Source organism: Oncorhynchus tshawytscha, linkage group LG30 (assembly GCF_018296145.1).
Source record: "Oncorhynchus tshawytscha isolate Ot180627B linkage group LG30, Otsh_v2.0, whole genome shotgun sequence".
Lineage (NCBI taxonomy): Eukaryota > Metazoa > Chordata > Actinopteri > Salmoniformes > Salmonidae > Oncorhynchus > Oncorhynchus tshawytscha.
In genome coordinates, this window is record NC_056458.1 from 8,210,099 (window position 1) to 8,348,227 (window position 138,129).

Consider the following 138,129-nt stretch of genomic DNA (forward strand, 5'->3'; position numbering starts at 1 on the left):
ATAGGCAAGCACAAGGTGCACACTGTAACAATGTAGCATTGTATCAGCATAGATGCCAACCAATTCACTGCAAAATGGTGTAGCACAGGTGCACATGTGGCATGGTTGTGTGATTATGATTATAGCCCTGGACCAGAGTGTAGTATGAGATGAGGGAGGACCAGCTGCAGCCAGACCCTGTCAACAGCAGCAGCAGAAGCAACAACAGGAAGAGGAGAGGAGAAAGGGGAGGTAGTGAGAGCCAGGGAGACAGGCAAGTGGAATGTTTGTAAGTAGCATTCCAGAACACTGAGCTGATGTCAGTGCCCAGCCCAGCACCTAGTCAGCACCTAATTGCAGAGTGCAGACCACAAAGTGGTGCCACCCTCTAATTGTAGAGCCCATGGGACAGGCTGGCCAGGTCATGCTATCCGCTCTTCTCCTCTGGGCTCTGGTCTGTAATTACCACAGTGGGCGTGGCTTCTCATGGCCCACCTGCGTGTGTGTGTGTGCACTAGTTCACTCTGAACGGGTAGAATGGATATTCACTCAACTCACCCATGGTGCATTTCCTGGAGGATTTACACCAGTGCTTTACCGAAAGTCTTCAGAGTTTAGTGTTTCCACCTCTACGGCCTGGATCCTGGGACTCACTGTGTCACAGCCTCAGTGGACCTACTCTGACTTGGCGTCAAAGTAAGACCGCTGGGGCTTTTTGGTAGAACCTGACCGATTTATCGGTTAACCTACTTTTCGGGTTGCACTTACATAACAATGACTAACTGTGAACACGGGTTTACGTCTTCGATGGTTAACATCTCACAAAGCAACAGGTTTGATTATGCAGAGGTTGTTGATTCTGCTCTTCACAAGTCCTCAGTGTCTACCTATGAAACACCCATTTCCCAGGGGTGTATACTAGTGAAAAGCAGCACCAGTCTCCTGTGCTGGTCACTGCCTGTTATCCTCCGGAAGCCAGTCTGGCACTCAGACATTCTATCAATTGTTTCTGACGCAGCACAGATTGTAGCCTTTTGCACATCCTTATGATGTAACCATGCGGAGGAAGGAGAGTTTTGAAACCTCGATTTGTGACAGGTTCTGTCATCTTATTTGAAATGATTTAAATAACATAAAAGGCTCCCCTCTCGGTCAGGGCTGTGACACACACAAACACAAACATATATGTTAAACCAAAGTTATGATGGATGACATGGTTATATTTGCAGGTTTACGGGCCAACCATCCTGTTAATACCTCTATGGCCACTCTCCATAACTGTCCATGTGGAAGCTTGTCATATTAATCCAATCTACTAGGACAACCAGAGTACAAACATGGGAGGAACAATGACAGCACTGCTATCTCTGTTTCAATAATGTAGGAAGCTCTTGTAAATATAGCAGCATGCAACCAAAGCTCTTGAGCACTCATTTGCATTTATACCTTAAAGCACCAAGCACTCTGGAGACCAGTGCAAATGTACTTGGTAGCGAGACAGACCTATTACTTAATGTATTAGGTTTGGATATTTTTCAGAATGCATTCTTGCACGTCATCAGTTATTGTTTAGTGGGGGATAGAGAAAGAACAGCAGACTAATTACTGTTGTTCTAAAGAATCACTAATGCCTGCTGCTGCTATTTTAGTCTCCCAGTAAAATTCCTTAAAATATATTTGTTCTTCTTAGAATGAATTGGACTGTTAATAAGGCCTAGGTTGCCTCCCCTTTGACAAGTTCTCACATCAAATATCTGTGACGTGAGAACGATGAAACGTGATGTAGGTCTAATGTGAACGCTATGGCCCTACGCTGTTGATGCTTTGAATTGGAGTACATCCATTTGGTTCACTGGGACTTCTATGTCAGAGCTGTAGCCAGAGCTCTTTCTATTTGGGCCTGGATTAGACCCAAAGTAAGCCCATATTGAGTCTCAGCCAGGAGTTAGTCTATTTGTGCCAACATGGTGCTGATTTTACTCTTGGGATCTGTTTACTCTCACGTTCGGCACACAAAACACATCAGTGAAGAGAGTGGAGGGTCCAGGAAGATCCTCTTGACTATGATATAATCAGAGCATTAGGAGATCACCTATGGAGTCCTGGGGCCCTCAGGAACAATGGGCCATTTGCCACAGGCAGGAACACACACTCACTAACTGGGTCAACCTATCAATACTGCGAGGTCAGGGTTATTGCCTCTTGTGACCAGGAAATAGGAGGATTGAGTGTTTGACCTCATCGCCTGGACAGCCCAGTTTCTCCTTTAGGCTACATTATGATTTCTAACTGACATATGCAGACTCCTCAACCAGTCCGCCTGTGTGCCAGCCAGCTTGAGAAATCAGCTTTGCACTCTGTCTGGGAAACTTGATTGGACAAATCTTTTTCTGACCTAACAAATCGAGTGCCCAGACAGTGTAGAGTGAACATCCCAGTCTGGCCCTCAGGCTAGCCTACACCACCACTGAATAATTATAAGTGCCTTTTGCCCCCAGTGTCAAGTGTGAGGAAGTTTGCTCTGTTTTTGGTGACAAGCCAAATTTCTTCAGCCTCCTGAGGTTGAAGAGGCGCTGTTGCTCCGCCTTCACCACGCTGTCCATTTCAGTTTATCCGTGATGTGTATGCCGAGGAACTTAACTTTCCACCACTGTTCCCGTCGATGTGGATGGGGGGTGGTCCCTCTGCTGTTTCCTGAAGTCCACTATCATCTCCTGTGTTTTGTTGAGTGTGAGGTTATTTTCCTGACACCACACTCCTAGGGCCCTCACCTCCTCCCTGTAGGCCGTCTCGTCATTGTTGGTAATGAAGCCTACCACTGCAATGTCGTCTGCAAACTTGATGATTGAATTGGAAGCGGGCATGGCCACGCAGTCATGAGAGAACAGGGAGTACAGGAGAGGGCTGAGAGCGCACCCTTGGGGGCCCCAGTGTTGAGGATCAGCGGGTTGGAGATGTTGTTTCCTACCTTCACCACCTGGGGTGGCCCGTCAGAAATGACTGAGGATGATAGCGGACTATATTGCCACTCCTATTTGCCATCTCTTCAATCTAATCTTACAAAAAAAGTGTCCTCAAGCCTGGAGAGAAGCAAAAGTCACTACGCTACCCAAGAATAGTAAAACACCCTTTACTGGCTCAAATAGCTGACCAATCAGCCTGTTACTAACCATTAGTAAACTTTGGGGAAATTGTGTTTGACCAGATACAATGCTATTTTACAGTAAATAAATTAACAACACCCTTATAGAGAAGGGCATTAACTTCTTGATGCACCCATCCCTTAGCTCGTTGTTAATCCACCTGGCGTGTCAGATTTCAAAAAGGCTTTTCGGCGAAAGCATACCAAGCGTTTATGTAAGGACATCTCTCTCAGCACACGAAACATTACAAACAGCTAGCAGCCAAGTACTGTCGTGTCTTTGGCTATGCCGGATTAAGTGATATGACATGCTATTCTATAAAATAATTTCTCCGTAATTAATATTACCTGATTGAGCTAATCATGTAAATGTAATTAACTAGAGAGTCGGGGCACCACAAAATAATATTTATAGAGCTGTTATCTTCCGAATAAACTCTTAAAGACCTAGTAATATTTTACATCACTAGCAGTCAATATTAATCGTCACCTTAAGTCGGTCTCATCTGAAAGTTGTAAATTCTTGGTTATCTTCACGAACCCTGGCTAACAAGTTGAATCAGCAATACAAAATTGGGTTTAATTATTTATTTACTAAATACCTAACTAATCACACAGAATTACACGTACACATAATTAATCATAACTTGATTACAAATTACGTCATAAAGGAAAACGTCCCTAGCGGGCAGAACAGATATGACAGCTTGTTGCACAAAAGAAAAGGGCTGGGTTTGAGTGAAAGAGCGGGAAGACTGAGTAACAAAGGAAGAAGCTGTGCTATTGTAAATAGAGTATCTTATGCATTCTAAATTACCGCCCATTTGGTAAAGGAAAATGCAATAAATATTTACTCTGAGCTGCGCTTCAGTAGGTTTGGTGGTAGATGGAAGGCCGTGTTGCCGAACCGAGTCCTTTGAAGAATGTCGCTGGTGGTCAATTGGATACGTTGTAGTAACGTTGTTGTGTGATAGACGGGATACTCTGTCTGTTCCTTCCTAACCCTCGTTTGCAGCTGCAGTTGCTAACTCAACGGCTAGGAGGTATCACTTCTGTAGTGAATAAGAGTTCAAAATTCATACCATTCCCAACCAAAGCTCACGCTGATGTTGGCTTCTGTAGTTATTATCTGAACCCTTCTGACATCGGACCGTCGTCCTCACATCCTCGGAACAGGAGGTTACATTGTCGTCAAGGCTTTTATATAGTGGAGCGAGAAGGGTGTGTCTGAAAAGTTTTATAACCCCTGTCACTTCACAGGGGCGGGCCACTGATTGAAAAGAGCCCTAACCTTATGAAAACCAAAATCTCACATTTTAGAAGCTAAAATCACATTTCATCCCATCACAACTAATTTCATATTCAAATTTAAATTGAACAACAATTCCATGTGAATCCGATAACTCTGATGTGTAGACTTTCCACTGTAGAGTTTGTCATCTTATCATTGATGAGAATATTTCAGATGACAACCGAACTGACATCATATTCATTAAGTACCACCGCATATGTTCAATTGGTCGGATTACCAGAATATAGTTCATTTCCCCCCACCTTCTGATGTTCCCAGAATCTCTATGTTAAACCTCTTGATTCTAGCCATCCCGGATCCGGGATCGTGAATACAGCCTTAAGCTCATTACCATAACGCAACGTTAACTATTCATGAAAATCGCAAATGAAATGAAATAAATATGCTAGCTCTCAAGCTTAGCTTTTTGTTAACAACACTGTCATCTCAGATTTTCAAAATATGCTTTTCAACCATAGCAAAACAAGCATTTGTGTAAGATTATTGATAGCTAGCGTAGCATTTAGCGTAGCATTCAGCATGCAACATTTTCACAAAAACAAGAAAAGCATTCAAATAAAATCATTTACCTTTTGAAGAACTTCAGATGTTTTCAATGAGGAGACTCAGTTAGATAGCAAATGTTCAGTTTTTCCAAAAATATTATTTGTTTAGGACAAATCGCTCTGTTTTGTTCATCACTTTTAGCTACAAAAAAAAACTGTATCCAGGAGTGTAATTATCCCCGCAGCTCATTAGCATAACACAATGTTAACTATTCATGAAAATCGCAAATTAAATTAAATTAATATGCTAGCTCTCAAGCTTAGCCTTTTGTTAACAACACTGTCATCTCAGATTTTCAAAATATGCTTCTCAACCATAGCAAAACAAGCATTTGTGTAACAGTATTGATAGCTAGCGCAGCTAGCGTAGCATTTAGTGTTAGCATCAGCAGGTAACATGTTCACAAAAAACAGAAAAACATTCAAATATATCATTTACCTTTGAAGAACTTCGGATGTTTTCAATGAGTAGACTCTCAGTTAGATAGCAAATGCTCAGTTTTTCCTGAAAGATTATTTGTTTCGGAGAAATCGCTCCGTTTGGTGCGTCACGTTTGGCTACCAAAAAAAAACGAAAATTCAGTCTTCAAAACGTCAAACGTTTTTCCAAATTAACTCCATAATATCGACTGAAACACGGTAAACGTTGTTTAGAATCAATCCTCAACGTGTTTTTCACATATCTCTTCGATGATATATCGTTCGTGGAAGTGTGCGTTCTCCTCTGAATCTCAATGGAAAATGCCTCCAGTTGAAGATTACGCACCAATCTTCCAATGATATGCCTACAAATACGTCACAATGCTGCAGACACCTTGGAGAAACGATAGAAAGGGCAGGCTCATTCCCGGCGCATTCACAGCCATATAAGGAGACAATGGAAAACAGAGCCTCAAAAATTCTGCCCATTTCCTGGTTGAAGTTTCATCTTGGTTTTGCCTGTAGCATGAGTTCTGTGGCACTCACAGATAATATCTTTGCAGTTTTGGAAACGTTAGAGTGTTTTCTTTCCAAAGCTGCCAATTATATGCATAGTCGAGCATCTTTTCGTGACAAAATATTGCGCTTAAAACGGGCACGGGTTTTTATCCATAAATTAAAAGAGCGCCCCCTATATCCAAGAAGTTAACCAAGGGGTTTTCAAATGTAACATCAGTAGGGTAGAGAGAGGAAAAAGGGGAGGAAGAGGTATTTATGACTGTCATAAACCTACCCCCAGGCCAACGTCATGACAGTAGATTGGTCACGAAAGTCAGAAAAGCAATAAAATGAATCGCTTACCTTTGATCTTCGGATGTTTGCACTCACGAGACTCCCAGTTACACAATAAATGTTCCTTTTGTTCCATAAATATTATTTTTATATCCAAAATACCTCCATTTGGTTGGCGCGTTATGTTCAGAAATCCACAGGCTCGAGCGGTAACGACGGAGCAGACGTAAATTCCAAATAGTATCCGTAAAGTTCGTAGAAACATGTCAAACGTTTTTTATAATCAATCCTCAGGTTGTTTTTACAATATCTAATCGATAATATTTCAACCGGGACTGTAGCTTCTTCAATAGGAGACTGGGAGAAAATGTCTGCTCCAAGCTGTTGCGCATGCAAAACGCTGCTGTCACCCAGCCATACAATGACACGATGTGATCTTTCTCGCTAATTTTTCAAAATAAAAGCCTGAAACTATCTCTAAAAAATGTTCACAACATGTGGAAGCCATAGGAAAAGGAATCTGGTTGGTATCCCTTTAAAATGGAGCGACGGCAGGCAATGGAACAGAGTGCTTTCAGGAAAAACAGCACATCCGGGTTGGAATTTCCTCAGGTTTTCACCTGCAATATCAGTTCTGTTATACTCACAGACAATATTTTGACCCTTTTGGAAACTTTAAAGTGGTTCTATCCTAATCTGACAATTATATGCATATTCTAGATTCTGGGCCTGAGAAATAAGCAGTTTCATTTGGGTACGTTTTTCATCCAAACATCAAAATACTGCCCCCTACACTCAACAGGTTAAACATGCACAATACTTACACAAATGACTGATGATTGGCTGAGAGAAATTGATTTTAAAAAGATTGTGGGAGCTGTTTTGTTAGACTTCAGTGCGGATTTTGACATGATCAATTTATAGTATGCTGCTTGAAAAACGTAGATGTTATGGCTTTACACCCCCTGCTATGTTGTGGATTACCTGTCTAACAGAACACAGACGGTATTCTTTAATGGTAGCCTCTCCAACAGAATCAGTAATTCCCCTGGGTAGCTATCTAGGCACCTTAGTTTTTTCAATCTTTACTAATGACCTGGCTCTGAGGAAAGCCTGTGTGTCTATGTATGCGGATGACTCAACACTATACGCATCAGCTACTACACCGAATGAAATTACCACAACACTTAGCAAAGAGCTGCAGTCAGTTTCAGAATGGGTGGCGGGGAATTAGTTCTAAATATTTCAAAAACTATAACCATTTGGGACAAATCATTCTCTAAACCCTAAATCTCAACTAAATCTTGTAATGAATAATGTGGAAATTGAGCAAGTTGAGGAGACTAAACTGTTTGGAGTAACACTGGATTGTAAACTATTATGGTCAAAACATATTGATGCATCAGTAGCTAAGATGGGGAGAGGTCTGTCCATAATAAAGCGCTGCTCTGCCTTAACAACAATATCAACAAGGCACGTCCTGCAGGCTCTAGTTTTGTCGCACCTAGACTACTGCCCAGACGTGTGGTCGGGTGCCACAAAGATGGACTTGGGGAAATTACAACTGGCCCTTAAATGTTTACGTAGAGCTAACATTAATCATATGCATGCCAATCTCTCATGGCTCAAAGTAGAGGAGAAATTGACTTCAACACGATTTGTTTTTGTAAGTACTGACGTTGAATGCCCGAGCTGTCTGTTTAAACTACCAGCACACAGCTCAAACACCCATGTATACCCCACAAGACATGCCACCAGAGGTCTCTTCACAGTCCAGAATAGACTATGGGAGGTGCACAGTACTACACAGAGCCATGGCTACATGGAACTCTAATATCCATAAAGTACCTCACACAAGCACTAAAATCAAATGTAAAAAATATATATATAGATACACTAGATGGCTAAAAGTATGTGGACACTTGCTCGTCGAACATCTCATTCCAAAATCATGGGCATTAATATGGAGTTGGTCCCCCCCTTTGCTGCCATAACAGCCTCCACTCTTCTGGGAAGGCTTTCCACTAGATGTTGGAACGTTGCTGCGGGTAGTTGCTTCCATTCAGCCTCGAGTATTAGTGAAAATTGCATTCCAGGTGGCTAACTCATAAAGCTGGTTGAGAGAATGCCAAGAGTGTGCAAAGCTGTCATCGAGGCAAAGGGTGGCTACTTTGAAGAATCTCAAATATAAAATATATTTTGATTTGTTTAACAATTTTTGGTTACTACATAATTCCATATGTTATTTCATAGTTTTCTACAATATAGAAAATAGTTTTAAAAAATAAAGAAAAACCCTTGAATGAGTAGTTGTCCAAATGTTTGAATATTGTGGGTTACTGCCTTAGTTTTTGTATGTTACTACTAGTTCTTGCTGGATCCCTGGAAGAGCTAATGGGGATCCATAATACAAAAATATTGCTACCGTATAGGCCTTAATTGTGTAATGGGGAGTGAATATGCCCCAGAACCTCTCTAGTCTGTGTGTAGACTAGAGTTACTGCAGTGAACACTGAAGGGCTTTGGGAGTGGAGTGGTGGTTGGTGGGGGGGATCTCTATTTACGTCTCTCGTTCAGCAGCTCCCACACTGAGACCCTCCAAGGCCTCATTTGCAGCTGTTTGTTTTCCTTAGTTCTCTCTTGACCTACTTTCTCCTCAATACTCTGTTTTTTTCTGCTATCTCTTTCTCCCCCATGCAGCCACGGTGGAGTGCTACAACCCGAGGACAAACGAGTGGACGTACGTCGCCAAAATGAACGAGCCACACTACGGCCACGCAGGGACGGTGTACGGCGGTTACATGTATATTTCGGGTACGTACATGGCTCCAAATCAAGTTACTAATGCCAGTGGGTAGTTTAGTCCTATTAGATCCAGGGCTTGGAGGGAGGCTCTTTTCCCATTTGACTGTACTTATATTTTAGAGCCACTGACTGTACCAGATGGCAGTGCTCTCTTTGAGAGAGTGACTGGTGTCCTACAAGATAGATGTGTGGGTTTTCTGTGGGTGACTAAAGCCTCACATGTTTGACAGTCACGCTTCCTAATCGTTTCAGTCCCACATTAGCCATAAGATGGAGCAGAGAGTGGGCCATCCGTCCGTCGCCAAACAGCGGGCTGTGATGTCAGTAAAGCATCCTTCATTACAAGGTCATACAGTGGAGTCCTGCAGACCCTGCTCCTTCTCACCCCTCCCTCCCTCCTATGTCACATCACTGGAGTTCAGTTCTCTGTGCTATTTTGGGGGGGGTATTGTGAAGATGGTTGGAAGTAGTGATTGTGTGGTAGACTTGGGTGCGACTAATCCCCTGTCTCTCTGTAGGAGTCAGCCCAGTGCTTGTTCACTTCATAGGATTGAAAACAAATCCTGCCTTATGGAGATGTGTGACTAATACAAAGTGATGCTGTACAGAGAGAAAGAGAGGGAGGGAGTGAGAGGAAAAGAGGGAGGGGTTGATGACTGTGCAGGAGGTGCAGCTCCAACACACAGGTGAGGTTATGTTAATCTCCCCCGGCCTCTGGGCACGGTGTTAATAAGCATAACAAAGACACCTCATAGCCTACTACTAACATCTTAACCCTCCTTCACCCAGTGGCACCTCACCTGCTCTGATCCAGCCTCAAGACTCCAGTAGAAGAACAACATGGGCTTCCTGGCTGATGGCGCTTACCGCCTCATCCTTTATGTATTTCTGTCAATGGTTGGGATGTGGCTTATGGTCAGACTAGCACATCTGGGTTCCTTGACTGAGAACATCTCAAGCAGGATAATGGTCCTGGTGTGTTTGAACTATTATCACACCAAAAAGTCAACTTCCCTCCTTGTGACAGAGCATCTCTTAGTGTCATCCTGAGTGGAGTGAGGAGGCTTCACTGCACATGTACCTCTCTCAAATGGCAAGAGTCTGCCTGGAGGCACTGGGCAATGGTTAGGCTTAGATACAGTGCATTCTGAAATTATTCAGACCCCTTGACTTTTTCCACATTTTGTTATGTTACAGCCTTGTTCTATAATTTTTTTATTTTTAAATTCCTCATCAAATCTATGCTCAATACCCCATAATGTTTACCTTCGCAACAATCTGAGGTCCTGAGCGCTCTGGAGCAGATTTTCATCAAGGATCTCCCTGTACTTTGCTCCGTTCATCTTTCCCTCAATCCTGACTAGTCTCCCAGTCCCTGCTGCTGAAAAACATCCCCACAGCATGATGCTGCCACCACCACCGTAGGGATGGTGCCAGGATTCCTCCAGATATGACGCTTGGCATTGAGGCTAAAGATATCTTGGTTTCATCAGACCAGAGAATGATCAGAGTCCTTTAGGTGTCTTTTGACAAACTCCAAGTGGGCTGTCATGCCTTTTACTGAGGAATGGCTTCTGTCTGGCCACTACCACAAAGGTCTGATTGGTGGAGTGCTGTAGAGATGGTTGTCCTTCTGGAAGGTTCTTACATCTCCACAGAGGAACTATGGAGCTCTGTCACAGTGACCATCCGGTTCTTGGTCACCTCCCTGACCAAGGCCCTTCTCCCCCGATTGCTCAGTTTGGCCGGGCGGCCAGCTCTAGGAAGAGTCTTGGTGGTTCCAAACTTCTTCAATTTAAGAATTATGGAGGCTACTGTGTTCTTGGGGGCCTTCAATGCTGCAGAAAAATGTTGGTACCTCAGATCTGTGCCTCTACACAATCCTGTCTCTGATCTCTACGGACAACTCCTTCGACCTCGTGGCTTGGTTTTTACTCTGGGACCTTATATAGACAGGTGTGTGCCTTTCCAAATCATGTCCAATCGATTTAATTTACCACGGGGGACTCCAATTAAGTTGTAGAAACCTCTCAAGGGTGATCAATGGAAACAGGATGCACCTGAGCTCAATTTCGAGTCTCATAGCAAAGGGTCTGAATACTTATGTAAATTGGGTATTTCTGTTTTTAATTTAATACATTTGCTAACATTTCGAAAAACCTGTTTTCGCTTTGTCATTATTGTGTGTAGATGAGGATTTTTTATTTTATTTAATCCATTTTAGAATAAGGCTGTAACATAACAACGTGGAAAAGGGGAAGGTCTCTGAATACTTTCCGAATGTAGTGTCTCCACCATTCCAGATAGAGGTCTGTACTGTAAAGCTTATTAATTAAACAAGCTCCCCTCAAGCACCGGGGCAAGCTGCATTCCTACAGGGAAACTGGACACATGCCGAGATTAGCTTTCCTGACAGCCCACATGTTTATAAACTCTCACTAGTGATGGAAGTCGGGTGGAACGGAGACATCATCAGCCAGCGTGTCTCTGTTGGGGATCGGCCCTCCTGCTCCACCCCATGTCTCAAGGGTCACGACCTCACTGTGCAAGGTGGCCCACGTGGGGGTGCAGGCCGTGTCTTGCTGTCATTCCAGATCAGGTGCTGGGCGGTGGCTGTGCTGTCATGTTGTCTGAAGGCATCCTGTTAGGTGAATGGAGCTGACACATTGAGTCAAGCCACAGGACATCACAGCTCTGCTCCCACTCCCAGGGGGGGCTCAGACACTCAGCCAGCACGGCTTCACACTACCACTACTGTGACACAACCATGTTGACTGAACGCAAGTGTCTCATGGTCAAGCAACAACAACATGCGTTCCTTGAGTGACGTGGCTATGTCTGTGTGAAAAGTGGCATGGAGAGAGGGCGAGAGAGCCTAGAGAGCGATGACTCAAGTAGCGGTTTAAACTCTAAAAATGGACGTTACACACGGCATATAACATTTAACAAATCAAACAATAAATACCCTTATACGGTATACCGCCCAGCCCTACTGTACCGGCGTGTTCAAAGTAGGGCTGGGCGTTATACGATATACCGGTATTGATGCACGGACCGGTTTGGGTTTTTGCTTTACCTTCAATAATGGCATTTGAATGTTTGGTTTGTTAAATGTGATATGTCGTCTGTAATGTCCATTGCTCTAGTTTACTTAGATACTTGAGTCATCTCTCTCCGCTCTGTCTCTCTCCATGCTGCTTTCCACACAGACCTAGCCCCGCCCGTTACTCAAGGAGCTCTTTTTTTGTTCCTCAACCACAAGACAACTTGCGTTCAGTCTGCATGGTCAATGCAGCACGTGCAACAATGTTGATTTCACCGATGCAGTTTTCACATTGCTTCTTAATATAAATCAACTAGTGTTCTATAATGACACTATTACTTTGTGTTTCTTACATCTATCTGCAAACAGCTAGTTTGTCTTACCATGTTGGGCTTAAATCTTATTTTCAATGACGGCCTAGGAACAGTGGGTTAACTGCGTTGTTCAGGGGCAGAACGACAGATTTTTACCTTGTCAGCTCGGGGATTCGATCTTGCAACCTTTCAGTTACTAGTCTTATGCTCTAACCACTAGGCTACCTGCCGCCCCTATTTTCGTGTCAAACGCTGTATTCAAAGTGCCCACTATTATATTCTAACTATAGAATTAGAATAATCATTCTATTTCCAAGTGTTTCACTCTAAATCGGAAGTCTAATTGCAACATTTGGTTAAAAATAAGGCCTAGATTGTTTGCCCATATCGTGCAACCCTATGTGGAAATGATCTCAAACGAGTGCAATAAATGCAGACATTTATGAAAAGGCTGAAAATTATTTTGTGTTGAATTTGAACAGTATAAAACAATCAGAATGGAGAAAGACCCATTGAAATCACTTAGAATGTATGTGTTGCCACCCTAGGGTCTCACTACTCATAAAGCACATCAACTTTTTATTATCCAAAACATAAAATTACCATCCAGTTTAAAAAAAAATATCATGATAAGATATTTGGGCCAAATCACCCAGCCCTAGTTCAAAGACCAGGGCTAGATCTTCCGGGGAATGACATTAAAGCTCACATCTGGCCATCCTTTGTAATTTATCATCATTTCTGGAACTTGCTGACCCCTTGGTTTTGTCTAGCTTCTCTGTGTTCCCCTGCCTCGGTTGTTTGGGTCTCATTTGTGCCAGCACTGTGCTTCCTCTAAACAGGTCATACATTTTTACGACGAGTCAAAGCCCCGCCATAAAATGATCAATAAATGTGCCAGTGTATGGCAATCATGGTGAGATATTATCTAGCGGGCCAGACAGCGCGACCAATGAGCTCAGGTGCCTTTAAGTGTCTCTGAAAGGACAACCATTTACTGTCTTCAAGGTACAAAAAAAGATATTTTAAAGTCTCAAAATGCTTTCAATTGCCTTTTGACAACTCTTTTGTCTTTGTTCTAAATGAAAGCTACTATCGTTAAACTGAGATCATAAGAGTAACTTAATTAACGGTAGTAATTAATTGTCATGATAAATGTTTAATTATAACAAAGACAATTACATTGACGGAAGCTACAATCTATCTGCAATATTAAAGCTGATCTACACCCTAAGAAAGAAAGGAAAGAAACTGAACATTGTGTCTCTGAGATTGTCTTTTGGCAGATATATAGATGGGTTAGCTGACAGTGTCACCAACGATGCGCACGCTTCAATGGGGCAGAAGTGATTCTGGATGGCCAGATAGTTACCAATATTGACAAGAAACTGCCATGTGGGGAAACGTAAGTGACTCGTTTCAGCTAGTATCATCTTGTTCTTGATACCATGTCTTGTTCTGAGGTGTTTGGACTGATTTCATGTCAACGCTAATAAGGCAACAACAACAAAAATGCTAGCTAGCTAACCAACAACTGTAATGATGTATTTGAGAGAGATGTTCTCATTGTACATATTTATTTAGGATTTCAACAAACATTGGAGACAAGATATAGTTTACATGTTAACAATCAAAGCCAACCGTGTCTGTTTTGCCCCATAGTTGCGCACGTGTTGGTTTTGTGGCTATATAACCAACCCGTCTATGGAAACAAAATCTACCCTCTCTCCACATTTGCTGTACAAATATGCAGTTGCGTAAAGTACTGAAGTAAAAATACTTGAAAGTACTACTTAAGTAGTTTTTGGGGGTATCTGTACTTAACTTTTTTCACTTACATTCCTAAAGCATATTATGTACTTTTTACTCCTTACATTTTCCCTGACACCCAGAAGTACACTTTACATTTTGAATGCTTAACAGGACAGGAAAGTTGTCTAATTCCCACACTTATCAAGAGAACATCCCTGGTCATTCCTACTGCCTCTGATCTGGCGGACTCACTAATAAACACATGCTTCGTTTGTAAATGAACTCTGAGTGTTGGAGCCCCTATTAAACAAGAAAGTGATGCTGTCTGGTTTGCTTAATATACGGAATTTGAAATGATTTATACTTTGATACTTAAGTATGTTTTAGCAATAGAATCTACTTTTGATACTTAAGTATGTTTTAGCAATAAAATTTACTTTTGATACTTAAGTATGTTTTAGCAATAAAATTTACTTTTGATACTTAAGTATGTTTTAGCAATAAAATTTACTTTTGATACTTAAGTATGTTTTAGCAATAGAATTTACTTTTGATACTTAAGTATGTTTTAGCAATAGAATTTACTTTTGATACTTAAGTATATTTAAAACCAAGTCATTTTGACTGTGTGACTTTTACTTGAGTCATTTTCTATTAAGGCATCTTTACTTTGACTCAAGTACGACAATTGGGTACTTTTTCCACCACTGCAAATATGTGTCTGCAGTAGACATATCCTTCAGCCATTATAAGCCCTGAAGTTTGCTGGCCAGAGACATCAGTTACTCTAAGCTGCTACTAACCTTGGGCAGTCAGATGCAGCTCAACAGGAAAATAACCACACCGCATATCAAGCTGCTATTCTATCAGTGGGTTTGACATGTCTTTCTTGTCTCAGACAATATTTTAATGACACACACATACTTTAATAAAGATAATGGATCTAACTTTGCCTCTGTGTTTAATCTATTGGTGGAGGAGGAGGAGGTTGATGTTATAGACTTCTGATTAGTCTGGGCCACTGATTTAAAACTAGCCCGGTGTAGATTAATGAGGGAGGTAGAACGAAAAAGAAAGAAATGGGTAAAGAGAGAGCGAGCGGGATCATTGGGCAGAAGCATTGGAGGGATTCGGGCGCCATTTGGCATGTACTTCAGATCCTCAGTGCGCTGCGTACACTGCACAGCACAGGGGGGGTGGGCTGCCTGGCTCCCACCCAGATGCATGCTGGGATTGTGTTCCTCTTTATTTTGAGCCTTCCCTGTGGACATGTCCTGTTTTTTTTTTCTCCCCACTTTTTTTCAGCTTTGTGTGTCCTGTCTGTTCCTCTTTTTCCACCACTACAGTACCTATGTGTGTACACATGCACTGCAATAGTGTTTTGAATTTGTTACAAATGATAGCATCTATCTTTTGTTGCAAGTATGTGGCTGAGAAAATGTGTGCAGTGTATGTTAGTTGTGCTAAGCATGGGGATTATTGTGTATGTGTGTGTTGCTGGGCAGAGCAGACTGATGTTTCTGAGGAGGGGTTGGGGGGAGTGAACTGGGGGTTCAGGATTACAACATGCTCTGCGTGGCCAGTCGCAGTGCTGTGACTGTCATGACAGCCCCATGCTACCCAACATGGCAGGGCTGAATGTAGGTCGAGGTTGAGTTACCATCCGGTACAGTACCATTGGATCAGTCCGTTAAATGCTTTTGATTAGACCCCAGGGCTGTTTTCAACCTTATTTAACATGGTCCTGTTTTGTTCTGTGTTGCAGGGGGAATCACTCACGACACGTTTCAGAAAGAGCTGATGTGCTTTGACCCGGATGCAGACAAATGGACTCAGAAAGCGCCCATGACCACGGTGCGTGGCCTGCACTGTATGTGCACGGTGGGCGACCGCCTCTACGTCATCGGGGGGAATCACTTCCGGGGCACCAGCGACTACGACGATGTGCTCAGCTGTGAATACTACTCCCCAGCCCTGGACCTGTGGACACCCATCGCCGCCATGCTGCGGGGCCAGAGCGACGTAGGCGTGGCCGTGTTCGAGAACAAGATCTACGTGGTGGGTGGCTACTCATGGAACAACCGCTGCATGGTGGAGATAGTGCAGAAGTACGACCCGGAGAAGGACGAGTGGCACAAGGTGTTTGACCTGCCTGAGTCGCTGGGCGGGATCCGAGCCTGCACACTGACCGTGTTTCCCCCAGAGGACATGATGGGCTCCCCCTCCAGAGAGTCACCCCTCTCAGCACCTTGAAGAATGGGGGTGGGGGGGAGTCCACCCCGCTCCGCTCACACCCCCACAACCCCCCACACTCCATAGACATTGTTTGCACTTTTGGACTGCATCCCGATACACCCCTTCCTCCCCCAAAGCTGTGCAGAACCCCCTCCCTAGTGATGAAATCCACATACCGATATGGTTTGGCAACCTAATTACATGTTAATGTTACATATTCGGTATATTTTGGCAGGAAATACCTTGACTTGAAGACTGACTGAAGAGTGCAATTCAACTTTTCTACCTGATGTCTTTGGAGTTTTACTATGTCCTGTTTCTTTAGACGTGTTCCCGGGTAAAAAACCATGCTGTTGATGACCATACTGACGCTCTTAGTCTGTGCCAGGTTAGGGGCAGGTGACCCCCCACAGGGACAAAATATTGGCAGCTGAGCTCCACACAGATATGGTTTTAAACTCAGGGGTCGGCCCTTCACCCCCTCTCTTCTTTCAGTTTCAGTTCTTTCCTGCTATTGCTATGAAACCGTTTAACAAAATTGTGTTTTCTAAATTTAATAAACAAGATTTTGGAAAAAAGAATAGTCTCTCCAAAGTATCTTGCTATTTACTTGCTCACATGGTTGATGCATTCTCTTCATATCGAGCTTAATGTCAACTGACGTGAGGTATAAATATCTATTTTAGAACCTCCTGCAAAATGTCTTTTCCACGTGAAAAAAACACTTTGTTTATTACTCTCTATTTTACTGGTTGAAAGTAATCTCTCACATCATGCATTATGCTGCTTTAGTAGCAGCTGTAACCTCAGACCTCCCTCCCCTCAGCTATTGTTGTCCTCAGAATGAACCGTTTTTCCTCTGATTTAAACAGAAAAAGCTTATTGTTCTCAAGAGGCATGGGAAGTCAAAACGTAGTGTCCTGCCGTCTCAATCCTAATCATAACCAGTATTCTAATCTACACTGAGCTGACTCCTGCCCGCTGTGCCCAGTGCTTCAGGGCACACCGTTGTCCTCTTCCACTGGCTCCCCTCAACTGGCACACAGACAGACGGTAAGGTCACCCACAACCTGGCCACCTGCGTCTGGCCCATTTAAAACCTCAGTGGCAGCATATGGTGTCCGACACAAACAAATCGGCTACAAACTGGAGCAAGAAAATGAAGGTAATGAAATGTAATTTCAGGTGAGTGGGTGTTTTTTTTGTTTATGATGGAGCGCGTAAGGATTCATGATTGGGCATAGAATCATGCAAAAACCATTGTTCATGTAGAAATGTATGACTGAGAACATGTCAGTGCTGTAAGATCCAGTGGTGCCTCAGGCTTGTGCATCTGAGCAGCAGCCTCCAGTGGATGTGCTCCATCTCCACCGCCTACCCTCGTCCTGTCCACTCGTTCCTCCATCTCCTGAACCTCCAAGCCAGTAGTGTGCTCGGCTGTTTTAACACAACATCCAGTTCGAGGGCAGGCGACTGGGAGCCCTGGGGGACCACGGGAAGGTGCTGGTGCTGCCGGGGACGAGGAGAGATGACAGGGGAAGGAGGTCTGAGGGAAAGTGATGGGGGACTGGAGGGATTGGCCTTCCTGATAGATGTTGTTTCCGCTTATCGACAGCTGCACTCTGAATACTCATATGGGACTCTTCGAGCTGAAGCGCCGGCAGTTGTTCACTGAGAGATGTCAATAGGGCCATTGCCTGTCGTCTTTACTCAGGATTTATGTGCTCTATTACACTACGCTTGAATGACCTACCCTTAACGGCAATGTTCATCTGTCACTAATGAGGGGCACAGAGGTCCCTGAGAAAGAAGACTCACTTGACTCTCACTTGACTGTGAAATTAGTATGATCCTTTCATTATATTTGAGATGAGCAATAAAAAATCCTAACCCATCACATAGCAGCTGTACAGTAACATGTTCTGGCCTTGTTTTACTGTTGTACAGTGTGATGAGATGTGACCTTCATGAATGGGAAAATGTATTCATAATGTCAACCAAGAGAGAGGAAACCCATTGTTTCTATTCGTTTAACTGTATCTTTAAGATCAGCTATGTCTCCAATTTGTTCTGTACAGAGTGTTTCCTTGAGGGCTGCTCCAGTAGGCAGCCCTACTGGAGCAGGGGAGGGGTTCATCTGACAGTAATGTTTGTATGCATTATTTGCTCATCCTGGTTGTGTGTGGCTGTTACTTTGCTCTCCCCCCACCCCCTCTGCATGGTGTTAAAATGGGCCAAGGTGACAGGGAGGAGGCCAGGCAGGCTTGAGCATTATACTTTTGTATTCTCTGCGGACCTGGATATGGTAATGCCTTAATTGATTACGAGTGGCTGCAAGCGGAGAAGATGTTTTTTTGCAGTGATAAGAATTAAGCTGAGATTAATATAATTGTTTCGGGGCTATTTATCCTACTCCGAGGAGAATAGGCAAAGTTAAATACAGTATTAATGATATGCTAATGTAAACATATTTTCCATAAATTAAAAAACAATGAAATGACAGCATTTTAGGGAAGATCTTTCAGTCTTGTTCTCCTTTGTCTTTGTCAGTAGCTCCCGGTTTGTCCATCCAGCCCAGTGAAAATGACCCTCCTGTATGCCAAGCCGTCCAGGGTCTCTAATCCAATACAGTTGGCATCTGTCTCACTTCATTATCCATGTATACTCAGTGTTCTTAAAACAACTGATTGTGAAAAGGTCAAAAGAGTTCGACCGTGATGAGCTGTTGTCATGGAGAGCGGGAAGGAGGAGTGGAGCAGGGAGCGGCTGTTGGGAGATGTGTGTTCTGACTCCCCAAACCCTCAGTGCTGCCTTCCTTACTTTGTGTCTGCAGGTACAACAGACAGGATCAGAGAGGCTGCTGTCTACTTTAGAGTTACATAGAAAAAGGTAAATGGGGTGTAGGTGATTTCAACATATCAATCTCCAATGGGAGATATTAGATCTAGCTATCACAGTCTAATTAGAGTCCTGTTATCTTGAGCTTCGTATTAGTCAGTCGATGCAGCAGCATCTAGAGCCTGACTAGACACAGCCTTCAGTCTGTAGCTTTGGTTTGTTAATGAGTGTCGCTGTGCCCCAAATGCTAATCCGACGTTACGGGAACAGAACGCAACGAGAAGTGGAGTGCCTCGGAGTTGGAAATTACACTGCCAGTTTCTCCCATCTATCCCTCTGTTTTTTCTTTTACCTCTCTTGCAGTATTTCAACACCACTGTCAGCATGTTCACTCCCTTTAAGAGGAGATGGAGGGAAGTGTATACGTTTTTACAGCACAGCGTTCATAGCTGCAAAACGTTAAGGACACCTGCTCTTTCCCATGACGTAGGTTGACAAAGTGAGAGCTATCATCCCTTATTGATGTCACTTGTTAAATCCACTTTAATCATTGTAGATGAAAGGGAGCAGACAGGTTAAAAGGATTTTTAAGCAACTCAATATTAAGAATGTTATTGTATTTACACAAATACATCCAGCAGCCTGAAGAATCTGGGTAATTTGTTGCTTGGGACCACAAGCAACAAATTACCCAGATTCTTCAGGCTGCTGGATGTATTTGTGTGCACAACACTGTGGTGACATGTTTGGGGGGGGCTAGCCTCAGCCAGCTGACTGGGAGGTGTGGATGAAATGTGAATAAAACATTGATCCTGTGGGGTCTGTGTTGATAGTTGTAGTAATGTGATGGTGAAGCACCCACCACTCTACTGTCACATTAATACTCTTAACACATCAGTACACTCCTCCTGATGGTGATTGACTCCAAGGCCATTTCAATGTTGAGCTGAATGCTTTTTTCTGGCACTAAATCAAAGGGCATGGTCTTTTACACAGATTCCATGACACACACAAGCCAATTTACACACACACACACACACTTACTTGGAATACACCCCATTATGAATCATTTTCAATTATCTGACCAATTTCATTTAATCTGAACAAAGACTGTGTTTATTTGAATTCAGTTGTGTCTTTGTTTGATGCAGTATGTCATTTGTGATAAAGTGCGCCAAAATAATGAACCCCAACCATGTAACTCAACAGACCCAAAACAAGTACAGAGTTCCTCACCACATCTATTTGGATATAAACAGTATTTCAGTGGATTTTCTTGTCTGTATTCCCGCCACATCCTCCAATTATTATATATTATTGGAAAACGTTTCATTTATCACAGTTTCCTCATTTTACCATGCCGTTTTTATACATGTGGGGAAATATTTATCTCAATATCTTAGCCTGTCACGCCCTGATCTGTTCCACCTGTCTTTGATTGTCTCCACCCACCTCCAGGTGTCACCTGTTTTCCCCATTAGTCCCCGGTGTATTTATCCCTGTGTTTCCTGTCTCTCTGTGCCAGTTCATCTTGTTTTGCCAAGTTAATCAGCGGTTTTCCTAGCTCCTATTTTTCCACGTCTCTGTTATTTCCCCGAGCCCTCCTGGTTTTGACCCTTGCCTGTCCTGATGCCGAATCCGCCTGCCTGACCACTCTGCCTGTCCTGACCTCGAGCCTGTCTATCGCCTGGTACTGTTTGGACTCTGACCTGGTTTACGAACTCTCGCCTGTCCCGACCTGCCTTTTGCCTACCCTTTTTGTTATAATAAATATCGGAGCTCAACCATCTGCCTCCTGTGTCTGCATTTGGGTCTCGCCTTGTGTCCTTATAGCCTGAATAATCCTGAAATAGGTTTTAGCCATGCACAAATCTTCTGCAGCACTCCAATCCCTACTACTCTGCTCTGTCAGATTTCTGGTTATCTCGTATTAGAGGAGTATGACGTTGCTGTCCTCTGAGGTCACCATGCTAATGTATCAGAGAACCCCCAGGGGGTGTATAGCAGAGGAGGCTGGTGGGTGGAGCTGTAGGAGGACAGGCTCATTGTATGGCTGAAATGGAATAAATGGAACAAAGTCAAACGTGGTTTCCATGCTGTTCCAATTATTCCATTCAAGCCATTACAATAAGCATGTCCTCTTATAGTTCCTCCCACCAGACTCCACTGGCATATAGGTGTAACACTGGGCCAGGCGGAGGTGCTGCTGTGACAGGAGCGGACCCCTGTGGCTATTGGCTAAGCAAACCAACACACACACAGGGCTGTTCTGTTTCCCTCAGTGGCTTTGCTCTTTTTCTTTTAACCTACGAGAATCCTCTCTGTTACCTCAAAGGAAGCTTCTGATTAATCTCATATCTACTGACTCCTGGCATGAGAAGAAGCCACCCTGCCTGGGCACAAAGGAGAGAGAACACTGGGAGAACTCGGTGAAAACGTATCAAATCAAATCAAATCAAATCAAATTTTATTTGTCACATACACATGGTTAGCAGATGTTAATGCGAGTGTAGCGAAATGCTTGTGCTTCTAGTTCCGACAATGCAGTAATAACGAGCAAGTAATCTAACTAACAATTCCAAAAAAAAACTACTGTCTTATACACAGTGTAAGGGGATAAAGAATATGTACATAAGGATATATGAATGAGTGATGGTACAGAGCAGCATAGGCAAGATACAGTAGATGATATCGAGTACAGTATATACATATGAGATAAGTATGTAAACCAAGTGGCATAGTTAAAGTGGCTAGTGATACATGTATTACATAAGGATGCAGTCGATGATATAGAGTACAGTATCAACGTATGCATATGAGATGAACAATGTAGGGTAAGTAACATTATATAAGGTAGCATTGTTTAAAGTGGCTAGTGATATATTTACATCATTTCCCATCAATTCCCATGATTAAAGTGGCTGGAGTAGAGTCAGTGTCATTGACAGTGTGTTGGCAGTAGCCACTCAATGTTAGTGGTGGCTGTTTAACAGTCTGATGGCCTTGAGATAGAAGCTGTTTTTCAGTCTCTCGGTCCCAGCTTTGATGCACCTGTACTGACCTCGCCTTCTGGATGACAGCGGGGTGAACAGGCAGTGGCTCGGTGGTTGATGTCCTTGATGATCTTTATGGCCTTCCTGTAGCATCGGGTGGTGTAGGTGTCCTGGAGGGCAGGTAGTTTGCCCCCGGTGATGCGTTGTGCAGACCTCACTACCCTCTGGAGAGCCTTACGGTTGAGGGCGGTGCAGTTGCCATACCAGGCGGTGATACAGCCCGCCAGGATGCTCTCGATTGTGCATCTGTAGAAGTTTGTGAGTGCTTTTGGTGACAAGCCGAATTTCTTCAGCCTCCTGAGGTTGAAGAGGCGCTGCTGCGCCTTCCTCACGATGCTGTCTGTGTGAGTGGACCAATTCAGTTTATCTGTGATGTGTATGCCGAGGAACTTAAAACTTGCTACCCTCTCCACTACTGTTCCATCGATGTGGATGGGGGTGTTCCCTCTGCTGTTTCCTGAAGTCCACAATCATCTCCTTAGTTTTGTTGACGTTGAGTGTGAGGTTATTTTCCTGACACCACACTCCGAGGGCCCTCACCTCCTCCCTGTAGGCCGTCTCGTCGTTGTTGGTAATCAAGCCTACCACTGTTGTGTCGTCCGCAAACTTGATGATTGAGTTGGAGGCGTGCATGGCCACGCAGTCGTGGGTGAACAGGGAGTACAGGAGGGGGCTCAGAACGCACCCTTGTGGGGCCCCAGTGTTGAGGATCAGCGGGGAGGAGATGTTGTTGCCTACCCTCACCACCTGGGGGCGGCCCGTCAGGAAGTCCAGTACCCAGTTGCACAGGGCGGGGTCGAGACCCAGGGTCTCGAGCTTGATGACGAGCTTGGAGGGTACTATGGTGTTGAATGCCGAGCTGTAGTCGATGAACAGCATTCTCACATAGGTATTCCTCTTGTCCAGATGGGTTAGGGCAGTGTGCAGTGTGGTTGAGATTGCATCGTCTGTGGACCTATTTGGGCGGTAAGCAAATTGGAGTGGGTCAAGGGTGTCAGGTAGGGTGGAGGTGATATGGTCCTTGACTAGTCTCTCAAAGCACTTCATGATGACGGATGTGAGTGCTACGGGGCGGTAGTCGTTTAGCTCAGTTACCTTAGCTTTCTTGGGAACAGGAACAATGGTGGCCCTCTTGAAGCATGTGGGAACAGCAGACTGGTATAGGGATTGGTTGAATATGTCCGTAAACACACCGGCCAGCTGGTCTGCGCATGCTCTGAGGGCGCGGCTGGGGATGCCGTCTGGGCCTGCAGCCTTGCGAGGGTTAACACGTTTAAATGTCTTACTCACTTCGGCTGCAGTGAAGGAGAGACCGCATGATTCCGTTGCAGGCCGTGTCAGTGGCACTGTATTGTCCTCAAAGCGGGCAAAAAGTTATTTAGTCTGCCTGGGAGCAAGACATCCTGGTCCGTGACTGGGCTGGGTTTTTTCCTGTAGTCCGTGATTGACTGTAGACCCTGCCACATACCTCTTGTGTCTGAGCCGTTGAATTGAGATTCTACTTTGTCTCTGTACTGGCGCTTAGCTTGTTTGATAGCCTTGCGGAGGGAATAGCTGCACTGTTTGTATTCAGTCATGTTACCAGACACCTTGCCCTGATTAAAAGCAGTGGTTCGTGCCTTCAGTTTCACACGAATGCTGCCATCAATCCACGGTTTCTGGTTAGGGAATGTTTTAATCGTTGCTATGGGAACGACATCTTCAACGCACGTTCTAATGAACTCGCACACCGTATCAGCGTATTCGTCAATGTTGTTGTCTGACGCAATACGAAACATCTCCCAGTCCACGTGATGGAAGCAGTCTTGGAGTGTGGAGTCAGCTTGGTCGGACCAGCGTTGGACAGACCTCAGCGTGGGAGCTTCTTGTTTTAGTTTCTGTCTGTAGGCAGGGATCAACAAAATGGAGTCGTGGTCAGCTTTTCCGAAAGGGGGCGGGGCAGGGCCTTATATGCGTCGCGGAAGTTAGAGTAACAATGATCCAGGGTCTTTCCACCCCTGGTTGCGCAATCAATATGCTGATAAAATTTAGGGAGTCTTGTTTTCAGATTAGCCTTGTTAAAATCCCCAGCTACAATGAATGCAGCCTCCGGATAAATCGTTTCCAGTTTGCAGAGAGTTAAATAAAGTTCGTTCAGAGCCATCGATGTGTCTGCTTGGGGGGATATATACGGCTGTGATTATAATCGAAGAGAATTCTCTTGGTAGATAATGCGGTCTACATTTGATTGTGAGGAATTCTAAATCAGGTGAACAGAAGGATTTGAGTTCCTGTATGTTTCCTTCATCACACCATGTCACGTTGGCCATAAGGCATACGCCCCCGCCCGTCTTCTTACCAGAGAGATGTTTGTTTCTGTCCGCGCGATGCGTGGAGAAACCCGCTGGCTGCACCGCTTCGGATTGCGTCTCTCCAGTTAGCCATGTTTCCGTGAAGCAGAGAACGTTACAGTCTCTGATGTCCCTCTGGAATGCTACCCTTGCTCGGATTTCATCAACCTTGTTGTCAAGAGACTGGACATTGGCAAGAAGAATGCTGGGGAGTGGTGCACGATGTGCCCGTCTCCGGAGTCTGACCAGAAGACCGCTTCGTTTCCCTCTTCTTTTCTGAGTCGTTTTTTTTTTTTTTTGGGTCGCTGCATGTGATCCACTCGGTTACACTGGTTGTAAGGCAGAACTCAGGATCCGCATCGCGAAAAACATATTCTTGGTCGTACTGATGGTGAGTTGACGCTGATCTTATATTCAGTAGTTCTTCTCGGGTGTATGTAAAGAAACCTAAGATGACCTGGGGTACTAGTGTAAGAAATAACACGTAAAAAAACAAAAAACTGCATAGTTTCCTAGGAACGCGAAGCGAGGCGGCCATCTCTGTCGGCGCCGGAAGCCTCATGAGTCGCTCTGTGAACTCATGTCTCAGAGGTACATACTGATTAGGCTTTATTTTACAGCAGAGACCAGGCTGCAGACTCATGGATTAATCACACGTACACTTGATGTGAAATAAACGGATTGAGTCAAATGTTCCTTGAAAATATTGTACGCTTGGCTGGATGTATTTCACTAAGGTCTTCATGAGAAAGAGAATTTCTGGACAAGGCTGTTATAATGACAATTTACAAACAGTACAAAAATCATTCATATAGAAGTTGTTACCTAGAATCATTTTTATACGCAAGAGTGTGGGCTAGTTTGGATGTTATTCTAGGCCCATAAGGCAAACCACAGGACTTTTTCCTCATTCGATTCTAACCTTGAGAAGTAGTTATGGACTTTGAGTGCATTTACACGTGCTGCTCTTGGATAAACGCACAAAAGGAACTTGTAGCAATTCATTCCCAATATCATTTACTTAATCAAGAAAATGTCCACTTGCACTGAAACTTCAAAGCAAGTTGTGCACTGCATTGCTGCTATGATAATGGAATTATTCCTCTTGGCAAGAAATTAATGCATGTTGGTATCAAAACCCAAACATCTTCATTATTTTTCACTGCAGTCTACACAATGACCTTGAATTTGCTCAAAAACAAATGTTTTCACAATTTTATTGTGCATAATACAAAACATAACACAATTATGATTTCACTAAATAGTTCACTCATGTATAAAGCATAAAAGCGTTATGACTTGCCAATTGATGGAAGTTCTCTTCTCTCTTTAAGAGACCCAGACGTGCTCAGGGAAAAGGCCAGTGTGGTCTTGTGTATACCATTTTGGCTCATCTGTGTTCTAGACTAGTGGACCAGAAGGCCAGAGCACCTGGGGGAGGGAGGCAGCCCTGCGGCTGAGTGGTGATTAAGCCTGGAACAGGGATGCCTTGGACACGGTTCCAAGTCTGACCTAGAGTACAACCCACCCCCGCATCCGTCCGCATCCGTCCACATCCGTCCGCATGCACTCACACTGCCTCCCCTCTCACCACTGTCTGTAGTCTGTACCTACCACTGTCTGTAGTCTGTACCCACCACGGTCTGTAGTCTGTACCCACCACGGTCTGTAGTCTGTACCCACCACGGTCTGTAGTCTGATCCCACCACTGTCTGTAGTCTGTACCTACCACTGTCTGTAGTCTGTACCCACCACGGTCTGTAGTCTGTACCCACCACGGTCTGTAGTCTGTACCCACCACGGTCTGTAGTCTGTACCCACCACGGTCTGTAGTCTGTACCCACCACGGTCTGTAGTCTGTACCCACCACGGTCTGTAGTCTGATCCCACCACTGTCTGTAGTCTGTACCTACCACTGTCTGTAGTCTGTACCCACCACGGTCTGTAGTCTGAACCCACCACTGTCTGTAGTCTGTACCCACCACTGTCTGTAGTCTGTACCCACCACTGTCTGTAGTCTGTACCCACCACTGTCTGTAGTCTGTACCCACCACTGTCTGTAGTCTGTACCCACCACTGTCTGTAGTCTGTACCCACCACTATCTGTAGTCTGTACCCACCACTGTCTGTAGTCTGAACCCACCACTGTCTGTAGTCTGAACCCACCACTGTCTGTGTCGTGTCTCCGTTTCAGCAGCAACCTGAGCTACTGCACACGTCAGCACTGTCTCTCCCTGCTGTACAACACCTATTCCAAGTCATTTATCATCCCCATCACTGAGTCCCAGTACAGTACCCACATCACGACACTCACGTCACACCATGCAATGAGCCTTTGTACACTCATCAACCCATACAGTGTGACTATATGATTTCAGTAATGTGTGCAAACGTGGCAATGATCACTAGTTGACGATTGCAGAACAGTGTCTGAATAACTAAATAAACCACCAGGGGTTTACTGTATATATTTACAGAGAGGCTGTTATTGACAATGATACCTCACTCTGGGTCAGCCAGTACACGGTACCCCTGACAGACAACACAGCTCATGCTGGTAGCCATTTGGACAATTCTTTGATTCACAGGAACCAGCAGGGGTCTTACAATGACAGTTCACTGCCATGTCTGTATTGCTTAATCGTTCTTGTACCTGGGGGGGAAAAAGGGCATGTAGGACGATCGACTGCAATCCATGATTTCTGGATGATTACTCTGCTTGACATTTCCATCAACCATTGGGACCACTTTCCCTGCCGCACTAATGTTATGACAAAATCAGATGGGGTTTCTTGTGATTTTCAATCATTCTGACAAGTGTCACCCACATTTCTCCATATGTCATGATTTTCTACCTCTCCAACTGGCATCTCTGTTCAGTCAAAAGCAGCTTTTGTCTCATTCCATCATATTTCAAAGACCCATCTGACACAGTTCTATCTCTTCCTTCCATTTTGTTCCAATCGGAAAATGCGTCCGGAATATGATTTATAAGTTATACAACGGGTGAGTCCAATCCTGGACGATGATTGGTTAAAACCGCATTCAAGGCGGTGTCTATTCCACAAGTTACCACCCGGCTAAATCTAGAACGTCGAAATGCCTATTTACTCTGTTCCATCTCACTGCTCAATCCACTGTCTCATCAGCCCAGCCAGAACATTAATGAACTTGATCTCCACTGTAAAAAGCATCTAGACATTATCTCCCATTTCTCTGAGACTAGCATTTGGTTTTCAACAGCGGAGATTTGTGTAAACCTTGCTGTCTGCATTTCGCTTCATTTTACCTGTTTTCTATTGACATTTCTTTGTGTATGTCCATAAAAAGGAAGCTGATTCATGATTTCGACTGGCTGAGAAAAGCTGCCTGCCTGTCCGTCTCCTCCCGACTCCCGACCCCGACATGTTCATTACGATGGGACAGCTGGAGATCCAATTTCAATATTGAAACAATGTTGCAGATGTCAGTCTTTCCAGCTTCAGTTTGAAGCGGTTGTGTTAGCTGTGTTGTTGGCTAGCTTCTCTGAACAACAGTGTCCTGAGGAGAGAGAACATTTTCTATGCCATGTGAAATCTTTAAGTTGGCCGTAGTTGGCTAGCTAGCAAGCAACGGATAAGAACGTTGCCAGCCAGTATGGCAATAGAACATTTAGAACGAACGAAAAGACTGAACGACAGGGTCGTGTCTCTGGCAACCGAACGAACGACCAACCGGCTTGGGTAGCGAACCCTAGAATTGTGTCGGGCCTATATCTCGTGGAAGGATGAAATAGTATGAATAAATTCATCTAACATTTTTTTTAATGAAAATACCTCAATCATTATTTGAATATGCTGGTAACCCATTGTATAAAAGTGATAATGCCCTCAGAGACATGTTTGGAGGATATTGGCAGGGTTTGCTCTGGCATTATCACTTAATTATGTTTTAGACAATAACAAGAGTCAGGAGCACTACATGCTAAATATTCACAGTTTAATATTTAGTGTTGAAAACTCTTTGACGTGACTTGGACCGTGCCGGGGCCCACTTATACCGGTTTCACTGCTACCTAGCCCTGGGACTAAACTGTGGCAGCCTGGCTGCAGCGCAGCACAGCCTCCTGGGCCTGTCTCGCTGTGTTCAGCCGTGGATCTAGGGCAGTGCAGTTAGCCAACACTTCTCAGAATAAAATGTTGCCGTGACGCCTTCCTCTGGGCCACCCGGCTCTTGGCTGCCAACCTTCTTGTGTGACAAAATGGTGGTTAATTATTCAACGGTTAACTGGGCATGAGGTTGATGAGCATTGTACCCGGTAAAAGCCATAAGCACTTGTACAGTTCCACATTACACTGAAGACTACAGTGAAAGGTTGATGACTATGTTATTGATCAGCTAAAGCAGGTGAGGGCACAGGGATTGTTTTTCTTCTCTCTTTCTATGACGCAATGCTTTGTTTTGTATTGAAAATGCTTCTTGTATGGCCCATTCTCTTCCTGTCAGCCTGAGTATTGACCTGCAACCAAGTCAACCTTCAGATTCCACCATATACAGTGGGGAGAACAAGTATTTGATACACTGCCGATTTTGCAGGTTTTCCTACTTACAAAGCATATTTGGTCTAAATTCCACTCGCGTGTTTGGAGGAAGAAGAAGGATGAGTACAACCACAAGAACACCATCCCAACCGTGAAGCATGGAGGTGGAAACATTCTTTGAGGATGCTTTTCTGCAAAGGGGACAGGACGACTGCACCGTATTGAGGGGAGGATGGATGGGGACATGTATCGCGAGATCTTGGCCAACAATCTCCTTCCCTCAGTAAGAGCATTGAAGATGGGTCGTGGCTGGGTCTTCCAGCATGACAACGACCCGAAACCATTGTTAATTGTATTTAGGTTACTTCAGTTAATAAATATACTTTTGTTATTCCTTATATCCACGTTGTCTCCCTTTTTGTTACGGACTTCGAGCCAGTTCGTGACAGTTAAGAACAAATTGTTATTTACAATGACGGCCTACCGGGGAACATTGGGTTAACTGCCTTGTTCAGGGGCAGAACGACAGATTTTTACCTTGTCACCTTTCAGTTACCTGCCCAACGCTTTAACCACTAGGCTACCTGCCGCCCCTATCAGACAGAGGGCATCACAACAACCCTGGCTTCACTCAGAGGGGCTTTATTTTCAAACCAGACAGTGTGTTGGTGCCCAGAACACGCCGAGGTATCTGCCAGGTCTGTGCTCCAGTCCAACCCCTTCCTAACTTCACCCCCTACCCCTCTCCAGGTCACTGTAATGATCAGCTGGGGAGGCTGACTATCCCTCTCTGGAGAAGAGTGGTTTAGGTTGCTATTGACAAGGGCATTAACAACATGGTTCTATATTGGCATGCTCCCAGGCATGTGATGGATCCATAAGGAAAGGCATCTAACAGACAGGATGGGCTCATTTATAGCGTCACCATGGGGAGAGAGCTGAGCGAGCGAGAGCTAAGCGAGAGAGAGAGCTGAGCGAGAGAGAGAGCTGAGCGAGAGAGAGAGAGAGCTGAGCGAGAGAGCTGAGCGAGAGAGCTGAGTGAGTGAGAGAGCGAGCTGAGCGAGAGAGAGCTGAGAGGGAGAACTGAGCAAGAGAGAGCTGAGTGAGAGAGAGCTGAGCGAGAGGGGGTAGATAGAGGATATGTAAATTGACATAGTGTGGGCAATAGTGCTTTATACTGCTCTCTTCCTGGCAGTACTCAAAATCAGCCTCCTTAGCTCTCCTCTGCATAACTGTGCAGTGCCGCTGGTTGCCGTGGTAACCAAGCTCCTCATATTAGCAGTTAAAAAAGGAAATTATTTTTAGTCCTTTTGTTTGCTTTTCTCCCATTTAACTCCTCTTTTTAATGAACACACCAATCGATAGGATCTAAGGAGAGAGGATTAACCGGTATGTTGAATGTACAAATCTGTTCTTTATGCAGAACATGATGACATCTAGTGGTAGGATAATCATGAGAACGCTGGTACATCCATGAGTCAGTAACGTTCATAAAGGATGCTGAAGATCTTTCTTATACTAACTAGTAAAACACATACTATTGCAATATCTCTGATTTGTTTGAACAAAATACTAAATTATTTATGATTGTGACCTGGGGTCTACAATGCAGTAAATGATGTTCTTTATGAGAAATTAGTACATTTGAATTGATCATTTATTCTTAGTCAACATTTCAAATGTCGCTGTTAGAGCAACTGTTTCCTCTTGGAATTAGTGAGACAGCACTATGGAAGTGGTTCGTGTTAGAAGAGAGACCAACGAGATAAACAGCCCTAAACCGCACACGAAGTCAGAGCAGGATAGAATGCCTGAGGATCGGTTATCCACAACATTGATTCAGAGGGGTTGGGTTAAATGCAGAATTTTGGTTGAATGCATTAAGTTGTGCAACTGACTAGGTATCCCCTTTCCCTTCCCCTTCCCCTCCATCCATGCCAGGATTTCCTATGTGGAGGCCCTCAGTCTGCTGTGTGACATGTCTCTGGGAGGGCCAGCTGTGTGCCCCTGAGTGGCCCACCCGGGGATCCAGTCTAAACCTGCTCTGCTCACTGGACTCTGAGGGTAGAATTACACTGAAAAGCCCTCCCAGAAACCATGTGACCATGTCATTACGGGGCTCTTACTGCAAGGGGCCTGGGACAGGGGTGGGAAGGTTAAAGAACGTTCTATGAAAGCTGTGTTCCACTACTTTTATCGTATTCATTCCATAAGTAGCATTGAAGCGCACATCCACCAAATAGCGGAGATCATTTCATATCTGACAGAAATAATATTACTAATTGAAGTCTCCAGTCTTGTGTATTGATGAGTTGATTTGAACGTCTGCCAAAGACGCGGAACTTCCTCAGCCCATTAGCTGGCTTTTCCATGGCGACTAGTGAGTAAGAAGCCGTGCGGCCTCAACACCTTCAAATTGGGGCTACGGTCTGTGCTGAACAGGTGGATAGAAAAGCAGGTGTCAGATACAACACTGCAACACTACCTCGCTGATGTGTGCAGAGCGTGACGCTTTCCGGTGAGCATTAATCCAATTTCATTTTAATTCCACTTACTCCTCTTTTTTTTTTACGGCACACATTGTACATTTGCTCCGTGACTTCTCATTGCCTTGTAGGAGCACGTTCCTGCAACCACAATGCCTGTCATGACATTGCTCTGCATGTTGAAAGCTGCAGGTGACATCGCCGAGCCACGGGGAGGTTTATGTGACATAGAGCCAAAGGCCGTCACTTTATGGCTGTGATGTCATGTGTGTGGTTATTCAAAATCGTTAAGGCATTCCATAATATTTGCATTATGGAATGCCTCTGAAAACGATACATCACAGAGCCCCAGTGTTCAAAAGCTTTCATTCCCCCTAAGTCCTTTTTCCTCCCTCTGTACGGCTTTGATGTGTGCATTTGTAGTGTTCATAATTAGTTGAGCTAATATCTAATTAGCCATAGTTTTTTTCTCTCTTGTGCTTCTCTCATCACCCCTAACTGGTGACTACAGAGACACCAGGAGGTTGTATACTGAACTGCATAAAGAAATGTTACACACTGCAAGCGCAGATCGACAAAACGTGCCGATCAACACTCAGTAAGAAGCTGCCGACTTCTTGTCCCTGTCCCTCTCTCAGTGACTGATCACACAGTCTCAGTCTGATGTCAATCCATTCCAAATGGTAGCTGTGGTTTTTGTGGCCCGGCACCGGCACACACCAGGAATGAGCTCTGGAATTTGTTTTTTAAGACCCAGTGCAGTCAAAAATGTGAATTTCCTTCCAATTCAGACCACTCCCAGACACTCCTAACTTGGGAAATATGGTTTTCTTTAACCATCCCACTGCCGTTCTATACCATCATTCATTCATATATTTTTTTGAATGTACATATTCTTATTCATTCCTTTACACTTGTGTGTGTATAAGGTAGTTGTTGTGAAATTGTTAGGTTAGATGACTCGTTGGATATTACTGCGTTGTCGGAACTAGGAGCACAAGCATTTTGCTACACTCGCATTAACATCTGCTAACCATGTGTATGTGACAAATAAAATTGGATTTGATTTGAATCACTGTTACTGTAAGGAGCGGACTTCTTCTGAATGTTCTCCTGATGTTTTCCAGGGTGTCAGAGCAGTGAGTTAAGGAGTCAGTGTGTGTGGGGCTCATTGGAGTGATTCAACTTGACTGAACTAGGTAAGACTGGAGGATGGAGCCTGTCAACATTCATCCCTGTTGATCCACTGCAATCAATAAACTGGTCAGCAGCTACAATAACAGTCCACCTCTTCTGTCTAACTCTGTAAACTAACACTAACTGAACAATGAACATTGTGCAAATTACTCTGACAGAGAAATACCTGATCAAAACTCTACCCCAGTCTTGACTAATCCTTCAGACCTTACATTGACTGGTTGCATTACTCACATCTGGGAGTGTCTACTGTCTTAGCTGTTCTTATTCAGATTGAGTGTAATTCTAAAGCCAATTAAACCCTATATAAAGCACTGTGTATGTGATGAAGCCGTGTCTGGCCTATGTTTATGGGGAGGAGGGTGTTTCTATGACAGCTTGTGCATTCCACCCGGTTGAGCATGTCCTCTTCCTGTCAGGCTACTCATATTAATCTGCAGTATTAGCTAGCAATGTTGGTGAAGCTACTCTGAAATATACAGTTTACCAGGCTGCTGATTTTTTTTCACACTGTAAGAAGTTAAGCTACACTTTAGCTGAAAAAGTAGTTCACTACATCCAAACCACTTTGTGAAAAAATATCATATGTAAATCTGAAATGTCATAAACTTCAAATTGCAAGGACAGATCACTTTGGGGTCAGATGTTAACAGCATGTGTAGTTGAGCCTATTAAACACAAAAACAAGAAGTATACAAAAACAAGAATAAGGTGGGTCTCGTGCCAAAAAAGAAAGGAAATTATTGCCTACTTCACCCATATTTTCTTTTCATTTTGCAAAGAGTAGTGTGTAGTTCCAGTAGTTAGCTACACAGCTGCATGGCAACAAAGTAATTAACTACTGAAAACACTGCCTAGATTTGAATTTAATTCAACTATCACCAAGTTACTGCAAAATGTAGTTACATTACTAGTTGAACTTCATGTAGTTCACTACTGTTCGCTAGTAACCTGGTGGTTACCCATTTCTCGCTAAAGAAAATACCCCAACTGAACACACACTGAGACAAGTGATGATAGAATTGAAAGGATTTTGACAGGGGAAAGTGTGTAGAATAGGGCGCTGCTATGTTCCTAGCAACCTCATCTGAAATGTAATATAGGAAATATGGGCTGGTTTTCCCGACAGCTGGTCTCGGCCCGTATTACCACACAATGTAACCGTAAACAGATGTGGAGAGAGGAGGGAGGGACTAATAGAGATGGAGAAAGGAAGGAGTGCAGAGATGAAGGGGGTGTGGAGCAGAAAGGGCCTTTTGGGCAAAACATTTTAGTGCCCCCCCCCTCTTGACAGCAGAGAGAACATTTGAAGTTTTAAAGTTAATTTCCTGCAATTCTACATATTTTGCCATGGGGTATAAAGAAAATGTTGCCGTTTTAAAGCATGTTTTCTGCAGTTCTACACATTTTCCTGGTGAGTAGAGAGAATTTTGAAATGTTATAAAACATGTCAGGTACTGTAATTCTACTAATTTTGCCATGGGGCAAAGAGAGAAAAAGTCCATTTTACAGCTCATTTCCTGCAATTCTACCCATTTGCCATGACTTATGCCATGTTAAGGATATCTGAGTTAAAGTGACTAACAAAATCAATGGCCCCCCCCTGGAGGTCAGAGCCCCTGGGCATGTGACCTGCATGCCCGGTCAGTATTCAACCATGATTACTACACATTTAGAAGGCTGGCTAGACTAACTGGCAAATCAAAACATTGTTAGCTGACATGGCTAATAGAGTGACTGTTAGTGACTAACATAAGATAAAAACTGCCGATGCACAACATTTCAAACTTGCAGCTTGTGTATTCAGTAAGCTAAGACTCTGACAGAGTTCCGAAAAGAAAAAGAGGATCAGGGGCCCCCTAGTGCCTGAGGCCCCTAAGTGACCACTTATGCCGCTTATGCCTGAAACCGGCCCTGGGAGCCAATGAGCAGAGAGAGGAAGGAAGGATGAGAGCAAAGAGCATAGTGTTATAAAACTGAGGCAGGGAGTGGTGGAAGCTGGCACTGACAGTCTTGACATGACTGCTAACGTGCCAAAGTAAGCTTCAGAAACAAAATCCACCTCTCAACCCTTCAGAAAGTGTAGGCCTATTCATGTAGAACACTGGTGTGTTGAGCTCAGAGCATAATGACGTGCTAATATTGAGGTTGACCTTTGGAATCCACATTTTTGTCATTTACAGAGCCTTTAGAAAGAATTCACGTCATTACTTTTTCCACATTTGTTGTGTTAAAGCCTGAATTACATTTAGATTTTTTTGAGATTTTTTGTCTCTGGCCTACACACAATACCATATAATGTCAAAGTAGAATTATGTTTTTCAAAATTTGGACAAAGTAATTACAAAATAAAGATGAAATATCTTGAGTATTCAACCCCTTTGTTATGGCAAGCCTAAATGAGTTTAGGAGTAAAAATGTGCTGAACAAGTCACATACAGTTGAAGTCGGACGTTTATATACACCTTAGCCAAACACATTTAAACTCTGTTTTTCACAATTCCTGACATTTAATCCTAGTAAAAATTCCCTGTCTAAGGTCAGTTAGGATCACCACTTTATTTTAAGAATGTGAAATGTCAGAATCATAGTAGAGAGAATGATTGATTTATTTCATCACATTCCCAGTGGGTCAGAAGTTTACATACACTCAATTAGTATTTGGTAGCATTGCTTTTAAATTGTTTAATTTGGGTCAAATGTTTCAGGTAGCCTTCCTCAACAAGTTTGGCCCATTCCTCCTGACAGAGCTGGTGTAACTGAGTCAGGTTTGTAGGCCTCCTTTCTCGCACACACTTTTTCTTTAGGATTGAGGTCAGGGCCTTGTGATGGCCACTCCAATAGATTGACTTTGTTGTCCTTAAGCCATTTTGCCACAACTTTGGAAGTATGCTTGGGGTCATTGTCCAGTTGGAAGACCCATTTGCAACCAAGCTTTAACTTCCTGACTGATGTCTTGAGATGAGATGATAATTTTCCATTCATCATGATGCCATCTATTTTGTGAAGTGCACCAGTCCCTCCTGCAGCAAAGCACCCCCACAACATGATGCTGCCACCCCCGTGCTTCACGGTTGGGATGGTGTTCTTTGGCTTGCAAGCCTCCCCCTTTTTCCTCCAAACAGAATGATGGTCATTATGGCCAAACAGTTCTATTTTTGTTTCATCAGACCAGAGGACATTTCTCCAAAAAGTACAACCTTTGTCCCCATGTGCAGTTGCAAACCGTAGTCTGGCTTTTTTATGGCGGTTTTGGAGCAGTGGATTCTTCCTTGCTGAGCAGACTTTCAGGTTATGTCAATATAGGAATTGTTTTACTGTGGAAATAAATACTTTTGTAACTGTTTCCTCCACCATCTTCACAAGGTCCTTTGCTGTTGTTCTGGGATTGATTTGCACTTTTAGCACCAAAGTACATTCATCTCTAGGAGACAGAACGCGTCTCCTTCCTGAGCGGAATGACGGCTGCGTGGTCCCATGGTGTTTATACTTGCGTGGTCCCATGGTGTTTATACTTGCGTACTATTGTTTGTACAGATGAACGTGGTACCTTCAGGCATTTGGAAATTGCTCCCAAGGATGAACCAGACTTGTGGAGGTCTAAAAAACAATTCTAAGGTCTTGGCTGATTTCTTTTGATTTTCCCATGATGTCAAGCAAAGAGGCACTGAGTTTGAAGGTAGGCCTTGAAATACATCCACAGGTACACATCCAATTGACACAAATGATGTCAATTAGCCTAGCATAAGCTTCTAAAGCCATGACATCATTTTCTGGAATTTTCCAAGCTGTTTAAAGGCTCTGTCAACTTAGTGTATGTAAACTTCTGACCCACTGGAATTGTGATACAGTGAATTATAAGTGAAATAATCTGTAAACAATTGTTGGAAAAATTACTTGTGTCATGCACAAAGTAGATGTCCTAACCGACTTACCAAAACTATAGTTTGTTAAAAAGAAATTTGTGGAGTGGTTGAAAAACGACTCCACCCTAAGTGTATGTAAACTTCCGACTTCAATTGTATTAAGTTGCATCGACTTTGTGTGAAATAATAGTGGTTAACATGATTTTGAATGAATACCTCATCTCTATACCCCACACATACAATTATCTTTCTGTATAGAACATTGTGACATCTGCTGATGTAAAAAGGGCTTTATAATTACATTTGATTGATTGATCTGTAATTGAGCTCAGTCGAGTAGTGAAATTCAAACACATATTCAACCACAAAAACCAGGGAGGTTTTCCACAGAAGGGTAGATGGGTAACTTACACTTTGGATGGTGTATCAATACACCCAGTCACTACAAAGATACAGGCGTCCTTCCTAACTCAGTTGCTGGAGAGGAAGAAAACCGCTCAGAGATTTCACCATGAGGCCAATGGTGACATTGAAACAGTTACAGTTTAATGGCTGTGATGGGAGAAAACTGAGGATGGATCAACAACATTGTAGTTACTCCACAATACCAACCTAAATTACAGAGTGAAAAGAAGGAAGCTTGTACAGAATAAAAATATTCCAAAACATGCATCCTGCTTGCATCAAGGCACTAAAGTAATACTGCAAAAATGCGGGAAAGAAATTAACTTTATGTCCTGAATACTATGTGCTTTGTTTGGTGCAAATCCAATCCAACACACAGTATTACCGAGATCCACTCTCCATATTTTCAAGCATAATTGTGGCTGCATTATCTTAGCAGTATGCATGTAATCATTAAGGACTGGGGAGTTTTTCAGGATAAAAAATCAACGGAATAGAGCTAAGCACACGCAAAATCCTAGAGGAAAACCTGGTTCAGTCTGCTTTCCACCAGACACTGGGAGATTAATTCACCTTTCAGCAGGACAATAACCTAAAACACAAGGCCAAATCTACACTGGAGTTGTTTACAAGAAGACAGTGAATGTTTCTGAATGACCAAGTTACGGTTTTGACTTAAATCTACTTGAAAATCTATGACAAGACCTGAAAATGGTTGTCTAGCAATGATCAACAACCAATTTGACAGAGCTTGAAGAATTCTGAAAATGATAATAATGGCACAATCCAGGTGTGGAAAGCTCTTAGAGACTTACCCAGAAAGACTCACAGCTTTAATCGCTGCCAAAGTTGATTCTACAAAGTATTGACTCTACAAAGTGTGAATATTTATGTAAATGAGATATTACTGTATATAATTTTCAATAAATATGCAGAAATTTCTAAAAAATGTTTTCACTTTGTCATTATTATTATTATTATTATTGTGTGAGAGAGAAAAATCGATTTAATCCATTTTGAATACAGGCTGTAACACAATAAAATGTGGAATATATCAAGGGGTATGAACACTTTCTGTCTCTAGACATTGCAGGCACCAAAGAACAGAGGAAGAGGGCATGAGAGAACTGGGATCAACTGTAACCATTGTAAAGCCCTTAATCCTTCATAGTCTCACAGAAATTCCATTTTCACCAGTTACGTATTTTCACATCGCAATTCTTACAAAACCACTTTCATTTGGCTCTGCAATCTCAGCCCTACTTTCTTAGAATTAGTGGTGACTCGAGGAACCCTGGATATCCTCAAGGAACCATCACTAGTAAAATGTTCACAGCTGCATCTTTGGTTAGTCGTGGGGTTCTTGGAGGAACATTTAATGTTTCTATGTAGCAAAGGGTTCCTGTAGGAACCCTGGACTGGAGGCGTGGCTTAATAGGGGACTGGCTTTTAAATGTATATTTTTTGGCTTCCCATTAGAGTAAATGTCATTCCTGTTCATTTCTATTTTCATGTTAAGGTTAAAAGCTGACATTTTTGTAGCTTCAATGAGGCTTACTGAGGTGTAGGAGTTCCCCAAGAGCCTATGCAACTTCCAAAGTTTGAAAAGTTACTATCTACTATTTGTAATCAACAATATTAATATTACACTGAATAAATCCAACATAAGGAACTCCTTCCTAATATTCAGTTCCCCGCCCCTTTTGCCCTCGGGACAGCCTCAATTTGTCAGGTCACGGACTCTACTCAAAAACGTTCCACAGGGATGCTGGCCAATGTTGACTCCAATGCTTTCCACAGTTGTGTCAAGTTGGCTGGATGTCCTTTGTGTGGTGGACCATTCTTGATATACAAGGGAAACTGTTGAGCATGAAAAACCCAGAAGCGTTGCAGTTCTTGACACAGACCAGTGCGCCTGGCATCTCAAGGATTAAATATCCTTCTTTAACCTGTCGCGTCCCCTTCATCTACACTGAGTACGGTTACATGGACACAATAATGTGATTACTCTGGGTACTCAGATTAATATAATAGTTTGATTAAAACTTTTACATGCTTTGCAAGAACGATTTCCCTTATAATACTGTTTACATGGACACATCTGAAATCAGGCACTCTGACAAATACAGAAAATGGCCAATCAAAATAAACGTTCTCCCACATGTTATTTTAGGAAGCATATTTGATTCTGAGTTCAGACATATAAAGCTTGTATAAGTGACGTCAATAAGGGATCATAGCTTCACCTGGATTCACTGGGTCAGTCTATGGGTGCGGTTCAAACACTTAAAAGACACACCCTATCCCCTCAAATTAAGTGGACACTTCTGATGACTTATCATGACGCCTGACGAGAACATGCAGGGCAAGGCAGAACGGTATGGGGGGTGATAAGAGACATATATAAGCCTAGGCAACCATACCACTTGACATGACATGATACGAACGTCTGCGTGACTCCTGCGTTACGTGTCTGACATGACATGATACTAACGTCTGCGTGACTCCTGCGTTACGTGTCTGACATGACATGATACGAACGTCTGCGTGACTCCTGCGTTACGTGTCTGACATGATACTAACGTCTGCGAGATGCCTGCGTTACGTGTCTGACATGACATGATACTAACGCCTGCGTTACGTGTCTGACATGACAGGATACTAACATCTGCGTGACTCCTGCGTTACGTGTCTGACATGACATGATACTAACGTCTGCGTGACTCCTGCGTTACGTGTCTGACATGACATGATACTAACGTCTGCGAGACTCCTGCGTTACGTGTCTGACATGACATGATACTAACGTCTGCGTGACTCCTGCGTTACGTGTCTGACATGACATGATACTAACGTCTGCGTGACTCCTGCGTTACGTGTCTGACATGACATGATACTAACGTCTGCGTGACTCTTGCCTTACGTGTCTGACATGACATGATACTAACGTCTGCGTGACTCCTGCGTTACGTGTCTGACATGACATGATACTAATGTCTGCGAGACTCCTGCGTTACGTGTCTGACATGACATGATACTAACGTCTGCGAGATGCCTGCGTTACGTGTTAATGAAGTCATAATATGCACCGTTTATATTTATATTAATTCAATCTCAACCATAAATGTTAGAAACATACAGTTTTTCCCCCTTGGACGGAAATTCGTCACTCGTTCATCCCGCGATGATTGTGTTTCAGCCACAGTGGGTGCTTTATATGCGCTTCAGTAAATTATACGTGTGTCTACTTATAATTATTAATATACTCCAACTGTATGATAGCTAGCAAATGAATTAGCTAACTAATGTTAGCTTGCATAGCTGGAACTTCTGAAGAAGGAAAATGTTTTATTTCTACAATTTCCAAAAGCTAACCAAACAGAAACATATCTACTTTTTACAAGAGGTGTTTGTGCAGTCATGTGCATTAGTAGCACAATTTCTAACTTATCTGCATTCGATTTTACTTACACTTGTAAGTAAACTTTAAACTTTAAACTCCCAGTTCTTCTTGACACCTTTACTTGTAAGAGTGTATATTGGCATTAGTTAACATTTTGGTTTTGTGTTTTTTATAGAACAATGCCAAAATATAGAAGAACCTGATTGGCTATTCTACCTTAATCCTTCTCTTGGTCCAGCTTGTGCAACTGTTTCAAAGTGTTGCTTTCTTTTGACAGTTAAGCTCAGCCTATCTCCTCAGTGGAAATAAGTAAGTATTCTATTCTGTTGAGCTTTGATTTCAGAGCAGCAGGTGGGCGAGTCCAGTCAAGTTATTTGGTGATCTGACCTCGTTCAAACCCTGAACACATTCTTAACCAGCCAGTGTTTGGGACAGTCATACAGCCAGTAAAGGGTGAAAAGGAGAGGTGAACCATTGAGCGGAAGGGTTCGGTAGCACTGACGCGTGTCTGAGGGTGAGAGATGTGTGTGAATCACCCTGGGCAGCAGACAGAATCACCCCCAACCATTCACTGTGCTCCAGCCCTGACAGGCAGAAAGAGCACTATTAATGAACAGGGCCTGCTCTGAAAAAAAAAACTGCACATGCCAATGGAATGTAATAGGAGTTAATCTGGCAGTTACCTCACATACAGGGGCAGCAAGCGAGAGGCACACACACACACACACACACACACATATTGCCAAACCCCCATGGAACAGAGAGAGAGGTGCAGCGGGAAGAGAGGGATAATAGCGAGGGGGGTAGAGAAAGCAGGGAAGGGTGGATGGGGGAGGGAGAAAAGAAGGAGGTGATTGTTGGGGAGTTAGGAAGAATGTATAAAACGAGGGCCAGAGAGAGGGGGAGAGAGTGAATGAACAGAAAGAGAGCGAAGAAACATTGGTGGCAAGATTTCGAAAGCAATAAAGGACTATCGAAAAATCAGGTGAACTGATATTTTTATGAATATGAATCAATCTAAAATTATTGTCTAGTCCTTATTCTATGTGAATTACTAAAGAAAACATTTCTACAATGTTTTGAAGTCTATTGACACACATCTGACTCTGTAACTACTGGCATAACAGTTGGGTTGGGTCGGGTTGGGTTGTCTCGCTCTCACTGTTAGTGTAGTTCTACTGAACCTTACCTATGGTTGTTTGGTGTGTGCTGCTTGCTGTTAGATTAGTATGTTTATTAATCCCTACTTGTTTATTTAGGGAATCTGTCAGGTAGATATATTTGTATAGAATCATGGGGAGATTGCACTGGCAGCTCTGCTGTAAGTGGGAGCAGCTGACAGGGCTGTTCTGTGTGCTAGATGTGTAAAGCCTGGCTCGAACCCACTGTGCAGATGTATTCCTCAGTGCTTCACAATGTTCCCAAAATGTTCAACATAAAAGGGTAACTGTGTGTGCAGAACTTTTGTACAGTATGGTCATACTGTATGATGAATATTAAACTAAAGCATCATGAATAACATAAAACTTGATGTTACAATTTCTACATTCATGGAGGCTGGGGATTCATTGTGTGATTGGGTCTGTTTTTTTTTTACATTACAAAGCTTTGGGTTTCAGATTAGCGTTTTAAATCCCAAATGATGGTGGTGCCAGTAACCACTTCCACGTTCACGTTTTAGCAGACAATCTTATCTAGAAGAATTAGGGTTAAGTGCCTTGCTCGAGGGCACAGACAGATTTTGCAACTTGCCGGCTTGGGGATTTGAACCAGCTACCTTTTGGTTACTTGCCCAACTCTCTTAACTGCTAGGCTACCAACCGCCCTGTGTGAATCTACGCTTGTCTGATTTATAAAAAGGGTTGAGGGAAAAAAATTCTCATGTGCGATATCCCATACAGCACATGAAATCAAGCATTATTCACAAATGTAAGAATAACAACACATTTGGAATATATACAGAACCAGACAAAAGTCTGGACACACCTACTCATTCATGGGATTTTTCTTAATGTTTTACTACTTTCTACATTGTAGAATAATAGTGAAGGCATCAAAACTATGAAATAACACATATGGAATCATGTAGTAACCCAAAAAGTGTTAAACAAATCAAAATATATTTTAGATTTGAGATTATCCAAAGTAGCCACCCTTTGCCTTGATTACAGCTCTCAACCAGCTTCATGAGGTAGTCACCTGGAATGTATTTCAATTAACAGGTGTGCCTTGTTAAAAGTACATTTTGTGGAATTTCATTCCTTCTTAATGCATTTCAGCCAATCAGTTGTGTTGTCTCAAGGTAGGGGTGGTATACAGAACAGAGCCCTGTTTGAAAGAAAGACCAAGTCCATATTTTTGCAAGAACAGAGAAACGACTGTCTCTCATTACTTTAAGACATGAAAGTCAGTCAATCCGGAAAATGTTAAGAACTTTGAAAGTTTCTTTAAGTGCAGTCACACAAAAAAATCAAGCTCTATGACGAAACTGAAAGACCCAGAGTTACCTCTGCAGCAGAGAACAAATTCATTAGAGAGTTAACAGAAATTGCAGCACGAATAAATGCTTCACAGAGTTCAAGTAAACAGACACGTCTCAACATCAACTGTTTAGAGGAGACTATGTGAATCAGGCCTTCGTGGTCGAATTGCTGCAAAGAAACCACTGCTAAAGGACACCAGTAAGAAGAAGAGACTTGCTTGGGCCAAGAAACATGAGCATTGGCCATTAGACCAGTGGAAATCTGTCCTGTGGTCTGATGAGTCCAAGTTTGAGATTTTTGGTTCCAACTGCCGTGTCTTTGTGAGACGCAGAGTAGGTGAACGGATGATCTCTGCATGTGTGCTTCCCACCGAAAAGCATGGAGGAGGAAGTGTGACGGTGTGAGGGTGCTTTGCTGGTGACACTGTATGTGATTTATTTAGAATTCAAGGCACACTTAACCAGCATGGCTAGCACAGCATTCTGCAGCGATATGCCATCTCATCTGGTTTGTGCTTTGTGGGACTATCGTTTGTTTTTCAACAGGACAATGACCTAACACACCTCCAGAATGTGTAACGGCTATTTGACCAAGAAGGAGAGTGATGGGGTGCTGCATCAGACAACGTGGCCTCCACAATCACCCAACTTCGACCCAATTGATGGTTTGGAATGAGTTAGATCAAGGAGTGAAGGAAAAGCAGCCAACAAGTGCTCAGTATACAGTTGAAGTCGGAAGTTTACATACACTTAGGTTGGAGTCATGAAAACTCTTTTTTAAACCACTCCACAAATTTCTTGTTAACAAACTATAACATTGGCAAGTCGGTTAAGACATCTACTTTGTGAATGACACAAGTAATTTTTCCAACAATTGTTTACAGACAGATTATTTCACTTATAATTCACTGTATCACAATTCCACTGGGTCGGAAGTGTACATACACAACGTTGACTGTGCCTTTAAACAGCTTGGAAAATTCACGAAAAGGATGTCATGGATTTAGAAGCTTCTGATAGGCTAATTGACATCATTTGAGTCAATTAGAGGTGTACCCGTGGATGTATTTCAAGGCCTATAAGACAAGACCTTAGAAAAAAAAATTGTAGACCTCCACAAGTCTGGTTCATCCCTGGGAGCAATTTCCAAACACCTGAAGGTACCACATTTATCTGTACAAACAATAGTATGCAAGTATAAACACCATGGGACCACGGAGCCGTCATACTGCTCAGGAAGTAGACGGGTTCTGTCTCCTAAAGATGAACGTACTTTGGTGCGAAAAGTGCAAATCAATCCCAGAACAACAGCAAAGGACCTTGTGAAGATGCTGGAGGAAACAGGTACAAAAGTATCAATAGCCACAGTAAAACGAGTCCTACATCGACATAACCTGAAAGGCCGCTCAGCAAGGAAGAAGCCACTGCTCCAAAACCGCCATAAAAAGCCAGACTACGGGTTTGCAATTGCACATTGCGATAAAGATTGTACATTTGAGAAATGTCCTCTGGTCTGATGAAATAAAAATAGAACTGTTTGGCCATAATGACCATCATTATGTTTGGAGGAAAAATGGGGAGGCTTGCAAGCCAAAGAACACCATCCCAACCGTGAAGCACGGGGGTGGCAGCATCATGTTATGGGGGTGCTTTGCAGCAGGAGGGACTGGTGCACTTCACAAAATAGGTGGCATCATGAGGGAGGAAAATTAAGTGGATATATTGAAGCAACATCTCAAGACATCAGTCAGGAAGTTAAAGCTTGGTCGCAAATGGGTGTTCCAAATGGACAATGAACCCAAGCATACCTCCAAAGTTGTGGAAAATGGCTTAAGGACAACAAAGTCAAGATATTGGAGTGGCCATCACAAAGCCCTGAGTCAGGCCTACAAGCCTGACTCAGTTACACCAGCTCTGTCAGGAGGAAAGGGCCAAAATTCCCCCAACTTATTGTGGGAAGCTTGTGGATGGCTACCAGAAACGTTTGACACAAGTTAAATATTTTAAAGGTAATGCTACCAAATACTAATTGAGTGTATGTAAACTTCTGACCCACTGGGAATGTGATGAAAGAAATAAAAGCTGAAAGAAATCATTCTCTGCTATTATTCTGACATTTCACATTCTTAAAATAAAGTGATGATCCTAACTGACTTAAGACAGGGAATTTTTACTAGGATTAAATGTCAGGAATTGTGAAAAACAGAGTTTAAATGTGTTTGGCTAAGGTGTATGTAAACTTCCGACTTCAACTGTATGTGGGAACTCCTTCAATACTGTTGGAAAAGCATTCCATGTGAAGCTGGTTGAGAGAATGGCTAGAGTGTGCAAAGCTGTTATCAAGGCAAAGGGTGGCTACTTTGAAAAATATTAAATATATTTTGATTTGTTTAACACTTTTTTGGTAACTACATGATTCCATATGTGTTATTTTATAGTTTTGATGTCTTCATTATTATTCTGCAATGTAGAACATTTTTTTAAATAAAGAAAAACCATTGAATGAGTAGGTGTGTCCAAACTTTTTACTGGTACTGTACAGATATACATACAAATGTATGTCTCCATCCGAATACCTTTCATAAGCAGATCCTTTGTCAAACCCTCTCTAATGGAGTGTTATTTTCTATCATCTTCAGATACCATGTCCGCCAATAAGGATTGTCCACCTCTACTGATAATCCTCTTACTGGCCCTTCTTAATGGCTCCTCCTCCTTTGCCGCACCTTCTGACGTCTCATGGACCAACCACACAGCCACCCTGCCTCTGAGGCCAAACGGAGACATGTACGACCTGTTGCAGCTCCACTCAGATGACTACTACGATACGTTTACTGATCCACCCAGTCACCCCCCACCTGCCCCCTCACAGGGCACCAATCCTCAACCCTGTGACTATGACCCCTGCCGGGAGCTACAGCCTCCCTGTGCCCAGCTGGCAGCCTCCAGCGGCTGCCTGTGTCCGGGGGTGAGTGGGCCCCATGCGGCCCCAGAGGCCCCCTACCTGAAGAGACTGTCTATGGACGGTTCAGGAGTTGTGGTTCAGTGGTGTGCACCCTTTTCTTTCGTGACCCATTATGAGGTGGTGGTGGGTGCGCTGGAGCCCTTGCTGTTTGGTGTAGACCAGAGGAGTGGTACTGTGAGGGGGATGGGGCAGGGGGCAGAGGTGTGTGTGGTGGCGGTGAATTATGCAGGAGTCAGTGAGCGTCAGGAGGGGTCCTGTACGATGTACGAGCCCCCTGGGGACAGCAGTGTGGCCCTCAAAGCTGGGCTGATCGGAGGGGCTCTGGGGCTCCTGTTGCTCCTCTCACTGGCTGTCCTGCTCTGGAGGCACAGGGCTCGGAGAAAAGCAGATGCCAGGATCACCCAGGCCACAGAGGAAACACTATGAGAGGACTGAGGGGAGGCTATGGTAGAGGTTGACTCAGGGGTGGCTATCTAGGGCTGAGAATAGAGACATTTTATTCCTACTCTTCTGGTTAAAAATAAAAGCTATGCAGTGTCACACCAAGTTAAACAGATATTTAGGAGACCACATGATCTCTCGTAACCAGTTACGAGTTACAAGCATATGTCTTGATAATAGAACAATGCAGTGAGTCAGTGGTTCCTCATGCGCCACATGCAATTGCTTTGGAGTTGTTATAAAGACTGTTTTGATATTTCTATATGATCAGTCCATAAATAATCTAGACCTACATGCAAAAGTACCTCTCGCGCTTTTGACAATGATTTCACATGAGGCCTATTTCACAAATACTCAGGCTCATAAATAAACATGTTTTTCTTTCAATTATTTAACTACCTACATCATGTTATTTCAAGTTATCCATTTGGAGACCAACATCACCTTGAATTTTAGGACTCCTTTAGGTATTAAAAAAGGATCTATATAAAACATTGAATTCGGCCTTTACTACTCAAGCCCATAGAAAGGCATTGAATAACACATTCATGAATGTTTAAAAAGACAGTAAAAAAATATATTATAAAGAATAAGGTTTTGAAGTGTCTGTCCTATATCTAGGAGATATAAGAAAGCTCGGGAAATACACTACATGGTCAAACGTATGTGGACACTCAATCAATCAGTCAATGAATCAAATGTATTTATAAAGCCCTTTTTACATCAGCAGATGTCACAAAGTGCTATACAGAAACCCAGCCTAAAACCCCAAACAATGCAGATGTAGAAGCACTGTGGCTTGGAAAAACTCCCTAGAAAGGCAGAAACGTAGGAAAAAATCTAGAGAGGAACCAGGCTATGGGGGTGGCCAGTCCTCTTCTGACTGTGCCTGGTGGAGATTATAAGAGTACATGGCCATTAAGGCCAGATTGTTCTTCAAGATGTTCAAACATTCATAGATGACCAGCAGGGTCAAATAATAATCACAGTGGTTGTAGAGGGTGCAACAGGTCAGTACCTCAAGAGTAAATGTCAGTTGAGACAACTGTACAATCATCAAGATTAATTGTCAGATCCAACAGCAGATCTCTTTGTTTCTTGGGACCTAGAACTAGCATCTCTGTTTTGGCCGAGTTTAAAAGCAAAACATTTGCCGCCATCCACTTCCTCATGTCTGAAACACAGGCTTCCAGGGTAGACAATTTTGGGGTTTCACCATGTTTCATCGAAATGTGCAGCTGTGTGTCGTCCGCATAGCAGTGAAAGTTGACATTGTGTTTCCGAATGAACTCACCAAGAGGTAGAATAAATAGCGAAAACAATAGTGGTCCTAAAACGGAACCTTGAGGAACGCTGAAACTTACCATTGATTTGTCAGGGGACAAACCATCCACAGAGACAAACTGATATCTTTCAGACAGAGGCAAGAACATGTCTGTGTAGATCACTTAAGGTTTCTAATCTCTCCAAAAGAATGTGGTGATCGATGGTGTCAATAGCAGCATTAAGGTGCAGAGCCTTGGTCTGGCGCCATTAAAAGGTAATTTACCACCTTCACGAGTGCAGTCTCAGTGCTATGATGGGGTCTAAAACCAGACTGAAGCATTTCATATATACTTTATTTGTCTTCAGGAAGGCAGTGAGTTGCTGCACAACAGCTTGTTCAAAACATTTTGAGAGCAATGGGAGATTCGAATAGGCCGATAGCGTTTTACATTTTCCAGGTCAAGGTTTGGCTTTTTCAAGAAAGGCTTTATTACTGATACTTTTTGTGAGTTTGGTACACATCCGTTGGATGTGTTATTATGTTCAACATAGGAGGGCCAAGCACAGGAAGTATCTCTTTCAGTAGTTTAGTTGGAATAGGGTCCAGTATGACGGTTTGACGGTTTAGAGGCCATGACTATTTTCATGAATGTGTAAAGAGATACAGGATTTAAAAAACTTGAGTGTCTCCATTGATCCAGGTCATGGGAGTTCTGTGCAGACTCAGGACAACTGAGCTTTGGAGAAATACGCAGATTCAAAGTGGAGTCCGTAATGATCGTGATCTTTTCATCGAAGAAGTTAATGAATTTATCACTGCTGAAGTGAAAGCTATCCTCTTTGTTGAATGCTGCTTTTTAGTTAGCTTTGCGACAGTATCAAAAATGAATTTAGTATTGTTCTTATTCTCCTCAATTAGGTTGGAAACATAGGACTATCGAACAGCAGTGAGGGCTCTTCGATATTGCACAGTACAGTCTTACAAGCTAGTCGGAAGACATCCAGTTTGGTGGCGCGCCATTTCCTTTTCAATTTTCTGGAAGCTTGCTTCAGGGCTCTGTATTTTCTGTATACCAGGAAGCAAATGTTTTGTGACAAATATTTTTTGTTCTTAGTGGATCGACTGCATCTAGGGTATTACGCAAAGGTAAATTAAGATCCTCAGTTAGGTGGTTAACCGATTTTTGTACTCAGACATCTTTGGGGATTAGGATATTGAATTTGAATTTAATATTTTTGAATTTGTAATGCAGAAATGTAATCATTAAATTCCTAAATTGAACTTGAATGATTTGAAACTGAATTGAATGAATATTGCATTCAGATGAAAAATGATATTTTAATTCAATATTCAAATTCAATATTTATATATTCAGTTTCAATATGGTAGATATCACAGTCATTTTCTGGGTATCAAGTTTACAAACTATTATTTCAAGTTGACCAAAGTTTTATAATTTCTCAGATCCATTCAGATACAGTTTTCAAATATAGTTTTCAAATTCAGTTTCTAAATTCAGTTTCTAAATTCATATTCAAAACTGCTCACAACATCTGGGTACTTGGACAGCCAGGAAAAGTAGAAGAACAATGATAAATCTTACTCCCTTCCAACAATGATAAATCCAATTCCCGCCACTCGGGCTCCAGAGTGCGGCAGCGGTCATGAGCTGACCAGACCGGACACGTCGTGTGCGCGAGCGTCGCAAAATAAATAAACCGCGATGCCATGTCTGCGATGCCAAGGGCTAACACGGAACCCAAACCGGCTGCGCGAGTGCGCCATCATGCATACATTTATTTTGTCACCCTACACCAAACGCGATCACGACACGCAGGTTAAATATCAAAACAAACTCTGAACCAATGACATTAATTTGGGGACAGGTTGAAAAGCATTAAACATGTATGGCAATTTAGCTAGTTAGCTTGCACTTGCTAACTAATTTGTCCTATTTAGCTAGCTTGCTGTTGCTAGCTAATTTGTCCTGGGATATAAACATTGAGTTGTTATTTTACTTGAACTGCACAAGGTCCTCTACTCTGACAAATTAATTCACACATAAAACAGGCAACCGAATCATTTCTATTCATCTCTCCTCCTTCCAGGCTTTTCATCGTAGAAGTCATATGGTGATTGCATCTAAACTTTCATAGTACCACGACTCCCAGCAAAACAGTTTGCCTTTCAATCCCCCACGTGGGTATAGCCAATGAGGAGATGGCACGTGGGTACCTGCTTCTATAAACCAATGAGGAGATGGGAGAGGCAGGACTTTCAACACGATCTGCGCCAGAAATAGAAAGGACTTCTATTTTAGCCCTTGGCATGCAGACGTTTGTTGGCACATGCGAGCAGTGCGGCTGCAATAATTGAATAACATGGATTTCAAAATTTATTTTGCGATGCTTGCGCATCCGGTCTGGTCAGCATGTAAAATTGAACTCCTTTCTATTTCTGACGCAGATCGCGCTGAAAGCATCTCCCATTTTATGTAGCATTTTATTTCATCAGAGGAACCAAAACAGCACAAAACAGGCTTCTTATGAAGGTATGTAACTAGCTGTGCTAGCAACTGTTCACCCCATACCATGGCCTGGTTAGCCATATCTAGATGTTGAGATGTGTTAACATGCGGCCATAAAGTAACATATGAACACTGTTTTTTTGACAACCAGTCTGTGCCCTGCCTCCTAGAGGTTGTTTAACAGACAAATAAAGATACACACTCCAACTCAGTTTAAAGTGGGGAAAAGTAGTTCAAAAAAATGTGACATCCTCCAACAGCTACATCATTTGGGCAGCTGTAAAGACCAATAAGCTTGGACATTTTCTGTAACTTGTTAAATAATAGTCAGATGAATCTAACCAAGCCAACCCCCTATGTATGTTAATTTGGTTGCTGATCCAGCCTCTCCAACTAGTGTGTGTGTGTGTGTGTGTGTGTGTGTGTGTGTGTGTGTGTGTGTGTGTGCGTGCACATAAAATATTATAATTATATATATTTCTTCTTCTCCTTCGCCACAGCTGCAGATGTAAAGGACACATTTTGCATCATGATGAATCTACAGCAGGCAAGTCAAGTAGTCTGCCGACAGTGCAGAGGCTGATGCTGCTTCCACTCTACGATGGGTACACTTCACCCATCTTGGACTTCCTGGGGGACACTTTTAGACCATGGTAAAGCTAGGACAATATGTCCAAAGCATCTCCAACTACAAGACCAGTAAGTGTTCCTTGTCAAAAATCCCAAGGTTTACACAAATGTCTCAATCCATTCCAAGGGGACCAAATAACCAAGCAGCTGAACAGCCAGTTCAGTTCAGTCCTCATCCTCTACTTCCACCTTGTGGTGCATTTATTTATATATCATTTATGTTGCTTTACAATAAGATTGACAAGCTAAGATGGAGGCTTTGAGTTATGATTTCATTAAAGCTGAGATGTGCAAAAGGTGAAACAGCATCACTGGTCGCTTCAGGTGCATTTCTTATTGTTATGTTCATCAAACAGAGGAGAGGGGCATCCAGCGTTGTGGTAAAACAAAAGTTGTAGTATGTACTCTGCTGTTTCTATCAGTGTGCAATGATGTCGAGGGGGGAGGGGGGAGGGGGGGTAAAATAATATTGAATATCCAGTTGCAAACATTCTAGTCGGAAAATAAAAATAGAAACTCGGTAAAGGCAGAAATGATTTTCTCTCCACTAACTACTTTACAGTAAGGCTATCGTGTTGCACAAGCAAAGAAAGTAACATCTTTGTTATAATATCGCAAACTGAAATGGCAGTTTCACACCACAACTTATTTAAATCCGACCCTTGAAGTCCTCTAAGAATTTATTGACAAACACTGATTTAGATCATGTGATTAAACTACTGTTATAAGATGCCTTTAGAAAAAAAAGTATTTGACACAAGCATCATGTGTTTTGCTTTTCAGGAACATGATAAAATGCACAATGACTCCAGAAGACCCCCCTTCCTCAGTGTAACCATCAGTCCAAGCCCCAATGGACCAGGCACAAAGTCGGTCAAGTCCCGATGGAGAGACACCCCAGTCCTCCAGAAGGAGATTCCATCCCAGTGGGACTAATCAGGCAAAGAAGGGGGTATATGCCAAAGTTCTTGCTTACCTACGTGAACCAGCACCCACAGCCACAGAGTCTGATCCATCTGTAGTTTTTGGGATGCTACCAAGACTTCACTTGATGGCCAAAATTGGACATCCAGCAACTGCTGCTAAAGTATCTGTTTCAAGATTTAAACAGCGAGTGAGAATTGAGAGAGCAGAGATATTGCAATGGTGAATTATGTTTGTATGTATTCATTGTGCATACATTATTAAATCGATTAACCTACAGTTCTGACTCATTACGCTATACTTTTTTATTTGAATGATAATGGATAAGTAACAATAAAATAATGCATGAGATGGAATTCAATAGATAATCAATATAGGCTACAAAAAGTTGACATGCTAGTTTCTGAAACAATTAGGGCTACAGCAAGATTGTGTTAAAGTGTGACAATGATTATCGGAAAAGGTTCCACTGCCGGCTGACTACACCCTCAGGTGAGTTGAAGTAGTCCTTGTTCTTGTCTCTGAAATTCTTGGCTTCACTGGTGTGGTTATTGCTGGAACCTACCCTGATATCCAGCATGGACTCTGTAGGAGCCTTGGAGTGCCACTGGCTGGCACCACCACTCCACGGCCCACTTCTGCCCTGTACAACTGGAGTTGAGTTCAAATACAATTATTTGTGGATTTTGATGTGTGCTTGGGGTTATTATCTTGCTGGAAGATCCACTTGCGGCCAAGTTTCAGCCTCGGCAGGGGCAACCAGATTGTTGGCTAAAATATCCAGGTACTGGGGAACGTTTGAGGGTGTACGATGTTGTAATTGTGATGGCAACCACGTTCCCAATTCCCCAGAGTGTCCGGTTAGGGTAAAGGAGTATGAAGTGGCAAGGGTCAGGGCTATACAGCAGGCCTCCTACACAGAGGCACGTGAAATAGTTGGAGTGAGTGGAGCTGAAGATATGGCTGTGGATGCTTCGCTGACTGTGGAGATTCAGTGTTGCTCAACAGTTGAGGGAAACTAATATGCTGATTGTGAAGAAGGTGGATGTTATGGTGTTTATTGCGCATGTGATTAATTGTACTGCACAAAGGAACAAAAAGTCTAAGAAACTGGACATAATAGTATCTGCTGCTCAAAGGATTTGGGGTTTCCAGGACTTCACTGCCGAAACATGGCAAAGAATACTGTCTGAAGATGCTCTTCTTTCTCAGGTCCCAGAGCCTGTAGGGATGGGCGTTGGCAGTTGAATCTGAATAAAGGAGTACATTGGATTTAATTATTTGGGCTGGTATACAGCCAAAACAGTAGCTGGCGGCCAGGGTTGGGGAGTAACTGATTACATGTAAGGGATTACAAAAACCGGTAAATGTAATCCTTTACCTTACCAACAAAAATATTGTAAACCGATTCCAGATACTTTTGAAAAACTGGATTACTTCGAGGATTACTTTTAAATTCAGAAAGGATGTTTGTGAAAAAAACATATTTGACACTTCTGTTTTTTTTAATGACATTCAAATCAACATTGAAAAAAGGCGCAAATGTCAGTTTGTTCCACGTGATAGTGTCTGACCCCAAGTCAGAGACCACTATGATGACACACCAAATGTGTTTGATGGATCGCCGGAAAAGAGCAGGAAGAGGCTTTTGTAGGCTACAGACCAAGGTACGTCTTCCAATTGTGCGTCTGCTGTCGGCATCCAAAGATTATCCAATTTCAATAAACGCTTGGAGGTAAGGATGGGAGTAAGGATGAGAGCATTCTCTACGGCAATACGGATATCACTTATTGATATCTACATAGCGCATTGGTGTGACTCACACTGCTGCTCTCTCATTTAGCTATTTGGGCCTTACGGGTTGTTGTGGATGGCTGTTCAGAACTCGAAATGTGTATTTGAACTCAATGGTTAAATTCAAGAAGTTTAAGCTGCCTATCAATCATTGTTTTTGAAACTAGTAGACAGCCAGTGAAAAATGCGCTCTTGCAACAACTGTATAGTGCGGATCCCGGCCTGTGGAATAAAAGTGGGGCTTTTATTGCGCGATCTAATTCATGCTGATATATTTTTTTATCCATAGGCCTAATGGACATGCTCAAACTCGCACACTTTTGAGAGACTTAAAGGGGCAATCTGCAGTTGCTCCATCCATTTTTGGATTTATAAATGATATATATTAATGTAAAGATAATTTAATCATATTATATGTAGTAGAAAGCGATGGGTTGGAAGAAGCCTACACAACCAACACATAAAGTAAAATTTAACATCCATATGACCAGCTATGTAAACTTTATCCTGTAATAGATGTTGTTCAATTGTTAACAAATATTTTTGTCTTCTGACACGCTGCCCAAACCGGACGCGTGTGCGAGCATTGCGAAATAAAAGTACACATACATGTTATTCAATCATTGCACCCACACTGCTCGTGCACGCCAACGAGTGTCTGCGTTACCAGGCGCTAAAATAGAAGTTGCTTCTATTTGTGACGCAGAATGAGATGCAAAGTCCTGCCTCTCCCATCTCCTCATTGGCTTTTAGAAGCATATATCTACGTACCATCTCCTCATTGGTTATACCCATGTGGGTGATTGAAAGATGAACTGAGGTCGGTTGTGGTAATACATCTTATTATGAAAGTTAGTTGCCAATGGCCATATAAAGTCCAAAGAAGAAGCCTGGAAGGAGGAGAGATGACTAGACATGATTCGGTTGACCGTTTTTATGTGTGGATTAGTTGTTGGAGTAGAGGACCTTGTGCATTTCAGGTAAAATAACAACTCAATGTTGATATCCCAGGACAAATTAGCTAGAAACTGCAAGCTAGCTAGCTAAATTGCCATAAATGTTTCATGCTTTTCGACCTGTCCCCAAATTAATACACTGCTCAAAAAAATAAAGGGAACACTAAAATAACACATCCTAGATCTGAATGAATGAAATATTCTTATTAAATACTTTTTTCTTTACATAGTTGAATGTGCTTGACAACAAAATCACACAAAAATTATCAATGGAAATCAAATTTATCAACCCATAGAGGTCTGGATTTGGAGTCACACTCAAAATTAAAGTGGAAAACCACACTACAGGCTGATCCAACTTTGATGTAATGTCCTTAAAACAAAGTCAAAATGAGGCTCAGTAGTGTGTGTGGCCTCCACGTGCCTGTATGACCTCCCTACAACGCCTGGGCATATTCCTGCTGAGGTGGCGGATGGTCTCCTGAGGGATCTCCTCCCAGACCTGGACTAAAGCATCCGCCAACTCCTGGACAGTCTGTGGTGCAACGTGGTGTTGGTGGATGGAGCGAGACATGATGTCCCAGATGTGCTCAATTGGATTCAGGTCTGGGGAACGGACGGGCCAGTCCATAGCATCAATGCCTTCCTCTTGCAGGAACTGCTGACACACTCCAGCCACATGAGGTCTAGCATTTTCTTGCATTAGGAGGAACCCAGGGCCAACCGCACCAGCATATGGTCTCACAAGGGGTCTGAGGATCTCATCTCGGTACCTAATGGCAGTCAGGCTACCTCTGGCGAGCACATGGAGGGCTGTGCGGCCCCCCAAAGAAATGCCACACAACACCATGACTGACCCACCGCCAAACCAGTCATGCTGGAGGATGTTGCAGGCAGCAGAACGTTCTCCACGGTGTCTCCAGACTGTCACGTCTGTCACATGTGCTCAGTGTGAACCTGCTTTCATCTGTGAAGAGCACAGGGCGCCAGTGGCGAATTTGCCAATCTTGGTGTTCTCTGGCAAATGCCAAACGTCCTGCACGGTGTTGGGCTGTAAGCACAACCCCCACCTGTTGACGTCGGGCCCTCATACCACCCTCATGGAGTCTGTTTCTGACCGTTTGAGCAGACACATGCACATTTGTGGCCTGCTGGAGGTCATTTTGCAGGGCTCTGGCAGTGCTCCTCCTTGCACAAAGGCGGAGGTAGCGGTCCTGCTGCTGGGTTGTTGCCCTCCTACGGCCTCCTCCACGTCTCCTGATGTACTGGCCTGTCTCCTGGTAGCGCCTCCATGCTCTGGACACTACGCTGACAGACACAGCAAACCTTCTTGCCACAGCTCGCATTGATGTGCCATCCTGGATGAGCTGCACTACCTGAGCCACTTGTGTGGGTTGTAGACTCCGTCTCATGCTACCACTAGAGTGAAAGCACCGCCAGCATTCAAAAGTGACCAAAACATCAGCCAGAAAGCATAGGAACTGAGAAGTGGTTTGTGGTTATCACCTGCAGAACCACTCCTTTATTGGGGGTGCCTTGCTAATTGCCTATAATTTCCACCTGTTGTCTATTCCATTTGCACAACAGCATGTGAAATTTATTGTCAATCAGTGTTGCTTCCTAAGTGGACAGTTTGATTTCACAGAAGTGTGATTGACTTGGAGTTAGATTGTGTTGTTTAAGTGTTCCCTTTATTTTTTTGTGCAGTGTATAATTGGTTCAGAGTTTGTTTTTGATATTTCGACCTGCATGTCGTGATCGTGTTTGGTGTGGGGGGGAAAATCAATTTGCGCATGATGGCGCACGGTTTGGGCATGGTGTAATGCCTCTTAAAAGGGAAAGTAATCTAAAAGTGACAAGGTAATCAGATTACGTTACTGATTACAATTTTGGTAACTAATAACTAACGGGTTACATTTAGAAAGTAACTTACCCAACCCTGGTGGCGGCATGCATTTTTGCCGACCGCAATAATATAAAAAAAGAAGACCCCGTACAGTAGGTGGCGGCAATACACCAATAGGTGTTGTCTGTCATAAAACTTTAAAGAAGAAGAAACTTGCCAGAAGTAAACATGGGTAGTAAAGTAGTAACTAGAATGCAAGGCTGAATCAATCAAATTGTATTGGTCACATACACATGGTTAGCAGACGTTAATGTGAGTGTAGCGAAATGCTTCTACTTCTAGTTCCGACCATGCAGTAATATCTAACAAGTAATCTAACAATTTCACAACAACTACCTTTTACACACAAGTGTTAAGGAATGATTAAGAATATGTACATATATGGATGTGCGATGGCCGAACGGCAAAGGCAAGATGCAGTAGATGGTATAGAGTACAGTATATACATATGAGATGAGTAATGTAGGGTATGTAAACATTATATAAAGTGACATTATTTAAGTGATACGTTTATTACATCCAATTATTAAAGTGGCTAGAGATTGAGTCTGTACGTTGGCAGCAGCCACTCAATGTTAGTGATGGCTGTTTAATAGTCTGATGGCCTTGAGATAGAAGCTGTTTTTCAGTCTCTCGGTCCCAGCTTTGATGCACCTATACTGACCTCACCTTCTGGATGGTAGAGGGGTGAACAGGCAGTGGCTCGGATGGTTGTTGTCCTTGATGATCTTGGCCTTACTGTGACATCGGGTGGTGTAGGTGTCCTGGAGGGCAGGTAGTTTGCCCCCGGTGATGCGTTGTGCAGACCTCACTACCCTCTGGAGAGCCTTACAGTTGTGGGCGGAGCAGTTGCCGTACCAGGCAGTGATACAGCCCGACAGGATGCTCTCGATTGTGCATCTGTAAAAGTTTGAGTGTTTTTGGTGACAAGTCAAATTTCTTCAGCCTCTTGAGGTTGAAGAGGCTCTGTTGCTCCTTCTTCACCACACTGTCTCTGTGGGTGGACCATTTCAGTTTGTCCGTGATGTGTACGCCGAGGAACTTAATTTTCCACCTTCTCTACTACTGTCCTGTAGATGTGGATAGGGGGGTGCTTCCTCTGCTGTTACCTGAAGTCCACGATCATCTCTTTTGTTTTGTTGACGTTGAGTGTGAGATTATTTTCCTGACACCACACTCTGAGGGCCCTCACCACCTCCCTGTAGGCCGTCTCTTCGTTGTTGGTAATCAAGCCTACCACTGTAGTATCGTCTGCAAACTTGATGATTGAGTTGGAGACACGCAGTCATGGGTGAACAGGGAGTACAGGAGAGGGCTTAGAACGCACCCTTGTGGGATCAGAGCCTACTGGGATCTGATCCATTGTCCTGGATGGTGGTCCAAACAGAGGTTCCGCTTCGGGAAAGTCGTATTCCTGGTTGTAATGTTGGTAAGTTGAGTAAGGAAATGTTCAGCCTATAATTAGCTAATTGGTAAATGTATAACTAAACCATACATTTGATTATTTAGCCGATTTTGGGTTGATAGCAAGCAAAAGTTATTAGCGGGCTAGTTTTGGGAGGAAAATTGCTAGTTAGCTATGCTAGCTGACATTAGTTGATACTTGCAAGCCATTAGATCATTATGTTTTACAGGTTGCATTTGTCTAATATGTCACTCGTTTAAATGTAGAAGGGTTGTATTAACATTTTAAAATGTGTGTAATGATTTATCCATCCTATTCTTGTTAAGCGCAAACGATGCCCAAAGTTTTACGCTAGTTAGACTTCAAGACAGCACCGTACGCTGGTTGGATAGCCCCGTTTCGAATGGAACGAATCCTGATCTATTGATCCAGCCAGTCAGTCAGCTCTTCTGGGTTCAGAAACACAGGACCTACCTTGCTGAGGGAATAGCCTCCTTATTAACGGTGCTTCGTGAGAGCAAAACAAAACCGCTTTTCCAGTCCTTTTCCAGGACTTGAGAGCTGGTGTCAGCCAGACAAATTTATTGGGGGACTAAGTAGCCGCGGGAGGTAGGGGTGCCGTAGCACCCTGAAAAATCTGAATTTTATATGTATATACTGGATAAAACTATAAACGCAACATGTAAAGTGTTAGTTTCATGAGCTGAAGTAAAAGGTCCCAGAAATGTTCATATGCACAAAAAGCTTATTTCTCTTAAATTGTGTGCACAAATTTGTTTACATCCCTGTTATTAAGCATTTCTCATTTTACCAAGATAATCCATCCACCTGTCACTTTCTGACCCTTAGTTCTTTTGTTATGTCTTTGTTTTAGTATGGTCAGGGCGTGAGTTGGGGTGGGTAGTCTATGTTCCTTTTTCTATGTTGTGGTTATGTGTTTGGCCTGGTATGGTTCTCAATCAGAGGCAGGTGTCGTTCGTTGTCTCTGATTGAGTATCATACTTAGGTAGCCTTTTCCCACCTGTGTTTTGTGGGTGATTATTTTTCCGTGTCAGTGTTTGTTCCACACGGGACTGTTTCGTTTGTTTCGTTTATGCACGTTGTTATTTTGTATTTCAGTGTTCAGGCAAATACACATCATGAAACACGTACCACGCTGCGCTTTGGTCCGATATTTCCTACTCTTCCTCAGACGAGGAGGACGACGATCGTTACACCACCAGACAGGTGTGGCATATCAAGGAGCTGATTTAAACAGCAGAATCATTACACAAATTTGATTTATGTGCGAATACAACAGGTCCTTAAACAACAATGCAGTTTTTTTTTTAAGTAAGTAAATATTTGCTAATAAAATAAAATAAAGTAAAAACAATAAATAATAACGAGGCTATATATAGGGGGTACCGGTATCGAGTCAATGTGTGGGGGTAGAAGTTAATTGAGGTAATATGTACATGTCGGTAGGCGTAAAGTGACTATGCATAATTAATAAACAGCGAGTAGCAGCAGCGTAAAAAAGGGGCTCAATGTAAATAGTCTGTGTAGCCATTTGATTAACTGTTCAGCAGTCTTATGGCTTGGGGGGTAGACACCGCCTGGTATAGAGGTCCTGGATGGTAGGAAGCTTGGCCCCAGTGATGTACTGGGCTGTACGCACTACCTGGGGCGCAACTTTGATTTTAGAACTGGGGGGCATGGACTTATTTTGGCGGGGGGTCCTCCCATTTTTGGGGGCATCTAAAGCTAATTTCCTGCATTTCTACACAATCTAATATAACCCTTCCAGTCATCTATTTAGAACAACAAAAAGTAAGCAAAAAGGGCCGCAGTCATCAAGCTAAGTAAAAGATCCTTATTAAATATGTGTAAGTGATTGATAAGACTGAACTATATTTTTGTTTAAAGTAATTTATATCATAGGCCTAATAGTACTGTAGAGCTCTTTTTACTTGCAAACAATATAGTTGGGTCACCCTGTCCTGCCCCTATCCTGTCCTGTCCTCGGCCCTGCAGCATCCCAACCCAACACACCCCACTCAGCTTTAGGATCTTTGTGAAACATTCGTTATTGGTTTCATGGGGTTTAGGCCAAGGCTGGAGTGACAACCAGCAGTACGGTAGACCCCCGGGGCCAGGACTGAGCAGCCCAGCAGCTAGGGATTGCCTAAATAGGTATCTCCCCTGACGTGGGCATGTTTTCAATACAGACTGCTTTTGTCGTATAAGGCATCCGTACCTTTTGAAATGTGTACATTATACCCTTAATCTTGAAATAAATCGAGTGATGCATAACTTGACATTTCTTCCATCCATTGTGGGAGGATAACCAACCTTCCAATTAATGGCACTCAATTTCTTAGTCTCTATAAATGCTTGGTTACACAGTTTCTTCTGATAAGTCTCCAGTAACAACATTTCCAAGCAAACAAAAACAGGGAGAATGGAAAATCTGTAGAGATGCTGAGATAAAATAACATACTCTGCCAAAATTCAGCCAGCCTTCACAAGACCATAACATATGCAAATATGTCTCCTTTTGTGTTTTACACCTCCAGCAGAAGAATACCATTTCTGAGTGCATGATATTCAGTTTCACTGGCATATAGTACGTTCTATGGATGGTCTTAAACTGCTGTAATTTATGTCTGAGGTGATATGAACGTGACAGGACATTTAACATATCTGTAGCCATCCATTCATCATCATCAATAGCGTCTCCCAGGTCTTCCTTGTGTTTTTGTTGTACATATTTTGTGTCATTGGGAAAATCCTCTGTCAACCCTTGATGCAGTTTGGAAATAAACTTTAGAGGTTTGTCAGACTGGCTTAAAAATAGTTTCAATCTTTAAAGCTTCTTGCTGGTCCCGTGTTTGCTGCACATAGAGTAAAGTGTTGTATCAGCAAAAGTTCACCTCTATGCCGTCACAGACTGGCTTCACTGGCTGCCTGACCCTGACGAGACCCCTGTCACAGACTGGTCTTCCCTGGCTCCATGACCCTGAAGAGACCACTGTCACCATCTGATCCTGCTCAGATGAGACATGACAAAGAATTACCTTGGTGTACATTTATACATTATGTTATCCATGAATAGAATCAATGGAATCATTCATTCATTGAAATGACCATTAATCCCAGATCCCAGACTGTTAATCCCAGATCCCAGATCACTGATTGTTAAAATATACTGCAAAATACACCTGAGCTCCGTAGACTGGTCTTCCCTGCAGGAACAGCTGTCACCTTCTGATCCTGCTAAGACATGATGAGCACTCACTGACATTGCACCATTACAGTGAAGGCTGTAGAGCTGTTTATACCAGTTCAGTGTGAAAACTAGAATACCTAATCAGTTGTACAACTGAATGCATTCAACTGACATGTGTCTTCTGTATTTAACCCAACCTCAGCAAGGTGTGGGGGGCTGCCATAATCAACATCCACATTTTCAGCACCCAGGGAACAGTGGGTTAACTGCCTTGCTCAGTACAACAGATTTTTACCTTGTCAGCTCGGGGATTCAATCCAGCAACCATTCAGTTACTGGCCCAATGCTCTAACCACTAGGCTACCAATTAGCTAGGGAAACTGACAGATCAATAACATTACATGGCTATACTGAGTAATAAAAACTTACATTGTGCTTAAAAAACGTAAGAATATCAGTCTTGGTTTCATGGTTTGGTTCAGGTCTATTGTGGTTGAGGCAAAAATAATAGCTAAAGTTAGGGATCTAGCTAACATTAGCAAACTTTTGGCTAGCTCTAGCTAATGGTACATCATCAAATTTACTCATGTTGAAATGGGACAAAACAAAGGCATTTCCATACACTTAACAGCTGTTAGATACTGCTACCTGACAGATAGCTAGAGGCTAGCTAGAGCTGAACTGGCTGTGGTAGCTACTAGCTAGCTAACTAGTTGCTAGTAGCTAGTTCATTCACTTCAGTCAAGAGGGGATGAAGCATTAGCTAACGTTGCATGTCAGTTACACTAATAGCTCAGCACTGGGAATAAATACTTTTTTTCTGTCAGCAGTTACCTTGCCAGCTAGATCAGTCAACAAAAGACTAGCCAGTTTCTGCTCTACTTACTTTTACAACTCAGAGAAAAAAGCACAACACAGACAGCAGCTGCCTCGGTTCATCTCTCCCGTGCTGGTCCTATACACCAGCCTTTCAGAAGCTTTGCCTTCACACAGCCTGGCCGCACTGCTCTATGGTGTCCATGTGGTCCTAAATTCTGCCTGCTGAAACCGGAAAACTGCCTACCAGCTCTGAAGCGTCCACATGGTCCTAAACCACACCGGTGCTGTGTTGTACATCACAGTGCAATTATAAAACTGGGGGGGGGGACAAATATGCAATTTCTCTGTGGCGCCTTGCGGTTGGATACCAAGCAATTGCCATACCAAGCGGTGATGCAACCAGGATGCTCTCGATGGTGCAGCTATAGAACTTTTTGAGGATCTGAGGACCCATGCCAAATCTTTGTCTCTCTTTTCAGTCTCTCTTCACGATTGTCTTGGTGTGTTTACGCCATGATAGTTTGTTAGTGATGTGGAAAGCCAAGGAACTTCAAGCTCTCGACCCCCTCCATTACAACGCCGTCAATGTGAATGGTGGCGAGCTCGGCCCCGCTTTTCCTGTAGTCCACGATATGCTGGGGAAAATAAATAGCCACTCTAAAACACAATGCCCCAGTTGGCATGCTGACTGCAGGAATGTCCACCAGAGCTGTTGCCAGAAAATGGAATGTTACTTTCTTTACAAGGACTAAAATGTACTTTTTGGTCCACCAGCCACTGTGGCAGGTAGATGAAAATATCTACCAGCCACTGATTTTTTGGCCAGACAATATATTTTGTTTGCCATAATTACATAAAAAACAAATGGATGACCATGCTTTGTAATGTTTCTAAAACAAATGTATTAATAATATGGTATATTTCTCAATTTCATTTAATATTTTGTGACCAATCTTTTAACCAAAATATCAGATGAGACAATGCTCAGCTGCCCCTTTAAGGATGGGAGGTTACTGTGGTAATGAGGCCACTCAAGGCTGTCATGTGTATGTGTGAGATTTGGGATCTCTTCGCTATCAGCTGAAGCAGCAGACTCATGCTAATGTTGAAAAACCGCTGAGCTTGTGAACAAAACCATGTAAATAGCCAAGAAACACTAGGACAGCACCTCACTTTGTACACTTTTGAGTAAATAAGACCAACACATTTATGCCTGTGCGTAGCACCTGCAAAAATGAATCTATCAGCACTTGACTCAGAGCGCACAGCTCTCCTGCCAGGCAGTGTAGCTGCTTGATGTGGGATATAGGATCCATATTTCTTTGTGTGATTAGAAGCTATGAAACAAAACAGCAGACATACTTTGAAAACCGCTACTGCAGCATTCTTCTACAATAAATTGCAACTCGCACATGCTCATACTTGACTTGACTATTTTTATTTGTAAATGTAATGCACTATAGAGCCCTGCAAATTGACCACCTGCCAACAAGGCTGGTGAAATAGACCTTCTTACCCACCAGTACCTAAATCTAGGTATTTGGAGGTTGTTCATTTTATGCCCTGTTTCTCTACCATAAGCCACCTCCAACGTCAAGCCTGGACTTGAACCTGATCGAACATCTGTGAAGCGATGCTCCCCATCCAACCTGACAGCGCTTGAGTGGATTGGCATAGAAGAATGGGAGAAACTCCCCAAATACAGGTGTGCTGTAATCGCTGCCAAAGGTGCTTCAACAAAGTACTGAGTAAATGGTCTGAATACTTGTGTAAATGTAATATTTCAGTTCTGTTTTTAAGAAATTAGCAAAAATGTTTAAAAACCTGTTTTCGCTTTGTTATCATGGGTTATTGTGTGTAGATCAGTGACACAAAATCTCAATTGATTCCATTTGAAATTTGGGCTGTAACACAACAAAATCTGGAAAAAGGTGTGAATAGTTTCTAAAAGCACTGTATGACATCATTAGAATTATACCTTAATAAAAAGCCATGGAAATGTGATAGAGCATGATGAGTTTGCCACTTGTGAAGAAAATTAAGACGTTTATTTTCTCAAGACAAGTGGAGAGCGCATGAATGACAAGGGCAGCTGGAGCGCATCTGACTGGTAGGGCTAAGCAAGAATAGTCATTGGAAATGGTAAAAAACATCTATTACAATCCAATTAAAGTGAGATGAGAAAATTACATTTAATATAGCTATAATGTGATCCATTTTAGTCCAATGAATATTGTAATGCAACATATTGTGGTTGAGCAACATTGCAATATTAACGCATGGTTCATTTTCATACATTTTGAACCTATAGCATTAATTATTCAAATCAACACAAACAAAAGTATGGCTGATAGTACATTTGTTGAAAGTAACAAGCATTACAAACCATGCAATACTCTACCATCAGCATAATGCAACAGGAAACAGGATTTGTTGAACCAGGCAATGTTTTTCTACTCCTCAATTTTCCTGTGTTGGTGATCACGTGCCCACTGGAGGCACTTCTTCTTGATTTTAGCTGGTAGGATCCCGGTGTGGTCGTCTGTTGCAATAGCCCATCCAACAAGGACTGATGAGTTGTGCATTTCGAGGTGCGGTTCTGCACACAACTGTTGTACTGCGCCATTATTTGCCTGTTTGTGGCCCACCTGTTAGCTTGACGATTCTTGCCATTCTCCTTCAACCTCTCTTATCAATGAGCTGTTATCGGCCACAGGACTGCCGCTGACTGGATGTTTTTTGTTTGTCGTACCATTCTCGAACGTTCATGAGATACTGGAACCGGAGCACCTGGCACCGACGATCATACCCCGCTCAAAGCCTGTCACTCGTTTTGCCCATTCCCATTGAACAGTAACTGAATGCCTGTCTGCCTGCTTTATATAGCAAGCCACGGCCACGTGACTCACTGTCTGTAGGAGTGAACCATTTTTGTGAGTGGTGGGTGTACCTAATAAACTGACCACTGAGTGTATATAAAACAAAGGAAAATCATGTCTTTGACTGCACTGGGCCTTTAGGCCAGCAGCTAGTTACTTGAAATGAGACATATAACCATGCCCCAAAAAATATGCAAAATTGTAATTTACTGACAGAGAGAGAGCTTGACTAACCTGTACCCCCACACATTGACTCGGTACCTGTACCCCCTGTATATAGCCTCGTTATTGTTATTTTATTGTGTTACTTTTTATTATTTTTTACTTTAGTTTATTTGGTAAATATTTTCTTAACTCTTTCTTGAACTGCATTGTTGGTTAAGCGCTTGTAAATAAGCATTTCACGGTAAGGTCTATACCTGTGTTATTCGGCGCATGTGACAAATAACATTTGATTTGATTTAATGAAACACTAGGTTCCTGAGAAGGCAAACCAACATTTTACAGTAGCTAGCTAGGCTAGTTAAACTGTAACATTGGCTAGCTTTCAATACATTGGCTAAGTGACCTCTCGGAAGATTTGCCTGAGCAGACAGTGTTGAAATATATTTTTTAAGTGTGCAAGGATTTACAGTGCCAACAAATGTTATAGTCATCATAAGAATGTTTTACTGTCATATACAAAAAAATCTGCTCATCTTTCGACTGGGATCGATCAACTTCGGCCCACCACCTAGTGCGGATATAGCCTGAATGGGCGGCAGATGGCCTAGCAGTTAGAGCATTGGGCTAGTAACCAAAAGGTTGCTAGTTCGAATTCCTGAGCAGATAAGGTGAACAATCTGTCGTTGAGCAAGACACTTAACCCTAATATAAAATCGTTTTCACCGCCATTTCTCGCATAATTTCTTTTCTTTAACAATATAACTTCTAAATGCCACATGATGCCCAACCCCATTCCTCAGCTGCTAACTAAAACTGTGGTGGGGTGGTTGCTTTGTTGTTGTTTGAACTGCAGATTGACCCTTTAGTGATGATTTATCTCACTTAGCAGGTAAGCACACTGCTGTGAGGACCAGAATGATAACTCTGGAGGAGGTGACTCCCATTAGGAAGTACAGATGGACTACCTTGGACATCCTCTCTTTCCTTCAACCCTGTCAGTGAGAGCTGAGCCAGTGCCTCAAACACTGGGACATTTAACATTAAATGAGCGTCTAGGTGTGTCTCTGGATGTATAGGAATTCCTTGGCTACTGGAGACTGGACCCTGTTTGCAGCCCTGGAGGTTCAATGAGCTGGTGGGTTAGAGAAGGAGGTGGATCCAGAGACAGTTTTACCACCTAACAAGACACTGGCAGCCATAATGGGGGTGTTCCTGTGTTTCCTCTAGCCTGACAGGATCCTCCTCTTTCATCTCTTATCTGGGAATACACTTTGTATGCAAAAGTATGTAGACACCCCTTCTAATGAGTGGATTCGGCTATTTCAGCCACACCTGTTGCTGACAGGCGTATAAAAATCGAGGACACAGACATGCAATCTCCATAGACAAAAAATGGCAGTAGAACTGTTCAGTGACTTTCAACGTGGCACCGTCATAGGATGCCATCTTTCCAACAAGTAAGTTGGTCAAATTTCTGCCCAGCTTGAGCTGTCCCGGTCAACTGTAAGGGCTGTGAAGTGGAAATGTCTAGGAGCAACAATGGCTCAGACGAGAAATGGTAAGCCACACAAGCTCACAGAACGGGACCACTGAGTGTTGAAACACATAGCGTGTAAAAATCATCTGTTCTCGGCATTCACTACTGAGTTCCAAACTGCCTCTGGAAGCAAGGTCAGCACAATAACTGTTCGTCGGAAGCTTCATGAAATGGGTTTCCAAGGCCTAGCAGCCGCACACAAGACTAAGATTGCCAAGCATCGGCTGGAGTGGTGTAAAGCTTGCCGCCATTAGACTCTGGAGCAGTGGAAATGCGTTCTCTGGAGTGATGAATCACACTTCACCATCTGGCAGTCCAACAGACAAATATGGGTTTGGCGGATGCCAGGAGAACGCTACCTGCTCGAATGCATAGTGCCAACTGTAAAGTTTGGTGGAGGAGGAATAATGGTCTGAGGCTGTTTTTCATGGTTCGGGCTATGCCCTTTTAGTTCCAGTGAAGGGAAATCTTAATGCTACAGCACACAATGACATTCTAGACGATTCCGTGCTTCCAACTATGTGGCAACAGTTTGGGAAGGCCCTTTCCTGTTTCAGCATTACACTGCCCCTGTGCACAAAGCGAGGTCCATACAGAAATGGTTTGTCGAGATCGGTGTGGAAGAACTTGACTGGCCTGCACAGAGCCCTGACCTCAACCCCATCGACCACCTTTGGGATGAATTGGAATGCCGACTGCAAGCCAGGCCTAATGCCCGACCTCACTAATGCTCTTGTGGCTGAATGGAAGCAAGTCCCCGCAGCAATGTTCCAACAAGCAGGGTCCACATACTTTTGGTCACATAGTGTATGATTTTCAGATTGAATCAGGCATGACTCAAGTGAAACCTGCTGAAGATCGAAGTGTGAAAAACTACAGCAATTCACTATGTGTAACATGAAAGGGTGGCCATCAGAAATGAAGATCCCATATGGGCTAATTATGACATGATGCCAGTGATGTAAAAAAAAAGATTTGAAACCAAAATAGGAACATCTAGCATCTCTATGCCCATCAATGATCGAAAACAACCATCATCAGCCTGAAACCTCCAAGGAAATGCTGTCATTGAGGACTGAGAGTAGGCGACCCATCCATTATGGTCAAAGTATGAGTCTCATCATACTGACAATTCCCAGTCAGACCCGGGATCTCATTGAAATACAACAAGAACCCTCATTACCAATGCCAGGTACAGCTATAAAACATCTACATCAAACATCTACATTAAACATCAACCATCTACTGAAACAGAAATGCGGAATAACTGCCAACCACGTGGTAAATCCATTGCTTCACATAAACAGGACCAATATCAGTCATGGAATGTTACGGTTTCATAGACAAAAGCACATCAGTGGCTTAAAATGTCCTGAGTGTGGAAAGTGTTTAAATATTAAACGTGACTTAAGTGTTCGTATGAAGATACATTCTGAGGAAAGGCATTTCCCTTGTGAGGGAAAGCTTATGGCACCGCAGGTCTCCGCAACGTACACATGTCCGTAAGTCACGGTATTAAGAGAGACCATCTGTCTAAAGTGTGGCAAGGGTTTTAGGCAAATAACCTTTCGGGAATGTCACAAACATTCACATAGGAAACAGACCTTATCAGTGCAGACTACCTTCAAGACACCCACGGTGCTGTCTTCGCACGAGACTATTCATACGGGTGAGAAGCCCTTTCTTTGCCTGTCCTCAGTGTGGAAGGCACTTCCGCCTCAAAAGGAAATGTCACTAACCACATGGCCACACTCTACCACCAAAGACCCACTACACAGGAAGTCAAGGAAAAGCTAATCTAAGAGGAAAAGGGAGCAGTCAGACTCTGAATTGACCTCAGACTCCCTGTCAGACATACACTCCTAATCTGACTCCACACCTAAAACTCCCACCAAACAGACCAGGAGTAAAGGAAAACTCGAAGCAGGTGGACTACTAAGGATGATTGGAACATGTTAGTGTTTTAATGTTCTGATGTTCTAAGGATCTGCTCTGATGTGAATATTTGTTTTACACGTAGGCCTTATTGTGACTTGTCTATTTTTTCCTGTGAAACATAGACAATGCTCCTCTATTTTGAATGCAGTTTAAAAAAATATTTTTCTATTTCGTTTTAACCTAATTTTCTCAGTAAACCATGCAGACACCTTAAAATGTGTTTGCTTACTTTGGTCCCCATTAGGTTTCACCCATAGCATAGGCCTACTGTGAGTCCACAACACTGTTGATACAAAAAAAATGACTGGATTGGTTTAACCAGTGTATGTTTTTGTGTTAACAACATGAGTCTTTCTCTTTTGTTCATAAATTAACCTTTTAATTGTATTTTAACATTAAAATTGATTAAAAAGTGTCTTTCAATGTGCTTTTTGCTCTGCTTACAAACTCTGTATTAAACTGACCATTTTTGACATCAGGCCACACACAACTAAGCCTACCTACCTACCTACCTTATTCCTAACTATGTTTCTGTTGAGGAACGCCAGAGAAAAAAAGCATTTACTGGGTCAGCACAGTTCCATTTTCGTCCCTACTCAGCCCCTAGGAACATAAAGAGATTTCTGAGATCCCTTTTATTTTCCTAGCCCAGCCCCTGCCTCCTACCTGCTTTTAGGCCTTTAGGCCCTAGCCACCCTACAACTTTGATGTGCGGATCTGAAATAATTGGACCTTCCCACTAGGCACAGATGTTAATTCAATGTCCACGTTGGTTCAGTGTACTTTCATTGAAATTACATGGAAACAACGTTGATTCAACCAGTGAGTGCCCAGTGGGTTCTTGATATCTGGACGCATGACTTGGGGAAATGGCTCGATCCCAAATAAGGACACGGACATTGCTGATTACAACATCTCAGGTGTGACTGAAAGGTGGAGGGGTGGCTACATATGTGAAATCAACTCTTGTGGTTATAGATGTGGCCATAAGACAAAATAAATTATCCGTTGCACTGCCGGATGCTGTTTGTACTATTTGTAAGTATGTAAAACCTTTTCTGTCATCTGAATTAGTCATTTTAGGGGATTTTAATTTAGATCGGCTTACCCCGGCATCAGACCATTTTAATAATATTTGTCTTGACTTTAACCAGGCTCAACTAAGCCTGTTACCACTCCTATTTGCCACATCTTCAATTTAAGCCTACTTAGCGAGCGTGTGCCCTCAGGCCTTGAGGGAAGCTAAAGTCATTCCGCTACCCAAGAATAAATAGTAAAGCCCCCTTTACTGGCTCAAATAGCTGACCAATCAGCCTGTTACCAACCCTTTGAAAACAAATTGACAACAGAATTTCAGCATGCTTATATGTAAGGACACTCAACAAGCACAGCATTTACACAAATGACTGATGATTGGCTGAGAGAAATTTATGATAAAATGATTGTGGGGTCTGTCTTGTCAGACTTTATTTCAGCTTTTGACATTATTGATCATAGCAGCTGGAAAAACCTTTGTGTTATGGCTTTACACCCCCTGCTATCATGTGAATAAAGAGTTACTTGAGGGTGTTCTTTGATGGAAGCCTCTCAAACTATAATCCAGTTAGAATCAGGAATTCCCCAGGGTAGCTGTTTAAGTCCCTTGCTTTTTTCAATTTTTACTAACGACATGCCACTGACTTTGAGTAAAGCCAGAGTTTCTATGTATGCGGATTACTCAATACTATACACGTCAGCTACTACAGCGGCTGAAATGACAGCAACACTCAACAAAGAGCTGCAGTTAGTTTCAGAGTAGGTGGCAAGGAATAAGTTAGCCTTAAATATGTATAAAACTAAAAGCATTGTATTTGTAACAAAACACTCACTAAACCCTAAACCTCAACTAAATCTTAAATAATAATAAATAAATAACGTGGAAATTGAGTAAGTTGAGATGACTAAACTGCTTGGAGTAACACTAGATTGTAAACTGTCATGGTCAAAACATATTGATGCAGTAGTAGCTAAGATGTGGAGAAGTCTGTCCATAATAAAGCGATGCGCTGCCTTCTTAACAACACTATCAACAAGGCAGGTCCTACAGGCCCTAGTTTTGTCGGACCTTGACTACTGTTCAGTTGTGTGGTCAGGTGCCATGAAAAAATACTTCGGAAAATTGCAATTGGCTCAGCACCAGGCAGCAAGGCTGGCCCTTGGATATACACAGAGAGCTAATATTAATAATATGCATGTCAGTCTCTCCTGGCTGAAAGTGGAGGAGAGATTGACTTTATCACTACTTTTATTTATGAGAGGTATTGACATATTGAATGCACCGAGCTGTCTGTCTCAACTACTGGCACACAGCTCGGACACCCATGCATACCACACAAGACATGCCACAAGAGGTCTCTTCACAGTCCCCAAATCCAGAACAGACTATGGGAGGTGCACAGTATTACATAGATCCATGACCACATGGAACTCTATTCCACATCAGGTAACTAACACAAGCAGTAAAATTAGATTTTTTAAAAACAGGTAAAAAAAACACCTTGTGGAACAGCGGGGACTGTGAAGCAACACAAACATTGGCACAGACACATGCACACACACACATACACACGGATTTAGTACTGTAGATATGTGGTAGTGGTGGAGTAGGGGCCTGAGGGCACACAGTGTGTTGTGAAATCTGTGAATGTATTGTAATGTTTTAAAATTGTATAAGCTGCCTTAATTGTTCTGGACCCCAGGAAGAGTACTGGGGATCGATAATAAATACAAATACAAAACTGATTGCAAAACCCACACTGATAAATGTTAAGAATCCAGCAAACTCCTCACTGACAGGCATAATTCTGACAAATAGCCCCCACAAGTACTTGTCCAGTGGTGTCTTTGCCAATGCTCTAAGTAATCACTGTCTCAATGAATGTATTAGAGATACCAAACAGATTAGCACTGATCCTTGTGTCATTTATTTGTTTTATTCCCTACAAGCTTTTCTCGTTGATATATATTACTCTGACCTTTCCTCCATCGGCTGCATACCTGAATCAGCTCTAGATTTGGTCTAATCTATTTCTCTTTCTCTCGCAGACAAACACCTCCCTCTAAACAAATCCTTTGGTCTCTTTAGAACTTTGAGATCCTGTTATGACGAGAAATCAGGCCTCGGTCAAGGCTGTAAAAACGGACTCTGTAGCTGATTAGCAGTTTTTAATGCAATTGAGAAATAGATACACTCCTTCGGGTCAAGAAAGCTAAATCTAGCTACTTTCTAAGTTCTATTTCAGACTCTGCTGGTGATAAGTCTAAAGTTCTGAAAAAAAGTTAATGCACTGAAAGCGTGGAAATTCCTCTCCTTTCCTGCCTAAGCAAGTTGTGTCATACTCTGGCATCATTACTGAGAAAAATTAGGTAAGTGTTGCTTTTAATCAGCATTTTATCTCAACAGGCTTTTTGAAAGAAATGGTAGTTTAATTTACCCTGGTCAGCCAGTCTACTGACTGCCCCTCTCCCAGCCTCTGGTTAGCTCAATGAGAGTTCTGTCAACTTCTGTTGAATCTTTATTTTCATTTCAACAACTTTATATTTGTGATGTTCTAGACGCCTTGCGCAAGATTGATGAGGAAATAAATCCACTGGGGCTGAGTTGCTTGATCCTTTCTTACTGTAGCTTTCTGCTCCTCTGATCGCAGAATCTTTCACACATATATTTAACCTTACAATTGATTCTGGTTCCATCCTCAGGGTCTGGAAAGTAGCCTATATACTCCCTCTTCACAAAGGTGGTGAGCCGTGAGACTCAACTTAGATCCTTTTTAACTAGGAAATGTATTCTAAATGTACACTAGTCAGGTTTCAGACCAGGTCATAACATCATCTCTGCTACTTCTTTGGTTTTCAATGATTTTCTCAATCCTTTTTTCTTAATTTAAGATTTTATTTATGATTTTTTTTTACAATACAAAACATACACATACAAACGACAACATACAGACACAAACAAACATCACCCCAGTCCAGACTCACTTGCTCACACCCCCATCTCCAGCACCCATATTACTCTCTGTCACATGGCCTCAAACTGCACCATTTTGTTTCTCAGTCACCCATGCACTTTCAACATTTAGACAATAAAGCATTTGACCTTTCCATTGTGTTAACGATGGAGGATTGGTTGATTTCCAGTTTTTAAGTATACATTTTTTCCAAATGATTGATGAGAAAAGTATTGTCCAGCCCACCGATATCTCAGTATACCCTCATATTCCATGTCTTGAAATGATGTTCTTATTTGATTGGATAAGAAGAAACACTGTCTGGACAGTTTTATTGACCTGTCTAAAGCCTTCGATACTGTGGATCACTCAGTAATTATTCAGAGGCTTTGACTAATTGGTCTGGACCAGGCTATGTGTAGCTGGTTTGAAAATGATTTAAAAGACAGAACACAGTGTGTACCCACTGGGCACAGATGTCAATTCAACATCAATTCCACGTTGGTTCAATGTCATTTCATTCAAAAGACTTGGAAACAACGATGATTCTACCAGTGTTTCCACTTAGTTAGGTACATCTGTTTTTAGTTGTTTTCCGCCTCATATGGAATAATCTCCAAAACTCCTTAAAGGGGCAATCTGGAGTTGCTACATCCATTTTTGGATTTATGGATGAATTATATATAGGCCTAACCATTGATCCTTTAAGAATATAACTTATCAATGCCCCAATGAGCTTAGTTCAACTGTAGTATCAAAACCCAAAATATAAAGTATTTTTTTCTCCAATGCTTGTCAACAAAGTAAATGTAAACAAACAGGCTGGGCAGAGATGCACTTTTTTAAATTTTTCTATAGGAAGGCCTAAAGGTTTTTAGGCAAAATAACCCACATTTAAAACGGAAAGCTCCTTGAACATGCATGGGAATATGACAGGCCTATTGGGCCAAAATCAATTATTGCATATTGTGTAGATAATAGAACAAAAATGAACAAAACGTTTAAGAGATCTAATTTTTAGTTTATAAATAGTTTGCTACAACGACACACTTAGTTATTTATCCACCTCAGTCCTTTCTTTTAGGGTGTGCACATAATAAGTACACCGTCATGCTTTCGGGATATGTGTCTTTTCAGATTCCACAATGAGTCTTTAGTTGTGGACACTACATCACCTCTCTTGCTCTTGGTCCTCATCTTTGTAAGTCACCTTGATTTTGCACCTGTGTGTTTTATCAGTTTCTTTATGAAAATAGTTAGTGAACTACATGACAGTAGCTAAAGCAAGGGGCTATAGCAGCACACAAGATGACTACAAATGCATGCTGGGCCGGGCATGCCCTGAGCTAGTGAAGTGAGCACTACTGGAGCTAATAATTGGAGCGGGTGAGAAAGCCAACGCTCCAGCCTTTGGGAATCCTACTCTGTGCTCCAGTCAAATTGGGCACGCTCCACTCCAGCTCTGCTCACATATTATAGTTGGAGGTGACTTATGGTAGAGAAATTAACATTAATGCTCTGGTGGACATTCCTGCAGTCAGCATGCCAATTGCATGCTCCCTCAAAACTTGAGACATCTGTGGCATTGGGTTGTGTGATAAAACTACACATTTTAGAGTGGCCTTTTATTGTCCCCATCACAAGGTGCACCTGTGTAATGATCATGCTGTTTAATTAGCTTCTTGATATGCCACACCTGTCAGGTGGATGGATTATCTTGGCACAGGAGAAATGCTCACTAACAGGGATAAGCTTTTTGTGCATATGGAACATTTCTGTGATATTATATTTCTGCTCATGAAACATGGGTTCAACACTTTACATGTTGCGTTTATATTTTTGCTCAGTATAGATAGCCTATGTATAGTATGGGCTCCTGAGTGGCGCAGCAGTCTAAGGCACTGCATCTCAGTGCTAAAGGCGTCACTACAGACTCTGGTTTGATTCCAGGCTGTATCACAACCAGCTGTGATTGGCGAGTCCCATAGGAGGGTGCACAATTGGCCCAGCAATGTCTGTGTTAGGGTTTGGCCGGGGTAGGCCGTCATTGTAAAATAATAATTTGTTCTTAACTGACTAGTTAAATAAAGGTTAAAAATAATAAATAGTGTAATTGTTGTTTATTTAGGTGTTCATGCATGTCTCATTTGCGAAAGAGACCGTGGTCTCTGCTGAAAAAAAAAATACATATACAAAATATATTATAACGTCTATTCACGAAGCTGTTTGATGCGTGCTCCCCGACGCTCCGAACGCTGCCTCAAGTGCTCCGTCTCAACGAAAATACGCCTTGGGTGCATACAATGTTCGAAACTTTTGGAACTGACTTTCATATCAGCGAGAAATGCAGGGGTGTATTCATTACGGAAACCATGTACCGTTTAATAACCAAACGGTATAAACGGGACGAAACGGGGAGGGACCTACTATAGAAATAAGAATATTCGTATTTATAGTATTCTTATTTCTATGGGACCTACCTTATATTTGTCTAATAGAAACTCTCGTTTGCGTTTTCCGTTTGGAGTAAACGGTTTCTGTTCAAAACGTTTTGCAACAGACGAAACGTTTTGCAACATAATCTGCATAATGACTACACCCCAGTACGTCATTCATGTGCGACGGTGAAACGCCCCTACTCTACCTAGAAAATGGACGTCGAGTCGCTTTAGGCATTGCGACGAGGATCACTATATTTTATATAACAGTGCAAGTTTACCCCAGACACGCTTTTAATATAACGTTATAGTAATAACAAACTTATGTTGCTGATTTTTCCAGAACATTTTTATTCATCACTGTCAGTATATTTAGCTTTCTAGCTAGCATTACGGAGTCAATTGACGTTAGCTTGCCTGCTAACGTAGCTAGCCAGCTAACGTTATTTATTTTTTCCGCTTTAACTAACGTCAGTGAGCTAGCTAGCTAACTTGTCAATAACTAAGTTGACGCATTGTCATCACTATGATCGTAACAGGTAGGTAGCACTGCTTAAGGCTAGCTACTTCTCTTTCACGTTAGACTAACTAATAGCCAGTTCAAAGAATTTGCTAGCTACCGAAGTTGCGTTATTCTCAGGCGGCGCTAGCTGGTCACCGTAATAACTACCTAGCTATGGCATCCAGGCGAGGAAATTGTAATAGCGGCGTGGATTCTCCGTTGAGTATCAATAGCACAGCCAGTGGTCCTAATCGTAAACAAAGTATAATCAACACCCCAAACAGATCTGGGACTACTCCTTGTTATGATCGTAAAGTAGGGAAGGCTGAGTATGGGCACCAAGCATGCCAGGGCAACATGACCGTATCCTCACTGAAGACACGTCTAGCCCCGACCATTCAAACCACGTTAACCGCTGCTGTAGATACCCTCTTGGGCGAGGTAGTACTTGTACTCAACGAGACCCAACAAGAGCTGGTTAACAAGGAGCAGGAGAACGAAAGACTCAAAGTGGAATTGAGGACGTTACAGGAATGCCTTAGCAGCGCCCAAAAGTTAATCGACCAGTTGCAAATTCCTTTCCCCGGTGCACAGACCATGGGTCAGTCGGTTTTCGCCCCGTCTCTCACATCTATTGGCTCTATGACCACAGCTATGGACAGGGACCGCCAGAGCAATCGTAATGTGAACGGTGCGGACGGCCGGTGTGTTTCCGGGGTCGACCTAGAGATGGGTGGCTCTCTCAGTGAGTCTCTGCATGGTTATAACTCCAGGGATGACTATAAAATGTGTCAGCTCTCAATCCAATCAGATGGCTCTGTGACCAACCATTCTATGGACTCCTATGCTGCCAACACACCTAACATCTGCTCTGACCCCAGCCGGCCAGGTAAATTATTCCTATTTGTCATAAGGCAATCCAATGTTTATATGTTGATATAAAGAGGGAGAATATCATTACCAATTTGTTGTAGCTCATTTGGAATTAATGAAACATCCGATGTCTATGTGCTTCTGACATCCCTTTCTGTTATTTTGTACTAAACAGATGAGAGGCGGCAGCAGCAGGGGACCCAAGCAGTAGGACCAAGGTTTGAGATCAAAGAAGAGCAAGGTCCTGGTCCAAGTTCAGGTCCAGGGCAGACCTGCAGTAGAGGAGCAGGGCTGAGGAGTGCCGGGGGTGCTGGTGGTGGTGAGCAGACTGCCCCGAATGTGGATGATCTGGGATACATCCATGTGGTGGAGCAGGAGGGGTCATCACGCTCCAGCAGCTACTCTCTCCGCCAACCAAAACCCCTGCGGCCACCTGCTGCTACCTTTGGTCCGGCTCAGGTGGGACTGGCAGGACAGAAAGTGGCGTTGAGGTCCCCTGGAGCAGTAGGAAGTGGCAGCATGTCCCCAGGTAGGGCAGGAGGGACAGCAGGACCATCCACCTCTCCAGGAGACCCAGACGCAGATCGCCCCCACCATTGTCTGGAGTGTGGGAAGACCTTCCGCCTCATCTCCAGCCTGAAGAAGCACATCCGCATCCACACGGGAGAGAAGCCCTACCCATGTGGGGTGTGTGGCCGACGCTTCCGGGAGTCGGGGGCCCTGAAAACCCACCTTCGCATTCACACCGGCGAGAAGCCCTACTCCTGCTCTGATTGCCCTAAAATCTTCCGCCACCTAGACGGCCTGCGGAAGCACCAGCGCACCCACACTGGTGACAAGCCCTACGTGTGTGCCATCTGTGGCAAGCGTCTGAGCCGACTGCAGCACCTGAAGCACCACCAGCGCATCCACACCGGAGAGAAACCCTGCAGCTGCCCCTTCTGCAACCGCACCTTCAAGGAGCCTGCGGCGCTGCGCAAGCATGTCCGCACTCACCGTGAGGAGTCTGGCAACATGGAGGCAGGCGTGGGAGACGACCCAGACCCAGAATCCCTGGACAACATCAACAGCCTCCACCCTGCTGCCCCCTCCCCTCAGATGAGGTTTGATGAGTGGGGAGCCGAAGGGGATGATGTGGACTGTGTGTAGGATGGTCTCATCCTTCTGTCTACTGCCTACAGCATTAGAACGCGACCTTGAAAGAGTCTTCCTATTCCATTACTGTACTGTGTGAGAAAGCCTCCATTCCATTCCTGAGAAACAGGCTATCTACCTACATACTTAGTGTTGTCCAGTGACCTAGGTAGCCTATTGTTTTCAGAGACACTTAATTTGCCTGTCTGACCCTCTGCCACATCTATCATTTAGTGCTTTATAATCTTAGAAATGTGAAAGTATTTTATACAATATGAAATGTACCTATGTATCATGTCCCCCTTTCTCTCGTTGCTAATTACCTTCCTATACAACTCCCAACAACCTACCTAAACTGTGTTCGAATACTCATACTAAACATACTATTTGTGACATAAATTGAGTATGTATTATGCTTATTGTTATAGGTATGGCTATAATTCGTATGCCTAAAGTTCCCAAATGTCGTACTACATTTGCCAAAATATGAAGTATACAAGCTGTGGACACTATTTCCATGCTTATAGGGCCCATAATGCAATTTTTCAGGAAATGGGTGTGGCTTCACTTATTTTCACCTTTATTTAACTATGCAATTCAGTTAAGAACAAATTCTTATTTACAATGACGGCCTAGGAACAGTGGTTTAACTGCTTTGTTCAGGGGCAGAACGACAGATTTTTACCTTGTCAGCTCGGGGATTCGATCTTGCAACCTTTCGCAACCGTTACTAGTCCAACGCTCTAACCACTAGGCTTCCTGCCGCCCCAGATTTGAAAACATTGTGGAAAATATGCAGCCAAGTACAACGAAAGCGGATTCAAATTCATTGCTTTAACTTATTATGACAAATGTTAAGAAAATGTTGTCCAATGTAATAAAGTAATGACTTTTCAAATAAGTTACGTTATATTGGCTGACAATTTGTTAGCTACGCTAGCCTTACAAACCGCATAGCATTACAGCAGTTGATTGAATGTTCCACTATGTTAGCTACCTACCTTATGTTAGTTGACTAATAATATAGCAAACTTGCCAGTATATTAACAATATGTTATCTAACTACCCAACGTTTATTGACTTGATTATTCACGTCATTCTTAGCATAGCTAAGTGGTAGTCGTTGTGCGTTCTCAATGGACATTGTTAATGAAGTCTTAAGATGTCAAGTTAGCAATTTGTTATGCTAGCCAGCAGCAACCTCCGGTAGACAGGAGAAGCGCTAGTATGCTCAACTGAAAGGATACCGTTCGTTTACAGTATACTAAAATGAACTTCTAGTATGTAGTGTACAGTATATTAGTATGGGTATTCGAACACAGCTTTAGTGTATAACAGCCATGTGGCTGCTGGAAATACAAGTCCTTTAAGGTGCTCGTCGTGTGTATTTTGAGACGGAATGGAGTTATATGCAACCGGCAGGGAGCCTAGTGGTTAGAGCGTTGGGCCACCGAAAGGTTGCTGGATCAAATCCCTGAGCTGACAAGGTAAAAAGAAAATCTGTTGTTCTGCCCGCTGTTCCCCGGTAGGCCTTCATTGTAAATAAGCATTTGTTCTTAACTGACTTGCCTGGTTAAATCAAATGTTAAAAAACATGTCCCAGTTAACTACTATTAGTGTCATGGTGACGTTAAACTGAGGTTCATCATTGTGACTTTACCATAAACAACTGCAACTTCAGAGAGAGTGGAAAGCCTTACTAACACCTACCCCACACATACTGATAAACAACTGCATATATGTACCAGCTGGGAAATCCCTCCTCTTTCATGCAACGTGATGGCTGTGTCCTACTCTCTTTGTCAGAAGTTGCTGCTTATAGTCATGTCATATTGCTGAATGTTCCTTTAACTATTAATGCCACTATGTAATGTAAATATGTAATCACTTGCAGTTGTTCCCAATTCTTTCTGGTATTGATTGGCCCATTCAGATAGAAAAGGGGAACCATCTTTATCTGAAGGGGTGTCTGTCTGATCAGAGAACACCTAGTTTCAGCCTTTTAAAGCTGTCAATCTCTTTCCCAGTATATGATCCTTGTGAACCAGACTTGGTCCATCTGCCATTATGGAAAATGTACATTACCATTGAAAATATTCTTTAAAATGCAACGCTGGAGTTACATCCAGCATGCGTAGTGGGTTCTCTGGACCCAAGGTAACAGGGTCATGTACCGCATTCAGTGGTTATTTTTGCACGTCAATATTGAACAAATTGTTATATTTTTCTTCCTGCTAAGAATTTGGTATGAAATGTTAAAGAACATGATTTTGTTATTACTTGTCCTCCTGTGTTTGAAATGTATTTTGACCCATCTGATGCGTAACGTTACTTTTGTCTTAATGTTGCCTATTAAAGGGTTTTGTTGATATTGCCACCTTTTTAGTCATTGTATGTAATCAATAAGAGAATATGTATTGATCTCGCTGTGAGGGCTTGAGCTTTGCAATATACTCTGTTTTCCACAATGTTTATGAGGATTAGTGGTGGAACAACTTCAAGTCAACAGTGGAGCTCGGGCACATTAAATGTAAGATGTTCCTGGTTAACAGAGGCAGAGTTGAACTCAGCGTCCCGTGGTCTCTCTGGTGTGGTCAGACGGGTGTTGTGGTGGTGCCGGCGGCCCTGTATTTCTGATCCACTCTCGTTTTCCACACATGCAACCAAAGTGGTGACCCTGCTCCCCTCCCTGACGGATATGACCGGGCCGACACACCCTCACCCACAGACTACTTACAATGACACACACACACAGCCCCTCTTCCCTATGGCTTGATTATATTGATGGTCTCATGCACACACAAAAAAACAGCCACACACTCCCTGCTTTTTCCACAGGGCCCTCGTCATAAATGTTGATGACGTGCTAGTAGACTGGGTCACAGGATATGCCTGGAGAAGCACCATATTTAACATAATCAGGCCCATGGAAAACCAGTAGCGCATAAATGTTAGATAAATAGAAAATCACAGCCAAACACTTCCATCCCTCCTCAGACTTAGGCTCAGCAGTCCCTCCTTGTTTACCCAGTCCAACTGAAATGCCAGTGCTGACCTCGGTGATGTCTGTAAGCCCACAGCCTCCCCCTTGCCACTGCCCTGTGGTCTTACAGTGTGTCCCGCTGGTACCACTGACCCAGTCTGGTGGTGTTTTGGCATTCACTGCTATCTCACGCGATGAATATGGGTTGTTGTAATGACAGTCACAGTTGCCTTACTACTTGGTCTGTAAAGTAATAAATAACCAGTGAGTTTACAAAGGGGGTAATCTATAATACCTGGAATTCCTTTGTCCTCCATGGGACTAAAGACATTAGGCAATGACTTACCCCCCCTCCTTTCTATAGCTGTGACTCAGTCTCGTCATGAGTGGCAGTCAGAAATCAAACCTTTGATAGTCTTCTGTCCACTCTATGTGCAGGTGGCAGCATCCTGATTGTGTTATTGTATTCCTGACTCCATTTCTCATCAGTCTAGTCTGTAAGTACCTCTCCCATTCTAATGTAAAAAGCAGGACTGGGCTCTGAGTTGGGTATTAGTTTAGTTGGGGAGGGAGGCAGTGGACAACAGCTGTCTTTGTCTAGTTTGTGTGTTTGTGGTGTGAGTGAATGTGCTTGAGTAGGTGTGCTACAGCTCGACTGGCTTCTATTTTTGTACGCTTCTGAGTGGTTGTTTTATTCGATTGTGAGTTTGCATGTGAGTGTGTTTTGTGCAAATGTCTGTCTTGGCAGTGGATGTCGCTGTGAGGGAGAGAAGCGCAGGGAGAGAAATGTAAGTGCAGCCTGTGAACTCTCTCCAGGCCCATGCAGTCATTTCCTTAGCGACTGAAAGTAAATATTCACACTTTTTGTAGAGGAAGTGACTCAACCCTCTCCCCAACTCTCACTTTCTCTTTCTGGCCCATCACATGAACTCACCGGATGACATTCCTGACCCCAACTGTCCACCTTTGACTGATTGTGAAGGTCAGCTAATGGTGTGGGTGTGTGGTCTGTAAGTGAAGGGAAGAATGTGGTAATGCTCTGTTGTTATGTCATACTGCCTTTATATTTCACTACTAAATACAGTAACAAGCGATATACTTTGATTGGATAGCTGGACTTGGCGCTGTTACTTTCTCACCCAGTCGTTGTATGGTGGCACATCTATACCAATATTGGTCATTTATTTAATAGTCTAGATTTGAGATTGAGTTTAAATCATGAGAACTAATGATGAATGTTTTTTTTGTAAATTGAGAATTGAGTTTTGTCAACGAGCACCTCTTTTCCTCCCACAACTGTAACTGTAAACCATATGATGCTCTACATTCCTCTGACTGGAGAGCTGTTTCGCACAGTTGGCATTCACACTTGATTTGGAGGTGTTTTCCAGAGCGACACGCACAGCTGTGCCATTATCGTTCCTTGGTTAGGGGGTGTTATAACCAAGAAATAACCAACAACGAAACCACTTTCAGCTTAGCTCCTGCGCTGCCTGGCCTGCTGCCAGCTCTTTCTGGAGAGGATTGGCTTGGCTCCCTCTCACTCTCTCCTCCCTTCTTTCCCAAACCCAGATACGCACACAGTAACCATCCAAGCAACAGCAGGGAGAAAGGAGAGCGAGAAAGCGGGTAGGGAAATGAGAAAGTTCTCTCGATAACTTTTGGGTCCTGTATTTTAGTTAAAATAAAAATGCCATACATTTTACTGTTCGGAATGAATTATTTTTATATGCGGGGAGACTGAAATTGACTGTTTTCAAGGGAAGGAAGCAGTACACCACTGACGTTTTCTCAGCACTTTTTTCGTTGTATGAGGCACCTTTATAATCAACATTTTGGAATACCTCCGGAAGTTAGTTGGTTGTTTTCAAGGTTCGAGTGAAAGGAATAAAGAGTCCCTTAGTGTTTTGTTCTGAACAGCCTTTAACAGCATTACCTTTTGCCACCGTGAATGCCCCCTTGTCTTTGCGCACGGCGGTGAAGGATGCCAGGATGCCTTCTCTGATCATTTCCCATCTGCTCGTCATCTGGCTGGGTGTCCAGAGGCTGGCCTGGTGCGCAGAGCGCGCATCCACCCGGGAGCGCTTCAAAGTGATCATCGCCCCTCTCATCTGCAAGAGGATTTGTTTGAAAGGCCAATGCCAGGACACTTGTGAGCAGGGCAACAATACCACACTGATAGGCGAGAACGGACAGTCAGCGGATACTCTCACAGGGCCTGGATTCAGAGTGGGTGAGTGGTGATGCGATGATAAACAATAATGGTTTTCTTTTCTTTACAGAAATAAAGGTTATGTTGTTTACCCTGACCTAATTATGCTGTTTAAAAAAATTCTAATCCATGAACAATATCAGTCCTTGTAGGGAAGAAAATACACATAGACCAATAGGCCTTAATCATCAGAATCCAAATTACCATTGCATTGCTCAGACATGGCTCATTGGCATATTTCAGATTTTCCCCCTTCTCTAATCTCTTGTCCACATTGTCTGGCTGGCATGAGTTTAGACTTTCTAAACAGTGTCAGTTCAAATGTGGTAAACCATGGCTCCTGGGCCTATACCGTTTACATTCTGGAGCCTATACCGGAGTTTACTTAGCCAACTAAACTCAACTCCACGATTTACGACTAGTGTGGGCGGACTGGAGCTCCAACATCACATAAAATGAAAGTTGAGTTTTATCTGCTAGAGTTTACTGTTCCCTCTCACACTGCCCAGTATAAAGCTGCGACCAGCAACCATTAAGTCAACACACTCTCACAATGATAACAATTTTACCAGTATTGTGTTTTAAAAGCACCCTTGCCAGTTTACATTTGAATTATCTACTGTGATGGATCACAGGCTAGCAGCAGTTGTCAGACACAATAAACACATTGTACAAAAAAATAGAAACACCTGCTCTTTCCGTGACATAGACTGACCAGGTTAAAGCTATGAGCCCTTATTGATGTCAGCTGTTAAATACACTTCAATCAGTGTAGATGAAGGGGAGGAGACAGGTTAAATAATATGTTTTAAGCCTTGAGACAATACAGCCCCACAGTGGAGGTTTCATAATACCCATAAAACCTAGCGGTCCAACAGGGAAATGGTTCCAATCGTTTTTCCATCATTCATTTTTCCCATAGGGAATTTTAAAAACACTTAAAATAAGGGTTGTTTTTCGTGTAGGCTTACCCTGGCGTGACGTTTTGATAACCACGTAAATCTCTCGGACAAGGTGACTTTTATCAATATATTTGGCTCTATTTACTCTCAGATTCGGAAATGCTAATTAGCATCAAAGTAGACATCATGCAAGACTACAAATCCCTGCATGTCAGCTCTACCTGGCACCTTTGCTAACAGGTACATTTAAAGAAAGCCATTTTATTAATGAATACATTTAGCTAACATTAGATAGTTCATTCAGAGATTCTTACCTTTGCCTTGATTTGGCAGTCATGTCCATATCATCATGGCTATTGTAGTTCTTTATGAGCCACATTAGCAGACAATTAGCGTTTCATTTGTTGGGGGTAATTACAGGCGAATATATTGATAAGAGTCACCTTGTCCTAGAGAGATTTACACAGCTGTCAAAACGTCATGCCAGGGTAGGCCTACACGAAACACAGCCCTTGTTTTAAGTGTTTCTAAAATCCCCTATGGGAAAAATGAATGATTGAAAAACAATTGGAAACATTTCCCTGTTTGATTGTGCCTTTGAATGGGGTATGGTAGTAGGTGCCATGCGCACCGGTTTGAGTGTGACAAGATCCGCAATGCTGCTGGGTTTTTCACGCTCAACAATTTCCTGTGTGTATCAAGAATGGTCCACCACCCAAAGGACATCCAGTCAACTTGACACAACCATGGGAAGCATTGGAGTCAACATGGGCCAGCATCCCTGTGGAACGCTTCGACACCTTGTAGTCCATGCCCCGAATAATTGAGGCTGTTCTGGGGGGAACAGTGGTGCAACTCAATATTAGGAAGGTGTTCCTCTTTGTTTTGTACAGTCAGTGTATTTAAGGAGGCTGATAACTGCTGCTATCCTGTGATCCATCACAGTAGATCATTAAAATTTAAACTAGCAAGTGTGCTTTTAAAACAATACTGGTAAAAAAAATATTTAAAAAAATATTGCCTCTGTTTTGAGAGAGCACTGTAGTGCTCCGTTTTTTCCTTAGTTGTGATGAGTGGATGTCCATTTCTATGTTGATCTGTGTGGAGCCCAGGGTTATTTTAGTGTGATTTGATTTCCCCTAAAACCCCATATTAAGGCAGACTAAGATTTGCTTTAGAATGCGAACAGTACCCCAAAAATAAACTGCAGTAGTAAACGAGGGAACTGATTCAGTCACTGTGAGAGCTACATTTATGGAAATGCATGCAGAGGCCGTCCTTAAAGTGTCGGCTGTGAGGCTCTGTGGTCAAGGGAGTTTGAGCAACATTCACATTCACTTAGGCCCACACATGTCCTATACATTTACACATATTTTCCCAATGTTTAGATTTTTCTTGAACACCTAATGACTGTAATGCCAGTTTACTGTCATAAGGTTGTCGTACAGATTTTGTTTTGGAACTTCTTGTGAAATGTGAAGTTCCTACACTTTTCCCCCCACCAGCCCTTCATCACAGAACTACAGCTTATTACAGAACTACAGCATATTACAGAACTACAGTATATTACAGAACTACAGTATATTACATAACTACAGCATATTACAGAACTACAGCATATTATAGAACTACAGCATATTACAGAACTACAGTATATTACAGAACTACAGCATATTACAGAACTACAGTATATTACAGAACTACAGTATATTACAGAACTACAGCATATTACAGAACTACAGCATATTACAGAACTACAGCATATTACAGAACTACAGTATATTACAGAACTACAGCATATTACAGAACTACAGTATATTACAGAACTACAGCATATTACAGAACTACAGCATATTACAGAACTACAGTATATTACAGAACTACAGCATATTACAGAACTACAGCATATTACAAAACTACAGCATATTACAGAACTACAGCATATTACAGAACTACAGCATATTACAAAACTACAGCATATTACAGAACTACAGCATATTACAGAACTACAGCATATTACAGAACTACAGCATATTACAGAACTACAGCATATTACAGAACTACAGTATATTACAGAACTACAGCATATTACAGAACTACAGCATATTACAGAACTACAGCATATTCATAAATGACCTAATGTGTTTTTGTCCTAAGAAACTCTCTTCCTCTGCACTGTGAATGAACTTGCTCACCCTTTGATCACAAAACCATCAAAATGGCCCTCCTTACATACTCCAGTTGTAATTACAGTGCAACACAGGACTGTTCATTTTGTGTAATCTGAACATTTGGTCTGGAGAATCAAACTAGCGTACAAACGGCCCTGTGTCTGGTATTGTACGTACTGTAAGCTGCATTTAACCAGGCTTTAGTGCAGTTGTTTGGGTTTGTCTGGCAGGGGCTACAGAGTGCAACTTGAGCCCGTGTCAGCTTTTGGCAAACCAGAAGTGTGTGTGGACAGTGTACTCTATGGACATGTGGAATTTTCTCTCTAGCATGTTAAAATGGCCGCGGTCACGGCAGCAATATTAACACTTTTCCGTATATGAGTGGCTGGGACGTCAGCACCACAGCAAGGCTGAGGCTTAGACTGAGCTGACATGCCAGAACCTTGCTGTGAAGCAGTTCACTTCCAAATGCAGTCATTTTCTGCCTAATGATTCAAGATTGCCTTTCTTAAAGTCTTCACAAGAGCAATGTTGTTAAAGCTGTTGTAGGATATTTTGAGAAAATTCATAAATAATGCTTGGTGAGTTTCAGGGAAATCTACTGGGTCTCAGCGGGTTTTCCAGGTTGGCCTCACAGCTATTACATAGCTATTGCTATATATTACAGTAGGTACATTTCCATCCTGGATTTTTGTTGTTCAGTTGAAGATTTGGATTAGTATCTACTTGAACAGATTCTGACATGGAAACATAAACAGATATTTTGAAGCAGGATTTAAAAAAATTGTAATCTCTGCTAAATGAGAATTGACACAAACCAGTCAACCGCAACAGTGGTTTATTATATAAATAAGCAACCCTTTTCCATGCTCATTCTGTGCTCATTCTCTTAATACTTCTACTATGCTACTGTCTGAAGTGTCATGTTCAGGACGTCCAGTGGTTTGGTCACTTCTCCTCTCGTCACCAGGTGATCTGAGGTGAGACTGGGCATTCCTCCTTAAGGGGAGGATTTATGCATAGACATAGAATCACAGGGACGTCTTCATTCCGTTCTGTGGATTCTATGTATCTATCCCTGGTAAAGCAGGGCTGGCTACCCCCTCCACCCCCAGCCCTCTGACAGACAGTGTGGGGAATCCAGCAGGGCTAGACAGGGATTAGCTACTACTACTGTTACTGCTACACTTACTGTTCCAGGGACAAATCAGCTGAAAGACAGCTAGGTCACACAGACTCCTGTCTGCACTGGACAATGGCCTCTGGATTCACATGCTGTAGTATGTGAAAATAAACTAGAATGGGAGAGTTGCCAAATAAACCTACCTAAATAAACTTAAGCTTGCATTTCTCAGCATTATCTCTTGTCATACTCAAATTACATATGAAAGACAAATCCTATATTCATATCAGAGATGGCATGTGCTGTATGTTGAGATACTGTTATATGTTTAGTTTCCGGCAGGTTCTACAGATGAAAAGAGTCAGTCGGCAGTTGGTCATTGGATCAGGCAGGCATTGGTCTGTGTTGGGCTCCCGAGTAGCGCAGTGGTCTAATGCACTGCTTCTCAATGCTTGAGGTGTCACTACCAACACCCGGGTTCAAATCCAGGCTGTATCACAACGGGCTGTGATTGGGAGTCCCCATAGGGTGGCGCACAATAGGCCCAGTGTTGTCCGAGTTTGGCTGGTGTAGGCCACCAATGTAAATAAGAATTTGTTGTTAATGGACTTGCCTAGTTAAATATCGGTTAAATACATTTAAAAAATAAAATGTTTATTTTTATTTTTTATGTCTCCACATAGTCGTAGAGGTTGAGCTGGGTTGTGCAGGTCAGACTGAAGCAGCACTCTGGATGTATGACTTAAGAGACTGGGAATGGGAATCTTGATAGACATTCCTCCCACCCCCCACCGTCCCTGCAGTATTTACCCACGGTAGTTCTGAGCCTGTTCCCCCAGTTTGACAGCACACAGCTCTGTTTGGGTGAGGGACGGAGGACACAGCCTTTCTTCTCCTCAAAGGTTGCTACCGCGCAGGCATTCCACCCATCAACCTCAGCAGACCGGCAGCAGCTGCTCTCCACCTCTTCTGGACCTGCTTCTGCTTCTCAGTCACTCTCACTCTGTATATGTCTGTATCCTAAACTGAACCTGCTGTCTCATTCAGCCCAGTCACTCTGTATCTGTCTGTATCCTAAACTGAACCTGCTGTCTCATTCAGCCCAGTCACTCTGTATCTGTCTGTATCCTAAACTGAACCTGCTGTCTCATTCAGCCCAGTCACTCTGTATCTGTCTGTATCCTAAACTGAACCTGCTGTCTCATTCAGCCCAGTCACTCTGTATCTGTCTGTATCCTAAACTGAACCTGCTGTCTCATTCAGCCCAGTCACTCTGTATCTGTCTGTATCCTAAACTGAACCTGCTGTCCATTCAGCCCAGTCACTCTGTATCTGTCTGTATCCTAAACTGAACCTGCTGTCTCATTCAGCCCAGTCACTCTGTATCTGTCTGTATCTAAACTGAACCTGCTGTCTCATCCCCAGTCAATCTGTCTGTATCCTAAACTGAACCTGCTGTCTCATTCAGCCCAGTCACTCTGTATCTGTCTGTATCCTAAACTGAACCTGCTGTCTCATTCAGCCCAGTCACTCTGTATCTGTCTGTATCCTAAACTGAACCTGCTGTCTCATTCAGCCCAGTCACTCTGTATCTGTCTGTATCCTAAACTGAACCTGCTGTCTCATTCAGCCCAGTCACTCTGTATCTGTCTGTATCCTAAACTGAACCTACTGTCTCATTCAGCCCAGTCACTCTGTATCTGTCTGTATCCTAAACTGAACCTACTCTCATTCAGCCCAGTCACTCTGTATCTGTCTGTATCCTAAACTGAACCTGCTGTCTCATTCAGCCCAGTCACTCTGTATCTGTCTGTATCCTAAACTGAACCTGCTGTCTCATTCAGCCCAGTCACTCTGTATATGTCTGTATCCTAAACTGAACCTGCTGTCTCATTCAGCCCAGTCACTCTGTATCTGTCTGTATCCTAAACTGAACCTACTGTCTCATTCAGCCCAGTCACTCTGTATCTCTATCTGTATCTGGGACTCAGGTTTCCTCCAACTTTGATATGCAGGGAAGTGGTGGACCCTCTGACCTCAGCAACATTCCCATCCTTACTGTTGAGGCTGAGCTGACTTCTGTCTCTCTAGAATGGCCTATGTCACTCCCCCAGTGTTCAGTTCCCGATGGACTTCTCCCTCCATCCTACCGCAGCACATCTGGCTCATGTCTATCTATGCGTGACTCAGGACGTGAGATGTGAGAATGTGAAATGACCAATGTGATCATGCACAAAATATGAGTTTAATGGGTCATTCAAACCCAATCATTATTGCAGGGATTTATTTGGGGTTTCCCTGGGTATTGGTCAGAGGTGCAGGTCAGACGAGAATGAAAGGTAAAAGAGAAGTCAGAAAAACAAGCCGAACTGGAGCTGCCCAGGGCTTGCTGTCCCTGTTTAGAGACACACTTTAGTTTCCCTCTAAGAGTCCTTCCCCACACTCACTCACTTCCTCCTCTGATGCCAAGTTATGGGTGCTGTAGTAAACATGGGCAACCCAGAAACCTGCACCACTCCACAGTGGGCCGCAGGCTTGGCTTTGCCCAGAGGTGAGTCTAAGCAGAGCTTTACTCACACACACACTCTCTGCCAGTCTCTCCCAAGGTCATAGAGAGGGGGATTCACACTTTGTATGTGTGTATGTTTGGTGCCATGTCATCAGCCTTCCCTCAAGGCTGTGTTGTAATGTTTCTGCGTGCATGGTTTAGGCTGCTCTCGTATGGAGGGCAAATATCTCAGGTTATTTAAGGTCACAGGCAATGTAGATCGACAGTCCAGTTTATTTGGGGATCTTAAACTGGGATTTTTAATGGAATCCGATTCCTCCTCTCAGGGCTATTCCTGTCCTGTCACTGGCTCTATTCAAGTCAACACTTCGGTGCAGGTTGAGAAGAAGAAAAAATGGTGCGAGGCAAATTGTTTTTGGCAGCTGAAGCTCCATAAACAAAACACCAATTAGAGGTCATTTTTGAAAGTGATGAGGGAACACAGTGTGTGTGTCAGGAAGGAGGCCGTCTCACATTTGAGGCTAATATCGGAGGAGCTAGCCTGGCTTGCCATGTTTAACACGCTTTCCTCCCATTTGCTTAGGGTGGGGGAGAAAGGGAACAGTTATTTAAAGCTGGCTAGTGGAATGTGAGCACTGTGAGACTGTGTAACTGCACCCCCCGACCAGATCTCTGGAGCCGCACAGCCATTAGCCAAGGTAAATACAGAATAACAGTGCTGCTGCCAGGACAGGGGGAGAAGGCCCTGAGATGCCCTGAGCCACTACAGACCCATACCTCCCCTGAGGGGTGTGCCATCGCATCGTCACCGGGCCTGGGCAGATAGCTCACATCAGCTCTGCTGGGTGTACTGTCAGCGTTCCTCTCTCTACCTGGCCTGCTGATACAGTGTATACTACAGGACAGATTAGACCAGTGATTACATGACATCACTTACCCAAAGCTGATGCCAACATTCTGTCTCCCTCTCTCTCTCTCTCTCTCCGCAGACGTTAAATAGCTCTGGTGCAGGGGGTTGCCAGGTTACACTGGGTTCATGCCTACCTCTGGCCTTAGAAACAACCTCACATACCTCCATGACATGTCATAATATGCCCATTGAGCAGGGATTGGAGTGATGGGTTTGGGCAATTATACATAATCATTCAGACAGACAGTGCAATATCGTAGTCTCACACCAGATGAATGCTAATTATATGTCATGTTAGAAGTGATCTGTGTAGATATGGTTTATTTTTACATCAAAATAAGCATTCTAGATCATTTTGCTTTACAAAAAAAAGGGGGTGGGGTTAATGAAGTGGACTAAAATGAAAGTTGATCAAACCCCGGCGAGGGTGGTCTTATTCAGGCAAGATTTCTGCTCGATCATTTTGTGCCAGTCGACTGTTAAAGACAGCAGTCATTTAGCGACTGCAAATGTTCTATGTGTGTTGAGCGTTGGAACAGGCACTGTTTGGAGGGCTGCATCCCTCCTTGCCAAGCGATCTGGCGTGGATGCAGGGGGTTGAGGGGATGCAGGAGTATCTCGAGCCCGTTCAGTAAGCAGAGGCCCTTACTCCCAGGCGGCCTGCTAGTCGGCAGGAGGAAGCAGAGGAGACTTTCTCAGGCCTGTGTTTTTAAAAAGCCAGTGATTATGTCATTTACCCTGGGCTATGGGCATGGCTACAGAAGTCTGGCCCAGTCCATAGTCCACTCTGTGTATGTGGTATGCGGTCTCACAGCGCCAGTTTAAAGCAGGCATATTTGGGGATGTGGTTTCTTGCTTTTTCTACTGACCGTGAAGGCAAGAGCGTCATAACACGCAGTGCCTCCCATTATTGTAATCATGCCCTTTTAATAGTGGTAGTAGTGGTAGTGGTGGTGATTGTTATTGTGGTGTGATGTTGTTTTTGTCATTGTCCTTTTGATGGTATTTTTTTGTGGGAATGAAGAGAAGAAAATGGATTGATTTTGACTTGGGTTGTGTAGGTTACCGGCTTACGGTAACAGCAGTATTATACTGTAATACTTGCCTAATACTGTAATAGTAATACCGAAGGAAAAAATGTACTTAATATCATTTTCTGATGGTTTGGCAAATACACCCTCCTCTATAACGCCATACTTTTTAAGGCATATAATCATAATCTCATGATCACTTTAAATATTTGTTCAACCATGAGAAGCTGGCAGGCCATCACTGACCCACTGACATATTCAGAATGATCTTCTAAGAAATGTAAGATATCAGACGAGCAGCTCACTGTACGTAGACCAGCTGTTGAACTGGAGCGTTAAACTATAATTTGATCATTTTGAGTGGGGAATATTTGAGTTGGGAGGGAGAGGCTGTGGTTGGACGGGAGGCTGTAGAGGGAGGTAACCAGGCTGCTGCTGTATCATCTCTAGACAGACCGAAGTGGGTGGGTGGCCACAGTCAGAGCAAAACCCCAGGGGCACGCAGAGGGCGCCCCTGAAACACACACACACCCTCCCCCACCTCCGTCTGCACACAGTGCACAGACAGGCAGGAGATTTCCCCCTATTAAAGTTACTGTTGAGGTCTGGGGGAAGTATGAGTCTTGCTGGTTTTCGATGTGTTATATGAACTGTGATGCAGTGATAGTCGAGAGCTCCGAGTTGTCGTCTCTTCAGCTAGGTTCGATTTGAACGGGGACTTAGTTGAACCTATTGTTGCCCCCGGGGCTTTGGAATACCGAAAAGGAAATAGAATGGGCCTTGTTCAACCTGAAGTGTAGAAACATGAGTCTAGGTTTGGTATTGGACATGGGTCAGATCATTGCAGTCTTGAGTTAGTAAGGCCTATTGTTGAAATATTATCCTTGGATTAACCTCTTCCACCCTGTCGCTCTCAAACGTGGGTGGTTGTAATAAAACCTAGCAGCCAGTAGTTGGTCTGAAATAATAACATAATTAAACATTTCAAAGTGTGTGTGTTGGTGTGTCAGACTTTCTGTATATGTATAGCATGGTATGTATAGCTCTGTGTTTGTGTGCCAAGTCTCTGGTAATGTGTCAGTGTGTGTAAAGAACATGTGTGTATAGTTGTCTCAGCTTGCCCATGCTACAGTTGAAGAATGACAAGTATGTATGAAAAGAAAGTCCCTCTGCATCTGAAGAAAGAAATAACAGATTAATTTGGATCCCTCTGATGCTTTTTCCATTGCACTTTCTCTATTCTACTTCCCTTTCTTTCTCTCGCTCTTTCTTACACACTCCCCCTCTCTCCACTCCTCCCTCCCTCTCCTCTTCTCTCTCGTGCTCTCTCGCATCCTCCACTCTCTCTTTCTCTCCCTATCCATCTTTCTTTCTCTCTCTCTGTTTTTGTAGTGCCTCCCTTGGCCTGTCTATCTCCTACACACTGTCAGTTTCAGTCAAAATCTACTTTTTCAGTGGAGACCCCATTTATTCTGCTGGAATTTCTGGGGACACCATTTTTTCCCCAATAATTTCTTGGGACCTCACCCCACCCCAAATCTAATGACAAAACCGTAAAATTTGACATCAACAAATATATATATATGTATATTTAGTGCATTCGGAAAGTATGCAGACCCCTTGACTTTTTCCGAATTGTATTATTTTATTATTATTGCAGACCCCTTAACTTTTTCCAAATGGTATTATTTTGTTATTTTTGCAGACCCCTTAACTTTTTCCGAATTTTATTACGTTCCAGCCTTATGGATTAAATTATGGATTAAATTGATTAAATAGTCCCCCCCTCATCAATCTACACACAATACCCCATAATGACAAAGCAAAAACTGGTTTTTAGAAATGTTTGAAAATGTTTGAAAATGTATAAAATAAAATAAACTGAAATATCACATTTACATAAGTATTCAGACCCTTTACTCAGCACTTTGTTAAAGCACCTTTGCCAGCGATTACAGCCACAAGTTTTCTTGGGTATGACACTATAAGCTTTGCACACCTGTATTTGGGGAGTTTCTCCCATTCTTCTCTGCAGATCCTCTCAAGCTGTCAGGTTGGATATTTCTCATGGTCTGAGAGTCCTTTAGGTGCCAAGCAGGCTATCATGTGCCTTTTACTGAGGAGTGGCTTCCGTCTGGCCCCTCTACCATAAAGTTCTGATTGGTGGAGTGCTGCAGAGATGGTTGTCCTTCTGGAAGGTTCTCCCATCTCCGCAGAGGAACTCTGGATCTCTGTCAGAGTGACCATTGGGTTCTCGGTCACCTGCCTGACCAAGGCCCTTCTCCGATTTCTCAGTTTGGCCAGGCGGCCAGCTCTAGGAAGAGTCTTGGTGGTTCCAAACTTCTTCCATTTAATGATGGAGGCCACTGTGTTCTTGAGGATCTTCAATGCTGCAGAAATGTTTTGGTACTTTTCCCCAGATCTGTGCCTCAACACAATCCTGTCTCGGAGCTCGACGGACAATTCCTGGTTTTTGCTCTGACATGCAAATTCAACTGCAACTTCAATTTACGTAAGCTGGTGTGTGCCTTTCCAAATCATGTCCAATCAATTTAATTTACCACAGGTGGACCCAAGTTGTAGAAACATCTCTGAATACTTTCCGAATACACAGTATATCAAAAAAACATTTTGGAGACCCCACCGCAATTACCCCGATTTTGGATTCCACTGGTCTAAATCATGGCATTGTGAGGAACGAGCTCTTACTCCTCACATAAAACACTATGTCGAGAAGAGCTTTAAAGCCAACATTTGTTCCTTTCTTCCTCCCTCTCTCCCCCGCTCTTTTCTCTCTTTCGGTTCCAGCACATGCCGCACAGGAAAAAGATTTCCCCTTTGACTACGGTTTGGAACACATCTGACCCAATTTTGAGTATGAAATCTATTTCCTAAGACATGCCAATAAAATTGTATAGTGTGAAAGTGAGATGTGAGCATAATTACATTTTGGGCGTCAGTTTTAATGGTGGTGACTAAGAATTGATATCCGTATTGGGATCATAGGTTCCATAGAAGTGCTTTATAGTATATAGCACTGTATAATATAGCCTAGATAGCACCAAGCATTTGTTGGAGTGATTCTATAGCTGGGTGGCTTTAGTGTTTCAGATGATCTATTCTAGGCCATTCTGACAGCCTGCTACCCACTCAACAGAGTGGGAGAATTTCCCATCTGCAGACTTTTTGTGCCCAGTCGGGTTTCATAATTCAAGGATGCAGTGAACACATATTATCATGACTGGATCATAACAGTCCCACGATCACCTCACTCACTCAAGCACAGTCTGCAGAAAGCATTAGTCCATGTGCATTTTACACCCAGGTCTCTCAAACTGCCCTGTCCTGGGATTAGATAGGTGAAGCAGATGTGGAGGAGAGTCGAGTTTAAATCCCTCCTATTGACTGTGAGAGGAGCAGTCTGAGAACTGGCTGCCTGGCCCAGTCAGCGTGGTGTAGTCGAATTAGTGGACTTGGAGGGCCACCCTCTCTAATTCATAAGATATGTGTTTAGCCTGTCATGCTAAGCACCAGTACTCCACCCAACTAGCTAATCTGTGGGGAAGGGATGAACGTTGTAAATGCAAGCACACAGCAAGAGGTGTGCTATAAATGGCAGACAGCTATGTGCTGTCGTCTCTGTTGTGAAGCCCCATGCTGGGGTTAATTCGAAACATCAAAAGAAAGGCTCATTCACCAGATTTTATTTTAAACACAGCTTATGTACAGTCTGCTTCAAGGCATGTGTGCAACATGTTCATGGAGACAAAGGTATCATTTTGACTAACTTTACCTCAGGGCTGTGTTATTTTCTTCTCCATAGAACCCCGTCCTGTTTTTGGCCATGGAGTGTGTGTGTGTGTGTGTGTGTGTGTGTGTGTGTGTGTGTGTGTGTGTGTGTGTGTGTGTGTGTGTGTGTGTGTGTGTGTGTGTGTGTGTGTGTGTGTGTGTGTGTGTGTGTGTGTGTGTGTGTGTGTGTGTGTGTGTGTGTGTGTGTGTGTGTGTGTGTGTGTGAATGCAGTGAGCTCCAGTTCCCCGTCAGAGGGTCTGCTATGCTCTCTCTGAGACTGCTTCTCTGCCAGACGGGCCCTCTCCCCAAGCCTTACCAGACTTTTCCTATGTTGTCTCTCCGGTCCCTGTGGGTTGAAGTTGTATAATCGGGTTTGGAAGGAGACTACGCCCCTGTCTTTCTTTCTCCGTCTCTTTCTCTGTGTTCTCGTCCCAAATTCTCCATTCCCAACAGCTTTCTCCGCTTTCTCTCTCCGTCTTTCCAGCTTTCTCTACAGAGACAAAAGTCATCAGACACAATAGATGTCTGGAGAGCTGAGCACGGGGAAGGGAAGTCCTTCTCCACCTGGATTTGCTATAGGTTTCCCCTTGCTACAGGTTTCCCCTTGCAAATCTGTAAGCCTCACCATTAACCTGTTGCTGCGTGTAGCTGCCTGTTTTGGGTGTATGGTTAAAGACCACTGTCAAGTTTAATTATGGTGCAGGCAGTGCAGGCTGCGTCAGAACAGCTCAGCCTATCCCACTACACATTTAAACATAAGCTGCACAGCCTCGTGTCATCTCATTATGGCTGTGATTTCTCTGTTTGCTCTTTTCCTTGACTCTCATTGGTTTAAAGATGTCCCCGCTGTGTTTGAGGTGATCTAGTCCCGTCATTACACAGCGGCCTAGACTCCGAGGCAGTCCAGGCCTAATTGCTTCAGTGTGCGGAGCTCTGCTCCGCGGGGCGGGTAACACGAAGAGGCCTCTTCTCAACCACTGGGTGGGTCTTCATGTCAGTCTGACGTGCCGAGTCGTCTCTCTCTCTCTCTCTCTCTCTCTCTGTATCTCTCTCTCTCTCTTCCTGCCGTGGGACTCAACACTGCCGTGATACTGCTATGCTAGACTGCAGGGCAAGACATCCAAACCACTGAGCTTCAACTTCTGCTTCATTTCATGGCCCCATTATGGGACAGAGAAAGTACACAACATATTAGTCATTGATTATTATTGCGCACTTTGTTGTATGTCTATTGAACTATGTGTGTTATTACGGCATGTAATTGCAGCATATTTTAGCACGGCATATCTTGAATTATGATTCCATTCTTTGTGCTGAACGTCTCAGTCTGGTATGCACTCCTAGCTCCCAGATCTTGGCTCCCACTGTTCCATCTGATTCTCCTTTTTAGGGAGACAAGTGGCGACTATAAAAGTAAACACAAAGGGAAGCCTACAGAGCGGTATATATATAGCATGAAGCTCTTTCTTTAAGCAGAGCTCTTGTGGTTTCAAATATTTCCCAAATCCCAGTAAAAAGCCATCGTTTGTATCAGTGTTCTGCTCTGGATCCCTCGCCATTCATACGGTAGTCACGTGCGATATCTCAGACAACACTGGCCTGATTTTGACGAAACTCGGGTAAATTATGTGTCTTGCCATAGAGGTCCGGCATTTACAAAAATACACTGATTGGACAGATGGTGGCGCTATAGTAAGAGATTGAAAATGCAAACTTTGAAAGGTCACGCCCCTCACCCCGTTTGACCTAAAGTCATGTAATTCTGTACATACTGTAGGTCCCCCTCCTCACAAGGACCACATCTGCCTAAGGGACCCATAAGGTCTGCCATGATGGATTTTCTGCCATTTTGAATATTGTGAAAAACACTTAAAATGCTACTCTTCTGGCATCGAATGACTAATCTGCACAGAACCTGCTACATGGCCTCTATGGACAAAGCTCTCTCAATGCAATATTTTCCAGAGTAGTACCTAAAACAATATGGCCTCTATTGACCAATAAACATTCACGTGGGTGTGGTCTGGCACATAAATGCATATAAATCTAAATTTGGTACACATGTTGCAAGCACTGTCAAGACTCAACATATGCAAGAACGTTCATATCGACCACACATTGACATTATAATGGGCACATGTTTATATCTCTTGATTTGTTTGACTCAGAGTCCTGAGATTTGGCACACATGCTCAGGGATGTGAGTCTAGCTAATCCATGCAATATCTCACACACCACTGGTCTGATTTTGACAAAAATGATGTGTGAATGGTGCGTCCTTATGCATCTTGCCATAAAAATCCTTCATTTGGAAAATTACACTGATTGGCCCAAGGGAGGTGCTATAGTAATCAACTTTACATACATTAATTATACGTAATATCTCTGACACCACTGGTCCTATTTATTATTTTTGATCCTCTTTTTCTCCCCAATTCCGTTGATATACAATTACGATCTCGTGTCATCGCCGAGATTCCCCAATGGGCTCGGGATAGGCAAAGGTTGTGTCATGCGTCCTTCGGAACACGACACGCCAAACCGCAGTTCTTAACACCCGGCCACTTAACCCGGAAGCCAGCCGCACCGACGTGTGGGAGGAAACACTGTCCAACTGACGACCGAAGTCAGCCTGCAGGCGCCCGTCCCACCACAAGGAGTCGCTAGAGCGCGATGAGCCCGTCCGAACCCGTCCAAACCCTCCCAGAACCCGGACGACGCTGGGACAATTGTGCGCCACCCTCACTCATTTTTACGAAACTCGGGTGAATGATGCGTCTTGCCATAGAGATCTAGGATTTAGAAAATTGTCCCAAGGGGGCGCTCCATCATTTGTGGGGGATGACATGTTTATTTTCTACAGGAACCATGGTCCTGCTTTTATAAAAGTCCCAACTGTTCTCTGTTTACAATAATGTTCCAAATGAAAGAAAGCACAACATTACATTATGTTGATGATGTTCACCATGTGTACATGTTTTTCCTCTCCTCATGTCTTGGTGATGTGTTTTACACCTCTTTCTCTCTAGTTGTGTGTCCACTGACCTGCATGAATGGAGGGGTGTGCAGCTCGCGGACCCACTGCCTGTGCCCGCCAGGTTTTACTGGTCGCCTGTGCCAGTTCCCGCTCCGGCAGATGCCTGAGGCCCAGGCGGCGCGGGGCAACAAGCAACCAGTCTACACGCTGTCAGTGCTGCCAGACGGCCAGAGCCAGGGCGAGCAGGCGGCCATGGGGCGACCACAGCTGACACAGACCCACTCTGTGTTCACCCTTCCCCTGGCACAGGGTGCAGGCCACCACTCATCAGAAGGTACCCATCATGGCAAACTGTGGGCACTGAAACCACAGTCATATTGCTGTATTTATCAATACCTGCGCCCATATAGCAGTTTATTTTGGGTGGCATGGTAAAGAACTGTAATCATATTCATGTAATCTCCCATGTGTTTGTCTCTCCCTGTCTTTCTTGGCGTCTCCCTCCTCTCTGCTACTCTCTCTCTGTCTCTCACTCGCGGCACTCTTTCTCTCTCTCTCTCTCTCTCTCTCCCTCCCTCTCACTCTATCGTTCTCTCTTTTCAGTGCAGTTCAATGTCCGTGTCCACCATGCACACGACACATCTGTTGTCATCCATCCTCTCGACCAATCGGATTCAAAGCCCCCTCATAAAACCGTGACACGCTTGACCCCTCAGACTCACAAACCCAGGGGGCGGTGCTTCCAGGAGACCACGCCCAAACAAGCTGTGAGTTTCACCACCCATCAACATAGTGATTGTCGCTTTAAATACAATAAGTGTATTATGGTTTTTCAAACGCCATTGTGTGCATTTCCCTCTTTCCTTCTCTCTCTCACGCCATGTGCTTCAGTGTAGTAGTACCCCTCTCCCTGTACTGACCAATCAGGAGGACTGCTGTGGAAGTGTCGGGAACTCCTGGGGACAAAACAAATGTTATAAATGTCCCAAGCTACCATGTGAGTAACAAATGCCTCAGAATGGAATTATTGACTTGCTTAAGTGTAAGTGTGTGTATGTGTGTCCTTTCTAGACTACTGGTGATCTAACATTCTTTCATTTGTGATCTTCTATCCTACATCTCTAACTGCATATCTGTCATGTATAGTAATTATTATCTGTCGTGTATTGTGATTATTATCTGTCATGTATCGTGATTATCTGTCATGTATAGTGATTATTATCTGTCATGTGTAGTGATTATTATCTGTCTTGTATAGTGATTATTATCTGTCTTGTATAGTGATTATTATCTGTCTTGTATAGTGATTATTATCTGTCATGTGTAGTGATTATTATCTGTCATGTATAGTGATTATTATCTGTCATGTGTAGTGATTATTATCTGTCATGTATAGTGATTATTATCTGTCATGTATAGTGATTATTATCTGTCATGTATTGCGATTATTATCTGTCATGTGTAGTGATTATTATCTGTCATGTATAGTGATTATTATCTGTCATGTATAGTGATTATTATCTGTCATGTATAGTGATTATTATCTGTCATGTATAGTGATTATTATCTGTCATGTATAGTGATTATTATCTGTCATGTATAGTGATTATTATCTGTCATGTATAGTGATTATTATCTGTCATGTATAGTGATTATCTGTCATGTATAGTGATTATTATCTGTCATATTGTGATTATTATCTGTCGATTGTGATTATTATCTGTCATGTACAGTTATCTGTCATGTATAGTGATTATTATCTGTCTTGTATAGTGATTATTATCTGTCATGTGTAGTGATTATTATCTGTCATGTATAGTGATTATTATCTGTCATGTATAGTGATTATTATCTGTCATGTATAGTGATTATTATCTGTCATGTATAGTGATTATTATCTGTCATGTATTGCGATTATTATCTGTCATGTGTAGTGATTATTATCTGTCATGTATAGTGATTATTATCTGTCATGTATAGTGATTATTATCTGTCATGTATTGCGATTATTATCTGTCATGTGTAGTGATTATTATCTGTCATGTATAGTGATTATTATCTGTCATGTATAGTGATTATTATCTGTCATGTATAGTGATTATTATCTGTCATGTATAGTGATTATCTGTCATGTATAGTGATTATTATCTGTCGTGTATTGTGATTATTATCTGTCGTGTATTGTGATTATTATCTGTCATGTACAGCGATTATCTGTCATGTATAGTGATTATTATCTGTTATGTATAGTGATTATTATCTGTCATGTATAGTGATAATTATCTGTCATGTATAGTGATTATTATCTGTCATGTACAGCGATTATCTGTCATGTATAGTGATTATTATCTGTCATGTATAGTGATTATTATCTGTCATGTGTAGTGATTATTATCTGTCATGTATAGTGATTATTATCTGTCATGTATAGTGATTATCTGTCATGTATAGTGATTATTATCTGTCATGTATAGTGATTATTATCTGTCGTGTATTGTGATTATTATCTGTCATGTATCGTGATTATCTGTCATGTATAGTGATTATTATCTGTCATGTGTAGTGATTATTATCTGTCTTGTATAGTGATTATTATCTGTCTTGTATAGTGATTATTATCTGTCTTGTATAGTGATTATTATCTGTCATGTGTAGTGATTATTATCTGTCATGTATAGTGATTATTATCTGTCATGTGTAGTGATTATTATCTGTCATGTATAGTGATTATTATCTGTCATGTATAGTGATTATTATCTGTCATGTATTGCGATTATTATCTGTCATGTGTAGTGATTATTATCTGTCATGTATAGTGATTATTATCTGTCATGTATAGTTATTATTATCTGTCATGTATTGCGATTATTATCTGTCATGTGTAGTGATTATTATCTGTCATGTATAGTGATTATTATCTGTCATGTATAGTGATTATTATCTGTCATGTATAGTGATTATTATCTGTCATGTATAGTGATTATTATCTGTCATGTATAGTGATTATTATCTGTCATGTATAGTGATTATTATCTGTCATGTATAGCGATTATTATCTGTCATGTATAGTGATTATCTGTCATGTATAGTGATTATTATCTGTCGTGTATTGTGATTATTATCTGTCGTGTATTGTGATTATTATCTGTCATGTACAGCGATTATCTGTCATGTATAGTGATTATTATCTGTCTTGTATAGTGATTATTATCTGTCATGTGTAGTGATTATTATCTGTCATGTATAGTGATTATTATCTGTCATGTGTAGTGATTATTATCTGTCATGTATAGTGATTATTATCTGTCATGTATAGTGATTATTATCTGTCATGTATTGCGATTATTATCTGTCATGTGTAGTGATTATTATCTGTCATGTATAGTGATTATTATCTGTCATGTATAGTGATTATTATCTGTCATGTATTGCGATTATTATCTGTCATGTGTAGTGATTATTATCTGTCATGTATAGTGATTATTATCTGTCATGTATAGTGATTATTATCTGTCATGTATAGTGATTATTATCTGTCATGTATAGTGATTATTATCTGTCATGTATAGTGATTATTATCTGTCATGTATAGTGATTATTATCTGTCATGTATAGTGATTATCTGTCATGTATAGTGATTATTATCTGTCGTGTATTGTGATTATTATCTGTCGTGTATTGTGATTATTATCTGTCATGTACAGCGATTATCTGTCATGTATAGTGATTATTATCTGTTATGTATAGTGATTATTATCTGTCATGTATAGTGATTATTATCTGTCATGTATAGTGATTATTATCTGTCATGTATAGTGATTATTATCTGTCATGTATAGTGATTATTATCTGTCATGTATAGTGATTATTATCTGTCATGTACAGCGATTATCTGTCATGTATAGTGATTATTATCTGTCATGTATAGTGATTATCTGTCATGTATAGTGATTATTATCTGTCATGTATAGTGATTATTATCTGTCATGTATAGTGATTATTATCTGTCGTGTATTGTGATTATTATCTGTCATGTATAGTGATTATTATCTGTCAGGTGTGAAAACTGAGCTTCCATTGTTTATAATCTAACTCCTTGGCAGATGTCCATCTGATCTCGATCTCTGCTGTTATACGCATTAAGTCATTTGTTTATGGAGCCAAAAACACCAAGCGTACACGCCAATAATTCATTCCTAGCTTATGAAATAATGAGCCTGCATTAACGCAAGTAATTTGTGTATGTCTATGTTTGTATAAGTGTGTATGCATGTGTGTGTATATGTGTGAGTGTGTGTGTGTGTGTGTGTGTGTGTGTGTGTGTGTGTGTGTCTGTGCATGTGTGTATGTGTGCAAGTGAGTGAGAGAGAGCGAGAGAGAGCGAGAGAAAAGAACTCTGCAGTGTCTTCCCATGTGCCAGGCCAGTGGAATACTGTCATCGAATTGCCGAAAATTGAATTTCAAGCTGCGCCCCATGAAAATCTTGGCCAACTTACCTTTTTCCATTTTTCTATTACTCCATTCCTCAGTTGTGAGTCAGACAAAGAAACCTTTGTAAGAAAAGGATAGTTATGGTTAATCTTTAAACTTGGGACAGCAGGATCCCTGTCTGGCATGCTTCTCGCCTCTTTTCTAGGAACGTTGAAGGAACGTTCTATTGTTTTCATGAGACATGTCTTCTGCGAATGAACAGACGAAAGCAACAAGTGGAAAATATGATTCTGGGCTTTTCTTGGGAAGCATGAACTTTTTTTAAAGTTGTACTTTTCTTCCATCTATTTTTGAAAGGTATTTTGGAACGCGATGCTCCCACAGTTTCCCACAAAAGCATTCTTACAATTTTTCTGCCTGGAGGAAAAATCACTCATAGACCACTATTTTTTCTATCATCATTTGATTCCTTCTGTTGAATCTCTCTTTCCCCCAGATAAAGAGGAGGTTCACTTGGTCGCTCACCCCTCTTTTATTTGATTTCCCCTCTCTTAGTACTTCCTGGTTCATACTCATGCTTGGATACCTGTAATCTCTCAAACCCAGGCTCTGATCAAACGTGTCTCATCTATACACATATCTCTGTCCCATGGAATCACACACATTTACTGTCTCGCTGCCTATGCTGACAGTGTGTTCAGACTGAACAAGGAACAGCTAAATGAGCTACTTAGTCCAGGGCAGCAGGTAGCCTAGCAGTTAAGAGTGTTGAGCCAGTAGCCGAAGGGTCGCTGGTTTGAATCCTTGAGATGGTAAAGTGGGAAAAAAAAATCTGATATTCTGCCCTTGAGCAAGGCAGATAACCCCCAACAACAACTGCTCACCGGTTGCCGACGACTTGGATGTCGATAAAGGCACCTCTCTGATTCAGAGGGGCTGAGTTAATGCAGAACACACATTTTTTGGTTGAATGCAGTCAGTTGTGCAACTGACTAGGTATTCCCTTTCACTAGTGTATGACTAACTGGAAGCAATGATCACAGACGCTGCTGCTATTAGAAACAGAATAGGATCATTCTGGCGTAGGCCTGATCCATTACTTAATGGTTTAGTTTAGGCCTGTCTTTCTTCTCAGATTCTCAGACATTTTATGAGACATTATTTTATTTTCGTTGATGAGCTGTGTGTAGTCTCCCCTTCCTCTCTCATTCTTCCATTCTCTTTTCATCCCCCCCCCCCTTCTCTGCCTTACCCTCAGATCCTGGGGTGAAGCTGCAGACCATCATAGAAGACTATGGTTCCACCTGCCCTCAGGGCTATAAGAGACTCAACAGCACCCACTGTCAAGGTAGCATGAACATACTGCCTCTCCCCTGACTGATTCAACGGATGTATCAAGGATGTATCAAACAATAGATAATTTACACAAGTTTCACCACATTTTGTTTGGTGCGCATTTGGTATGTCCGGTATGAGTGTAAATCTTTGCCCATTTGCTTCACTGATGTGAGGAGAAAAAAAGCCACTCCTCACATTCTCTCTGTCCCCCACTCTTTCTTTGTCTCTCACCCTTAAGACATCAACGAGTGCACCATGCATGGGGTGTGTCAGAACGGAGAATGCCTGAACACCCAGGGTAGTTTCCTGTGTGCCTGTAAGCCTGGCTTCACCCTGGACAGGACCAGATGTGTGGGTGAGACTCAGAACCTCCTCCAGGCAGACCTGCTCTCCACACAACTCTGCATTCACTCAGCACAGCCATATCGCTTTCAGTAGCAGCAGCACTATACACTATACGTCCTCTCCTCACATGTATATGAAGATGAATTGTTGTGGGGTTTTCATTTGTTGGCAGTGGAGAGGTCAAGAGGTGACCTCAGCGCCTGATAGGTAGATGAGCTGAATATGTTTCACATCCACAAAGCTGTCACCAAAGCTAGCCTTTTCTACCCCAATAGTTAGTCCAGTATTTTCACAGATCCCTTATGTCCGTTATTTAAAATGCCACTTCTGAAATAACCAAAATGTCATATGATTTTCCCTCCACGAAACGGCACTACCCTTAGTGACCTCTTCTGTAAGCCTAATGTCCTAACTCCAACCTCTGTTGTGTTTTGCTCTCTTCTGATTGGTCCTGGCTGTCAGAGTCTCCGTCTCCGGTGGAGCAGGGCCAGTGTTTCCTCATCGTAACAGAGGCGGGTCGCTGTGAGCACGCCCTACCCACGTCCCTGTCCCAGGAGATGTGCTGCTGCACCGTGGGCAAGGCCTGGGGCTCCAACTGTGAGAGGTGTCCCCAAGACGGCACGGGTCAGTGGGATGCAGGAGTAGGAGAGTGGAGCTCAGTTTCTAATATTTTTGACAGGTCAGATGCTGTATGATTACAGGTCAGATGCTGAATCATCTCATCCCCTCTCGTTTTTCCACTTCCATTCCTCTCTCCCTGGTCCGTTAGCCTCATTCAGTAAGATCTGTCCAGCAGGGAAGGGCTACTTCCTCCATAGTGTCCGGGAGACGGTGGCATTCCCACCTCAGATCCACTCCAGCCTGGAGCAGGTTCCCCTCAAGCCTGACAAGAACCAGAAGAAAGACAGTGAGTTACTGTGGCTTCTCCCAGAAAGTAGACGAAGGATGGACATGATTTACCTTTGTCCGCCTGCCGGCAGACGTGCTTCTTTCTGGATTCACTTAGTCACTTAGAACGATGCTATTGCTAAGATTTTTTGAGAGTGCAGTCGGGCTATTGGGGATGCCTCCAAATTACTGGGACTTTAGAGGGCTTAGAAATATCATCAAATGTTATTTGTCACATGTGCCAAATACAACAGGTGGAGACCTTACCGTGAAATGCTTACTTACAAGCCCTTAACCAGCAGTGCAATTTTAAGAAAATATTTACTAAATAAACTAAAGTTAAAGAAAAGTGACACAATAACAAAAACAAGGCTATGCAGTATACAGTACACAGCGGGTACCAGTGCCAAGTCAATGTGTTGCGGTACAGGTTAGTCGAGGGAATTGAGGTAATATGTACATGTAGGTGTAAAGTGACTGTAAATCTGGAAAATGAAAATGGACAATTATTCATAATTTTGACCTGTTTTTCTCTGGGTTCTCTTTTTCAGAAGTCAAGTACCCGGTAAGAAACTGTTTTTCTTTAGACATTATTCATTGTGTGAGAGTCTGTGTGTTTGCAGCTCCTCTTAGACAGGCCTGTGTCTCTACAGTGGGGGGGAAAGTAGCTGTCATTCTTGACTAAAAGTAAAGATACCTTAATAGAAAATGAGTAAAATTCTCACAGTAAAATTCTACTTGAGTTAAAGTCTAAAAATATTTGGTTTAAAATATACCTAAGTATCAAAAGTAAAAGTTTAAATAATTAAAAATTCCTTATATTAAGCAAACCAGATTCTTTTTTTTTTAATTTACGGAAAGCAACTGGCACACTTAACACTCAGACATAATTTACAAATGAATAATGTGTGTTTAGTGAGTCCGCCAGATCAGAGGCAGGTTGATAAGTGTGTGAATTTGACTGTTTTCCTGTCCTGCTAAGCATTCAACATGCAACGAGTACTTTTGGCTGTCAAGGAAAATGTATGGAGTAAAAAGTACAATATTTTCTTAAGGAATGTAGTCAAGTAAAAGTAAAGTAGTCAAAAATATAAATAGTGAAGTAAAGTACAGATACCCCCCAAAAACGACTTAAGTAGTACTTTAAAGTATTTTTACTCAAGTACTTTACAACACTGTGTCTCTGTGCCCTGTCCTGTAGGAGGAGCCTCCAGAGACGACCACACCCATGCAGCTGTCTCCCATCAGCACCCACGGCCCCCGCGTACCTGGTACGCTTCTCATTCCTTTATTCTTTATTCATTCCGAAAGTCCTATTAAGGTCGAGAGCCCCTTTTGTTAGGGAAACCTGTTGATATTCAGGTAGACATGGGGCCTTGATTGGGTCTGTCTGTTTCTCTGGTTGGTCCCAAAGTGATCATCACCAAGCCCACCCCTCCGCCCATCATCAGGTTGAACCCAGGCAGTGACCCCCTGGAGGTTGCACAGACGCAGGTCTCACGTGAGTTCCACTACACAGTCCAATCAAATCTAATATCAGCCTATTAACTCTCAGCCTATAGCTGCAATGTTGTTGTGTGCTGATTACTGTGTGCCCCCTCCCCACAGCAGAAACAGACGAGTGCAGGCTGAACAGGAACCTCTGTGGCCATGGGGAGTGTGTCAACGTGCACACTGGCTACAAATGTGAGTGCTATGCTGGCTACCGGCTCCACCCTCAGAGGAACGCCTGTGTGGGTAAGTCAAGGGACAGGACAGGCGCATGTCCAAAGGGATGGGAGGGATTTACTGGGTAAAGATTTTGACCAGAGCCATGTCTGCACTCTGTATCCAAATAGTTCAATTGTGACCGACGGGCTCGATTCGGTCTTATGTAGTAAAAAATTTTTTTTTTTTACATTGGATAAAGTAGAGACTCAGAGCTAGATAATGGTATATCATACACTACAGTTGAGGAACAATGGGAAAGTACAGTACAAGTCAAAAGCTTGGACACACCTACACACCAGGGTTTTTCTTAATGTTTTACAATTTTCTACATTGTAGAATAATAGTGAAGACATCAGAACAATGAAAATAACACATGGAATAATGTAGTAACCAAAAAATTGTTAAACAAATCAAAATATATTTTATATTTGATTCTTCAAAGTAGCCACCTTTTGCCTTGATGGCAGCCTTGCACAATCTTGACATTCTCTCAACCAGCTTCATGAGGAGTGCTTTTCCAACAGTATTGAAGGAGTTCCCAAATATGCTGAGCACTTGTTGCCTGCTTTTCTTTCACTCTGTGGTCCAACTCATCCCAAACCATCTCAATTGGGTTGAGGTTGGGTGATTGTGGAGGCCAGGTCATCTGATGCAGCACTCCATCACTCTCCTTCTTGGTGAAATAGCCCTTACACAGCCTGGAGATGTGTTTGGTCATTGTCCTGTTGAAAACCAAGTGATAGTCCTACTAAGCGGAAACCAGATGGGATGGGATTATCGCTGCAGAATGCTGTGGTATCCATGCTGGTTAAGTGTGCCTTGAATTGTAAAAATCCCTGACAGTGTCACCAGCAAAGCACACCCACACCATCACACCTTCTCTCCATGCTTCATGGTGGGAACTACACATGTGGAGATCATCCGTTCACCTACTCTGCTTCTCACAAAGACACAGCCCAAATATGGACTTGGTCTTTTACCAAATAGGGCTATATTCTCTATACCACCCCTACCTTGTCACAACACAACTGATTGGCTCAAACACATTAAGAAGGAAAGAAATTCCACAAATTTACTTTTAACGAGGCACACCTGTTAATTTAAGTGCATTCCAGGTGACACCCACATAAAGCTGGTTGAGTGAATGCCAAGAGTGTGCAAAGCTGTCATCAAGGCAAAGGATGGAGAATGCTTTGAAGAATCTCAAATCTCAAATATATTTTTATTTGTTAAACACTTTTTTGATTACTACATGATTCCACGTGTGTTATTTCATAGTTTTGATGTCTTCACTATTATTCTACAATGTAGAAAATAGTACAAAATAAAGAGAACACCTTGAATGAGTAGGTGTGTCCAAACTTTTGACTGGTACTGTAATTCTGCCTTGAAAGTTTATAAAATTGTAACCCCACTTTTTAATGTTTTGGTACATGTACTGGAGAGCTTTTCTTTGTCTACACCCATTCCGCATCGTTCACACCCTCTTAAGCCTTAGCACCACCCATCTCTTTAAGGATTCACATGCATGACATCAGCAGTCTGGTGGTTCAAAATAGCATAACTGGTGAATTTTAAATCCAATAAACCCATCCGTTTAAGTATATGTCAATCTAGCAAACCAGGCAACTAAAAGCAACGTTCTTACCAATGTGGTTTCTTTCTAGCTTGTTATCTAGCTAGCTAATGTTAAGTTAGCCAGTTCAAATAATGACCGCATCATATAGCTGACTATGTCTTAACTTTAGCTCGTTTTTATTAATTATTACAGGGAAATACACTCACAACAAGATCATAAATCAAATCAAATCAAATTTTATTTGTCACATACACATGGTTAGCAGATGTTAATGCGAGTGTAGCGAAATGCTTGTGCTTCTAGTTCCGACAATGCAGTAATAAAGAGCAAGTAATCTAACTAACAATTCCAAAAAAAACTACTGTCTTATACACAGTGTAAGGGGATAAAGAATATGTACATAAGGATATATGAATGAGTGATGGTACAGAGCAGCATAGGCAAGATACAGTAGATGATCAAGTTTAGTATATACATATGAGATAAGATAAAGAAGTGGCATAGTTAAAGTGGCTAGTGATAATGGTATTACATAAGGATGCAGTCTTTTGTTTAGTACAGTATCAACGTATGCATATGAGATGAAACAATTAACCATAATCCCAACATTATATATGGTAGCATTGTTTAAAGTGGCTAGTGATATATTTACATAATTTACTAGATTCAACATTAGCTAGCTAGCTAACATCAGGCTGTAACTAGCAATGCAAATGGCTCTGAGATACGAATAATATTACATATACGTAACATTAACTAGCGAGCCAGACAGCTAACGTTAGCTAGCTAGCAAACAGTACTCATTAACTTACAAGGAAAATGACTTTCTGACAAAATTAGAAATGTATAATACCTGAAAATGTACCTAGATACTCTTTTACCCGTATACATGGATGGATGCTTCTCCCTCTCTGTTACGGATGCCATGGTTGCCCTTAGTTTGAAGATGTAATCTGGAGACAAGTGTTTTATACAACAGCCTTCCGTGTGTTCTCTTTTCGACTCCCTCCACATATTTGCAATCAAACGCCAGAATTTTCTCCATCTCCTTAGCTATCATACTCTGCTTCCACCGGGCATTCCACTGATTTCAAAACTATGTCCTCCAGAAAGAGGACGGCAAAAGTTTTGCCGTAATTCGTTATATCATTGAAAAAAAAGGGGTTCGAAAGGATTGCCACCACATACTGAGAAGCCCTTTGTTATAGACAGAAGCGTACTACATGGTAGACCAATCCAAACTCATCTCTCGGCATGTCCAGCCCATCCATTATCTCAGCCAATCATGGCTAGTGGGAAGGTTCCAGCCTTTTTCTGTGGATAAACCAACTAGGCTTATAATTTAACAATTTGATTCATATTTACAGATGGCATACAAGTTTGTTATTAAGGCACATGAAAGTTCACATGTTCCAGAAGGCATTTCTGCCAATAAACACATTTTGATTCAAAATAAATGTTTACGTTCAAATGCCTCTCTTGTGATGTGTGACATATGCCTAGTTTTAAGAAACGAGTCACAATTGAACTTGGGTGTTAATTCTCTAATGGAGTTGTAATCTCTGAATTCCCTAAACTTCTAAGTTATCCCTCTCTGCCAGATGATGACGAATGTGACGCTGAGCCATGTGGCCACAGCAGAGGTATCTGCATCAACACAGAAGGCTCCTACCGCTGCCGCTGTCTCCATGGCTACAAGCTCCTGGTGTACCATGGGAAGCTACGGTGTATAGGTGAGTGGTGTGGTGTGGGTTCAATTGTTCAAATGCTATCTTTTAGTCATCACGTTATCACTTGGGATTTTTCATGAGTGTGTTTTGATCTTATCTTTAGATGTGAATGAGTGCTCCAAGTTGGACATCTGTGGGCAGGGGGGTCAGTGTGTTAACCTGCCAGGGACCTACAAGTGTGAGTGTCACAAAGGCTTCAGGAGCAAGTCACAACGCCAGCCAGCCTGTGAAGGTAAGAGCGGCATCTGCTGCCCTCATATTTCTTTGTGTGTGCAGTGTATATGTATGTGTGTCCGCATTGATTTAATAATGTTTAATGTTTATGGGTGTCTGTGTTTGTCTCGTCTCTTCTAATGTCTCAGATATAAATGAGTGTCTGGACCCCAACAGTTGTCCCAATGACCAGTGTGAGAACACACCAGGCTCCTATGAATGTGTTCCCTGCTTACCTGGTCACCAGGCCCAGGGTGGGGTCTGCTACGGTGAGTCCCAATAACTTCATGTATGCATACTAATGAGAACACACACCAATCAACTCTTTTCATTACCTAGAACTGTCTATCTCGCTGTTGTTATACCTTTTCTAACTTGAGCCATTATGTTTGCTGATGTGTTGCCCCCTAGTGGCCAATCCACCATATTTGGCTTTACTAAAGAGGATAGTCTAATGGCAACAGGGAAAGCAAGTCAAATCAGCAATTAGAATATTGAATCTGTACATTCAATATGTTGATCTTCCCCAGTTAGTTTTGTCCGAACCATGACATTGAAGGTATTCACTATTCAGAGCTGTGTGTGATGTAGAGAATGGATTTGATCAGTCATAGTCAATAAATCAGCCATAGGGAGCCTGTCCCAGACACACAGGGCCAGCAGGCAGGATGCCAACAGGCACTGGGCCAGTCCAGAGCTGGTATTCCTCTGTATGACTGATTGTTTCCACCCCTACCCCCCTGCAACCCCTCCACCTCTCCACTAGATGTCAATGAGTGCCAGAAGCGCGGGGTGTGTCCCAACGGGCGCTGTGAGAACCTCCCAGGAACCTACCGCTGCCTCTGTGACGAGGGCTTCCTCCCAGCCGCAGGCAGCAAAGGCTGCAGAGGTCAGTGCACTGATTCATGTTAAATATAATATCTTTTAATGCTGCACAGGCACTATTTTATACCTGAAGTGCTGTTGTGGTTACCAGTATTTCTGCACAATATTGAAAAAAGAGAACTAGGTAGCATAGCGGTTAGAGAGGCGAGCCAGCAACCAGGCGGTTGCCAGTTCGATAAAATCTGTCGGGAAGTGAGCTCGCAACCGGAGGGTTGCTGGTATCAAATCCTAGATGCAATTTCCTGTCCGTTGTGCCATTGAACAAGGCACTTAACTCCAACAGCTCCTCGGGCTCCCCTGCACCTCTCCCAAACCTGTATATGTACTGTATGTGAATGCATGTGTGTCTTTCGGATGGGTTGGGTGAAAAGCGGAAGTCAAATTTCAGTTGGAGCTTGTGTGCAATTGACCAGTAACGTGATCTTATTATCTGAATGGGGATACGGGTTCTATTGACAGGCTGCATGTGTCTCCTCCTCTCTCCCCTCCAGACATTGACGAGTGTGAGGATGACAGACTGTGTGCCAACGGGCGTTGTGTCAACACAGAAGGCTCCTTCCAGTGCCAGTGCTACCCAGGATACCAGCGTACTCAGGAGGGCAGCCATTGTGAAGGCAGGAGCTACTTGTTATTACTTGTTATTACTCACTACAGCTTCATGGAAATGTTATCAACATTATTACACTACCAGTGAAGTATAAGTAATATGCTCACTGCATAGGCAGCGTGTGAGTTTCCGATTTGCAGAAGCTATTTGCTTACCATGAACCTTTTCCTTTATGATAATGCATTGTATGCGTTTATCATCAGATTTGCAGACGAAAGCAAGATATTCCTAGTGTGATAAGTACATAGATTGGGTAGTCATAAGTAAGGTTAGGTTATTAATATAACTCAATCGTATAACCCTCCCAAATTGCGGGCTTCCTGACTATAGGCTATGCCCTTGTGATTTAAAATTTTTTAAAGAAACAAATCCTCTTTGGCTAAATCATACTCTCTGGTGTAGTATTTTGAATGGTTTTATTTATTTCTGTATGGACAGGAGTAATGATATATATTTGGCTAATTTAATTCAATTTACTTTAAGGGGAGCTTTGCCGATTGGGTATGCCGCCTATGGTCCACTGTATAGAGCTGGTGATCAAACACATGGCCGCTGTTTGATTGTCGTCTTTTCCGCCCTCAGATATAAATGAATGTGAGCGTCCCTCTAACTGCCAGAGGGGGCGCTGTATCAACAGCATGGGATCCTACCGCTGTGAATGTCAGAAGGGTTACATGCTGGTCGGAGGTCGGAGGTGCCAAGGTCAGTCCGTCTCCACCCTCTCCATTAGTTTCAGGGAGATAAAGTAGCAGTCAAAAGTTTGGACACACCTACTCATTCAAGGGTTTTCTTCTTTTTTTAAACTATTTTCTACATTGTAGAATAATAGTGAATATGTCAAAACTGTGAAATAACACATATGGACTCATGTAGTAACCAAAAAAGTGTTCATCAAATCTAAATAGATTTTAGATTTTAGATTCTAGCTACCTTTTGCCTTGATGACAGCTTTGCACACTCTTGGCATTCTCTCAACCAGTTTCACCTGGAATGCTTTTCCAAACAGTCTTGAAGGAGTTCCTACATATGCTGAGCACTTGTTGGCTGCTTTTCCTTCACTCTGCGGTCTAGCTCATCCCAAACCATCTCAATTGGATTGAGGTCGGGTGATTGTGGAGGCCAGGTCATCTGATGCAACACTCCATCACTCTCCTTCTTGGTAAAATAGCCCTTACACAGTCTGGAGGTGTGTTGGGTGATTGTCCTATTGGAAAACAAATGATAGTCTCACTAAGCGCAAACCAGGTGGGATGGTGTATCACTGCAGAATGCTATGGTAGCCATGCTGGTTAAGTGTGCCTTGAATTCTAAATAAATCACTGACAGTGTCACCAGCAAAGCACCCCACACCATCACACCTCCATGCTTCACGGTGGGAACCACACATCCATTTCCCGTACACTGTGTCTCACAAAACAGTAGGAACCAAATATCTCAAATTTGGACTCATCAGACCGAAGGACAGATTTCCACCGGTCCAATGTAGCTCATGTTTCTTGGCCCAAGCAAGTCTCTTCTTATTATTGGTGTCCTTTAGTAGTGTTTTATTTGTAGCAATTCAACCATGAAGGCCTGATTCACGCAGTCTCTTCTGAACAGTTGATGTTGAGATGTCTGTTATTGAACTTTGTGAAGCATTTATTTGGGCTGCAATCTGAGGTGCAGTTAATGAACTTACCCTCTGCAGCAGAGGTAAATCTGGGTCTTTTGAGCCAGTTTCATCATAGGGCTTGATGGTTTTTGCACTTGAATAAACTTTAAAAGTTCCTGAAATTTTCCGCATTGACTGACCTTCATGTCTTAAATTAATGATGGACTGTCGTTTCTCATTGCTTATTTGAACTGTTCTTGCCATAGTAGAGACTTGGTCTTTTACCAAATAGGGCTATATTCTCTATACCACCCCTACCTTGTCACAACACAACTGATTGGCTCAAACACATTAAGAAGGAAAGAAATTCCACAAATTAACTTTTAACAAAGCACACCTGTTAATTGGAATGCATTCCAGGTGACTACCTCATGAAGCTGGTTGAGAGAATACCGAGAGTGTGCAAAGCTGTCATCAAGGAAAAGGGTGGCTAATCCAAAATATATTTTTATTTGTTTAACACTTGTTTGGTTACTAATTGATTCCATATGTGTTATTTCATAGTTTTGATGCCTTCACTATTATTCTACAATGTAGAGAGTAACAAAAATAAAACCCTTGAATGAGTAGGTGTGTCCAAACCTTTGACTGGTACTGTAAATCATTAGTGTTAACCATTCCGGCAGTTGAGCTTTGTAACCAGTGGAAACGGTCATAAGTCAAGCTTAATGGAACTCATGAGGATTGTAGCAGATGTTTGTAACACATTCTCCCTCTCTCTCTCTCTCTCTCTCTCTCTCTCTCCTACCCAGACATAGATGAGTGTGCGACAGACAGGGGTCTGTGTCAGCCGCATGGTGTGTGTGAGAACAGACAGGGCTCCTATGTGTGTGTGTGCAAAGACGGCTTCATCCTGTCTGAGGACAAGCACAGCTGTGAGGGTAAGATTACTGATATCTTCTCACCCCTCTCTCTGTATAGCTATATTCTACACACACACACACACACACACACACACACACACACACACACACACACACACACACACACACACACACACACACACACACAGTCAAACAATCTATTTCCTCTCTGCCCCCTTCCCCTCCAGAGATTGAGGTGGCCGTGGAAGATAAGAAGGAGTGTTACCTGAACCTGGATGACACAGTGTTCTGTGACAGTGTCCTGGCCACCAACGTCACCAAGCAGGAGTGTTGCTGCTCCATTGGCGTGGGCTGGGGGGACCACTGTGAGATCTACCCCTGCCCCGTCTACCACTCATGTACGTACCTCAGGCCCAACACAGGGGTTAAAGGAGCTGAGATGACATAGTCTAATACAGACAGAATCATGTCTGTTCTACAAAATATATTCCCAAATAAATATATTCTGAAATGTTTTATTTTCTCTGTTAGCTGTGTGCACTGAACTGACATACATGATTGTTGATGACACTCCAATGTTCCGATGAAGAGAATGACATAGTCTATAATGAGCACCACAGCAGCGCTCAATTCAGACAGCGGTGTGAGGCCTACTGTAGCTGCTGGAAAAGTAATTCATGAAAGGGGAGGTTAACTTGGCCCCAGACAATCGATCTGAGATCGAGTGAAGTTTCAGTCCTCTGATTTTCCTTAGGATTTAACCCCTGGCCCAACAACATTCACACTAGTTTAACAAACCATCAAGTGGGCTGGGTGGTCAGTTCACTTATTTGAGCTGTTCAATGTCATTCATTGATCACCTAAAGCAGGCAAATTAAGTGAATAGGTCAAGTGTGATAGGTACATTGCTTAATTGACTTCCTGTTTTTCCCTCAACCAGCTGAGTTCCACTCCCTGTGTCCAGTGGGCCGAGGTTTCTACCATGAGGAGGGAATGACTGAGTACGGCCTGTCTGTCCATAGAGGTGAGTAGCTACACAACCTCAACCCAACACTGTAGGTTTGCTGTTTTCTAATTTACAGCATTCCTTTATATGACAGTATTTGTTCTCCGGGGGAGTTTGTTTGTGTTGAGATCTGTGTTCCTGTCCCTCTGTGTACAGATATCGATGAGTGTGTGCTGTTCTCCAATGAGATCTGTAAGGAGGGTCGCTGTATGAACACACAACCTGGCTATGAATGTTACTGCCAACAGGGCTTCTACTACGACAGCAACCTACTGGAGTGCATCGGTAACCACAGAGACCCACCCCCTCGCAGGCCTGCACCAAAACACACCTCTGTATTAATTACATATTAATACACATCAGATATCCCATTTAGTCACAGATCCTCTATGGTAATGTGTCTCCTCCTCAGATGTGAATGAGTGCCACGACGAGTCTCTGTGTACCAACGGTCAGTGTAAGAACACCAGAGGCTCCTACTACTGCACCTGTAAGTCCCCCAGGATCTATGAAGCCTCCAATAAGAAGTGTGTCATCCCCACTGTGGCAGGTGAGATCTGGCTAGACCCCTCTACTGTACATACTGTACCCGCATCCACACACACAGGGAGGTGCAGGACAGGCCATAGAAAAGGACTGGTGTTAAGTCAGCAGTGTGTTTGTGTTGTTGCAGGTGTGGATGAGTGCCAGGACTCATTGAACTGTAAGAATGGCCACTGTGTGGACACCCCTGGGTCCTACTACTGCATCTGCTCTCCCCCCTGGATCCTGGCCACGGACCGCAACAGCTGTGTGACCCCAGAGGAGCAGGCTGGTGAGTGGAGGAGAGGGTACTGCTGTCCTTAGCAGGGCAGGAGGTGGGCTCAGGAAGCTCAGGATGGATGATTGGGAGATGGGGGTGGTGTGAGAGAGGCTGGGCAGCCTAGTTCACAGTGGGTTGGTTCTCATTGGTGTGTCTGAAGGTTGAATGAGAATGTTTTTTAATGTTAGTTCCAGTCTAACACTACTAATCAGCCAGACCTGCCCCTTCAGCCTCACCCGCTCTGACATTTACATAACTTCATGTCTGTCACATACATCATAGAAACTCAAACACAACCCTGGTCCTATAGCCACTTCCTGGCCCTTGTTCACTGGAAAGATCAGTGTTCACTGTTGTACCTATAGACACCCAAACACTCTGCATGCTCTCAGGAAGCAGTGTAAACGTAGCGATCTGCCTGCAGGCCTGTTCAACGTCACTTTAAGCTGTGAGCTGGCCCCAGGCTGGTGTCCGTCCGTCCGTAGGTTGTGTAACCGTGTCTGTGGTGTCTGTGGTGCCCTTGCAGATATCAATGAGTGCCAGGACCCCTCGTACTGTAAGAATGGGAGGTGTGTGAACACGCCCGGCTCCTTTCACTGTATATGTACCCAGCCCCTCACCTTCAGCGCAGCGCTCAAACAGTGTGTCTATGACGGTGGGTATAACCAATCGGCGCTCAGCTCACCTGAGCCTGACCAATCAGTGCTTAGCTCACCTGAGTTTTGGCTTACCTGTACACCTGCCACTCCTGCTACTCTTTTTTTTTAACTCCTCCCCCTTTGAGCCCCCTCTCCCCAATAATGACCCTATGCACAGGCTCACCACTCCCCCTCTTGCTTGTTTCTATAGGGACACACTCTCAGTTTAGTGAGGGAGATCACGAGACTTGAGTTAGCCAATGTGATCTCAGTTCTGTAGATGCAGTGTGATCTCTGTGGTACATTTCTCCGTTTCCGTGGTTGTCCCACTAAGCTTGCATAGTCACAGGAAAACGCTTCATTACTTCATCCTTCATTGTTGTGCACTTGCTTGTGTGTCTGAGAAGCAGTGAGGGAGTAGACATAAAAGGGAGGCAAATGCGATGGCTTGTGGCATTTTCTGCACCTTCCTTTCTCCAGAGCAATGTTTCTCCTTTTTTAACCAGACTGTTTACTATTGTGATTTACATGTGATGTTGTAACATGTTGGAGACGTTGTTGTGACATTACTGTTGTGATTGTGTTACTTTCTTTCAATCATTTTGTTGTAAACCTCCCACAAGTTTGAGTTGACAATACAGCGTTCACCTCATTGTATCTAGCTGATCTTTATGGCTCCGTCCTCGTGTGTGTGACGTGTGACCGTAAATGAATGTGTCGAGCAGAGGTCTGGTATAGCTCTGAGCCCTACCTCCTCAAGCTAGGCCTTATCACTTATTCATATCTACCTGCTGGCTGTTAACATACTGAGCAATTACCTGCTTAATCGTAGAAGTCATGCGAAGCTTCAGGATCTGGCCTGCTTGTATAATGCAGGAGAAAAGATTGGCTTCTTTATTTGATTAAATAGTACTTAAAATTCCTCTCTTTCTTTGTTTTTTTTCTTTCTCTCTCTCTCTCTCTCTCTCTCTCTCGCTCTCTCGCTCTCTCTCCCTCCCTCAGACCGCACAGCGGCCCATAAGGACGTGTGTTTCCTGCAGGTGGATGAGGACCTGATCTGCAGCCAACCCAGGAACGGTTTGGTTGTCACCTACTCTGAGTGCTGCTGTCACTATGGCCGTGGCTGGGGCCCTGAGTGTAGGACCTGTCCCCAGAGAAACTCCGGTGGGCACCAGCACCATTTCTTTCACTGGTTTTTGGTCTGCTGGTCACTCCAATTTCGGCTTTGCCCATATCAGCATAAATAGTCTAATACTAATAAATTAAAGGGCCAATGCATCTGTTTTAATATCAATATCAAATCACTTCTGGATAACAATTAAGTACATTACTGTAACAAATTTCCACAAAAATAGCAAAGGGCTGTCTGGAAATGGTCTGAGTGGGGATAGGCAAATTGAAAACTAGTTGTTATTGACAGAGATGTTTGGAACTCTCTTTGTTATTGGTCTATTAACCAATTTAACACATGAGGATGTTACCATGGAAAGCCAAAACTCCCACCCATGCAAACCTGCTGATTAGAAGGTCCTGTGTAGATTGTACTTTCAACCAGCATCTATCAGGAAATAACAAACATCATTTTCATACGTTTACAGTGTTAGTTTCATCAGCTGTTGTACAATATGATATAAAACACAGAAAAACTGAATTTTGACTGCACTGGGCCTTTAAGAAAACGTCATTCTTCCTCTCATTCAGGGATCTTTAACCGGCTGTGTGAGATGCACTTGGAGACAGAGTCTGATGGTGAGGGAGATTTCCTGGCAGCTTTCGCCAACTACAGCCCAGGTATTGGTAAGGCCTGTAATATATTTGATTACACTCTGAATTTCTTTCTAAATGTACCTCAGAGCTGTTACACCACTTGAATAATATTTTCTCTGTATCTTTCATTCGCTCTCTCTCTTTCTGTTTTGGCTCAGAAGGGGACAGCTCAGAAGAGGACTCAGATGAGTGTAGTTGTGCCAATGGTCGCTGTGTGCGTTCCTACCTGGGCACTATGTGTGAGTGTAACACAGGTTTTAGACTGGACCACTCCCGCACCCGCTGCACAGGTATGTTGACAATCCACCTGTTCTGTCTGTCTGCTTCCCTTTAACTTTGTTTTGGATTAGAGTTAAGTCGAATGCTTGGATTTTAGCTTCAATTCAGTCGTCTCAATCTTTAGGTGGATGCCAATTTGGATGCTCATCAATTCCGCCGAACAGAAGTGTCTCTGTATAATTTGTAGCTGTTGTCCTTTGTTCAAGTGTTTTGACAGACATGCCTGCAATTTTATTTAGCATTGAAAATAACATCTGTTTGTTGATTTTATATGCAATGTTCCCTCTAAGCTGCGTGCGTTTGTGCGCGGGCGCCAGCTCCCAGGACTGCAGCGCAGAAGAAATATCAGTCCGAGCAGAGAAGCATGAGACTGAACTTCACTCAACTTTCTAGTTTTCCCCTTTAGTTAGCACTATAAACAATTCAATTCTACTGTGGGAATTGACAATATTAGCCACATTCAATGCAACATACTGAAACAAAACAAACTATTCAAGACTCAGTATGCAAAACGAACTATGCAAGAGATGTTCTTGTAGGCAGAACGCACCGGAGTAGGATTCTATTGCATTGACAGGCACAACTCAGCCCGTACTCTACTCTACAGACCAATCATAACTGCAGTATCCCTATATGCAAATAGACAATTGCCATATATGGATCTGTGCCATTCACTTTGAACTGGACTGTGTTTACAGCATGAGTGATCACGAGTAGATACACTTGTTTTGAGATCAAAGTCGAGAGCTTCATGTAGCTACGTGTACACATTTGTTCATATTCTTTGCTAGTTAGTAAGTTATTAGCCCTGTTATAGATAATCAGCAATGGGGGAGTGGTTGCTTCGTACAATAGCACAAAACGTGTGCATTTCTAGCCATCTTTGAAAAACGAGTCAGGTAAAGAGCCTTTTTTCTCTCTTAAAGGGGCAGTGTTGTATTTTGAGACTGGCTTGAATAAGCTAAGTAGCCAATGGGCAGAGGGTAGGCTAATTTGTCTGATTCTCTAATGGTATGGGAATAATAATAAACTTTATTTTGTAAAGTGGTTTCTTGCATTAAACAACACATTTTCAGTCACCTCCTTGTCTGAAGGCCTAGTGGAAAACAGGTTCATGTCAAGCCCTGCATATTTTTTTCAAAAGTCTCATAGAATGTAGGCCTACATTGAACACCACACATTGGCTGCTACTATAGGCTGAAAGATAGAACAGCTATTTAAAACGGCTAGTTAAAATGTTATGGAATGCATTTTCTCCGTTGCCTCTCTGAATGGCCTACATTATGATCAAGTAGTCACAGTAGCCTACTTGGCCACTGTTATAACTGTAACTTAAAGCAGGTACAGCCTCAGTGTTCACAGTAAACGTGCGCCAAACGTTGCACAGAATTTTCACAAGTTCAGACCTAACATTTGCCCTGTTCCGAATTGTTTTGGAGGGAACATTGATTAAATGTAAATAGATGTGCAGGCAGATGGCAAGCTGCCTGTTTTGTTTCAAACCACCTTCCTCTTTCTCTCTCCCTCTCTGTCTTTTCAGATATTGATGAGTGTGCTGAACCAGGGGTCCGAGTTAATCCATGCAAGAATGCCCGGTGCGTCAACACCATAGGCTCGTTCAAGTGCTACTGCAAAAATGGCTTTGTCCCTGCACGAAGGCCCAACATATGTGTACCAGGCACGAAGGCCCAACATACCCGTACCAGGGCTCTATAACAACTTTGTCTCTGTCAAACATACACAAATACACACAAGCAACCCCTCTGTCTTATAAGTTCAATATTCAGTATGTTGTGGTGCATTTTGCCTTCAAAGGGCTTTGAAATGTTTGAAATGGAGAACATGTGTTGTTGTTGTTGTTGGCTCCTCCTTCACTGAACTTAGATGCAGCATAGGCTTCCAGTTTGGTTCTTAGCAATTATTTTCCTTATACCTAATTAAGATAATGCTTTGGGGGCAAGAAATTGAAAAAGGTAACATATTCGTTTATTTTTGATGTATTTTTGTAATTATTATTTTTTTAACTGTTTGTGTCCTTTGACTGTTAAACTTGTGTTCTTGTTTATTTGTTGAGTTGTTTCCTTGTTGCATTGATCCCATACATCCATGAATCTTAAGCCCTCCTACAGGCACTTTGATGAGGAAGTACCTGTCAAACCCACTCCCTTCCTGTGTGTCCGAACTCCTGTATGAGTAGAAGACCCTTATTGTACAGTTTGGGATATTAGACTCTTCACTGTCCAGTTTTGTGAAGTATGTGAAGTGGAGATGACTTTGTTGCCTGTTGGATCGGGGCCTGTCAAGCTCCTGTAATCACTTGTTTTACGGGATGTTTTGGAAATAAATTGTACTTCATTGGAAACCATTTAGGTGCCTTGTAGATTGTTGACATGTGGATATTGAGTGCAAATGAAGCTAGACTATAGACCTAACTCGTGTATCCAGAGGAAGTCCTCCGGAGTACGATGGAAAATCAACCCCATAGCAAATGGAATGGCATGCTTACTGACTTCTCTGAACAAAATGACAGAGTTTGTTTGCCAATGCATTGTAAGGAACCAAAGTGGCTTTGAGAGAAAGAAATTAAACAGCAGAGGTCAACCACTAAATGTGTGTTTGTGAGTGTATGCTTTATGGCGCGGATTCGTTCTTTCTTTGGGATTAGACATTTTTTTTGTCCATGAGAAGAAAATCCACACAGGCTCATGCACTATAGAACAGGTTGCTTCATAAATTAATCAGGTTGCATGTACTCAGTAAGATGACGAGCCTCTGCCAAACAAATACACAGGGTTTCTTCTACCTGCCATGGTCGATGGAGAAGAAATAAGACTTCAGAGCGAATGGCTGAGAGAACTCTATTGTGATCCACATACTGTAGACCCTTAGTACACCAAACATCAACATGTTGGGGCATGGACTCTACAGGTGCTGCCCACAGTCCAATGCTTGCCACAGTTGTGTCAAGTTGGTTGGATGTCTTATGGGTGGTGGACCATTCTTGATACACACGGGAAACTGAGTGTGAAAAACCCAGCAGCGGTGCAGTTCTTGACACAAACCGGTGCGCCTGGCACTTGCTACCATACCCGTTCAAAGGCACTTAAATGTGTTGTCTTGTCCATTCACCCTCTGAATGGCACACATACACAATCCATGTCTAAAAGAGTAAAAATCCTTCTTTAACCCGTCTCCTCCCCTTCATCTACACTGACTGAAGTGGATTTAATAAGTGACATCATTAAGGGATCATAGCTTTCACCCTGGATTCACCTGGTCAGTCTATGTCATGGAAATAGCAGGTGTTCCTAATGTTCAGGGTCCCTGCTCTCCCTGTCTATAGTTTGTACATATTTATTCTGTATGCCCATTATCAACATCATCCTTATACATCAGAATGTTAATGCACTTACTTATGGGCCTCCCGAGTGGTGCAGCGGTAAGGCATTGCATCGCAGTGCTTGAGGCGTCACTACAGAAATGGGTTCGATCCCTGGCTGTGTCACCACCAGCCGCGACCGGGAGATCCATGAGGCGGCGTACAATTGACCCAGCGTCGTCTGGGTTACTGGAGGGTTTTGCCGGTCTGGATGTCATTGTCTCATCGCGCTCTAGCAACTCCTTGTGATGGGCCGGGCGCATGCATGCTGACTTTGGTCACCAGTTGTACAGTGTTTCCTCCAACACATTGGTGTGGCTGGCATCAGGGTTAAGCGAGCAGTGTGTCAAGAAGCAGTGCGGCTTGGCAGGGTCATGTTTCGGAGGACACATGGCTCTCGACCTTCACCTCTCCCGAGTCCGTACGGTAGTTGCAGTAGTTGCAGCGATGGGAGAAGAGTAATGAGAAAAAGGGGTATAAAAATATATTTGACAAATTAACTTATGATGTAGTATCTCATCATACTAGAGCGATTTCTACCAAACTTTCATCATTTAGAATATCAAAGCAAATCAAATTGTATTTGTCACATGCGCTGAATACAACAAGTGTACTGTAGATCTTACAGTGAAATGCTTAGTTAACCAACGATGTAGTTTTAAGAAGAAAAATATATATATATACAACAAATAATTAAGGAGCAACAATAAAATAACAGTAGCTAGGCTATATACAGGGGGAACCGGTACAGAGTCAATGTGTAGGGCTACAGGTTAGTCGAGGTAATTGAGGTAATATGTACATGTAGGTAGAGGTAAAATGACTATGCATGGATAATAACAGAGAGTAGCAGCTGCGTAAATATGGGGGGTGGGGACAATGCAAATAGTCCGGGTAGCCATTTGATTAACTGTTCAAAAGACTTATGGCTTGGGGGTAGAAGCTGTTAAGAAGTCTTTTTGACCTAGACTTGGCGCTCCGGTACCACTTGCTGTGCGGTAGCAGAGAGAACAGTCTATGACTGGGGTGGCTAGGATCTTTGACAATTTTTAGGACCTTCCTCTGACTGCCTGGTATAGAGGTCCTGGGTGGCAGGAAGCTTGGCCCCGGTGATGTACTGGGCCATACGCACTACCCTCTATAGTGCCTTGCGGTCAGAGGTGGAGCAGTTGCCATACCAGGTGGTGATGCAACCAGTCAGGCAGGATGCTCTCGATGGTGCAGCTGTATAACTTTTTGAGGCTCTGAGGACACATGCCAAATCTTTTCAGTGTCTTCACGACTGTCTTGGTGTGTTTGGACCAGGATAGTTTGTTGGTGATGGGACACAAAGGAACTTGAAGCTCTCAACCTGCTCCACCACAGCCCTGTCGATGAGAATGTGGTTGTGCTCGGTCCTAATTTTTCTGTAGTCCACAATCATCTCCTCTGTCTTGATCACGTTGAGGTAGAGGTTGTTATTCTGGCACCACACTGCCAGGTCTCTGACCTCCTCCTTATTGGCTGTCACATTCTCGTCAGCAAACTTAATGATGGTGCTGGAGTCGTGCTTGGCCATGCAGTCATGGGTGAACTGGGGGTACATGAAAGGACTGTGCACGCACCCCTGAGGGGCCCCTGTGTTGAAGACCAGCGTGGCAGATGTGTTGTTACCTACCCTTACCACCTGGGGGCGGCCCATCAGGAAGTCCAGGATCCAGTTGCAGAGGAAGGTGTTTAGTCCCAGGGTCCCTAGTTTAGTGATGAGCTTTGAGGGCACTATGGTGTTGATCGCTGAGCTGTAGTCAATTAATAGCATTCTCACATAAGTTTTCCTTTTGTCAAGGTGGGAATGCACAGTGTGGAGGGCAATCTGTGGATCTGTTGGGGTGGTATGCAAATTGGAGTGGGTCTAGGGTTTCTTGGAAAAATGGTGTTGATGTGAGCCATCACCAGCCTTGCAAAGCACTTCATGGCTACAGATTTGAGTGCTACGGGTCGGTAGTCATTTAGGCAGGTTACCTTGGTGTTCTTGGGCACAGGGACTATGGTGGTCTGCTTGAAACATGTTACATGTATTACAGACTCGGTCAGGGACAGGTTGAAAATGTCAGTGAAGACACTTGCCAGTTGCTCAGTACATGTCCTGGTATTCTGTCTGGCCCTGCGGCCTTGTGAATGTTGACCCGTTTAAAGGTCTTACTCACATCGGCTACAGCTATTCTCTCATGCATACTTCAATGTTGATGTCTCAAAGCAAGCATAGAGGTTATTTAGCTCATCTGGTAGGCTTGTGTCACTGGGCACTTTGTAATCCGTAATAGTTTGCAAGCCCTGCCACATCCGACGAGCATCAGAGCCGGTGTTGTACGATTCAATCTTAGTCCTGTATTGATGCTTGCCTGTTTAATGGTTTGTCAGAGGGCATAGCGGGATTTCTTATAAGCGTCTGGGTTAGAGTCCCACTCCTTGAAAGCGTCAGCTCTACCCTTTAGCTCAGTGCGGATGTTGCCTGTAATCCATGGCTTCTGGTTGGGGTATGTACGTACGGTCACTGAAGACGTGATCAATGCACTTTTTGATGAAGCCAGTGACTGATGTTGTGTACTCTACAATGTCATCGGAAGAATCCCAGAACATATTCCAGTCTGTACTTGCAAAACAGTCCTATAGCTTAGCATCTGCGTCCTCTGACAACTTCCTTATTGAGCAAGTCACTGGTACTTCCTGCTTTAGTTTTTGTTTGTAAGCAGGATTCAGGAGGATAGAGTTATGTTCAGATTTGGAGGGTGAGGGAGAGCTTTGTACACGTCTCTGTGTGTGGAGTAAAGGTGGTCTAGAGTTTTTCTTCCCTCTGGTTGCACATTTAACATGCTGGTAGAAATTAGATTAAATGGATTTAAGTTTCCCTGCATTAATGTCCCCGGCCACTAGGAGCAACGTTGAGTGCCGTCTTAGTGCCAGCATCGGTTTCTGGTGGTATGTACAAAATAAGTAAAACCAAGTTGCAGAAAAAACAAACAAATAGCACAGTTGGTTAGGAGCACATATAACGGCAGCCCTCCCCTCCGGCGCCATTCCTTCCATCTGATATAGAGAATGATATAGAGTAGAATTCAGCACACTTTGTCTTCAGATCCAAATGTATTTTACTCCAGATAAACTTAAAGGTAACACTAGACCTGGATAGTCCACCTGCAGACGCTTTACATACTTACTGACTGGCCGACCCCAAGTGGTGAAGGTCGGCAACAATACCCACGCCACTCTGATCCTCAACATGGGGCCCCATAGGCAATATCCGCACTGAGGTAAAGGGTAGAGCTGCCTCTTTCAAGGAGTGGGATTCTAACCCGGACGCTTATAAGAAATCACGCTTTGCTCTCCGACGAACCATCAAACAGGCAAAGCGTCAATACAGGACTAAGATTGGATCGTACGATTGAATCGCACCAATAAGATTTGATTTGAGACTATCAGAAACATTTCAACTAACTATCTACTAACCCTAACCCAAGCCCTAACCTTAGCCTTTATCATAACCCACTTAACACTAACCCTAACCTTAACCCTCTTACACTCTAAACCTAACCATAACCTTAGCAAGAAGTTGCTTATCAACAGATAGCTGGTTGATAGTATGACCATCTGTAAAGAATTTACAGATGTACTATCTGACCAAATTAAACAATATGTCAGTCTATTTACAATCATTACATGATACCATAATAAAAGCAAGGTTCTCTTGGTTATTGGTAGTGGCACCATGCCCAAAATCTACACTCTTAGAAAATAAATAGCTATTTTATTTTACCTTTATTTAAACAGGGATTCCCCATTGAGACCGGGGTTTCTTTCGCAAGGGAGCGCTGCATATACGATTCAAAGTACAAAAACAAACAAAAATACAGCACAACAAACAATTAAGAAAAACAGCCACATTCCTCAGCAAATAGTTCCCCAATCAATATGTTTAATTCCCCAAGTGACATCATCTGCACATCTATCACTCCAGTGTCAATTGCAAAAATTGTAATTACTTCGCCACTATGGCCTATTTATTGCCTTACCTCCCTACTTCATTTGCACACACTGTATACAGATTTTATATTGTGTTATTGAATGTACATTTGTTTATCCCATGTGTAACTCTGTGTTGTTGTTTTTGTCGCACTGCTTTGCTTTATCTTGGCCAGGTCACAGTTGTAAATGACAACTTGTTCTCAACTGGCCTACTTGGTTAAATAAAGGTGAAATTAAAAATGTAAAAACATCAGAGCATCCAATTGCAGTGAATTTTGCAGTTGGTTACAACAATGAGGTGCATTAAAACAAAGTTACGGTAAGTTGGAAGCTATCTAGAACCTATAAGGGTTCTTCGCCTGTCCCCATAGGATAACTCTTTTTGGTGCAGAAGGTTCTACATTGAACCCAAAAGGGTTATATCTGGAACCAAAAAAGGGTTTTCCTATGGGGACAACCGAAGAATCCTTTTGGAACCCTTCTTTCTAAGAGTGTATACACAGTGTACAAAACATTAGGAACGCCTTCCTAATATTGAGTTGCACTCCCTTTTGCCCTCGGAGTAGCCTCAATTCATCAGGGTAAGGTGTCGAAAAGAATTCCACAGGGATGCTGGCCCATGTGGACTCCAATTCTTTCTCACAGTTGTCAAGTTGGTTGGATGTCCTTTGGGTGGTGGACCATTCTTGATTCACACGGGAAACTGTTGTGTGTGAAAAAACCAAGCAGCGTTCCAGTTCTTGACACACTCAAACCGATGTGCCTGGCACTTACTACCATACCCCGTTCAAAGGCACTAAATCCTTTCAGGTGACATCAACACGGGATAGATTTCTTACTCTCCCTTTCTTGAGGTTGCAATTGTCTACTACGTGAGGTCCTTTCAGTCAAAAATACATTTTGTGTCAAAGATATTATAAATTATAGGTCTCTCTGCAAGGATTTTGATCAAAGACAAAAATAACTAAAGTTATAGCAACCAAAATCAATACTAGGATAACCAAAGTAATGGTCATAAAGATATCATTAGTTGATGAGGGTGGAGGTGGGATTGGCACAGGTGTGGTCGTTGAAGATTTAGTTTTGATTGAGCCAACTTTGTCCGTCACACTGCCAGTTTTAGTTATGACTGAACCTGCAGTGGCTTTTGTCGTTTTTGTTGTCGTTGTCATCCGAGTTATGCTGTGATTTGAAGTAGTTGCTGCAGAAAAGGTAGATGTTAAAGTAGATGTCAAATTCTGAGTTGTGATTTCTGGGAGGGTACTCGATGTTGATATACTCATCCTCTCTGAAGAGGCTGTAAATGCTGATGTAACACGTGTGTTTGTAGCTGGAGGTTCCGGAGTGATGGAAGATGGGTTTTCTGTTTTTGCCTCAATAGTTGAAGCAGATATTGAGGATGTGATTGTAGTTGTCAATACATTTCCAGGTGAGGTTGTTGCTGTTCGACTTTCTGTTGTAGCTGATATTCTGGTGGGGGTTATCTCTGTAGTTACTGGAATGGTTGATATTGATGTCTCAAATGTAGCTTTGGATGTGTCTAATGGTGATTCAGTTGGTGGGGCCGTAGTTATCCTTCCTGATGTAACTGTAGACAGTGTTGCAGGTACAGTGGTAGCTGAAGAGTCACTTGGTGTAGAAACTGGAGTTTCAAGTGTAGTTATTGATGTCTCAGTTGTGGTTTTAAATGTTTGAAGGGAGGCTGTTGACCGTTTTTCTACTGAGATAGTGGTTGTGGTTCCATCTATTGTAAATGTTTCAGATATGACGTTCACTGATGTTTCACGTTTTGATATTGCAGATGTTGTAGTTATGGATGATGTTTCAGTTTCAGTTGATAGGGTTGTTGTGGATGATGTTTCCGTTTCGATTGATGGGGATATCATGTATGTGATTGTGTATGATGATTCAGGTTCAGTTGATGGGGTTGTTGTGGATGTGGATGATGTATCAGGTTTGGTTAATGGGGATGTTGTAGTTGTGGATGATGTTGCAGTTATGGTTGATGGGAATGTTGTAGTTTTGGATGATGTTTCAGTTTCGGTTGATGGGAATGTTGTGGCTGTGGAGGTTGTTTCAGGTTTGATTGATATGGATGCTGTATCTGTGGATGATGTTTCAGTTTCAGTTAATAGGGATGTTGTAGTTGTGAATGATGTTTCGGTTCTGGTCAATGGAAATGTTGTGTATGTGGCTGTGGATGATGTTTCAGGTTTGGTTGATGGGAATGTTGTGGATGTGGATGATGTTTCAGTTTCGGTTGATGGGGATGTTGTGGATGATGTTTCAGTTTCAGTTGATGGGGTTGTTGTGGATGTGGATGATGTTTCAATTTCAGTTGATGGGTATGTTATGGATGTGGATGATGTGTCAATTTCCGATGATGGGGATGTTGTGGATGTGGATGATGTTTCAGTTTCAGTTGATGGGGTGGTTGTGGATGTGGATGAGGTTTCAGTTGATGGGTAAGTAATGTGTGTGGTTATGTATGATGTTTCTGGTTCGGTTGGTGGAGATGATGTGTTCCTGACTGTGGATGATGTTCCAGGTTCGGTTAATGGGGATGTAGTCGTGGATGATGTTGTAGTTATGATCGTTGGGAATGTTGTAGTTGTGGATGTTGTTTCAGGTTTAGTTGATGTGGATATTGTATCTGTGGATGATGTTTCAGTTTGGGTTGATTTGGATGTTGTAGTGGTGGATGAGGTTTCATTTTCGGTTGATGGGGATGTGTATGTGGCTGTGGATGATGTTTCAAGTTTGGTTGATATGGATGTTGTAGTTGTGGATGATGTTTCAGTTGATGGGAATGTTGTAGTTTTGGAGGATGTTTCTGTTTCGGGCGATGGGAATGTTGTAGTTGTGGATGATGTTTCAGGTTTGGTTGATGGGGATGTTGTGTATGTGGCTGTGGATGATGTTTCAGGTTTGGCTGACATGGATGTTGTAGTTGTGGATGATGTATCAGGTTCAGTTGATACGGTTGTTGTGGATATGTATGATGTTTCCGTTTCTGTTGATAGGGATGTTGTGGATGTGGAAGATGTGGAAGATGTTTCAGTTTCAGTTAATGGGTCAGTAATATATGTGGCTGTGTATGATGTTTCTGGTTTGGTTGATGGGAATGCTGTAGTTGTGGATGAGGTTTCTGGTTCAGTTGGTGGAGATGATGTGTTTCTGGCTATGGAGGATGTTTCAGTTTTAGTTGATGGGAATGCTGTAGTTTTGGATGATGTTTCTGTTTCGGTCGATGGGAATGTTGTAGTTGTGGATGATGTTTCAGGTTTGGTGGATGGGGATGTTGTGTATGTAGCTGTGGATGATGTTTCAGTTTCAGTTGATGGGAATGTTGTAGTTTCGGGCGATGCGAATGGTGTAGTTGTGGATGATGTTTCATGTTTGGTTGATGTGGATGTTGTGTATGTGGCTGTGGATGATGTTTCAGGTTTGGCTGATATGGATGTTGTAGTTGTGGATGATGTTTCAGCTTCCGTTGATAAGGTTGTTGTGGATATGTATGATGTTTCAGTTTCAGTTGATAGGGATGTTGTGGATGTGGAAGATGTTTCAGTTTCAGTTGATGGGTCAGTAATGTATGTGGCTGTGTATGATGTTTCTGGTTTGGTTGATGGGAATGTTGTAGTTGTGGATGAGGTTTCTGGTTCAGTTGCTGGAGATGATGTGTTTCTGGCTATGGAGGATGTTTCCGTATTAGTTGATGGGAATGTTGTAGTTTTGGATGATGTTTCAGGTTTGGTGGATGGGGATGTTGTGTATGTGGCTGTGGATGATATTCCAGGTTTGGTTGATATGGATGTTGTAGTTGTGGATGATGTATCAGGTTCAGTTGATAAGGTTGTTGTGGATATGTATGATGTTTCAGTTTCGGTTGATAGGGATGTCATGTATGTGGTTGTGTACGATATTTCAGGTTTGGTTGATGGGGGTGTTGTGAATGATGTTTCAATTTCGGTTGATGGGAATGTTGTGTATGTAGCGGTGGGTGATGTTTCATGTTTGTTTGATATGGATGTTGCAATAGTGGATGATGTTTTAGTTTCGGTTGATGGGAATGTTGTAGTTGTGGATGATGTTTCAGGTTTGGTTGATGGGGGTGTTGTGTATGTGGCTGTGGATGATGTTTCAGGTTTGGTTGATGTGGATGTTGCAGTTACGGTTGATGGGAATGTTGTAGGTGTGGATGATGTTTCAGTTTCGGTCGATGGGGATGTTGTAGTTGTGGATGATGTTTCAGGTTTGATTGATGGGGATGTTGTGTATGTAGCTGTGGAGGATGTTTCAGGTTTGGTTGATGTGGATGTTGCAGTTAAGGCTGATGGGAATGTTGTAGTTGTGGATGATGTTTCAGGTTCGATTGATGGGGATGTTGTGTATGTAGCTGTGGATGATGTTTCAGGTTTGGTTGATATGGATGTTGTAGTTGTGGATGATGCTTCAGTTTCAGTTGATGGGAATGTTGTAGTTTCGGGCGATGGGAATGTTGTAGTTGTGGATGATGTTTCAGGTTTGGTTGATGGGGATGTTGTGTATGTGGCTGTTGAGGATGTTTCAGGTTTGGCTGATATGGATGTTGTAGTTGTGGATGATGTATCAGCTTCAGTTGATACGGTTGTTGTGGATATGTATGATGTTTCTGTTTCAGTTGATAGGGATGTTGTGGATGTGGAAGATGTTTCAGTTTCAGTTGATGGGTCAGTAATGTATGTGGCTGTGTATGCTGTTTCTGGTTTGGTTGATGGGAATGTTGTAGTTGTGGATGAGGTTTCTGGTTCAGTTGGTGGAGATGATGTGTTTCTGGCTATGGAGGATGTTTCAGTTTTAGTTGATGGGAATGTTGTAGTTTTGGAGGATGTTTCTGTTTCGGTCAATGGGAATGTTGTAGTTGTGGATGATGTTTCAGGATTGGTGGATGGGGATGTTGTGTATGTGGCTGTGGAGGATGTTCCAGGTGTGGTTGATATGGATGTTGTAGTTGTGGATGATGTTTCAGTTTCAGTTGATGGGAATGTTGTAGTTGTGGATGATGTTTCTGGTTCGGTTGATAGGGATGTTGTAGTTGTGGATGATGTTTCAATTGATGGGAATGTTGTAGTTGTGGATGATGTTTGAGGTACGGTTGATAGGGGTGATGTAGTTGTGGATGATGATTCCGTTTCGGTCGATGGGAATGTTGTAGTTGTGTATGATGTTTTGGGTTCAGTTGATGGGGATGGTGTGTATGTGGCTGTTGATGATGTTTCAGGTTTGGTTGATATGGATGTTGTAGTTGTGGTTAATGTTTCAGTTTCGGTGTGTGGGATTGTTGTGTATGTGGCTGTGGATGCTGTTTTAGGTTCGGTTGATGGGGGGAATGTAGTTATCCTTTCTGCTGTAACTGTCAACAATGTTGCAGATACAGGAATAGTTGAAGAGTCACTTGTTGTAGAAGTTATAGTTGATGTATCAGTTGTAGTTGTGGTTTGATATGCTTGAATGTAGACTGTTGACAGTTTTTCTGATGAGCTCGTGGCCATGGTTGCATCTGTTGTAAAGGGTTCTTTGGTGACTTTCACAGATGTCTCAGGTGCAGTTGATGGGAATGTTGTATAAGTGGATGATGTTTTAGGTTTAGTTGATGGGGTTGTGGATGATGTTTCAGGTGTGTTTGTATCAGTTGTTTCATACGGAGTCGCAGCTGTGGTTTTAGGATTGCTTTCACCTGTACATTCTGTCGTAGCTGTAGCTTTAGTTTCCAAGGGGCTATCAGGTGTAGGAACTGATACAATAGGTAGGAATGCAACAGTGGCAAAAGTTATCCTTGGTGATGTAATTGCAGACAATGTCTCAGAAACGCTGCCTGGCGCCGAAGAAGCAGATGTGGACATTGGCATTATAGTTGACGTCTCTAATGTTCTTTCAGATGGTTTTCCAGGGGAGGTGGCTAACAGCTCAAACGTTTTCCCGCCTAATGTCCTAGTTGTTGCTATGGTTTGTAATGTAGTTGTTCTTAACATGCCAGATGAGTTTGAAGCATATACAGATGCTGGTGCAATTTCTGATTTGATTGCAGATTTCATTTTAGGTGTTGTTATCAAAGAAGAGGTTGTGGGTGTAGTCATCGTGCCTTTTGAAGTTGAGGATCTTACAGGAGCATCAACACGGGCCGGTTCAAATGCACTTGTCGACATTTCAGATGTTTTAACCTCTGAATTTTCCGATGATTCTGCAGTTGCAGTTGTTCTCTCTGTTGTTTTTGTCTCATATGAAGTTTCTTCCAATTTGTTTGTAGTTTCTATGGCCTTTACATTTGCTATTTCAAATTGTACAGGCATTTTCGTCGCAAGGTCGATCTGAGACGTGCTTCCAGGGGGTTCTTTTGTGGAAGGTGCTTGTGTAAAAGTGGTTGCCAGGACATGTGAAGTTTCCATCATGATTTCATCCCCAGGTGAGGGAGCTCCTAATGTTGTTGAAGTGGGGTTTGACTCTCCCTGTTGTGACTTTGTAAAGGCTGTTTCAGTGGTGTATACAGACAGGTCCATGGATGTGGTGGTAGCTAATATTTCAGAGGAAACTGTAGATTCAGGATATCCTGGACCAGTAGTGGGTTGGGTAGTGCCACTGATGTCAACATAGGGGTCATGTGCTCTTCCATTCACCCTGAAGACAAACCATTGAGATAAATGTAATGGTGTAATTATCCTCTTTTATAAGTGTAAATTTAGTAGTTACTGACATGGAGTAAACAAGGCAATAAAACATTGAAACCAAAGATACTGTAAAGCATAGGATTTGTATACCTGAAAGCATTGCCTGGCAATGGTGACATAGTGTTGTGAACAATTCCTGCAAGAAGACAGAGGTGTGCTGATTGTATTACTCATCATTGAGGTCACACTTTATTTGGACAGTCCGGTTAGTCCATCTGTAAATGCTCTACAGATGGACATACTATCAACAAGCTATCTGTTGATAAGCAACTGCTTGCTAAGGTTAAGGTTGGGGTTTGGTTTGCAATAAGGGTTAAGGTTAGGGTAAGGGTTAAGTTTAGGGTTAGGGTTAGGATACAGGTTAATGTTAAGGTTAGGGCTGAGGTTAGTAGAAAATTAGTTGAAATGTTACTGATAGTCTGTAGAGCATGTACAGATGAGCTATCCAAAGAAAGTGTTACCTAAGCAATTCATGTTGATCATGGCTATTTGTAAAGCAAATGAATTTAGTGGCCATTATATTATTGGAAAAACAATTTGTCTTGCATACTGACAAACATCTAAAACATCTATTGTATCTGAAAAGTAAATCCATACTGTGTTCGTTTTTATGGAAAGAGCTATACTTGCCTGTAATGATAATGAGAAGAGAGAGGGTTTTCTCTGCCATAGTGTGACCAGGACATTCCCTCATGTATGATCCTGGAGGGTACACAAGTGTGTTCATACAGTACATGGGAAAGTACGTTCACTCTTAATACATACTGGCATGCAAGCAAATTGCAGCAGATCTCAGTTGAATGCATTCAGTTGTACAATTGACGAGGTATCCCACTTTCCCTTTCCCTACTTGAAATCGACCTGCCATGCTGTCTTAGTTGTACTCTGTACAGAGTACCAAAGCTTTCATAAACATATCAAATCTGAGATCAAATGCATCCCAGGAGAACATCCACACATGCCAAAAAGGAGAATTATGTTTATACTTTCAGCAGCAGCTGACTGTTGACTTTGGCAAACCAGGCAGAACAACATGGAGTGAACAATTCTCAGCTAAGTAGTGAAAATTCAAAACACAAGATGTCGAGCAGTAAGTTCAACAGAGTCTGAAAGAGATTCGTTATTAACTATACAGAGGACAACTGACACATCTTTAGCCCTCGGGTGACTTCATTTGCCTGAGAGATACAGTGGTCATGTAGCTGTCCGCAAGGAGTGGTGCATCTTGCAAATGAGGAAATCATGCAAAACCGGCATCAATAAGGCGGCATCAATAAGACTTCTATCAGTAATGTTGACTCAAAACGCTCATTCAATTATTAGTCTGCGTGTTTTATTCCTCTTTCTCCACTAACCAAATGTCTCCGATATCACTTCTGTCCATGACATATTCTGTTGTTTCGCTTTCCTTTACGTACCCTGGACTCTATGCACCATACTTTACGCACGCCAATCAATTTCTACGTATGTTTTAAACATTTTTTTTTGTTATTGACCAAATTGGTTAATATCATCAGTGACAAATGCATTTGCAACATCTTACATCAGACGTTATGTTGTAATTGAACCTAAGCAATACAAAAAAAACAACAACACTGTAAACAAACTATTTCTCTGAGATAGGGGTGGCCATATTTACCTGAGATAGGATGAGTGGAAGGACACGGATAGTCCTGGACCATAGGATGGTCTCACAGTGTGTGGCACACATGGTACAGTAACTAATTCTTACCCTCCTATGCCTTACCTGCTTTGCATCCCAGCCAGTCATATACTCTCCATCACACTTTCTACCCTGTCAGAGAAACACCCACATTTTTTGGTACGCATTTACTACCCACACATCCTTAACAGCAACATTTCAGGTTTTGTTTGTTTGTGGTGAGTTATGTTGTGGGATGGGATGAGAAATGTTTGCTGTCGATTGTTTTATTTCAACAACAGGTGGTGTATTTTTCCCTCTGTTCTAGATGTTCTGGAAACACTTGATGGGGCAACATAGATTCAGTTTGTTTACGACTCGTGTTTTCAACTGAATCACATAAGATCTCCCAATTGTAGGTATGTTTTCATGTCGCGTTTGTAGCTGCTGCGGCTTTGAGATGTTCTATTGTTTATCCACTAGGGGGAACCCTTGATTGAAAATGCAGAGCGCTTCATGCAGTATTTTAACAGGGAATACTTAATCAGGTATACATATCTGTACATTTAAAATTAACTGAGAGATGTTATTTATAGGTACGGTATGCTGTTAGCAACTGTAACCTCTTTTTATGAGAGATGTGAAGGTGGTAGTGGTGAGGGGGTGGGAGGCATAAAAAAGTTGGGTCATTCAGGGTAAAAAAAACAAAAAAAGACTGTTATCGTTACAGAGTTATTTGTACCTGTTACTAGACAGCCACAGCCACCATTGATTCAGTTCTATTCTAGTTCCAGGATCGCCTAGCCACTCTCAAATCTCCCTCCAGCTCAGTCTAAAGGTCTGCGAATTTGAGATTATCTCTAATCGCCTGGCCCTGGAGGTCAGATAAGGTAGAAGTGTCAAGCAGCTATTACAGTGGCCTCCTGTAATAGATCACTCCAGTGTAGGTGAAGGTGAAGAGGGTGAGGATGGAGGGGATCATAGGTCAGTGCTTGGCTGGGCAGAGTCAATGGGAGTCAATGAATGGGGGATCAGGTTTAGAATCCGCTAACATCACCACTTTACTAGCTAAATACTTACAATAATATTGTGGTAGTAATTGGTTACTCAAAAGCATAACCTTTTTCTATGTGCCGCCCAAAACGACGAGCAGCAGTGCTTTATATTTCCTAGCTCTTACATCACATGCATGTTGACTTGAACAGATTAGCTTCTTATTTGATTTGCTATGAGCTCCATGTTGTACTGGTAATCTGATCAAAAAATAGAGAGTGATACTGTAGTTGCATAGCAACAGGATTCATGTTTGACTGGTTCTCGCAGTCAAACTGTAGGGATGAAAATGATATTGGCTCATAATGAGCGAGGAAGACTGTTCCTATCCGAGTGGTAACTAGGCCAGAGGTGGGTTTTCCGCCATACTGTCTCACTTCCTGTCTCACTTCCCAATGTTAATCCCACAGACCAGATAAAGAAATAAGCCATATAGACTTCTTTCTTTAAATATTGAAGTGATTAAGGCCCCACAGGCCCGACACCTCATTAGGGTATAATTAGTGAGGTCTGCTAACGAGGAGGAGGTAGCAGATCCCAGTCCACAGAGCCCAGGGTCGAGGAATGGAGGGGGTTATATATGTGGGGCAGTACTGTGATTCTCACAGAATTAACACATAAACTCTTTACACGGGGGCACACTTACAGTACATTAATACTCACCTACACCCACCACTCCTACACAAATACACTGTCTGTTATACAAGAGAACACCTACACTTACTAGCACACCTACTGCTGTTCACACACATCTTCTCTATACAGTACACTGTGGAGTATCCTAACCCACTATCTAACATGACATGCTCAGTGCACGTCCTAAGGCCAGTGCCCAAAAACCCTCAGCAAGTCACTTACATAAACAAAACAAGCCGACCATTCATAAACCCAATAATGCTATGTGACAGAAGTCCCTGTTCCTGGCTTTCGTGGTGAAGACGATGTTATACATTTAAGCATTGTACTACAGAGGAGCATACTAAGGTTCTAAGGAAACTACACAGAGGTGCAGTGAATAGTGATGAACTGTTGGGACGGTGAACTTCAGAGAGGAAGATGAAATAGGAAGGCTGTGCTGCAACGACAACCTGTTGTGCTCTATTATAACTCAAAAACACATCTTGCCATAACAACGCATCAGATGTTCATTGTGGGAGTTGTCCTGGAAACAAGAGCTTGCGGAGGGAGCGTGGAGACGAATGGATGGTTTTAGTTTATCAGGTTCTATTCTACGATGGGCTGATTCTCCTGTGACCTCATTTTATCATTCCCTCCCTCCACCCACAAGTGTAACAATGGTCTCAAATCAGGTCATATCCAGGCGAGATCTCTGCTACATCCTCACACTGAAACTGGATCTCTCTCCGGCTCTGCTTTTCACTGCTGAGCCAAAAAGGAGAGCAGTTAGGTTAACCATGTGATGGCTACCAGTAATGGACTTGAATGAGAGCATGCATTGTTTGTTGGAATGCTTGCTTAGTGATTTTAGTTCTTGCTCAGGTGTAATTGTTTCATCGTACATGATTCAGACTAATGTAGCTAGTTCTGTCATAAATCGGGACGAGAGTGACGCTGGCCTCAAAAGGTAAACTTGACAGTAAAGGTCTGTTCTGTCCTGTTCACTTGTCAGCTATACGCACACACCTGACTGATCACATGATTATGCCTATCGAGCCATGTTGGCAACTAAGGAATAAAAGGAAGTGAAGTGAAAGAGGACAAAATACAGTTTGTTACAATTTTTGTGTACTGTATTTAGTAAGTATCTGCGACATATCCACAGGAGTTCATTAAAGATGGTAAACAAGCAGCTGAATCCTGCCCACACTGCTCATGCCTCATTGGAGGTGACCTAGCTGCAGTCTATGCAGCGGAGGGGTCATGAGGGAAACTCTTCACATATACTGTCCATGTATGTCTCTATGCTGTTAGTCTGTTAGCAACCGCCTCCATTTATCCTCTTCTCTGTCCCCACATAAAACCTCCCTCTTCTACCTCACTAGCAACTAGGGTAGGATGGTGAGGAAGTGATGCAAACTGACTGAGCCTTTGCCAATCATGAAGCAGATGTGTGGTGTATATAAGTGTCGTCGCCCACTGAGCTACAGTACGACTTCCTTCCTTAGGGACGTCGATACGCAACAGACCTGAGGCACCCGTCCCCTGATCTCACTGAGTTACGTTGCCGTGGCACCAGCTCTCCTCCTCACTGTCCTGGTTTCATTCTGTCTAATTATTCTCAAAGTTCAAACTAGAACAGCAGGCTGACCTTCAGGAACTAGTTTGGGGAGGCATGGAGATGTGGAGAGGGGAGGGCGAGAGGGAGAATGAGCAAGAAAGACACCAGAAATAGGCTGGTTGTCCCAGGGAGATGACTCCAAAAAGCAGTGGGAGGAATATAAATATCTTTTAGTAGGTCGTATCGACCAGAAAGTAACCCGCTATACTGGTGACGGTTTCCTGGAGACTGCGACTTTGAAAGTTTCAGAGGCATGGGGAGGTGGGGGTGACAGATACCAGTGAGTCACTTAGCTCTATTGATACCAGCACTGCTGGACTGCTTTTAAATGTAAACCTCAATTGGTATGATTAAAACATGTAACTGACACAAGTCATGCTGACATGATTGGAACATTTTTGGGTGGGGGATTCCTTTTGTTATAGCAAATGCATCAGGGACCCCCTTAAAATCAGAACACAACTCCAACTTTAGAGTCCAAAAAAAATAGCACACAAGGAGTTTTACTATGACTGCTGCACCGCATGGCTGGACTAACCAAATCTTGGGCCCTGGGAAATAACATTTTAAAGGCCCCCCCTCAATTT

General features: G+C 42.8%; 4 protein-coding genes and 1 long non-coding RNA gene across 15 annotated transcripts in view; 4 read left to right on the forward strand and 1 right to left on the reverse strand.

Moving 5' to 3' along the window:
• The window catches only part of LOC112228852 (kelch-like protein 13), a 94,688-nt gene extending 77,768 nt beyond the window's left edge, over positions 1 to 16,920 (forward strand). For all 5 annotated transcript variants that reach the window (XM_024394545.2, XM_024394546.2, XM_024394547.2 and 2 more), the window contains 2 exons: positions 8,891 to 9,004; positions 15,870 to 16,920. In XM_024394545.2, the coding sequence (XP_024250313.1) occupies positions 8,891 to 9,004; positions 15,870 to 16,357 (602 nt within the window). In that variant the 3' untranslated portion in view covers positions 16,358 to 16,920. The remainder of the gene's footprint in view (positions 1 to 8,890; positions 9,005 to 15,869) is intronic.
• A 24,344-nt stretch (positions 16,921 to 41,264) lies between these two features.
• On the forward strand, positions 41,265 to 46,715 carry LOC112228851 (LRRN4 C-terminal-like protein). Its single transcript, XM_024394543.2, has 2 exons — positions 41,265 to 41,422; positions 45,559 to 46,715. The coding sequence occupies exon 2, from the start codon at positions 45,564 to 45,566 to the stop codon at positions 46,308 to 46,310; it is 747 nt and encodes a 248-aa protein (XP_024250311.1). The 5' UTR covers positions 41,265 to 41,422; positions 45,559 to 45,563; the 3' UTR covers positions 46,311 to 46,715.
• A 12,617-nt stretch (positions 46,716 to 59,332) lies between these two features.
• On the reverse strand, positions 59,333 to 61,960 carry LOC112228850. Its single transcript, XR_002950093.2, has 3 exons — positions 61,832 to 61,960; positions 60,938 to 60,989; positions 59,333 to 60,763 (listed from the first exon to the last, which is right to left on the reverse strand). It is a non-coding gene; the product is annotated as an uncharacterized LOC112228850 (long non-coding RNA).
• Positions 61,961 to 74,902: 12,942 nt separating this feature from the next.
• LOC112228849 (zinc finger protein GLI4) lies at positions 74,903 to 79,593 on the forward strand. The gene is made up of 2 exons (XM_024394542.2): positions 74,903 to 76,101; positions 76,261 to 79,593. The coding sequence occupies exons 1-2, from the start codon at positions 75,387 to 75,389 to the stop codon at positions 77,232 to 77,234; spliced, it is 1,689 nt and encodes a 562-aa protein (XP_024250310.1). The 5' UTR covers positions 74,903 to 75,386; the 3' UTR covers positions 77,235 to 79,593.
• A 2,161-nt stretch (positions 79,594 to 81,754) lies between these two features.
• On the forward strand, positions 81,755 to 121,129 carry ltbp3 (latent transforming growth factor beta binding protein 3). 7 transcript variants are annotated; one of them, XM_024394534.2, is made up of 29 exons: positions 81,755 to 82,435; positions 97,880 to 98,161; positions 98,431 to 98,594; positions 98,719 to 98,824; positions 103,517 to 103,606; positions 103,835 to 103,951; positions 104,404 to 104,565; positions 104,711 to 104,848; positions 105,381 to 105,394; positions 106,031 to 106,100; positions 106,244 to 106,330; positions 106,438 to 106,566; positions 109,720 to 109,851; positions 109,952 to 110,080; positions 110,211 to 110,330; positions 110,828 to 110,950; positions 111,438 to 111,560; positions 112,136 to 112,255; positions 113,957 to 114,085; positions 114,256 to 114,426; positions 114,969 to 115,052; positions 115,191 to 115,319; positions 115,447 to 115,584; positions 115,708 to 115,848; positions 116,363 to 116,491; positions 117,477 to 117,638; positions 118,176 to 118,271; positions 118,400 to 118,531; positions 120,061 to 121,129. In XM_024394534.2, the coding sequence occupies exons 1-29, from the start codon at positions 82,195 to 82,197 to the stop codon at positions 120,234 to 120,236; spliced, it is 3,834 nt and encodes a 1,277-aa protein (XP_024250302.1). In that variant the 5' UTR covers positions 81,755 to 82,194; the 3' UTR covers positions 120,237 to 121,129. The 7 variants fall into 7 exon arrangements, with proteins under 7 accessions (XP_024250302.1, XP_024250303.1, XP_024250305.1 ...); XM_024394535.2 differs by having other exon boundaries at positions 118,403 to 118,531; XM_024394537.2 differs by having other exon boundaries at positions 118,176 to 118,265.
• The last annotated feature ends 17,000 nt before the right edge of the window (positions 121,130 to 138,129 follow it).

Excerpts from the sequence above, each read along its gene's own strand:
- LOC112228851 (XM_024394543.2), top strand. The coding sequence starts at position 45,564 with ATGTCCGCCAATAAGGATTGTCCACCTCTACTGATAATCCTCTTACTG.
- ltbp3 (XM_024394534.2), top strand. The coding sequence starts at position 82,195 with ATGCCTTCTCTGATCATTTCCCATCTGCTCGTCATCTGGCTGGGTGTC. Across the intron at positions 103,607-103,834 it reads CAACAGCACCCACTGTCAAG|ACATCAACGAGTGCACCATG; the intron begins GTAGCATGAACA and ends CTCACCCTTAAG. Across the intron at positions 106,567-109,719 it reads TCAGAGGAACGCCTGTGTGG|ATGATGACGAATGTGACGCT; the intron begins GTAAGTCAAGGG and ends CCTCTCTGCCAG.
- LOC112228849 (XM_024394542.2), top strand. The coding sequence starts at position 75,387 with ATGGCATCCAGGCGAGGAAATTGTAATAGCGGCGTGGATTCTCCGTTG. Across the intron at positions 76,102-76,260 it reads CTCTGACCCCAGCCGGCCAG|ATGAGAGGCGGCAGCAGCAG; the intron begins GTAAATTATTCC and ends TGTACTAAACAG.